The 112,416-nt window shown below is 39.1% G+C and overlaps 1 protein-coding gene and 1 pseudogene across 2 annotated transcripts; both read right to left on the bottom strand.

The window, feature by feature from the left end:
- Positions 1-25,866: 25,866 nt before the first annotated feature.
- On the bottom strand, positions 25,867-102,785 carry SGMS1 (sphingomyelin synthase 1). Of its 2 annotated transcripts, XM_034425949.3 has the most exons (7): positions 102,636-102,785; positions 76,663-76,718; positions 39,546-40,370; positions 35,775-35,892; positions 33,695-33,848; positions 29,386-29,552; positions 25,867-26,251 (listed from the first exon to the last, which is right to left on the bottom strand). In XM_034425949.3, the coding sequence occupies exons 3-7, from the start codon at positions 40,166-40,168 to the stop codon at positions 26,072-26,074; spliced, it is 1,242 nt and encodes a 413-aa protein (XP_034281840.1). In that variant the 5' UTR covers positions 40,169-40,370; positions 76,663-76,718; positions 102,636-102,785; the 3' UTR covers positions 25,867-26,071. The 2 variants fall into 2 exon arrangements, with proteins under 2 accessions (XP_034281840.1, XP_034281841.1); XM_034425950.3 differs by lacking the exon at positions 76,663-76,718 and having other exon boundaries at positions 102,636-102,743.
- LOC117670633 (large ribosomal subunit protein uL10m pseudogene) lies at positions 66,476-66,946 on the bottom strand (annotated as a pseudogene).
- Positions 102,786-112,416: the final 9,631 nt, after the last annotated feature.

Genomic DNA, 112,416 nt, shown 5'->3' with positions numbered 1-112,416 from the left:
AATTTTCAACAGGTCCATACTGCAAGATTTGGAAAGGATACAAACTATAGAATAAGAAGTTTTGATCTGCATATTCTATAATTATTGTGTTAGTTTATTTAAATCAAATCCTTCACCTCTCTAACCTCAACCGTATTTAATCTTTAGCATTAATCTTTAGCATTTGGCGTTATCTCTTTTACTTCCATGGAAACCATTTGTCCTAGTGTTCATCTGCATATAAACTAGGTTTTCTTTTATGACACTTGAAACCATGCCAGCCAACATTTCACAGAGGAAAACAGGAACTCTTATTTATTAATAATGTACTCATCTTAGATCAAAGATCTCAAACCAAGTGCCAAGCTTTGTCCTTTCTCCATTATTACATACTGCTAAAGAGATTCTGCGTACTTTATGCTGAATTCATTTATTTTACAGTCGTCTATTCCATTTTGGCTTTTAAAACACATATGCTAATAAACCGTCTTCTTTATAAACATAAAAAAGAGAAAGGAAGCACACTTTTTGGAAGGCTTAACACTGAATTTAATTTAGATCTCATTGTATTTGGTAGAGCAGGGCGGCTATTTTAAAATATTTGAATTTCCAATAGAATCTTAATACACAAACAAAGGGTGCCTGTATAGAAAATGTTTTATCTGTTACAGCCCTTCAAGTTGTTCTTGTTCATTTGATTGAGGCTAGAGTCGCGTCCCTTGACAAAAAAAATTGTCCAGATATAGCTACAATATTCTCAGTGGAAAACTGCATAGCACTTTCTGACGTAAGTTGGAAAGGAGAAGCTTTGGAGGCTGGGACTGTGATTCTTTCTGATCAGAGTGGGCAGCATTTCAATTTTGGCTGAATTCAATTTTGCATCCCTAGTTCATATGATAGGCGTGAGCTTAAATGGACTCCAGAGGATGGTAGAGGACAGGAAGGCCTGGAGGAATGTTGTCCATGGGGTCACGATGGGTCGGACACGACTTCGCAACTAACAACAAAAGTTCATATGAACTAGTCCTGGTCTCCTACCCTCAGTCCTACCAAGATACTAGATCTTTTTTATTTCATAGACTGATATACCTAAAATTGAACTACAAGCCAATCAAATCTCCCTATCTTGGAAACCTCATGGAAAAATACATATAATAGTAACATTTCAACCTTACAGTCCACAGGGATGAAAATATGGTTACCATATTAATATATAGTGCTTACTCAACTCCACGATCTGGTGCATAAAAATCCAGGAGATCTCTAGTCCAGTTAAGCTTTCAAGAGAAGAACTAGTTGCACAAAGGACTCCATACAGGGATAGCCTTCACATGAAACACCAGACCTACAGAAGTTCCACTTCACAAAATTATTTAACTCCAAAGGGTGTGGTATTGATACAACTTGGCTTCACTTGCTTGAACCAAGTATCAATACCCTTGTAGGAAGTTATCACCCACCCCTCTCCTAGGGAAATGAGATATTTGAGGAAATATTAAAAGGGCAGAATATATCCCCTAAAAGGGAGGCAGAAACTCATACACCCCCTCCTTTGTCAATGGGCCAGTAAAGCCTGGGCCAGTCTATTCTACATAACAAAGAACTACCTCCTTCAGGCAGAGCCATAGTAGGAAAGGGCCCAAAGCCCTTTCATTACATCATCACCCAGCCACTCAGCAAGAGTCAACCAAGCCTGGGACTCAAAAGACAACCTACAAAGTTACCCCTGCATGGCCCCATGGGAGTCTGATAACCAATCAGAATACAAGCTCAAATTCAAAGCCCAACAGAGGGTATAAATCTCTCTCTCTCTCTCTCACCCACGTGTCTTTTTGCCCAGGATCTCAAAACCATGTGGTCCTGTCCACCATTAAACCATCTTTTCAAGCAGTCTCCATGTTTCCAGTGTCTTTCTCCCCACTTGGAACTGAACCCAGATGGATTTCTTCCATCACCCTTTAGTAGTTTAAATGATCTCGTGAAGCAGGACTTTTGTAAGTCCGATGTTTCATGGGAAAGCTATGGAGTCCTTTGTGCAAATGGCTCTTCTCTTGTATGACCACATGAAACTGCTGGGTGACTAGTAGCAGTTGGGATCAGAAAGGGCTGTCTTGCCTCTTCAACCCCGGGTTAGCCTTGTCTGCTGTATTCTACTGTGATCTCACTAGAGAACTGAATATAGCAATCCTGTCCAGTGCTCTATCAAAACTGCACAATGGTATTAAACCACTCCTCTAGCAGCACTGTGTTTTATTTCAGTGCAAGGCTGGACTAGAGTAAGAGTAGATTGACTGGATCAATTCTTTCCCTGCTTCTTGAATAGCGCATGTAAAAATTTGGAAGTTGGCATTTGTTCTTTTGTTTATATAAAGCACCACACAGGTCAAACAAAAGAGTACAGTCACGATATGCTTTACTGCTCAACTGTTTAACTGTAACAGGAAACAGGAAATTCTACTCAGAACAAAAAAACATAGAGTATATACCATAGATCCAAACTTGTAAATACTGCCATTTTCTGGCTGAATAGTGCTGAAGTTGTTGCATAGAAATACTTTCCAACAATGAATTCCAATAGTTCTATAGGAAGGGAAGGGAAAGGAAGGGAAGGGAAGAGGAGACAAAATCCTAAATAAATGCTACTTCTGACTCACCTCTCCTCATGGCTCCACATTCTTTTATTTTTTTATCTTTGCTTATCTTGGATAATGAGAAAATGTATGGGAGGCATGTTAAAGAATCTAGAGTTGGCAGACTTCTGCATCCAAACCCACTTCATTCCTGTTGCAATGTTGTGGTTGGGGAGGGGGGGTTTCTCTCCAATTGATGACATGTTGAAGATGGAGTGTAGCAAATACAGAGGAACTGTCCAGTTAGCTTGCTGAATAGAGTACCTGCTCTATATGGGTATAATCTGGAAGCATCATTCATCTGTGAGGGGGACCAAAAGGACAGTAAGTATTGGCAATGAGGACAGCCTATTTTATTCTGGTATCATTGTTTTGCCAGTTCAAAAAGAAGGGATAACTGTTAATTCAGCAGTATGGAAAGGGCCTAAAATATAACTTTTAAGAAACAGAATGAGATAGTTAGGTAAGCAGCAGCCCATACCTCCTATATATGATATATTTCTGCCAAACAGACCTTTAAAAAGCCTAGTTTATCATGAAAGCAAATTGGATCAAATTTCATACAATCATGGGGCTGGAAGTGACCTCAGACGTCTTCTAATCTAGAGGTGTCAAACTCAAGGCCTAAGGGCTGGATCTGGCCCATGGGATGCTTAGATCTGGCCCGTGGACGCCCCCTCGAAACTGCGAAGGATTGGCCCACAGTGCCTCTGCCAGTGAAAACAGAGCTCGGGAGGGCCATGTGCAGCCCTTCTGAGCTCCATTTTCGCTGGCAGAGTTGCAGGAGGCCGTCGCAGCCTGAAATGGAGCTCGGGAGCCTGTTTTTGCTGACAGAGTGCTTGGGCCACCAACACAAGTGACGTCAAGCTGGCCATGCCCACTCCGGCCACACCCACCCTGCCCCCCCACCGGGGTCAAACACAACTCTGATGCAGCCCTCAATGAAATCGAGTTTGACGCCCCTGTTCTAGTCCAACCCCCTGTTCAGGGCAGGAGCCTTCTCCCATCCCAGTCAAATGGTTGTCCAGTGTATTTTTGAAAATGTCCAGTAATGGAGCACCCACAACCTCAGGAGGCAAGCAATTCCGTTGCTTAATTGCTCTCACTGTCAGTAAGGCGTCTCATCTTACTTTTAGGTTGGATCTCTGACAAATTTCCACCCATTACTTCTTGTCTTGCCATCTGGTACCCTGGAGAATAAGTCAATGCCCTCTTTAAAAGGCTACCATTTAGCTTGGTTTTGACCTGTACATTTCCTTCATGTTGTATTCAACTTTAAATGCTAAGGAACATGATTCACTCTAGACTTTGTAATATAATAACTATCTTACCAGCCTCTGCTTACAGTCAAGGCTTCTTCAAAGCATGAGAAAATTGTGTTAGAAATCTCTCCAGCCCTGACCTCTTATGAATGTGGAGTACAAGAAACCTCTCTTAATACACTATGTTGCTTTTCATGAACAACCAGATAATCTAACTGTGATGTTTCCTACGTTTTTTTTCACAAAACTCTTTCTAACTCAGCCATCCAACCTTCTTTGTCTAGCTCAAAAAATAAACTAACACTAAAATAAGATAACCTTTTTAAAATGTTTTTATTATACATATTCCTTTATAATACATCACATTTTCCATTTTACAATGACAGTCCATCTCTTCCAGTCTCTTTCCTTCTCCTTCCCTCCCTTCCCCCCTCCACTTCCCTCTCCTTCCCTCTCTCCTTCTCCTCTCCCCTCCCTATTTCCGTCTCCTCCCTTTTCCTCTCCTTCTAAGATAAGATAACCTTTAGTGTCACATTTTCTGTGAACATACTGGCACAGATTAAAAAATGAAATTCTGATGCTCGCTCTCAAAAGAAAACACACACACACACACACACACACACAATTAATCACAGTTCATTTTGAATATATAGCAGACAAAAGAGCCTTGAAAGTTAACAAGGTTGATACTACGTGGTATAAAGCTATTACAGAATTTAGTGGTTCTGCTTCAGCGGTGGGTTGCTCCTGGTTCACACCGGTTCTATAGAACCGGTATTAAAACCGGCGGGAGGCTCCGTCCACCAACCCCGTCATCAAATGCTTCTGCGCATGTGTGCGCGCAGCCCCGTTGCGAACCGGTAGTAAAGGTAAGTAGAACCCACCCCTGTTCTGCTTCAGATATTGCAGAGCTTCCTCCCAGAAAGCAACACAGAAAACTGGTCCATCGAGAGGATGTGTAGCATCCCTGACAATACTGTGGACCCTGGTCAAGCATCGCTTATATGCCATGTCCTGGATAGAAAGAAATGAATTTCCAGTAATATTTTCTGCCATCCTCACCACTCTCTGCAAAGCTTTCCTGTCTGAAACCACACACAGTAATACAATACAACAGAATGATTTCAATTAGCCCTCTATAGAAAGTGGTAAGGACAGCAGAAGGAAGATGTGCTCTTCTCATATGACGCAGAAAATGCAGGTTCATTTTGAAGTTTAAACATTTTAATAATTTAAAAATTACCGGTAGCTACAACTACATATTCATCATCATCATCATCATCATCATCATCATCATCATCATCATCATTTTAGCCATTGTCTGTCCACTGCAGGATGAAGACCACTTCCCGCATGTATCCAATCAATACAGTCCTGAGGTTTCTTTTGCCAATTGGGCCCAAAAGTTTTGTATTAAGATAGTTTAAATAAGTAAACACAAATGTATTAGGGTAGTACTGTCCAGGTTTGTTAGTCTATAAGTAGTTGTACAAAAAAGACTGGATAAAGAGCCTTGGTAGTACAGTGGTCTAAGGCACCCTGTTATTAAGCTGGTTATTAAGACCAGCTGCCTGCAATTACTGCAGATTCGAATCTTGCCAAGGCTCAAGGTTGACTCAGCCTTCCATCCTTTCTAAGGTAGGTAAATTGAGGACCCAGTTGTGGGGCCAATAAGCTGACTTTGTATAAATATACAAAAGGATGAAGGCTATTGCTGAGCATATTGAAAGCCGCCCTGAGTCTCCGGAAAAGGGCGGCATATAAATCAAATTTAAAAAAAAAATAGGAAGGGATCTGAAGACCACCAGAGTAAGGAAACTGTACAGATACGTACAAAAAGGAATATCAAAACACACAATCTCACCACTCAAATCCTAAATGTTTTATTTTAAACTCAAACTGATATGCGGCTTGTACAGGCTTATATTTTTCATTAAAAAGGATCCCAGAAAAGCTTGCCACTAATCAATAAGAAAACAGTCCTTCCCCACGGTCCTTAAATTGACATGATACAAAAAGGGGGGGGGAAGTATGCCAGGAAAGAAGGAAAAACCAAATCAGGCACCAGTTCAATTCTTAGAAAGTTCAGCTACAAATAATTCAGAAAGGAGCCTTCAAACTGAACTTTACAGCAGTTTTTTTTAAAATACATCTAACTCAGCTTTATCCTATGAAAGCAGCTGCACATTATCCTGAATATTGGTGAAGTTTATGAACAGCTATGTAATAATCCTAACATTAATTTAGTCTGAAAAATAGAACAACTGGAAGACAGATCAAAAACCAAAGAAATAATTAGGGACCAGCTAAAACTGGCCAATAAGGGAAGGATAAAAAAAATAAATTCATCCACCAGCTATTGCTGATGGATGAGAAGCATAAATATTTGGCTAGAGAACATATGGGAACAAAGTGGAAATAAGCAAATCCCTCAGGATGAAATACCTAAGACAAAGGCCACTTATCTCTCAGGGCTACTGCATACTGATTTCTTCATTTGAGGTCCAACGTGGGACTGTGCAGAAAACCTCTGTAGAAGTTTCTGTAGTCTGGCTGTAAGAGCCAAAAAATGATAGTTTTAAGGCTGCAATATATCACTCCAGAACACTTAAGATCACAGTCCCAGATTTATCACTCTGTAGACCAGGTGTGTAAAACTCAAGGCCTGTGGGCCGGATCCAGCCCACAGGGTACTTAGATCTGGCCCATGGGGCCGCCCTTGAAATAGCAAAGGACTGACCCGTGGGGCCTCTGCCAGCGAAAACGGAGCTCAGGAAGGCCGTGCACGGCCCTCCTGAGCTCTGTTTTCGCTGGCAGAGGGTTGCAGGAGGCTGTCACAGCTGACCTGTTTTTGCTGGCAGAGTACTTGAGCCACCACAGGTGCCCCTGACATGAGTGACGTCAAGCCGGCCATACCCACCCACCCCGCTACACCCCCCCCCGCACCACCCCCATCACAACCCTGATGTGGCCCTCAATGAAATCGAGTTTGACACCCCTGCTGTAGACAGATTTCTTTAATACCTGATACACATGAATCCCAGTTAAAATTTTCTCTGCCTGTGGCCCCTCCTTGTGGAAAAGTTCATTGACTCTTATTGCAACATGCTTTAAAAATATCCTCATTTAGAGACCATCTGAAAGGCACAGACAAGAAATAAAAGAGGACAAGGATGGTCATAAACAATAGAGAGGCGGCAGACAAAAGCTTGCACCACCAGTTTTGTGATTATATTTCTACTCTTAATAGGATAAATAGCTTTTTTATGTTTATTTTTTTTTAAAAAAAAATCAATCAGCCCATTGATTTATCATTTCCGTTACTGGCTATGCTAACTGGCAGCAGCTCTTTAAAAGAAGAGTTCTTTGCTAGCATGCTACTCAAGATACATTAATTGGAAAAGTTCCATATTGATTCTGGTCCTTCCTTGGCTCTAAAGAATGAATAACAAGTTATGGTACCCAAGAAGGTGCAAGTGTGACCTGCAACCAAATATCACAAATTTATCCTCATCATCTAACTGTAATCTTCCATTCCAGGTTCCAGACAGTCTAGAATGTTAATTTATTTTTTTTATAGTAATATGTTTTCTTTCTGGGAAATAAATTAAAACAAACTTGAGTACAAGAATTTGAGTAATAATAAAAGTAACAATGGAGCCTTTAAAAGTCTCCTTTCAGCTGAGCTCAACTCCTAGGGATTGTAAGGATTTGTTTATGCAGTCAAACGGTGGTGGTTTGGCATTCCCTGGGATTTCCTGGTGGTCTCTATCCAAGTACTAACCAAGCCTGCTCTTGCTGAGCATCTCAAGAACAGCAGATGGCATAACATATTCCAAAAAGTAAAAAAATCTTCTAAAAGGCTGACCTAAATATTTTTTTCCCAAAAGTGGAATGCATTTTTAGTATCTCCAAGCTATTTTCAGGTGCAGCCGGTTTGCACAGATCTTAGCAGATTTTTCAACCTTGAGTATTCTTCGGTGAAGGCAAGCTCTCTCACGGGTCAGGATGTTTTGGAGCCAAAACGTTTACTAAATGTTTAGAAAGATAGCGGCAGTCATTTGTATATGCAGAAGCAACAAAGGTGACAGATTTAAAAGTTTGTTTTGCCGGTAGTTCCACGGGGTGAACTGTAAATGAAGTCCTGAGAACCTGCCTCACCCTAATGGGATTGGCCCACCCCACTCTAGGAGACTCTAGAAGGAGTGCAGAGAAGAGCAACAAAGATGATTAGGGGACTGGAGGCTAAACATACGAAGAACGGTTGCAGGAACTGGGTATGTCTAGTTTAATGAAAAGAAGGACTAGGGGAGACATGATAGCAGTGTTCCACTATCTCAGGGGCTGCCACAAAGAAGAGGGAATCAAGCTATTCTCCAAAGCACCTGAGGTCAGGACAAGAAGCAATGGGTGGAAACTAATCAAGGAGAGAAGCAACCTAGAACTAAGGAGAAATTTCCTGACAGAACAATTAATCAGTGGAACAACTTGCCTCCAGAAGTTGTGAATGCTCCAACACTGGAAGGTTTTAAGAAGATGTTGGATAACCATTTGTCTAAAGTGGTGTAGGGTTTCCTGCCTAAGCAGGGGGTTGGACTAGAAGACCTCCAAGGTTCCTTCCAACTCTGTTATTCTATTCTATTCTATTCTATTCTATTCTATTCTATTCTATTCTATTCTATTCTATTCTATTCTATTCTATTCTATTCATTCTATTCTCTCATTCCAGTGGATGAGGCTTGCTAAGGACTTAACTGTCAAGGAACTTCAGCTGGCAGGGTTGAGGAGAAGAGCCTTTTCCGCCATGGCCCCCACCCTTTGGAACATTCTGCCACCAGAGGTGAGATCTGCCCCCATCTTTTTTGGCTTGGCCTTCCAAAAGGGGCTTAAAAACCTGGTTTTGCTGGCCAGATTGGGGCTCCGATGGGGGTGCTCTTTGGTGGAGGAGGTTATCAGGGTGATAGAGAAGATCCCATCCCTGTGTCACTCATCTCTTTGGCTTTTAGTTTTTATAAGTCTTACTAATTTTAACTTTATATATTTATCTTTTTACTACTTTGTAAGACACCTAGAATCACTTTAGAGATGACATGGGTGGTATATAAATTTAATAAATAAAATTTTAGCATGTTATAAAGTTGGATTTCGCCTGCATTTTTAGTTATCCCAAGTAGAGGTAGCCATATGGTTCCTACCAATCAGGCAATCCAGTTCAAATCAAGCACCATTAATAAAGTTCTACAGTGCTAAGGTGTAATTTATTACAGGATTTCAGGTTTCATGCACGGTGGCCTGGCAGTTAAGAAGCTGGGCTTGTCAACCTGATGAGTTGGTAGTTCGAGACCCAAGTACCATATGACAGGGTGAGCTCCCATTCTTGCCCCAGCTCCTGCCAATCTCGCAGTTTGAAAATGTAAATGCAAATGTAAGTAGATAAAAGGTACCACTTTGGTATGAAGATAACTGCATTCCGTGTGCTTTGGCATACAGTCATGCCAGCCACATGACCACCGAAGCATTATTGGACAACACTGGGTCCCTCAACTAGGAAATGGAGATGAGCACCACCCCCCAGAGTCAGATGACACAACTGAACAGGAGAAACTTTTACTTTTTTAAAAAATGAATTTGTTTATTATAGCCCAGACCAGCAAATAAAAATGAATATTTGGGAATAGAATACATAATAAAGTCCCGCTCTTAATCTTAACATGAAATCAGTAAGAGATTTTACACTACAACTTGAGAAAGAGATGGTGTAACACTTTTGCTAACAGCCTCAAATTATAACTCTCTATGCCACACATTTCTTTTGAAAAAGTATCTCCATTCACAGAAGGAGGGAAGCTATGGGAAACAATTCAGAAAGGACCTCCCTAGTTTTACAGGGAGTAAAAGGAAAGATGGGGTAGAAATACTTTCAGTTTTGCAAGTATGTGTTAATATATCTTTACAATAAAGAGCTAGTAAGCCTGGTTGTGCATCTTCTCTGAACTACCTCTGTGACTTCCTTCCTTCTGCTCCCCAAGGTCATTCCCACTTACCAGGAAGCACACAAAAGCAAAATAACATTAAAATACCTACCAGCTATCTCCATGAAATCTGCACTGCAGTTTCTACATTTCAGACATGGAGTGCTGCTATCTCTAACTATTGGGTATCGCCCTGGATCTCCCAGTTATTTGGGACTTCAGGCAAAGGATTTTTGTCTTCTGATCATTAATCGGACAATTGTGATCACTGCACTAAAGAGCAAGGAGTCTTCACTGTTCTCCTGAGGCTAACAGCTCATCTACATTAGATACAATTAATGAACTATTTATTTGTTTGTTTATATATTTATTATTTATTTATTTTCTATGCTGCCCATCTCCCCTACAAGGTGACTCTGGGTGGCTTACAAATTATAGAGACAGGTGAAAAATAATTAAAAGATTAAAACTAACCAACATTAAGATATTATTAAAAGCTGTGCTAAAACCACACCTACAAGAGTTAAGAGACGGATTGGATGAGGATATCTTTTACCCTGTCAGCCATTTCCATCGGTGAGTTCCCCCCACCCCAGGGCCTCAGGCCAACCAGCAAAGCCAGGTTTTGAAGGCCAAAAGTGAGGAGGGCAATTCTCACCTCTGGTAGTAGAATGTTCCATAGAGATGGGACCGTGGCAGAAAAAGCTCTTCTCCTTGATCCCACCTGCTCCAACACCTTAGCTTTTTCCAGCTATTTGAGATCAGTGAAGTGGGATTCAAATAATTTAACAACCGGTTTGCCCAGGGTCAGGTTGGCTGTTGTGGGAGGTATGGCCCATTCCCATCCTCCAGCTCCGCCACACATGCGAGATGATCCTCCCGCCATGGTCAACCTGACCCTGGGTGAACCAATTGTTAAATTAAAACCCCACCCACGCACTATCCAAGTGGATCCTGGGCACTGCACTGCAATGGAGAAATGGGAAATGGAACAGCTAGCACGAGGAGAGGAGGAGGAGCTTTGAGAAGAAAGAAGAAAAAGAGGCCTTCTCCTTCCCAGTTGCTCCATTGCTTGTTTCTCCATGGCAGCTCAGCAGCACCCAGGATCCACTTTGATAGCGGGAGGGGGGGCGGATTTAACAACTGGTTTGCCTGAACCAGTGCGAAGAGCTGAATCCCACCACTGATTCAAACCATATATAATAAAAGTTGAAAAGTGAAAGACCTTATCAATAGCTCTGCCTAATTTCTTTCTGGGTTGGTACTATTTGTAAATTATTCTATTGGGTTGCATCTTACCTGGACAACATTTGCATATATCTTATACATATGGACAGGAGCAGGTGTATACCTATCTGAGGAACCCTAGAGCATTTCACACAAGATTTCTCTGGCGTTTTAATCAAAGCTATGTTTTAGATAAATTAGATAAGTGCTATCTATAGCACTCATTAGGGATTACTACAATTTTCAACCATATGTTATAAAGCTGGGCAGGCCAAGGTAGAACGTCCAACTCTGAAGACCTCTTGATTCTCAGCCAGAAAGCTCTTCTGTTCCAGCCCATCCCAAAGTTTCTAAAACAGATGCTAAACATCATTCACTTATTGTACTCAAGAGTTTTATGAGGCAATAATTAGTAGAATCCACCTTATTTGCCTTTGGAAAACAGAGATAACTGCTAATGAACACCATTTTACAGATGGAGGTGAAAAGCAAACCCAATTTTTGCCTTAATTAGTGTAGCTGAAATGTAAAAATAGGGTGTTTTGCCAGCTAATTTGTTTGGGTTTGAAGCTTGGCAAGTGAAACAACTTGGCATTCAAACAAATGACCCTTAAATACTTTTGTGGTCACCATGGACTCATTTAGGTAGCAGTTATTTATTTATGGACCAAAACCATCCTTAAAAAAGAAGAAGAAAAGAAATATGGCTAGCATAGTGAATAAAAAGGATAAAATTACATGAAAATCCTGAAACAACTCATAGTGAAGAGATACCCTGGCCGTTTCAAAAACCTCTTGTGATAGATAGGCACTGGGCAACCTTCTTAGAGGTTCTTCACAATGTTCACAACAAAGAAGAGCAGTAACCTCAGAATTGCAGGAGCAATTAAAAATACCGACAATTGGAACAATGAGCTTTGGATGCTATTGGGTATATAACAGGCATCTTAACAGCACTTATACTGCAGATTTAACTTCTGTATCTGAGCACAGAAAAGTGAGCTCTCATGCAGGTAGTTAAGAGTATCTGTTGGTTGTCTCCTAATGGGTAATGCCCCAATAAATGCCAAGGTAAACAGATGGACCAAGGAGGTTCCTCAAAGATTTGCCTCAGCTAGAATTAAAGTTAGAGGAATCTTAATTGACTCTGCTTAATTGCATCCTAACTCTTATCATATTGAACCAATAGACACTGAGTGAGGAATACATTTATTGTTTTTAGGATGTTTGATTGAATTGTTTCTAAGCTTGGGTTCTCCTCAGAGTTATAGGTAGTCTTCGACTTATGACCACAATTGAGCCTCCAATTTTTGTTGCTAGGTGAAACAGTTTTACCCCATTTTACGACCTTTATTGACACAGTTGTTAAGTGAATCACTGAGGCTAATCAAATTAGTAATATTGCTAGAATTGGGAATGTCTAGTTTAATGAAAAGAAGGACTAGGGTTGACATGATAGCAATGTTCCAATACTTCAGGGGTTGCCAAAAAGAAGAGGGCGTCAAGCTATTCTCCAAAGCACTTGAGGGTAGGATAAGAAGCAATGGGTGGAAACTAATCAAGGAGAGAAGCAACCTAGAACTAAGGAGAAATTTCCTGACAGTTAGAACAATTAGTCAGTGGAACAACTTGCCTCCAGAAGTTGCAAATGCTCCAACACTGGAAGTTTTTAAGAAGGGATTGGATAATTATTTGTCTGAAATGGCATAGGGTTTCCTGCCTGAGCAAGTGGTTGGACTAGAAGATCTCCAAGGTCCCTTCCAACGCTGTTATTCTGGCTTCCCCATTTACATTGCTTTTGAGGAGGTCAGAAAAGATAATCACATGACCCCAGGACATTGCAACCATCATAAATATGAATAAGTTGCCAAGTGTCTGAATTTAGATCACGTGGATGTTGCAATGGTTGTAAAGTGTGAAAAACAGTCATAAATCACTTTTTTCAGTGCCGTTATAACTTTGAACTAAATGAACTGTTGTAAGTGGAGGACTACCTGTACACACTTGAGCATCATATAAGCATTATATCTGAAACTTTGGTTTTACAACTTGGAAGCTATGAAATGATTAGAAAAGGGATTTTGTGTGACAGCAGGCAAACCTGCTACACAACAAGTCAACCCTGAGTGTGCAGAGATAATATAAGGGCTGAGACTTTGGTCTTAACTAAATTACTGTTAATGTGTTCATCTCTCTTTTCAAACTTTGGAAGACATATATGTTCATTTTTAGGAGTTCTTGGGGAATGACAACCACTGACTTTAAAAGCTTTGCTGGAGCTAATAATTTCCTTTGAAGCAATCACAGAGTTCTGAAGTAGGAGCTCTTTTATTTAAATCTATGCAGATGCAATTGTCTGGTGTTTTCATTTGTATTAATTAGGTACTCCTATAATCTCCAAATCATATTATTATAATGGTCTATAACTGAATTTCCTAGTACAGACCAAAATAATTAATTCCCAAACTGTCAGAAATTCAGACAAATGGAACAGATAATAACGTTTCTCGCTCACTCCATTTAACCCGCCCAACTCCAGCTGCCATCCCAATAACAAGCTGAAACAGATTTGACACAGATTTGTCTCTTGGGAGAGAGACTAAGAGATTGTTCCTGTCTTGACTTATACCCACTTCTAGTCAACTAGGTGAATTTCTGAACAGCAACATATCTGCAAATAATCAATGACTAACATTTATGAACCTGACTCACAAGTAAATTCCACAGAACGGTCATTTTGAGCTGCTCCAGTATAGAAGAATATACAGGTTAAAAGTTTTTGTCATTAGGAGATACAGAACAACTAGGAATTGTAGAAACACAATCTCATCCTTTGGCCTAGTTCACATGTTTTGCTGCTTAGCAGATGACTGGTTTATTAGCAGTGTGTTTTTTCCAGATCATGCCATGTTTGCTTAATGTGCAACCATACACACTGTGGAGGGGTGTGTGTGTCAGTGGTGGGTTTCTACCGGTTCAGCCCGGTTCGGGTGAGCCGGTAGCAATGATGGTGAGCTGAGAGCGAACCGGTTCTCTCTAACGGTTAGGTTGCCCTCCCACCTGCCCGTGCGTTATACATACCTTATGTTTGGTCGTTTTTCATCTAGCTGAAAGGCCCGGCAGAGTGGATTGCCACATTTCAGCTGTTCTGTAATACACTGCGCTTGCCCGGAGTGCATGCATGATGCGAACCGGTGGTAACACCGGTTGAAACCCACCACTGGTGTGTGTGTGTGGGTGTGTGATGTTTGGACTTAATTAGGCCCACCACAGCCCAGTGGGCATGTCAGGAATACATTAATAACTTCTACTTGGAAGCAAACACATCCAGTGCACCATTTATTCTGTTATATATCTTACTAAGCATAGTCCGGGCCGGATTTTCCTATAGGCTAACTAGGCTTCAGCCTAGGGCCTCAAGATCAAGAGCGGCCTACGTTCAAATTGTTAGCAAAATTAAAATTACACTTTCACTATAGGTGAAAGGGCCTCATAAGTGGAATAGCCTAGGGCCTCTTTTCATCTAAATCCGGCCCTGAACATAGTATTCAGTTTTGAACAGTATCCATCAAGATCTATCTTGCTGATTGTCCATGTTTCTGATGGGAAAGAAAACATTATGGTTGATTAAATAGTTAATAAAGGCAATCTCTAACTGATCTATCAATTTTTGTATAGCCAGTAACTTCCAACTCTAGAAAGAGCTTTTCAACTGCTCCCCTTAATGATACTCCATGAGCTGAAGGAGCAAATTAATTGGGACTCCAAACCTCACCCTAAATAATGTTGTTTGTTACAGAACTCGGCTGTGCACAGAATTTGCAAGAGAATGCACAGGAGAGCAAGGAAAGTTCTGTGGGAGACATTCAACATGATAAATTGCTAGCAAAGAGAGCCCATTTAGGGTACTTAGTCGATGGGACAATGTGTAGATAGGAGCTCTGCAGAAAAGAACAACTCTGGTGCATTTTGTTCCCAATGAGGACAAAAGGCCCAGGGAATAATTTTAGATGCACACTGGGAAATCAACAAAACAGCAAAACAACTCCCAGTTCTACTACTCTCTCTGTCCTTTAGAAAGTGCAGAGGCACCCACAGAGCACCTGAGGTATAATCAATACAATCCAATTTGTACCCTTTTTGAACATGCAGGTGTCCTAATGCAACAATTTTATTGATATTCCCTAATTGAAGAAAATAGGACAAAGACTAATCTAACCTACCTGAATATTTATAATTTCCCATCTTGCCTTAATTCCAAATTCTACAAAGACCCATGTTGTACTTTTATCTCTCCAGAGGAAGGAAAATATATCCTGAAAATGTAGGTTTTGGCTGCCTCTCTAATGAGGTATCTTTATTTATAGTAGATATGTTGTTCTCTGTCAAATAGGGAGACTCCAGTCACATTTACCGATTCTCTGATTGGGGGATTTTAAAAAGCAGAAAAATTTGGGAGGAAAACAAGCAAGGACCAACTGTTTCCAACGGGCAGAATGAAATGTGTCTGTTTATTTAAAATGTATGTATAGGCCAGGGGTCAGCAACCTGCGGCTCTGGAGCCACATGTGGCTCTTTCATCCTTCTGCTGTGGCTCCCTGTTGCTAGTCAGCTCCACAATTGATCGGGCTTTCGGTTAGGACAGGTAGAGGAAAAAGGATGCCGTGCTAGGAGAAGACCCTATGGTGGGGGAACCGGACTTCCGGTCAGCGAGGAAAGAGGACACCGCGCTAGGAGGAGACTATGATGGGGGGAACCAGACTTCCAGTCGGCTACAGAATTGAATGGGGGCTTCTGGTTAGGACCTTTGTGGCTCTTTGAGTGTTTAAGGTTGCCGACCCCTGGTATAGAAACATATCTTAAAGCCAAATTCTGGGTACATTCCAACCTAAATATTCCTGCCTCAGCAGCTAGAAACTAGGAAGTTATTATTTAATTTATTTTGACTGTATTTTGTCAGACGGAATTGGGTTCTTGGGGAATTTTCTGACTGAAATAACCTGATAACTGGTATAGAAACGTTAGATTTGTTTTATAATGTAGGTGATGTGTTTTGGACATTGTGATATGACCACGAAGAGCATTACTGCCCTTCTTGTGAGGTTAATTGCTGTTTTATTGATGAGTTTTGACATCTGTGCAGAGAGTTCTGTTTATCTTTAGGGTTTTGGGTAAAACAAGCAGAAGCTTTAAAAATAAATATCACATTGATGCTTCTGGGTTTCATTTTAAAGACAAATTACGTGCTGCCTAATACTAGGCACAAAAGTTACTTCAGGGATATATCTTGGGAATAAATAGCAGTGTGGCATCAACTGGAAGTATTTTTCTGAGGCAAGATCCAGGATACACACTTTAAAGAATTTGACTTCAATGTTATTTTTCCTAATCTTTGTTATGCCAGGTTGTAGATTTACTAATATAACACTAATTATTGGGCCTTGTGCATTTCACACATTTCACACACACACACACACACACAGAGCCTACCGAAAGCCAATAAGATATTTTAGCCTAATTTCCTGCTAATTTAGCAAAAAATGCTAATTTAGCATTTGTTGACAACTAGAGAGAAAAACAACAATCTCTACACCCATCAGACTCTGGATTTTTATAATATACCAGTGATTTTCAGGAATTTGCATGAATAAGACTCCTGGTCCTATTGCTTCCATGGACAAGATAGTTATATTTCTCTGAAATGAAATAAACAAAGAGTAAAAAACACAGTTTTCAACTTTAGTTAGCTAATGCTGGGAAATTTTGCCTCCCTTTGCTTCTCTTGGGCTTCTACACACATAAGAAAAGTGGCTAGGAGGGAAGGTGTGGGAGGGAAAGAACAGACCTACAAACAGTCATCATAACCTAAGTAAATGTGAATACATTTTAAAATGGGTTCAAAGGGTTTGGAGACTGAAAGGCTGATTATCTGGAATCTCGGTGGACTGTACTGCTGGCTGAGATTTGACATTCCATAGAAGATTAGTGACATCTGCTGGCCATTCAGGTTCAACATAGCATTGAATATTGAAATACCTCTCCTTTCCAAATCAGGGTGTTATTTGGAATGATTCTAGAATTTTTCCACGTTTTTTGAACTGCCGGCATCAGGAATTTTCTTCCTGGGGACCTGAAATTGTTGACTTTTAAAAAGAGAATAACAGAATAACAGAGTTGGAAGGAGTCTTGGAGGTCTTCTAGTTTAACTCCCTGCTCAAGACAGAGACCCTATACCATTTCAGACAAATAGCTGTCCAATCTCTTCTTTAAAAACTCCAGTGATGAACCACTCACAACATCTGAAGGCAAGTTGTCAGGAAATGTCTCCTTAGTTCTAGCTTGGATCCTCTTTAAAGACCTTCCGCCGGTTACTTTTTGTCCTGCCCTTAGGTGCTTTGGAGAATAGGTTCACCTCCTCTTCTCTGTGACAGTACTTTAAATCAGTGGTAAAATGTAAAATTTGTTACTACCAGTTCTGTGGGCGTTGTTTGGTGTGGGGGGGTTAATGTGACTGGATGGGCATGGCCAGCTTTTTTTTTTTCTTTTAAAACCATTTTTTCTACAACCTCTTTGGCCGAAGAGGTTGTTAAAAAATGCTTTTAAAAGCCTCTGACGATCAGGCAACTCAGCTGGGATCGTCAGAGCATTTTAAAAGCATTTATTCCTACAACCTTTTTGGCCGAAGAGGTTGTAGAAAAATGCTTTTAAAAGCCTCTGATGATCCCAGCTGAGCCGCACAATCATCAGAGGCACGTTTTTTTTACTTTTAGAAGCATTTTTTCAGCCAAAGAGGTTGTAGAAAAATTGCTTTTAAAAATAAAAAAACCCTCTGATGATTGTGCAGCTCAGCTGGGCATGGGGGGGGCAGGAATTTTTCCTACCGGTTCTTCGAACCACCCACCATCTCTACCGGATCAGGCAATCCAGTCCGAACCAGGAGCATTTCATCCCTGCTTTAAATATTGGAAATCTGCTATTAAGTCATCCAGAATCATTCCATTCAAAATCTCATTCTGGTGTGAATTTTTGCATTCCAGTTGAAATTTTCTTTCCTTTCCTATCGTCTGTGAGCTCCTATGGCAGGTATCAGGGATTTTCTTCCCAGGGACCTGAAATTGTTAATTTTTAAAAAGAACATGCAGGACCATTTCTAAGCCTAAAATTCTACCCCAAATCTCATTTTGGCATCCCGCTCAAAGAAAAAGTTATTAGTAGGATAGACTTTGCATAGGGTTGCTGATCTAGTCTCATTTCAGGCGTCATTATATATTTCTGGAAATGCATTTCCCAGCTATAATCGAAATATGACATGCCCATAAAGAGATTTGTTTAGGGAAGGATATAGCACTGTAATGACATAAAAAATACACATCTTCAGTTGAATATGCTTAATACAGAGGTGGGAAACTATGGCCCCTTTATGACTTGTGGATCAGAATAGCTGGCTCAGGAATTCTGAGAGCTGAAGTCTATAAGTCATAAAAGAGGCATAGTTCCCCATCCCTGGCTTAATAGCTCTCAAAGTCAGGAAATTATTCCTTCATTTGATTCTGAATCTGCCTCTTCAAAGCTTCTACCCATTGGAGCTACAAAGAATTAGTGCCGACCAACTTCCTTATGATAGTCGCTCAAGTATATGAAGACTGCTGTTATGTCCCTTGCTTTTCTGCATATCACTTGCAATAAGCACTTAGACTTATATACCACTTCATAATGCTTTACAACCTTCTCTAAGCAGTTTACAGAGTCAGCATATTTCTCCGAACAATTTGGGTCGTCATTTTATCAACCTCGGAAGGATGGAAGGCCAAGTCAACCTTGAGCCGTTCAGAATCTAACTTCTGGCAGTGAGTCAGCATGCAATACTACATTCTAACCACTGCGTGCCACCACGGCTCAAAAGGATATGGGCAACTAGCAATGAGAATGCTGTTATTATATTCTTTGGGTTTCCTCAGAGACTTTTATTATATAACCATTTTAACAAACTTAATTTATTTCCTAATTTCTACCTTAGCACTTAAGGAGCCAGCTTAGTATAGTTTTTAAGGCACCAAGCTAGAAACCAGAAAACCAAGTTGTGATTCCACCTTAATAACTATCTGGATAACCTTGGGACAGTTATTCTCTCCGGAAGAAGATGGACTTCTGATAAACACTTCTAAGAGCTGCAAATTCTCAGCTCCACCACACTATATGAATCTTCTTCCTGCACATCCACAATCTGGTGCTATCAATGTTTTCCCTGTTAATATTGCACAGTCAGGCTGTCTTTTTTTTTTTTTTTAATTTGATTTATATGCCACCCTTCTCCGAAGACTCAGGGCGGCTTACAATGTGCTCAGCAATAGCCTTCATCCTTTTGTATATTTTTATACAAAGTCAGCTTATTGCCCCCACAAACTGGGTCCTCATTTCACCTACCTTAGAAAGGATGGAAGGCTGAGTCAACCTTGAGCCTTGGAGAGATTCGAACCCTGCAGTAATTGCAGGCAGCTGGTCTTAATAACCAGCTTAATAGCAGGGTGCCTTAAACCCCTGTACTACCAAGGCTCTTACTATCCCAGGGGAGAAACCGAGAAGGAATTGTTTGCCCTGGGTACTTCAAGGCTTGGAATTCAAACACACACAACCAGACAGAACTTAAACAACAAAAGAGATCACTATTTTACTACAGCATTCAGAAAGCAGCAGATGAAATATGGTTCAGGATCATGTGATGGAAACAACAAATTTCTAGAAACAATCTCATTAGTTAATTCCCTGTTTGTGTATAAGTTGAATAGCAATGTCTCTCTGGTCTTGCATCTACATAGCTGCTAAATCCAGCAATCTGGCCAAAGTCTGAGAGCAGTTGGTAGATTTCCATCCAGCCTTCAGAAGTAAAGACTTCTGAACAAGAGACCTCTTTCAGTGGGTGACACCTTCAATAAAATGTCCTTTCCAGAAAGGCAAATTTGGAGCTTTCTTCCATGTTACTTTTTACTTTGCCACTGACAATTTATCATGTTTAAAACTACTTCTAAACTGTTGCGATGTAGTGTTGTATTTTTTGGTTTTTAAAATTAATTTACATTGACCACTGTGATGGGAAAGCTCGCTCCATAACACTAACAATGATGATTTATCAGTTCCAAAGCCAGAAAGTCACACTGAGTCCCTGGGTCTCTTGCACCTAGATGAACTAAGAGCAAAGGCAGGAAGTGATATCAAGTTTATGGAGCATGTTGAGATCAAACCACAATTCAAACATGGACACACATAGGGAGATGACCTCCAATGAAGGGGGAGAAATGCAATTATTAAAGAAATAAAATAGCTACAAAAAGAGACATGGATATTCTTAATCACTACAGACACATTCCTAGAAAAGAAATAGAGCAGCTTTGATACTCACCTGAGCCAAGAGGTAAGCAGGTGCCCTTGTACCTGCAGCTGAGTTAAGGAAGCATGGAAATGCATAGCTTTGAATCCTTTCTTAGTTTATATAATCCTCTATTTGTGTAAGGCTGTGTATCTATGATTATACAGTATAATTGATTCAACCTAAGTTCTTTTTCTAAACCTTTTACCTCAATGAAAGGATGGATGCATTGTTTTAGAAATGAACTGCCAGGTTTCAGAGAAGGCTCTCTTGAGCTGCTCAGAAAGCACAACCGAAGTGAGATATTGCAATAACATGCTGATCTTTTTTGCATTGTGCAGCTTTCCCTGAGCTTTAGACATTGGCTTTTAATTCTAGCATTTTTTTCCTTTCTTCACATCTTTATGTTTTTTAAATTATTATTTGGGTTTAGGGATGGAGGTTCTGAGGTGGGGGTCTGTCGCTCTGCTCTTGAACCCTTGCTTCTTTTTTTTCATACAAGTCTTGCTTGCAAATGATTTTTCGGTGATAAAATACAATCTTTAAAAAGCAGGTGTTCCATAACAAAATACTGAATACTGCATAGCAAACAATAAACAAGAACTGGGCAACGTAACATCCTCTAGATCAGTGGTTCTCCATCTCAGCAACTTTAGATGAGTGAACTCCAGCACCCAGAATTTATTTATTAAATTAAATTTATATGCCGCCCCTCTCCGGAGACTCAGGGCGAATTCCCCAGCTAGCATGTTGGCTAGGAAATTCTGGGAAGTTTATTTATTTATTTAGCATATGGCATCTACAGAAGTCATGCAATCACTGATATATCACCGTGTTTCCCCGAAAATAAGACCGTCTTATATTTTTTTGAACCCTGAAATAAGCCATGTGCTCAAAAACCCAATTGGGCTTATTATCAGGGGATGTCTTATTTTGGGGGAAACAGGGTATATATGATAACTTGTGGGAGTTGAAGTCAACTCATTTTAAAAATTGTTGAAATTGAGAAACACTGTTCTAAGATCTTTGGTTCTATTTCCCAGAATAGTAATAGTACTAAATAGCCAATAGCTCTGCTGAGTGCGGTTAATAGGAAGTGAAACCCAGAACAACTAGAGTACACCAGATTGCCTAGACTTACAATAAAACATTTAAGCACAAAAGTACACATACAAGAAACAATTTAAAGTCAATTTGAGATAACTTGTCCCTTTCAAGTATTCATTGCTCTGTCCTGGGCAACTCTGCAGCATCCAACAAGCAAAGTCAATGGGGAAGCTGGCAGGAAATCAAGAGTCATGGTCATATGAGGTTAATTAATTACAAAGTCCTGGCTTAACAATGGTAATCGGGCACTGCTGGAACTGCTATCAGGAATGATCGTGTGATGCCAAGCTTTCTGATCATTATCGCTTTAGCTACAGAAATTCTGATCCCAATTACCGTAGTTAACTGAGACTTACCTGGAATGAAAGTAGGTCATATTCCCAACTTTTTTCAGAGCCTGATGCTAGTTAGGGTTGAGAGGAAGTGCCTTGCACAAACTAACCCAGATGGCTTCTGCACTTAAGGGAGGATTAGAACTTGGTTCTCCATGCTCATGGTCAAGCACCTTCGCTACCCACCATACTGGCTCTCTTCAAGATTATCAACTTACTTAAGTTGCTTTCAAAACTCAAGCCACATTTAATGTTTGGTAGCTAGAGGGAACCAGTTACTTATATATTTGCCTGCATTTTAAAACCATTTCAATTACCTTTGGCTGAATTCTGATGAACATAGAGCTCTTCTTCACATCACTGAGATCAGACTCAAATTATCCTACTTCAGACACATTATGCAAAAGCCTAGCTCTCTAGAGATGACTTTAATGTTGGGAAAAGTGAAAACAAGAAGAGGAAGACGGGTAGCGTGATGAATGGATTCAGTTATAATGGTAATGAGTGCACTGTTGAGAGACTTGAAGAACCAGGGTTAGGAACAGATTGTCATGGATGAAATCTATTATATGTTCCCTAAGAGTCTATACCAACGTAAGAAATAATATGGTCTAATGTGTACATATGTGGGTGCCTGGGTGTGCAGATAGTGTGTGTATACACACAGAAAAGGAGAATTAGTGATGTAGTGATTTAAGTAGTGCTGTGCTGGAGACCCAGGTTCTAATTCTCCCTTAGGCATGGCTGCTGACTAGGCAACTTTGAATCAATCATTTCTCTACTCTAGACTGTGTTGGTGGAAGAAGTCACGACATAAGCCTAAGACTGAAAATCAGGTTTGTCAGATGTTACATCTTTTCTATCCTGCTCTACGGAGTAGAGAGTTCGTCTCTGACAGAAAACCACTTGAAGAAACTAGAAGCATTTGAAATGTGGATTTACAGACGAGTGTTACGTATAAACTGGGTTAACAAAATCACAATTGAGGAGGTGATAAGCCGCCTGGGAAAGCCAAGGGAAATAATCAAAGCCATTAAAAAGCGAAAGTTAGAATATTTTGGACATGTGATGCAACACGCAGAAAAATACAGCATCCGTCACTTAATCCTCCAGGAAAGATTGAAGGCAAACGAGGTCCAGGCAGAAGAAGAACATCATGGCTTCAAAATCTAAGGGACAAAACTCAGCAGCACTTTTTCACATGATTGTTGACAAAAATAGAATTGCCAACATGATCGCTAACATGCAATGATGGATATGGCACAAGAAGAAGAAATGAAAGAATCAAAAGAAGTAACCAGTAGGGTTTCTTTTTTAATGAGCTCAAATACAACATGATGCATTTTATTGGTAAGATTTGCCTGTGCATATTTATCTCTTCCATACATTTTTTACTTCCATAATTTTTTTCTCTTTCCCTTAGGTGTATTTTTAAGAGGTGCAAAATAAGTTTAGAGTTAAAATTGGGAAAGATCTCAGAATAACTTTTTTTTCTCCTTGAAGACATTTTGCTTCTCATCCAAGAAGCTTCTTCAGTTCAGTTCAGTTCAGTTCAGTTCAGTTCAGTTCAGTTCAGTACTAAATAAGCTTCTTGAATGAGAAGCGAAACTTCTTCAAGGAAAAACAAAGGAAGTACAGTTGCCTCTTGAAAAAGCACTTTTGGGACAACCATGACTTGGATGACCGAGAATCTCCATAGACACCTCAGAATAACTTAACTATATAATTAAAATCTCTTTTTTAACTTGACAATATGCAAAAGGTGGGCAGAGACATTGTATAATCGTTCTCGGTGGCATAATTATGAACTGAATAATTATAGCATTTTAAACTATAGGTATTTAAGCGAAATAATTGTCCCAAAATTCAGAGAAATCCTAACTCTAGCAAGCTGTAATGTCCTTCCAACATCCAGTTTTGCAAGGAAACTCTAGAGCATTCCATTTGAACAAAGACTTTGTCCCTGTGGTAAAGAAACCCCTGTAACATTAATTCACATTTTTCCCTTATAAAAATGCCTGGTTATAGCTAATAACTCATTTAGCCAGAATTCCAATCTACCCAGATCCATGTTATTTACAGTTGCTCTTGTCTGGTGGTGATTTTGTTTTTCAGAATGTGACTGGATTTTCTTTTTTAAGCTATTTATAAAATACTATTATTTTGTCCTAGGGAACATGCTGGGTTTTACAGATTGTAAAAAAGATAGATATTAAAATCTATCCCATTCTCCATCATTTTTAGCATGATTTGAAGAGTTCTCTATAGTTTGACAAGCTTTTTATCGTTTAAAATATTGTCACCAAAATTTGACAATTTGTAGCAGCATCTGGGAGAGCCACTTTGGTGTAATAGTTAAGGCAAGAGGTGAAAAACTGGGAGACTGGGAGTTCTAATTTCATCTTGGACATAACACCAGCTGGGTGACCATCACTCTCGCTCTCAGCCACAGGAAGGAGGAGGCAAGGACAAATCACTTCCATAATCTTGCCAAGAAAACTCCAGGGTCTTGTCCATACAGTTGCCAGAGTTAACAGTGCCTTGGAGGCACAGGTGTGTCCACATACAGATACGTACCTTCTATGGTTCCTTCTCCATTTTTTCCAATGTTAAGTAGACAATAATAATATATAATATATAGAGCTCCTTTTAATATAGATCAGATGTGTGCTTTTCTGAGCTTTGCTTTGGTTTTTTTGCTTGTTGCATTTAACAAACTAAGGACACTGCTTCTTTAAAAGCCTTTTATTTTCCTTCACCGTTATTGTTTTACAATACAAATTTCACCTTTTTGAACACACAAAAACCCTACAGAAGATAATTCTGCTTCACGTAAAATACAGAATGAATATATATATATATTTATATAGATATAGATATATATATGCTTCTTCATTCTTAAAAAACTATTTTTCTTCTGCACATTGGCAAGTATAGGATAGAATACTTCCCTCAAACAAAGTATGTATGGCAGGATTTAAAATTTTAGAGTTACATGCAGTTTCTGCACATACCTGTTTTTAAATAAATCAATTGTTTTTCAACAATATTTTCATTTAGGGATCAGACATTGTTTATAATTTGAATTTATTTTTATTTGTTTATACTTTTTATTTGTTTATACTTTGAAAAATAAACTCATAATAAGGAAGTCATGGCTGTTTTCTTGCTATAGTTAAAAATCCATGTATGGAGTAGACAATAAAATAATTTAAATAGTATATTTCATTCTAACCTGCTCACAAAGTGTGAAGACATGATTATCATATTAGATTTCTCCCCCTCCACCCACCCGCCCAATTCAGTCATCTGAATATTGCAAACAGATTTCCAGTTTAATTTAGATATAAAATTTGATAATGTGTACAATACGTATAATCTTGGTTTTGTGGAATACTTTATTTTAAACAAAAGTTTGTAAAGACTGCCTACTGACCATACTATCAAGACAAGAAAGGCACTAAGAACAGACAAATCTTTCTCCCAAGAAGCATTTTTTTTTAAGTTTAACTCTTTTCTCTATCATGTAAAAACCTTTTTAGAATTCATTTGAATGCATTATCTTTTGAAAAATAAAGTTAGGAAATACTTAGAAAATCACTTTACAACAGAATAATTTTTTTTTGCACCGTTTGACACCGTCACTGCAGATTTACAAAATCAATGATTACCAAACCTTTCTGTGTCTATCATTTGTAGCTTCAGTGAAACAGATAGAAAGATTTCTGTATATTTATCCCAGTCAGGTATTTAGAAACCTTCATATAGACATTTGCTAGAAAATGGCTTACAGCCCAATCTTTGGGGCAAGAGATATGAAAATTATGTTTTCCCAAGAAAATAATATGCTTCATTCCCAGATTTGACTGGAAAGACCAGAACTTATGATATAAAAGCATTTTTTTTGTTATGTTGCTGCATCATATACAAAGAAATATGGTGATGAGCAATGCAAATCCACAATCTATTAACAAGAAATGTATACAGTGCATGATAAGTTACCGTAACTTTATTGTTGTCCATCGCAGATCCTTTGGAGAAAAAAAAGTTATCACAGTGCTTACCAGGTAAGAGATTAAAGTCAAGGTAAGGGTTAAAAGGTAGAATTAAGGGACCAGTTCAATTGCTATGGCGTCACATCAAGGGGAGTTCCGAGCACTTTTGGACAGTTCTCTCGCCATCTCCTTATTGTTATTTGTTATGTATCATTCACCAGTTTGCTGTATTTTGCTGACCGGCCCAGATGCAAAGCCTGCCAGGAAAAAGGCCAATGATAGGAACGTGGTACAATGCCTTGGACATTCTTTTCAAAGTACTGGAAGGGTCTGTACCACCACACCCGTGCAAGAAGATTAGTCTGAGAAGCTTCTTTTAGCACCTGAAATAAAAAATTATAAATAAGCTATTTAGTTAACAGCACTCAGAATAATGAATTTGTTCTTCAGGAAACCCATGAACCTTTCTAGTGAAATTCATACTGTTGTTAGGTAAAGATCTTCTCATCTGGCCCTTCCAATACAGAACTACTGTTGTCCTTTTTTAAAAAATGGGATTATTAGAGGAGGTGAAGAGAGATTGTGGCTGGGAGCTCCCTCCATAAACAGTGGTGTTTCTTACTTTTATTCATTACTTCTAAACACCTCCCTCCCACAAAAAAAACACCCCACAATTTATACAAGGCACAAGAGGAAGCAGGTTACAGAAAGTGGTAAGTGCTAGTGATTCTAACAACTCTTATTGTAAAAACAGAATGGGATGGAATACAGTAAAACTAATGAAGGAAAGAAGGAAAGGTTGTACGAGTTTGGTAGTCTTATAAATTTTGTTAATAAATACAAAAATGTACAGGCATCTAAACATCGACATCTGAATATACATAATGCCTGTGTGTATGTCTATCTTTGTATGTCTGGAATTTCAGGGGCCTTAACCAACATAAGAGAGCCAGTGATTAAAGGCACCAGGCTAGAAACCATAAGAGACTATGAATTCTAATCTTGCCTTAGACATTAAATCAACAAAGTACCCTTAAACCAGTTACTTTCTTTCAATAGCAAATGCAATTAAGCAAAATCCTGAAGTTTTCAATAGAAGTGAATAGATAGATACCGCTTTATTCCGTTCTGGTGGTGGCTTGTTTCCAGTACAGTTGGGTGGACTAGCCAAGAGATAGAAAGCAAGTAACTTTGATTTCAGACTAGCCTGAAAAATGAGCAAGAAGTAGGGCTGAACTCTGCATGCTAAATGCAGCAGAGATGAATAAACTGTGACCTATTGATTCGATTTCAGAGTCAGAAGAGATGACAAAACATCTCTGCAAGGAGATTTTTTTAAAAAACATTCTATTAATTGTGGTTCAGACTGATTTGGAGTAGGCCATGTGATCAGATACTGTAAGAGTTACTTAAGACATGAGTAACTGCAGACCTTAAGAGCCGTGGTGGTTAGAATGCAGTACTGCAGGCTAACTCTACCAATTGGCAGCAGTTCAATCCTGACCGGCTCAAGGTTGACTCAGCCGCGTTCGGAAGAATGGCAACGTGGCAATCCGAAAATCTCGCTGCGTGGGGCTGCCTGACAGCTGGCCCACGCCTCGGGCCCTGGTGCCGTTGCCAGCTAAGCTGGACTAGCCAGCACGGACTTAGCTGGTCTCGTGGGGCTGCTCCGTAAAGAATAAGAAATTAGGCTGAAAAATCAAGAAACTGAAAGAAAAAACCTGAATGCTGTAATAGTACAGAAATGGATTGCGATCAGATGATCTGCAAGGAAATGTCTCTCTTAGGCCGACTGAGTTGAAACTGGGCCTGAGGGAGGAAGACAGGAGGTATGGCTGAAAAAATATGACTCAGTCTCCAGGCAGATCCGACTGTAGCAACCCATTTTTGGACTATTCCACAGCTCCACGGGAGAAGCACGGTGAAGTGTATCTAAGTCTAAGTGCTATTGCTATTAAGCAACTGTCACTGCACTTTTACATGCTGCCAAAAACATATGGCTCAGCCTAACACTCAATAGAGGACTATTCTGCAAATTGGGAAACCTTGGGCTCCTATATTATCTCTACCAAACACATTTACTTTCCAAACAGAGGTCCTAGTTCGTTTTGCAGATAATACATCAGAAGCCCTGAAGGATGATCTTCAACTGTCTTGTTTACCCTTGCCTCCTAGTTTTTCTGTTACATAGAAAGAGGCTCTAAATAAGCTTGAGGAAGTTCAATTACCTTTAAAGTTACACTGAAGTACATAACTTCATAAGTAACAGGAAGCAGATCAATATTCATTCAGTAAGCACAGTTTTCAGAACATATTTTATCACTTGCATCATGTTATTATGAGATTTAGTCTTATGACTAAATTCAAGATGATGATAGTGGCATCAAAAGCTAACTTGACAAATTATCTGTTATTTCAAACAGAGACCATTATCAAGGAAACAATAATGGACTTAGTCTTATGACACATATAACACTTACTTAAGATTTCTTTTTCCTATGAACAAAAATGAGTCTAATTATAAAACTCAAAGTTATAAAATAGACAAGTTCACTGTGCGTGTTGTTTATTTAACAGCATAGCACTTTTCTACTTTAGGAACAATCTTTCCCCTTTCTTCCACAATTCTTACAGAAATGTTATTTGTGGGTGACTCATGTGAGGCCTTCAGTCACCAGCTGTGTGATGGGTTAAAACTCGTGGCTTCCCAACTTGCTGAAATGGGTCTTTCAGCCTATTCTTCCTCCCAGCTACCTTAGAATGACTGAGGTATGAGAAAACATTGACTTGTTACCCAATATCCAGCAGATCAATCCCCCAAATAATTTGGGAAGAGGGAATGGCCACAAGGGCTCCAGTTTCTGCAAAAAAATGTTTATGCACAGTCCAATATCATGGCCTTATCTACTGCCCCAATTCTTGTCCAGTCCTTTACACATAGTCCTTGAGTTAGGACCATGACTGAGACCAAACTTTCTGTTGCTAAGCGAGACAGTTGTTCAGTGAATTTTGTCCCATTCTACGACCTTTCTTGCCACAGCTGTTAAGTGAATCACCGCAATTGTTAATTTAGTAACATGGTTGTTAAGTGAATCTGGCTTCATTGACTTTGGTGGTCAGAAAATTGCAAAAGGGGATCACAGGACGGCCGGACACTGCAACCATCCCAAATATGAGTTAATTGCCAAGCATCTGAATTTTGAGCACATGACTATGAGGATGCTGCAATGGTCATAAGTGTGAAAAATGGTCATAAATCACTCTTTTCATGCCGTTGTAATTTTGAACTGTCAATAAATACAGTGTTGTAAGTCAAGGACTACCTGCATTTTAATCTTAACCTAAAAAAAACCCTAATCCTTCAAGGAAGAGATTAAACTATACACGTGGTACTGTAGGAAGGAGGGATGCAGCCAGAAAATAAGCTTGTGCTGAAATGATCATTATATTGGACTGGGCTTGAGCAAGCTAGACCCAGATAATAATTCATTTTTACAGGGGAAAGAAAGAAACTCACTTGTTGATTGGCCATGGTATGATACCACCAGAAAAGTCTTGTAGTAATGTAGTAAGCCACCACCACATCCACAGTGTAGTGATCATGAGCTAAAAGAATACAGAACATCCCGACTATGCTGAGAGCCCAGCAAATCCAATGATACCACCAGAATCGCCGAGGTGAATCTGAAAATAAGGAAAAACATAGGGGCCTTAATTCATGAATTCTTTAAACACAAAATATCTTCATGCACAGAAATTAAAATGTTTGCTATTCTGAAAACAAGATCATTCCCAAGTAGAACGGGGTGAGCCATGGTGGCGCAGTGGTTAAAATGTAGTATTGCAGGCTAACACTGCATTCCACTGCCAGGAGTTCAATCCTGACCAGCTCAAGGTTGACTCAGCCTTCCATCCTTCCGAGGTCAGTAAAATGAGGACCCAGATTGTTGGGGGCAATATACTGACTCTGTAAACCGCTTAGAAAGGGCTGTAAAGCACTATGAAGTGGTACATACGTATAAGTGCTTCTTGCAAGTGATATGCAGAAAAGAAAGGCACATAACAGCAGTCTTCATATACTTGAGGGGCTATCATAAGGAAGATGATCTGGACTAATTCTTTGTAGCTCCGATGGGTAAGTGTTTTGTAGAGGAAGATTCAAAATCAAATGAAGGAAGAATTTGCTGACTCTGAGAGTTATTAAGCAAGGAGTGGGGAATTCACTCTGGCTCAGGAATTCTGGGAGTTGAAGTCCACAAGTCATAAAGGGGCCATAGTTCCCCACCTCTGTATTAAGCAGAAATATTTGCCATCTGGAACCATAAGTGCTCCATTGTGGGAGGTGTTTTAAGCAAAAATTGGAGAACCATTAATTCGAGCAAGTATGAGATTCCTGCCATATGCATAGGATTGGACTAAAAGGCCCAGTCCAAGACATCTTCCAATCCTATGATTCTATGATTTCCACAACCTGAAATGATCCTAAATCCACTTTGATAAACATGGAGTGTTTTGGAGAAAACTGTCACCATTCAAATGAGATCTCAACTGAAAATATGTATTGTTAATGCCATTACAGTGTTATTTTGCTGTTTCATAATCCAAGTATTGGATTACAAATTCTCTATTTCCAAACCCACATATTTCCCCAACCAAGTTGAGAGGTTTGGAGAGAAAAGAATAACTAAGGTATTTGTGCTTCCTTTTATTCGCTGGCAATTTATGCTCTCGTATCAAGGACTATAGCTTCTAAGGCCCTGTCATGCTGTATTACTGACAAAGGTAAAAAAGAATGAGATATAACTTTTGTCTAAAAAACTTTTCCAAGAGTTGAATCTCCACAGCATTTCAATTTGAAGTTTGAAAAGTTTGGAACAGGATCAGGATCAAAGCAAGTGGATGAAATGGACTTTCTAAGGGTAAAAGAAAAGATTAATCTCTCATTCCTATTACCCCTTGAGAAATATTAAAATCCCCTCTTATTGGAATGCGATTACCAATTGATGTAATTTTTGATATAAAAAACCCCATAAGGATGAACTGAATGTTTTCAGTATTAATGGTTCATTTATTACGAATATTTTATTACACCTAGTAATAGATATTTAATTTATAAGCATTCCATTTTAAATGCAAGCATGGCCCACCCTGTAGAATACTATCGTGACTGACATTTTAACAAGTCAGCTAGATACAGCAATAATTGGATTGCTAATTTATGAAGTTTAAATATAAATGTTCAATCTATAGCACAGCTTGATTTTTGGTTAAAAAATCGTGGTTAAATTAATCTCATTTCTGCACGTTCTGCCCCTGAATTAATTTCTCTGTGCATATTCTAAAAATGACTGGATGGAATCAACAGAAAGCTTCGATCAGCAAAACAGGAATGGTAATTTTATTGTTTTATTTATTCCTCTTGATCTTCAAATTCTTCAGAATGTACTCCACAGAGGCCTTTCCAACCTTGTGGAGATTTGGAGGGAGCATACAAGAAATAAATTTTCGTCTCCACATTCTGCTGATGGGAGGTTTTTATCAGTGAAGGAAGACCAGTGGATTCCACTCAGTGTCTTATGAGAGGATAACAAGTTTATAAGTGCCACTTCTTGATTAAGTAGAACAGAAAACATTATAGGTTGTCCTCAGTTAACAGTGATAATTGAAACCAGCAATTACATCGCTAAGCAATGCAGTAGTAAAGCATGATTTTATGTGACTATGCCAACTTACAAAGCAGTTCTGGCAGTCCCAGTTGCTGTCATTAGGCAAATAGGCCGTGACCGGGAGGATTTTTTATCAGGTTCGCCTGATTCGCCAATTGCGTCCCTTTCTGGATCGGGACTCCTTACGCACTGTCACTCATGCCCTCGTCACCTCCTGCCTGGACTATTGTAACGCTCTCTACATGGGGCTCCCCTTGAGGAGCACCCGGAGGCTCCAACTGGCGCAGAGTGCGGCCGCGCGGGTGGTAATGGGAGCGACATGGCGCTCCCATGTAACACCCCTCCTGCGCGAGCTGCACTGGCTCCCGGTGGTCTTCCGGGTGTGCTTCAAGGTTTTGGTTACCACCTTTAAAGCACTCCATGGCTCAGGACCTGAGTACTTGCGGGACTGCCTACTACACCAATAGCCTCCCACCGGCCGGTACGCTCTCATAGAGAGGGGCTCCTCCGGGTGCCGTCGGCCAAACAATGTCGACTGGCGGCCCCCAGGGGGAGAGCCTTCTCTGTGGGGCACCTACTATCTGGAATGAGCTCCCTCCGGAGATACGGAGGATCCCGGATCTGCGCACCTTCCGCTGCACTCTAAAGACCTTTTTATTTCACCAGGCGGGCCTGGCCTAAATTTCTCCCTCTTTTTAAACAATTTTTAAACAATTTTAATATTTTCAATATCTTTTAATTTTCAAAGTTTAAATCTGTTTTAAATTGATTGGGGTTTTAATCTGTCTAGGCCAAATTATTTAATTTGATTTTAGTTCTGTTTTTTAAATTTTGTATGTATGTATTTTATTGTTGGCTGTTCACCGCCCTGAGTCCTTCGGGAGAAGGGCAGTATACAAATTAAATAAAAGTAAAGTAAAAGTAAAAATACCATGTAGTCAAAAGTGTCTCACGATCACATGATCACCATTTGCAACTTCCCACAGGCTTCTGCATTGACATTGCTTGTCAGAAGCCAATTGGGAAGGTCGTAAATGGAAATCACATTGCAATAGCACTTAGACTTACACACCGCTTCATAGTGCTTTAAAGCCCTCTCTAAGTGGTTTACAGAGTCAGCATATTGCCCCCAACAATCTCGGTCCTCATTTTACCGACCTCGGAAGAATGGAAGGCTGAGTCATCCTTGAGCCGGTCAGGATTGAACTGCTGGCAATCGGCAGAATTATCCTGCAATACTGCACTCTAACCACTGCACCACCAGCAAACGGTGGGATGCGGTGATGTCATAACTGTGAACTAGTTGACAAGCACCGGGATCATGATCGTGTGAACTTGGGAACCATTATGATGGCTGCCACTACAAGGAACAGTTCTTAAGTCCCCCTTGTTCAGCACCATAACTTTGAATGGTTGCTGAACAAGTGGTTATTCAACAAGGATATTACTCGCATAACAGTAAGAACTAAAAAGTTGTTGTGTTACTCCAGTTGCTTCAACAGTATTCTAATTTTCATTTGCTTCAGTTATAAGATGGCTAACTTGGTATGAAGCTTTGAAAAAATCTTATTCGGGACTGTTTGCAATTACTGAAAATTAAGAAGTCCTGTAGGTCACTCCTACGAAACAAGTTCTGTATGATTAAAATTTTTGTCCAATTCATGCAACTGTTACTAGCTGTCATAAAGTTTAGTAAATACTGATAGAATATCCCAAAGGTGCTTTTTCAGGAGGCAACTGGACTTTGTTTTTTCCTTTTGAAGATGTTTCACTTCTCATCCAAGCAGTTTCTTCAGCTCTGACAGGATAGCGATGAATGGACGGATGTAGCACCTTTAGGACAATCATGACCTGGATGACTCAAAATCTCTACAGTCTTTTACTGATAGAATAGGTGCAATGTAGCAAATATAATATAAAGCAATTACAAAACATTGTTGCATCAATCTATACTGTATATTTTTAGACCATTGAAAAATCAATATCCTTAACAAATCTTCTCTGAGTTGCTTTATTTTGGGGAGAGTTATATCCTAAAAGATACTTCTTTTAAAAATATATAATAAGGTATAAAACTTTGTGAATGGCAGCACCTTGGCAGGGTGATCTCAATTAATCAAATAACATATATTGTTCTATAATAATAATGGAGGTACTTACACTCTTTGATAAATAGGTATGTCAGAGTTAACATCACCGTATGGCCGCTGTATAGATAGTCACCACACATGTCATGTGCTCCTGTGATTGACAGACCACCCCCAGCAAGCAGCTTCATGATCCTTCTCATATGTGACTCCCAGTCGCCAAAAAGCTTCAGAAAGGAGGAAGGGATAAATCAACATGTTAGGTTCAAATGCGTCTAACTGTAAAACACTGCACTGCAAGTAATTAAATTTCCAGGCCACTGAATGAATCAAAGCAGCAGTGGGAATAAATAGCAATAAAGAATTTTGTCCCAACACAAAGGCTCATGGATTATAACATAAGCTTGAGGGAGGTACGTTCACTATACAAAAGCTTTTACAAGAACGTGTTTGCTAATCTTTTCCAGAACCGCAAATTACTTCACAGGTTTCAAAATTATAACACAGATACCCCTTATGAAAATTGCACAGGGAACTTTTCGTTGCATAACCACAGACTTTCCACTTTTTTTTTCTAGTCGTGATGGTTTCATCCAAACAGAAAGTAGGAACCTAAAATCACTTTCATTGTTCAATATAAATAGGTTAAAATATCAGAGAAGCACAATCATTTTCTTTCTTTCTCTACTATAATCAGTCAAATAACAACAAGAAGTCTGAATCATTGTTTAGGTGGGGAGAACTGACACATCTTTTTTGCAGAAGGATGTTGATTAACAAGAAATGATTGAAATGAATATTACTCTTTTTGGATAGAAATAAACAGATCCTCCAAGTATGGCAAATCCAATCTCACAAAGTTAGGGGCCAAGTTTAATAGATTCACTCCTCATTGGTATGTGTACTTTTTCTATATATTGGCATTGTATGATATCAATAAAAATAGAAACTACAATGATCCAGAAAGAAAATACTGGTTTAAACCCAAAGATGTCCTATACAGGTATCTAAAGTTTCAAGGTTAAAATGTCACTAACTCACTTATCATGTTTCTTTGAAAATTCTAAACAACAATGCCATTTAGCTGACATCTCAAAGAAAAATGTGGATGAAGTTGCTCACATACGCTTACAACCCGAGAGTCTCCAGTCACTATGGCAGCCATTGCACAGCTTTGGATTGTCACCAATTGTGCCCCTTCCTGGACTGGGAGGCCTTGCTCATCATTGCTCAAACCTTAGTAATCTTAGTTACTGTAATGTACTTTGCATGGAGCTGCTGTTGAAGACCACTCAGAAGTTGCACCTGACCCAGCATGCAGTGGCACTTGGCAGTTCTCAAGGCTTCATCATTGGCTCATGTGATGCTACTGGTATGCCAACTACACTATCAGATTAGATAGGATGGGCACAATCCAGGCCTCTTCCCTTAAATGTTGTTAAATAGTACAGAATGTCTAAGAAGCATCTTTTCCATGGTTGCTAGATTCTTTGGAACAATTTATCCTGGGAGATTCAGAGGGCCGCATCCAATTAACCTTCTGGAGGGCTGTGAAAACCTCTTCCACCTTGTCTATTTAAAATTTTTGCCTAGACAGAAAACTCTGTCTAGCTCTACATCTATGTATCCAAAGGAGGTATCCACCTGTCTTGTGCTTCTCCTAACCATCAAGCAATTTTTCTGGATGATAAATTGTGGAATGATATTAAGGATGTTACCCTAAATCGATTGCAGTTATTTCTATCACACTACATTCAAATATGGTAACTGGGAGTTTATAAATTCCTTCGAAATTCACATGCCGTATCGCTCTGGCCTGCCTAAGGAATGAGATCAATTCTTGACAGTCTTTTTTGCCTTTTAAGCTGGGTATTTCATGGGTGTATTTCAATGTGATAACCAAATGATTGCTTTTGAACGAAAAGCCATGACAGGATAACAGAAATATATAACTGAATCCTGACAGTACCTGTTCATCTGGTTGATCAACACAACATTAAGCAATAAGCAATACTGACTATCTTTGAAAAAAATTCAGCCAATTTCCCCTTGTAAGAAATTCATTAGTCACTCTGAGCCAGCTCTTCCAGAATGTCTAAGGAAATGGGGGAAAATGTTGTTAGATGAGGATAGCAAAACCAAAAAGAAGTTACCTTTGGCGAACAGTTGAAATGCATGCCAGGTACTGGAAGTGTCGTTACATACATTGTAATACACCGGTATAAGTACAATGTGCCAACTATACAAAGAAATCTTCTGCCAATAATAGACCTGAAGGGGGAAAGAAAAGATAGAGAGAATTGTAATATATCATTTGAAGTGCTTCAGAATACTGTAAAAAAAGTGCTCTCCACAAGGCACTATTCCATTTAGGCCGAAAACTACTAAAAACAAAATCAAATGAAATATTCCAACTTCACAGAACCAGGATAGTTGCAAGAAGACTGTAGTGTAAGCAAAAGCATAAGAAAATTCTGCAAACTGTTTCTACGTTAAATCTGGTTCTTAGGTTTCTTTTCTACACGACCAAAAAACAAAACAAAAACAGAACTATTGGAAGTTTTCCCAAAGAGCTGCAAAAAATTACTGAATGCAGCATGGGGTGTAATCTGGAATAAAATGGTGTAGAGCACGGGTGTCAATCTTGTGTCATCATGGCGGTGTCACGTGACATATTGTGACTTTTTTTCCCCTTTTGCTAAACTGGGCGTGGCCAACGTGTGACGCATCTGGCCCTTGGGCCGCAACTTTGACACCCCTGGAGTAGAAGGGCTGTATGCATATTCACTGTCTTCTCTAATCAAATAAATGTATTTATCTCCCATTCATGGGTTTTTAAGTTTTTATGGGCTTGTAAGTTCACTGTGCATTTTTTCAATGCAAGTTAATGGTGGTGCATTTATTTTTAGGATAACAAGAAGCTGAAAAAAACAGTTGAAAAAAACAAATTACACTAAGAAAAAAAAAGAGATTTTTCTTCCTAACTGTTATTCTGCCTTTAGTCCCCGTTTAGAGACCTTTTGCCATTTTTTTAAATTGACATCAAAATGATTTTCTTAAAACTAAATATGTTTATTTCGTTTTAAATAAACTCTCTATTGCTTTTATAAATATGTAATACTTAGTTGTAAGGCCTCTTTCTAGTTCCTCTGGACTACTTAAAACTTCAGACATTCTTAACTATTACAAGACATAGAAGACATTTCCTCAGATTCTTCTTTAATCTCAGTAACTACTTCGTGTAAAGTTATTCTGAATTTTGTTAACAGTTTTAGAAGACAACGTTCCAGTCTAAGAGTGAAGTATGGGTAACAAGTCCAACTAGTAGCAGTACCTAACTGATCTTAGATGTTCTGAAGCAGCCCAATTAGGCTTAAAATGTGGCTAGAACTTGGATGATGACCATCGAAAAATACCAGGGCAGAAAGTTAAACTGGAAAGTTTTTTTAAAATCTAAGAAGGAAACAACTAGAAGCCACTTTCATATTGTTATCAAAAAATAAAATTGGGAGAGTTGATAGTAAAATGTTTTCAATCAGATATAGTTTCCAGATTTAGCATACTTGTATAGCACAATCATTGAAATCAACGGGGTTTTAGTTAATATCTATGTAGTATGACAACATACAAAAACAGCCAATTGAATGTCATTATATATATTTATATTCATATAAATATATATAACTATATATATATAACTATATAAAATAAATATCAAGTATAAATATCAAGCTGAACAGATTGTGAAGATTTATTTTGGGAAAGCTTTTTAGATGCTTTCTACTGAAAAGGCAATGTACAATTCACCACTAATGTTATTTTACAAACTTTTTGTGCAAGACTCTAAAATGCTTGGCTCTAATATGTAGGGAAGCTGTTATCCAATCCTCCATTTAGTGTACAAAACTAATAATACAGTTTTCTTGGATCCAGACCACTATATGAAATATTAATGGATGCTCTCCCTCAAAACATTGCCATATTTCAAAAGCAAGCACTCCAAAATGTTTTTCGAGTTGGAGATTGCATAACAAATATTTGGCTTTTTCACAAATCACATAATGCAACTTTTATTATACAACATTATGTCAGAGTGAAGGCAGTAATCCAATGTTGTTCTCAATCATTTTGTCAAAATTTCTCTTTTAGAACCAGGAAAAATATTTTTCAGCATAAGACGAACTGAAGGAAATTGAAATTAATGGTATTAACAACTTTATGTTGCTTTCAATCTTTCTTCCATATATGTTTGCCGGCTTAATTTTGGGTCTTTGAAATCTTCATTTTGGGTCTTTGAAATCATGAACTCCACTGATTTCTATTTACGAGTGAAAATCCAAATTTCAACATAAATACAAGAAGATTGTGAAAGTCTTCGTCTGGATATAAACCAGTTTTGAAAACTATTTTACTCAACTTTATAGGCTTTTAACTAGTGTAAAATCACCTGCCCTGTCCCATTCAGGGCACATTTATCACTTATATGAAACTGCCAAATATCTCATATTTTATCACAACTGTCCCGAGAAAGCTTTCAACAAGGAAAAAATCCCGATGTAACATTATAGAGGCTGGACAGTCTGTATGTATTTTGCTTCTTTTAAACCCAAGTCCTAATCTTATGATGAGGTCAAGAAATATTCTTGAATAACGATAATCTTCCCCCTCCTCTACTTTATATATCCTATCCTCACCCCACATCTCAGAAATGCCACACTATAAAAGTTTCCCCAAAACTCGTGAATTGCAGGGAGTATACAAAAGAGTCATAATGCTTCTCTGAACAACACATTTCTCCATGATGCAGGAGAATCTAATTGGATCTCCATTTTATTTTCTTCTTCACACACTTGAAGGCATCACTGATGCCATTCCTCTCTCATCTTAGAGCAGGGGTGTCAAACTCACATCGTCACGTCGTCATGTGACGTATCAGGACTTTTCCCCCCTTCACTAAATGGGGGTGGGCGTGGCCAGCACATGACGCATTCAGCCCGTGGACTGTGAGTTTAATACCCATGTCTTAGGGAATCCAGATTTGCAGAAGTTACTTGCTAAATCTAACCCTCCCTAAACTGAGAATTGCATCCTTTAAAGCTAGATTCAATATTCTTCAATCTGCACTTCTTCAAAGCATGTATAATAAAATGGTAAAAGTAAATAGTAAACTTTACTATTTTAGTAGTAATAATAAAGTCCCTGTAACTGAGCATATCAGCCTATGTGATGACAAGGAAGTTGAAACGATCTCACAAGTAATTATGCTGTCAATTTTACAGAGATATTAGGCAAATCTATATTTTGCCCCTAACAGATAAATTTCCAGGAAATCCAAATGGATTTTATATGAACCTTCTCCTTTAGGATCTGAAACCATTCATTACATGTGCTATAGCTAAATTTTGGGTTGCCACAATAAAAATAAGACAAAACTGATTAAAAACATACTCACCTTGGTTTTAAAACATTACTTTCCATTTGATACATCTTAATTTAATAAACTGTTAGGGGATATATAGTTTTTATTTTACACCTATTAATGTTTTCTATTCATATTATCTGGATAACAAATATATCAACATAGTAGTAGAGGAGTGAATGTTATAATAAGTGATATATTTTGCTAGTTGCTAGTGTGGCATTGAATGTATTTCCTTCACTCCATTTTTGTTCTTCTAAATTTTGCTTATTTATTGATCAAATAAATATTATTGCATTGTTCACATTGTATTGTGTAAATAATTATTCTGCAGCATATTTTATTCAGTTGTTGCTCTAATTTTCACTCACAAGTTTCCTTCATGTATACTTTAATATTTTTTTGACCCAGATTTACCATTAAGTAGAGTCCCCAACACAGAAAAATCACAATTTAAAGCAGGCGTCTATAAAAATAAAATCAGGAGCAACCATCACTCACTTACTTGTATTTTAAAAGCAGCCACTGAACTAACCAAAGTCCTACAAGGATCAAACCATTAATTTCACAGATAGAAAAGGCCCATTGAACCCGGTTAAAGTAATCAAAGAAAGCATCTGGAAGTGGGGGCTCCTCCTCTTTGGGAGGCACTCGTTCGTGGACAACTGAGATTGTCACCGTGGTCAGGAAGAAACAGCAGAGTGCATAAAGGAAAGCCAGAAACGTCTTCTCCCACTCCACAGGATACTGAGAACGTTCCAGATCCGGCATGGAGATTTTTATCATTTCTTTCCTGTAGCCATTCGGCACCCCATTTGGTTTGGGGGCTTTGCTGAAGCCATTTTCACTGGTTGGGGCTTCTGTGCTGATGCTGAGGTGGCCGTTGGCGTGCCCATTTTTGTGTGCCTCGATGTGGTGTTCTATTTTCAAAGTCTCTATCATGTCTAAAAGCTGCTGCCCGCTGTCAGAAGTTACTCGCGACAAAGGGGGTTTCTCAAAATCGGCCTTGGTTAGGTTGATCAAATCACGCCCAGATAAATGCTTCAGCGGTTCACAGTATTCGGGCACTGCATTCTCCAACAACCAATCTGCCACTTCCTTGCGTGACCAGAGCTCGACTTCTTTCATTTCTTCAGAATGTTTGCATGTAGTCTTCTCAATTACTTTAAGGAGGACAACTGTCACTATTTTTGCAGAAGAGAAAATCCCTCTTTGGTTTGTTCATCCTGCTTAAGCCACAGCAGAAACCAGTTCTGCAGGCTGATGCAAAGCAGCCTCAAATTGCTTGAAAATGGGGTATCTTCCTTCTGCATCTGCAGTTGCCGTTTTCCTGGTAATTTAGAGAATGAAGAAAAAGATTAGAAGAGCAATTACGTTGTACTCAAACATCCTCTGTTTAGGCAATTTGTACTGGAATGTAACCAACTGCATTTTGATTTTTTCTCTCTTTTTTTTATGCACAGCCCATTTATCGATCAGTTCTAATCAATAGCTTGATTCCATGCCATCTGAATCAGGGCTAATCCATGTATTTTACTACCTGATCTTATGGACAAGATAATACCCTCATTGTAATCTTATGTGATAAAGCAATCAGATTTTATTTTTATCCTGACGATCTTTCGTTGCACTTAAATTAGTGGATGAGATAGGACAGGGCAAGCAAAACCTCACCATTACTCATACCTTGATCTGCTTAAGTCTATCTCTGATAGAGTATGCTGTCTGGAATAGCTACCATATTTTTCGGACTATGCACTGGTATATAAGACGCACCAAGATTTCGAAGAGGTAAGTACAAAAAAAAAAGGTTTTTGCCCTCCTCTCTGCATGCCCCGTTTTTCGCAAAAACAGGCCTATTTTTTGCCCATTTTTGCGAAAAATGGGGCGCACAGAGGGTTTAGGAGGACTGCAGAATGCTCCTGGGGTCTGGGGGAGGGCAAAAATGCCCCTTTTTGCAAAATTTTGCAAAAAATGATTTTGAGTACAAAAATTTGTTTGGATTTCCAACCAATTGAAGGATTTTTCTTCTCTTCTCCTCTTTTCTCCTCTTCCTCCTCTGAACCATAAACAACACAGAGAAGTGTGTGATATTTCTGAATGCTATAAAGCTGGGGGGGGTGTCAAACTTGTGGTCCATGGGCCAGATGCATTACGCGCTACCCATGCCCTTGCCCGGTTTAGCGAAGGGGGGAAAGTCGCAATACATCATGTGATGATGCTATGATTACACGAGTTTGACACCCCTGCTATAAAGTGTATTAACTTAAAGGCGAGTTCCACTAAGACACATTTCAAGCTAAACATATTATGTATTTATTCTTTCAATAGCTAATTTAAAAATGATTAAAAGTCCTTCATGATTGGAAGGACAATTGTTGAGAAAATGAAGTTAATGCATGATCTTTAGTCAGGTTATTATTTGAAGAAATAACCAAAAATCAGATTTCTTGAGTATGATTAAATTCATGTGTTTACCATTCCTGTTAAAGTGATATGACACAATGAAAACAGAAACATTAATTTTCTTCCTAAAGCATTACGTTGCCAACATATTGTAACGAAAAGTTGACATCCCTGGAAAAGTGAGGACAGATAAGGAAAGAATATGAAAGTAATATAAGCTGGAAGAGAATATATTTTTCAAAATATATTAAGAATATATTTTTTAAGTTAGCAAAAAATTCCCTACCCCCAAACAAAAGAGAAAGAATTCTTTACATATTCAGTTATAATTCAATGCTCTTCATGTTTCATAGAATCATTGATGATGTGTTCATGTTGGAAATTGTGGTTGCAGATAACCTCTGTGCTTGCACCGGGAAATTAAGCTTAGTTACACAGAACAGCACCTCAGTGCAGTGGTTGGAAAACAACTGAACTATGCAGCTGCCATGTTCGCATTTTACAAGTTGGTCTCTCATGTCGCCAAAAATCACAATTCTGAAGATAACAGATCATGTACTGATATGGATGATGAGAATTTTAAGCTCTGGAGGACACAGGGCTATGTATTTCTGGTATTCAAGCTCAATCAGTTTCTTCGGTAGCCCAAACAGGGACAACAGTTGGTGAACTCTGGTATGTCACACAAAATATCATGGCATGTCACCTTTCACATGTACATCATGTACGTCATCAGTGCACTGTAGCCTGAGGTAAATTCTGTGAGATGAACTTTTGCTCTAATGTGCCTGAAACAGGAGAACAATAATGCATAGAGTTGTCTCTCTCGCTATGCAAATTTCTACAATACAAAAACCGCTGTTTTCTTTCTTCCTGGCATAGGTTAATTCCTGAGAGCAATTTCTTAAAAAGGAGGAGAAGAGGAACCCTGAAATTAAACGAAGCTTTAAAAGTTAATATTTACTCCATGTATATCTTTCAGTGTTGCAAGTATGAAGACTTATATTGTCCCCAATGAGCTATCCCTGGTCTTGTTCTAAGAAGAGAAAATCACTGATCCACAGTGGTGATCAAGAAATACAGTCCATAGGGGAGCAAATGTATTTCTATTTTATGTTTATAACTCTGTTCCTGACTCTAGGGAGCGGTGCTCAACTCCGTTTCTAAGCCGAAGAGCCAACACTGTCCAAAGACGTCTCTGTGGTCATGTGGCCAGCATGACTAAACACCAAAGGCACACAGTGCTCCCTATTTTTCTACTTGCATTTTTTACGTGCTTTCAAATTGCTAGGTTGGCAGAAGCTGGGACAAGTAACAGGAGCTCACTCCGTTATGCAGCACTAGGGATTCGAACCGCTGAACTGCCGATCTTTCAATCGACAAGCTCAGGGTCTTAGCCACTGAGCCACTGCATCCCTTTTAGAAGGATAAGACAGCCTTAAATCTATCTTTTCAGATATGCTAAAGCAGCCTACGTACAACCTTGGGGAAAAGAGCTAGTAGTGATTACACTTGTAAAAAAGACAATTAAATTCTTTATATAGCAATTACTCCTGGGACACAGATGGGGTTTGCTTGGTTTATCACATGGCCTTTAGTTTAAGTGACTATGCAGCTAATTTCTGAGTAAACAAAACTCATTTCGAAGGTCTGGATGCTGAGGAAGATTAGCTCATGCTGATATTCTTCACCCAGAAAGAACAGATAAAGGAAACAAATAGCCCTTTAAAGGAAAGAATAGTCTTTTTGTGACTGCTTTTTCAAAAGTTTCCTAAACAAAGGAAAATTAGAATGTCCAATGAAGAAATGAAGAAATGTAGCATCGCCATGGAAAAAATGATTATTTCCAGTTTTGCCACAAATCAAATAGATTTAGAGATCCGGACTTAATTTAGTGAGTTACCTCTGTCACTATGTATTCTACCCAGTCTGCTAACTACGGATTTTAAATACTGTAATTTCCCTTGTTACTAGGCTATTATTCTCTTTTTTCCCCCATCAGCTAATGACCGTAAGTGTTTAAACTGAAACTAGGTGTATAAACATAAGAGGATTAATAATAATAAAAATAATAGTAATATGGACATGGAATATTGCAAGTACACCAGACAGTTGAAGAAAAAAGGACTGAATTGCCTGAATAACAATGAAAAAGTTGCACTGAAGATAGTATATCATGTGTGCTTACTGAGTTGTAGAGAGATCAAACTGGCTTACAAGACCAAATGAAGAATAGGAAAGAGACATGGCAAGGCAAAGTATTGCCTGGTCAATACAGTGGTGAAATTCAAAAATTTTCCCTACCAGTTCTGTGGGTGTGGCTTTGTGGGCGTGGCTTGTGGTCATGTGACTGGGTGGGTGTGGCTTGGTGGTCATGTGATCAGGAAAACCAACTATCACACTTTACAGAAAAATAACACAAAAGCTACACAACTGACTCACACACAATGCAAAAGCAGCTGGATATCACACAAAATGGCCCCTGCAACAAGGAGGAATCTCACAGAGTTACAGAGAGCTCAAAAACAAACTATCACACTTTACACAAAAATACTGGTTCGGGCAATAGGTACTAAAAAAAATGCTTTTTAAAAAAAACTTTTTTAAAGCATTTTTTACTACCTATTTGCCCGAACCAGTAGTAAAAAAATACTGGTGATGGTAAAAAAATATGTGCGATGGTCAGAACTTTTTTTTTTTTTTTACTTTTTAAAGCATTTTTTTACTATCAATTCTGACGAACCAGTAGCATTTTCACTACTGGGTCAATACCAAAAAAAGTAGCAGATGAAGTAGATAACAACAGGACTTGGCAATGGGAAAACTGAAGGAAGAAACAGAGGGGCTAATTCTGACTGCACAAGACCAAGTCTTAAGAACAAATCCATATAAAGCCAAAACTGAGAAGACAACAACAGATAGCAAATACCACCTTTGCAAAGAAGCTGAAGAAACAGTGGATATTATACTAGTCTATATTATACTAGTCTATAGTATGAAGGGATAAATTCCAGAAATTATGACCTAAGCGTAGCTCATAAAATTATCTGTTACAATGTTGTACCTGTCAATGACTACTTCAGCTTCAACCACAACAATACACGAGCACACAATAGATACAAACTTAAAGTGAATGGCTCCAAACTCGATTGCAGAAAATATGACTTCAGCAACAGAGTGGTCAATGCCTGGAATGCACTACCTGACTCTGTGGTTTCATCCCAAAATCCCCAAAATTTTAACCTTAGACCACCTGGTATGTGCTGCAAGATCACACAGACTAACTATAAGCAATGGCATGGCAAAGTAGCAACAATGGTGTATTGGAAGATCTGTAAGAAATACCGCCTGCCTGCAGAGTGGGACAGGTGGGACCATAAAATAGACAAAGTAATGGAAAACGAAGAAGCTAAACTGCTCTGGGGCTTTAGAATTTAAACTCTCAAACACCTGCCACGTAACACCCTGGATGAAGCTATCTATCTGGACCCGTGCCAGTCGGGCTTCAGGCAGGGGTACAGCATAGAAACGACATTGGTCGCGTTGGTGGATGATCTCTGGAGGGCTCGGGACAGGAGTTGCTCCTCTGTCCTAGTCCTATTAGATCTCTCAGCGGCTTTTGATACCATCGACCATAGTATCATGCTGCAGCGGTTGAGGGGGTTAGGAATAGGGGGCACCGTTCTGCGGTGGTTCTCCTCCTTCCTCTCCGACCGCTCGCAGTTTGTGTTGGCAGGGGGGCAGAGGTCGACCTTGAGGCACCTCGCATGGGGAGTGCCGCAAGGGTCGGTCCTCTCGCCCCTTCTGTTCAACATTTATGTGAAGCCACTGGGTGAGATCATCCGTGGTTTTGGGGTGAAGTGTCATCTGTACACTGATGATACTCAGCTGTACATCTCCACCCCAGACCACCCCAACGATGCCCTTGATGTGATGTCTCGCTGCCTGGAGGCCGTGCGGGTCTGGATGGGGAGGAACAGGCTCAGACTCAACCCGTCCATGACCAAGTGGCTGCGGCTACCGGCGTCCCGATATAGACAGCAGGTGCCATCGCTGACTATTGGGGGTGAATCTTCGTCCCCCAAAGAGAGGGCTCACAATCTGGGTGTCCTCCTGGATGCACGGCTGTCTTTAGAAGAGCATATGACGGCCATGGCCAGGGGGGCCTTTTATCAGGTCCGCCTGATTCGCCAGTTGCAGCCCTTTCTGGACCGGGACACCTTGCGCACGGTCACTCACGCCCTTGTCAACTCCCGGCTGGACTATTGTAATGCTCTCTACATGGGGCTCCCCTTGAAGAGCACTCAGAGGCTCCAACTGGTCCAGAATGCGGCCGCACGGGTGGTTATGGGCGCAACTCGTTGTGCCCGCGTGACACCCCTCCTGCGCAAGCTGCACTGCCTCCCAGTGGTCTTCCGGGTGCGATTCAAGGTGTTGGTCACCACCTTTAAAGCACTCCATGGCACAGGACCAGGGTACCTTCGAGACCGACTTTTGCCACCAATAGCCTCCCACCGGCCAGTTCGCTCCCACAGAGAGGGTCTCCTCAGAGTACCATCAGACAAGTTATGTCGGCTGGCGACACCCAGGGGGAGCCCCAGCCCTGTGGAATGAACTGCCCCCGGAAATATGTAAGATCTCTGACCTCTGGGTGTTTCGCTGCGCACTGAAGACCCTGTTGTTCCGCCAGGCTGGGCTATCAACATAATAATTTTAAATTGGTGTATTTTAAATTTGTGGGGTTTTAAATTGAGCCAGATTTATTTAATTATTTTAAATTTTAAATCGATGTTTTGTCTTGTGTTTTTAAATAGGCTGTACACCGCCCTGAGTCCTTCAGGAGAACGGCGGTATAGAAATAAAATTATTATTATTATTATTATTATTATTATTATTATTATTATTATTATTATTATTATTATTGTTATTGTTATTGTTATTGTTGTTGTTGTTATTGTTGTTATTGTTGTTATTGTTGTTATTGTTGTTATTGTTGTTATTGTTGTTATTGTTGTTATTGTTGTTATTGTTATTATTGTTATTGTTGTTATTGTTATTATTGTTATTATTATTATTATTATTAAACAATTGTCAGTAAGGCAAAAAGAAGTCTGGGTACTGGATGTAGCAGCACTTGGGAGACAGCAGAGTAGAAGAGAAAAAGCTGAAGACAATAAGTACTAAGTACTAAGATCTGCAAACAGGAATAGAATGATTCGAGGCAAAAGCAAGCAAAGATGATATCAATAGTAATAAGCACCTGGGGTGTGATCCCAAAACAACTGGATCACCACTTGAATACCCTCAGCACTGACAAAAATCACTATTACTCACTTGCAAGAAACTGCTTTACTCGGAACAATTTATATCCTGCTTATATCTTTTTAACACCTTTAACAGCTTATATCTTTTTAACACCATCAAACAGAAGTGACTCTGGGCAGTATACAACAATCAAATGAAATAATAGAAAAACAACACAAAAATATGACAATCATTATTAAAATTAAAGTAGTATTAAAAAGTAAAGTATACAAACTACAAATGGAGAGAGTAACTATATTAGTCATAAAAAGGGGAGCACGTTAAAATGTCACTGGTCCCCTGGGACCCCCAAGCCTGCTGGCATAACCAGAGGGATCTTCCTAAATATCAACAGGGAAGTAAGCTAACCTCACTTGGGGGAAGGGGGTAATGTTCCATAAGGCACCAAAAACACACAAGTTAATTGCTTAATCAAAAGATTACAAGCAGAATTTGTTTGCACGTTCTGGTGGAGGAAATTGCACAAATATGGGAAGCCACCAAAAAGAACAAATATTTCGTGCTTCCCTTTATAACTGCTGTATTTGCAATCTACAATTTGCTAACTGTACACCTAACGGCCCTGAGTGTGTGGAAAGTTTCCCATATAAAGTTAAAAGAGGTTTTCTTTTAAAATAAAAAAAACCCACTAAGCAGCCACACCCAACATATTTGAGATGACTGCTTTTATTTTATCACCAGAGCTACTCCCAGAGGTTGTATTTCTCTTGTTGCTTCCTGTGATACTTTATTTATGTTGGATGAGTCATTCATTATTGGAAGCAGTGAGGAATGATTATCGTCAACATTGACAACATGGATGCTTTGATAATTGAAACCATCACTCCCAGCTAGTTTTAGACTATCTCTCTAGGTAGGTAGGTAGGTAGGTAGGTAGGTAGGTAGGTAGGTAGGTAGGGTAGGGTAGGGTAGGGTAGGGTAGGGTAGGGTAGGGTAGGGTAGGGTAGGGTAGGCAGGCAGGCAGGCAGGCAGACAGATCTACCCTGTTTTCCCAAAATAAGACATCCCCTGATAATTTATTTATTGGTTCGATTTATATGCTGCCCTTTTCGAGACTCAGGGCGGCTTACAGTGCGTTAAGCAATAGCCTTCATACTTTTGTATATACCTGCTTAGTAGGGCTTTCAGGGGCCCCCCAAGCGGTGTTCTTTTTTATACAAAGTCATCTTATTGCCCCCACAAACCCTGGTCCTCATTTTACCTTCCTCAAAAGGATGGAAGGCTGAGTCAACCTTGAGCCTGGTGAGATTTGAACTTGCAGTAATTGCAGGCAGCTGGTGTTACTTAACAGTGCTTTAGTCTGCTGCGCCACCAAGGCTCTTTTTAATAAGCCCAATCAGGCTTTTGAGCACATGGCAATAAAGCCAAGCGCTTATTTCAGGGATCAAAAAAAATATAAGACAGAGTCTTATTTTGGGGGAAACATGGTAGATAGATGATAGATAGATAGATAGATAGATAGATAGATAGATAGATAGATAGATAGATAGATAGATAGATAGATAGATCCCTATGAGAAGGGAAGTTAAGTAGTGGCTGGTCACTTCTAAACTCACCCAACCATGGGATTCAGAGGCGAGCATATAAAATCCTTCCTGTGTTTATCACATTCACACAAACAGGAAGAGATAACAGAAAATAAGAAAGCACAGCGGAAGCACCCACCCCAAAAAGAGGTAATGTATTTTGCACTCACTCTGATTAGACCTTCACAGACATAAGTAAGCAACAGATCTGCACCCATTCTGATTAGCCCCTGAGAGGGAAGTACACAGACACATGCACATCAAACATACCTCCTCTGCAAATATATTACTTCATTCCATCAAAGATGCCACCCCTAGCAACTGCCAGGAAAACGGTTGGAAGGAATTTCAGAAGACAAACTCTCCCTGCTTCCCTATCTTGTTTTATATAGAGCATATCCTACATTCCCACAATCACAGCAAGCTACATACCACAAGAAAACGATGAAAAAAATGTGAGCAGGAAACCATGTTTAAAATATGGAAATACCCGTTGAAAGGTTATTTGTATACTGAGCTGCAAGTGGAAACACACCGCCCAAAGAGGTGGAAAATGAGGGAAACATTAGTTTGAGAAACTACGTGTCCTTTCAAATATATAACAGATAGAGTAAAATAGTCAGGAAACACACACACACATACACATTTTCATGTATCTCCAAAGGAAGAGAGATATAATTACATATATTTGAAATTGGTTTCACAAATTGAATACATGTCATTTCATGACAGTTTGTTGAAGTAGGCCAGGTCAGGAAATAAGACTCTACAAGGACTATTGAAACTCTATTGTTGCAAGGTGTAATAACAGACTCTTGAAAGTTTACTGGAGATTTTCTCTGCTGAGAATTAAGGCGGGGCAATCTTCAGTTTCTATCTCACTCCCTCCTTTCATTCAGAGCTAAATTGATGTTTATGCACTTGTCCTTGCATTCCTTTTTTCTGGTTATCGCTACCCTACCCTACATTTCTTTTCTTTTTTTTCAATCCCCAACAAAAAGGTATTTCTTCAAAAAAAAAAAAAAAAAAGGATGTGTTAGCATTTTTGGCATGATAAAAATACATTTCTAATTTGATATAATAAAGAATACATTTCTCACAACAATGCTCTCCTTTATTTTTCACTTCTTTCAATACTGAGCCATCGTACTGGGAAGGAGGTGTGGTGAGCAGGAAGATACTTAAAAATACTCCTCTCTCCACTACCGTTTCCTGATATCACCATTCCTCATTTAGAAAGCACCCACATTAAAATGTGAATTGAAAGGACCAAAAGAGTACAAAAATCACCAGAATTCCAGCAAGTAACCCCTGGACAGTGATAAAATCCTACCAGTTCACACCGGTTCGGGCAAACTGATAGTGAGAAAAGCTAAAAAAAAAAAAGTGATAAAAAAAAAAAAGCTACTGGTTGGTCCAAACCGGTATTTCCGACGATCAGCTGTGCCGCGTGATTTAAAATCGAGGAAATCGAGGAAATTTAAAAGAAAGGAAATCCTGCTTTCTAGTGAATCTAAATTGCGCGGCACAACTGTTCCCCCCCTCGCTGTTCTACTTACCTTCCCAAGCCTCTGCAGCGTGTATCTGGTGCATACTGTGCATGTGTGCGCAGCATGCGTTTGGCACGCACTGTGCATTCACGGGCAGTGAACCGGTGACAAACTGGGGAGGATTTCACCACTGCCCCTGGATTTTTCAAAACATGATGTTCAGTTCAAAAAGGAGAAATTGAAGAGGAAGAACCAAGTGTAAGTTCAACCAAGTGAAAGGGTGGCCCAATTGCTAATTCTAACCATTGTTTTGGCCAAATCTGTTTTTTTTTTCCCATTCCTCTACTTTCTACATTAGATCATCACCATACTGCTCTCCAAAATCTAGACACAACACTGAATTAGTAACAAACCATTTTATGAGCATTTGAAATTAAGATTTTAGCATTATTCATTCTTACAGAACTGCTTATAACTACCAGCAGAAAAGCAATGTAAACATGAGAGCTAATTGTGTGGTAGACGCTTCCTTAGCAACAATCTACTTATCAGAACTAGTAAACAAAACTTAAAGGATATAAGGACACATAAACACTCACGCACAAAGCTCTGTAATTATTAATATCGCCTAGCACAAAACGTGCCGTTGAAACATATCCAATATAATGCAGACTTGACTTAGAAACAAATATATAACTTTGTGGGTCTGTTGCAACAAAGCCATCACAAATCATGTGCTACTTCAAAGACTAAGGGTTTTAATGAGAAACTTCATCTAATGCAGCTTTGGGGTATTTAAATATGACTTTTTTATCTCCATGTTTATATCACATTAAGGTTATTCTCTTCTCAGGTTTGTTAGAGAAAATTTATTTCTCTATAGCTGTGCCTATTAATGGCTTTTGGAATGGACAGATACATAAGCCAATCAAAGGGCAGCTAATATGTTTGAATCTCCAGGGTCCTACTCTAACTGTCATAGTTAGCAGTATAAAAGGAGATTCTTGTCAGAAACTCTTGGCTCTTCGATCTTCACTCGTCTTAGCTATTTGGTCTTAGGTCTTAACTCTTCTAGGATCTTCCGTTAAACAACTGTGAGCAGTTTGGAAGTCTGTTAGAAGAGCAGTTCTGGTGGTTTATAATAATATTTCTTCTGAGGAAGAATAATCATAGATAACATAGCTTAGAGAGAAAAAATAAAGATAGATATAGATATAGATATAGATATAGATATAGATATAGATATAGATATATAGATATATAGCTGACAGGATAATTAATTATAGTAACTAAGTGCTGTTTATTAATTGTATAGATATTGTTATGTTTTTATTATGTAAATAAAAAATTTACTGTTAAATGATTTAAAGGCTCATTTGTTAAAGTAGAAATTCATAGAGACAAAGGTTCATGGTTCATTGATTTTATTAACCTCCACAACAAGGTTCCTATCACAGAGAAGAATGTGGGGCTTCCTTGTGCCATAAACATATATGTCCAGTGGTAAAATCCTACCACTTTGCACCGGTTCAGGCAAACCGGTAGTGATAAAAGCTACCGGTTCGGCGAACCGGTATTTAAAAAAAAAAAAAAGCTACTGGTTGGTCCGAACCGGTATTTCCGACAATCAGCTGTGACGCGTGATTTAAAATTTGAAATCTTGCTTTCTAGTTAATCTAAATCACGCGGCACAGCTGTTCCCCCCCTCGCTGCTCTACTTACCTTCCCAAGTCTCCTTTTTCCATGTGCAGTGCGCATTTGACGCATACTGTGCAAGCACAATGTACATTTGGCACGCACCACGCATGCATGGGCAGCAAACCAGTGGCAAACTGGGGAGGATTTCACCACTGTATACATCTCTCGTTCATGTTTCCAGAAACATTTGAGTATAAAAAGAAACACAACACAAAACAACACTCTATATAAATTTCAACATCTGATAAGTATTATGTTAAATCGATGCTTTTCAAACCTGGGTAAATTACCCCAAATTAAATTACCCCAAATTGGATAAGAGTGGTTTTTCTTTGGGTAATGTGAACTCATTATCCAAACGCAAAAGGGACCTTTAAATAAGGTAGGTGGTTAAAAAAACTTTCTGATAAACAGTTTGGGGTACTGAAGGAAACTGGTTGTGAACTATTGAATTAAATGCTTCAAATCATGCACAAATTTCAAAAAAATTATGTTACAAATCACCCATCAATTACATATATTGACAAATAGCTTGACTGAGTAACAAATCACTCACTGGACATGCCCAATAACTCAATGCCATTCAGACTGCTATAGCTAGCCATGACCATAATCTGGTCAGTGAGAATGAAAAGACATCACCCCAAAACCCAAACAGAGAGAGAAATCACAGTGCAGGCAGAGAGACCAAACACAGACAAAAGAAATAAAATTGTGTGGAGGAACAACCTGTCCCAAAATGTTTTTTTAAAAAAATTGTTATGTGCTACTCTCAAGTTTCTTTCCTCCTCTGTGGGGATCGTCCAGGTGTAGGCAGTTTCAGAGAAAAGTGAGGGAAAAATTTAAACTCATTAGAATCACTTGAAGGCTGGCAGTAGGTTTTCAAAGAAAGAAGTAAAAAAAAGAAAGCCGGAATAGGTGGGTGGGAAAGGATGGGAGAGGTTTCTAGGTTTGGCAGGAGATGCTGTTGGAATAAAAAGTAATCCCACAGGATGTGGAACAGAAGAGACAACAACTGGATGAGTTAGGAAACAGACCATTCACAGCCAAGAAATAACCAGGAAGGTACTGGAGGCAGCTGAAGTCAGAGGAGGAATTTGTAAAGATGTGGTAGCCAGTAAAACAGAGCTCTTGGCACTGTGGTGGCAGAACAAATGCTCAGTGATTCAGGTGATGGAGAACTAGGCAAGAGTGAGTTCAGAAGGAATAAGAATAGTAAATTTTGCTAAACAGGTAGTCCTCAACCTACGACCAAAACTTGTGCTGCTAAGTGAAAAATTTGTTAAGTGAGTTTTGCCCCATTTTACGGTTTTTTCTTGTCACATTTGTTAAGTGAATTGCTGCAGTTGCTAAATTAGTAACATGGTTGTTAAGTGAATCTGGTTTCCCCCTTGACTTTGCTTATCAGAAGGTTGCAAAAGCGATCATATGTCCCCACGTGACCATGGAGATGCTGCAATGGTCATAAGTGTGAAAAATGGTCGTAAGTCACTTTTTTCAGTGCCATTGTAACTTTGAATGGTCACTAAGTGAACTGTCGTATGTTGAGGACTACCTGTAGTAGGTAGGCAGACAGGTAGGCAAAATTGTTAGTTTTCCTAAAGATAAGTTATGTGTAGGAACAGGGAAGAAACTAATAGTTGAATGTTTCAGCTTATAAAGTAAAAGAATAGAGATTGGAGTTGTTTAAAATTCTGCTAGCGTAACTTGCAAGTTAGATGTTGCTAGTTTACATACTTACACTTACATCTGATTACTAAACATTCATACATACCTGAATCCTTATTATTAGAATCATTGTAAATATATTTTGCATTAAATTGAATTGAAATAAAGTTTCATATTCCCCTGGTTAGTTGCGTATGTCTGGTTTTGTTCCTATCTGTAGAAAAGCCCTTGAGAATTAATTGACTCTAGCCCAAGCCTGCTTTCCATAATGAACGCCCAACTTAAAAGTTATGATGTTGCAAAAATACACTGGGGAAGATTAAAACCGAACCTGCATGGAAAGAATTAGCCTGCCACAGACCTTTTTCACAGATCTATTTAAAGCATCAACCAAATGTGAAAATTGAAGCTATGCAAAGATCACCCCCTTTTTATTCTCAGTGGATGGGCAGTAATCATTTCATTAACAAACCCATCAGAGGGAACAAAGGAAGAGAGCAAAGAAAACTGTATTTTGATTGCTTAGAACTGCCTCCATCTGGACAGCCTGAGATTTTAGCCTTCCATAAGGAGGTAAAGAACTGGTTGTTTATCTAAGCCAGGGCTGTCAAACTCCCACCCAGTCCGGATGCGTCACATGCTAGCCACGCCCAGTTTAGCGAAGGTAGGGAATCCCGATACGTCGGGTGATGTCACTGCGATGACGTGAGTTTGATACTCCTGCTCTAAGCACTGGGCTAGGATGGGGATGACATGTGAAGTATGGATTGTTTTGGGGTGTGGTAGAAAAGTTATGAAGTTTTGCTTGGTTTGTTTTAGTGATTTTGTAAGTGAACCATTTAGGATTACTATATAACATTGGCAGCTGAATGGATTTTATAAGTACATAAACCCAACCTATTGGAGGAACAGGACTTCTAAAAAATCAAATTACTATTTAAAAGAAAATGAGATTAAAAACAACCCTTCCAATACAGTAGACACTCTATACTAGGGGTGTCAAACTTGTGTTGTGATGTGACATATCACGACTTTTTCCCCCTTCGCTAAACTGGGCATGCACGTGGCAGGGTGTGACGCATCCGGCCCACAGGCCGTAAGTTTGACAGCCCTGCTCTATACCATTTCTCACCTTAGAACTAAGGAGCATTTAGATTCCCCAAATCTACATTTAAAGAAACAAGGTTGCAATTATTCCCAGCTTGCACATGATAAATAGGATATTTAATCACTGGATATATAAAATATATAAACTGCCAAGAATCCATCCAATCAGATGTATTCCTGGCAATTTAGGTATATCCTTAAAACCATAAAAAGCATAAAATAGTATATAAAAGTTGTAGTTAGGAAGACCCAAGAATACCGTATTTTTCGGAGTATAAGACGCACCTTAGTTTTTGGGGAGGAAAATAAGAAAAAAGCTGATTGGTGGGTGGATGGCCTCCCTGAATACCCCCAATCAGCTGTTCCCAGGGGTGAATTTTAGCAACAGGTTCGTTGGTTGTGAGCTCTGTGCCTTGCTTTTTTTTCTGCCTCTGAAAGCCTCCGAAATAGCTTTTTTTCTGAAGCTCTGCTTGGAGGCTTTTTTTCTGAAGTTTCTTTCAGAGGCTTTTATTCTGAAGGACTATCTGTACTCTGTTCAATCTCCTTTCTTTGGTATTGGTATGTAGATTAACCTCTTTGGATCTGTTGGTTATTGTGTCATTCTCCAGGTTTATTAGCATAGTTTGGTTAGAACCTTTACTGATTCTTCTTTTGTTGCCTGCCATATTATTTTAGATAAAAGCCTTTCTGAGGCTTTTTTTCTGAAGCTTCTTTCTGAGGCTTCTTTTAGCCTCTGAAATCTCTGTTTGGGAGGCTAAGTGGGGCTACATTTGAAGTATAAGACGCACCCAGATTTTCACCCTCTTTTTTGGGGAGAAAAGGTGTGTCTTATACTCTGAAAAATACAGTATGTAACTTCTCCAAGTGCACAAGTACTGAAGAGGTCTGTTATAACATTTTTCTTTTCATTCTTATACAGTTGACTCAACTTTAGGATTGGTTTTATTTTTTACCCTTTCACTGTTTCATTCAGTTGTTGAAAGTGAAGCAAATACCCAATATAGAAGAGATTCTGTGATATGTTACAATACGTAATATCTTGAATTGTTCATATTGTAGTGAATTCTTTGCTAAACCAGTGACTATTGCTAAATATAAAATGTAAGATAATTTCCCCTTTTGTTCTTCCTGGTTTGTATTCTTCATTTGCAATTTTATTTACTTTTTAAATATCTTTTCTTTAAGATTAAAGATGGTTTCATTAAAAAAAGGCTTTGATAATCAAAACATGATAGATGTCAAAACAGCTGTGATATTCCCAATCCAAGTACTAATTATGCCTGACCCTGCTTATTTTCCAAGTTCAAGCCAAGAAATAACAATTTACAAAACTCCAGAGCAACAAAGTATTCAGAAGTGATCAGTCTAAAGTAATTTGATGTGGGAAAAAAAATCTAACATGCCTAAATGATGCTGCTATCCACTAATTAGCTCAAATGAAATTCAAATTAATTATCCCCAAGTTATTTAAACATTCGAACTACCCTAAATTTAGCTAACAAAAAGCTGGTATCATATTAATTCTGAGATTACAGAGCATTAAATTGGGAGAAATGTAGACTAAAAACTTGATTTATTAAAAACTTTTATTTTCTTGTAAATTGTTGAACGATGTGCTCTAGTTTTAGCAAAGAAGTATATGATTATTCTGTTTTTCCAGACTAGAGGTCCTCAGTGCATGAAGTTTGATGTTTAAAGAGATCTAGACAAAGCTGTCAGAAAATATATTCTACCAAAAAGTCCTTTTAGCTGTTATATAAATCAGATAACAAAGTGTGTTGACTATTATATGTCACCCTGTTTAAGATAATGACAATGAAGTGAATAGCAGAATAAAGATGTCATGATGAACAATACATTACCTTAAATTGCTAACAATAGTGTCTATTTCCTATTCAGTTTGCACAAAACCATTTTGCAAAAAATGGCCTTGGAAAAAAAGGCAGCTAGCCAAATTGAAGGAAAGACATCTCATTATCCAGAATTAGGCTCACCTAACTCAAATCACAATGAGATTGTGAAGAAAAATTTAAACAAATTAAAATGTCAACATCAAAGAAACACGCATGTATCACTGAGAAAATTACAAAATACTCCCATTTAATGAGAATAATAGAAATTGTAGTTCAATATACCTAAGAAACTCCATTTTATTTCCAAACTATGGAAATACATGGAAAAAGGTAGAATAACCATAAATCATATGAAATTTCACCCAAATACAGAAGTGAAACTTTCATTGGGAAACATAGTAATGATTCATTATTATGGAATACAGTTCACAAAATAATAAAGCTCTGTTGGGGTTCTACTATTATATTGAACAGCTTTTATTATTTACTCAGAATCCAGTGTTTTATATTTTTGTTTCACTTTCTTCTCTATTTTCTCTTTTAAGGCTTTCTAGTAAACTCAGTAGGAAATTTAAATTAATCTATAGGAATTAGGATACCCTATTTTAGTGTGTGTGTGTGTGTGTGTGTGTGTGTGTGTGTGTGTGTGTGTTTGGACATAATACCAATAAAATCTTTGTTTCTATTAAATTGAAGTAATGAAGAAATAAACTTTATCTCTATAAACTTTAGAGAGATTTGGATTGCAGGGCTGCTGATTGGCCTTAAAATCTACTATAACAAATAAGGTTTTGCAATTCTGGCTAATTTCTAAGGAGGTTACAATACACTCCTCAACTACGAATTCCAAAGTAAAAAGATAATTCTGAAAAATATGACAAGTCAAAGTAACTTTTTCTCTTTTTTTTATCATTCATCACATTTTCTACCTTTTGCAACTGAGTCAATGCAATTACATTGAAATCATATAAACATTCATGATAAATACCTACTGTAAATGGAATTTTCATTTGAAACATTTTTTTATATGTCTAAGAAAATTATCTTAGAAGAATCAGGTGGAACATTACTGAACAAGTATGATTAATTGCTTAATGGATTAATAAAGTACTTGCTTGTGATTGAAGCAAACTCAAGGCTGGAGTAGATTTCTGCACTGCATTGCATGGAACGTATGTGGCCATTGTTCAGGGATGGTTGCAAAGGCTTTTTTTTAAATGTTTCCCACTTGAATGTGCCTTCCCTTCCCTTCCCCTACCTCCCAGCAGGAAGCCGGAACCAATCAGCATGCAGGGCGCACACCTCCACACAATGCACAGTTGGGATTTAGGAGGCACTTACTGCATCAGCCTTCTGCAACCTCCAATCGCCCGTCAAACCCTTGACATGGTAAATGTGCTGCAATGGCTATGGGCAATTGTAGACAACTGTAAATCAGCCTTAAGATATTCTATATTGAACTAATCAAAGAGAGAAGCATCCTGGAATTAAGGAGAAACTTCCTAACAGTGAGAACAATTAACCAGTGGAACAGCTTGCCTTCAGAAATCATGGGTGCTCCATCACTGGAGGTTTTTAAGAAGAGACTAGACAGTAGTCTCTTCTACTGTCTGAAATGATATAGGTTCTCCTGCTTGAGCAGGGGGCTGGATTAGAAAATCTCCAAGGTCCCTTCCAGCTCTATTCTCTAAAGAACCTATTTTCTGACATTTCAACACGCTGTTATCCATATAATATCTGGAATCATGTTGAATGGTCAAAACACAAAATCATAAACTCAGCAAAGAATCTATCTATCTATCCATCCATCCATCCTTCCTTCCTTCCTTCCTTCCTTCCTTCCTTCCTTCCTTCCTTCCTTCCTTCCTTCCTTCCATCCATCCATCCTTCCCTTCCCTTCCCTTCCCTTCCCTTCCATCCATCCATCCATCCATCTCCCGCCTTTATTATTTTACAAATAACTCAAGACAACAAACATATTCAATACACCTTCTTTCTCCTAGTTTCCCCACAAGAACAATCCTATGAGGTAAATTGGGCTGAGAGCGCATGACTGGCCCAAGGTCACCCAAATGGCTTTCATGGCTAAGACAGGACTTGAATTTACAGTCTCCTGTTTTCTAGCCTGATGTGTTAATTATTAAACCAACATAATTCATGTTCATGCCAAAGTAAGGTACACATCATAATGTACACATATTGTGCACATGATATGACAAACGATAAAATGTACTGTATCCCTCTATCGTTATGCTAATGATTTATGATTTCATTACAAAAAAATAGAACTAGGAGAAAAAACTTTCTGTAGTTCTTTAGTCATATTTAGTATTTTTTTCTTAACTGCTTGCAAGCTAGTGGGAGAAATTATACATAGGTCTCATATGTTTCTTATAAATTTCACAATCAAGATTTTTGCTATACTAATCTTTATAGCAGATTACTAATTTATAGAGCAGATACCCACCCTTGTGGACTGTACTATGAAGATCATACAGGCAGACCAGAAGTGAGCAAATGTTTATTCCTTTTGACACAAAATATATAGTACAACACTGCTGCAGTACAGCTGAATAAATACAAGATACGAGTAGGAGAGCTACAATGAACACATAAGTATTCAGTATCTCGAAGCTGGATACCTTTGGACTCTCTAAAATTGATTGCTATGAACCATTGAGACAAGGAAAACTGGTCTCTAGAAAGCATTGTACTGGCTAGGAAATCAGGGGTAGGCTTAAACTAAGTAGAGTAGAACCTCTGGTCACAACCATAATTCGTTCCATAACTTTGGTTGCAATCCAATTTGATCATGACCCGAATCTAATTTTGGAAATTTGGCACTTTCAAAAAAAATGGCGCGGAAGGGGAAATCGGCCATGGCCATGTGAATTTTTTGGTCAGAACCTGATTTGGTCGTGGTCAGAAGTGTTCGTGACCAGAGGTTCTACTGTAGTGTAATTCACAGATAATTGTGTAATTTTTTTTAACTCGTAGCCAAAATCTGAATTATATCTAGATGTAAAATCAGGATTTGAAACATTATCATACCAGTTATGGATTTATATAGAATTAACAATGGGAAGCGGTGGCTCAGTGGCTAAGATGCTGAGCTTGTCAATCGAAAGATCGGCAGTTCAGCGGTTTGAATCCCTAGTGCCGCGTAACAGGGTGAGCTCCCATTACTTGTCCCAGCTTCTGCCAACCTAGTAGTTCGAAAGCACATAAAAACTGCAAGTAGAAAAATAGGGACCACCTTTGGTGGGAAGGTAACAGTGTTCCGTGCACCTCTGACGTTTAGTCATGCTGGCCACATGACCACGGAGACGTCATTGGACAGTGCTGGCTCTTTGGGTTTGAAACGGAGATGAGCACCGCCCCCTAGAGTCGGGAATGACTAGCACATATGTGCGAGGGGAACCTTTACCTTTACCTTTAACAATGGGAAGATACACAAACAATCATGTTGACAGAAATCTAACTGAAAGCAGAAAAAGAAGCAATGGATGGATGGAAACTAATCAAGGAGAGAACCAACCTAGAAATAAGGAGAAATTTCCTAACAGTGAGAACAATTAATCAGTAGAATGGCTTTCAGAAGTTGTGGGTGCTTGATTACTAGTGGTTTTTAAGAAGAAATTGGACAACCCTTTGTCTGAAATGGTTTCAGGGATTCCTGCCTGAGAGGGTTGGAATAGAAGACTTCCAAGGTCCCTTCCAATGTCTCTTTGTTATTCTGTTAAATACATAGGAATAGCTTTAAAGGGCAAAGTTACAGAGGTTTCACTGGAAACAATTACATCATCATAAAAAAATCCTCTGTAGGTATATGTCATCTAAATTGCTACTGAAGCCAGAACACAATGTAATTTATTCTCCCTGATCTGTACAGTCCAGAACAGCCAGAACCATCGCCCAAATAGTAGCACAGGCTGGTTGTAACTAATTCAATCTGGTAATTTCCTAGACTTTCATAACTGTGTTTGTTTACTAAGGCGTAAGCCTTCTAAGATTTATTGCTAGATAAACATGGAAAAACCACACCTTCAAAATCCAATCTTAAATATATTTAATCAGCCTTCCAAGTTCCCTGGGCTTGATTCCAAATCAAAGTGCATAAGTGAGGTCTCCTTTGTGTTACATGGGAAACAAATGTAATTCTTCTTACTGGAATACTGGAGAGACACTAGACATGTTATTAAAATGCACCATAAAATATATACACGGAATATAAAACAGTAATTATTCATTGTCCTTGAATATTGTTATTGACACCATAAAGTAGGGGTGCCAAACTCAAGGCCTGAGGGGGGACCGATCTGGTCCATGGTGTGCTTATATCTGGCCCACGGGGCCACTCTGGAAACAGTGAAGGACCAGCCCGCAGTGCCTCTGCCAGTGAAAATGGAGCTCAGAAGTGCCCCATGCAGCCCTCCCGAGCTCCGTTTTCACTGGCAGAGAGTTGCAGGAGGCCATCGCAGCCAAAAACAGAGCTCGGGAGCCCGTATTTGCTGGCAGAGTGCTCGGGCCACTTCAGGGACCCCCACATGAGTGACATCGAGCTGGCCACACCCACCCTGGCCACGCCCACCTCTGCCCCCAAGGTCAAACACAACCCTGGCCCTCAATGAAATCGTATTTGACACCCCATAAAGCATTAACTGAGAGCCAGTGTGGTGCAGTGGTTAAGGCACAACTGGGAGACTGACCGTCCTAGTCATGCCTTAGGCATGAAGCTAGCTAAGTAAGTTTGGGCCAGTCACTCTCACTCACTCTTCACCTTGGAAGGTGGCAATGGCAATCATGCCTGCCAAAACCATGCCAAGAAAACTACGGGGACTAGTTCAGGCAGATTTCTTAAGAGTCAAAAACTGACTTGAAGGCACTAATAATAAAGTATTAACTACCATTGCAGAACTGAATACAAAGAAATGGTAATTTTTACATTTTGATTGATATGATTTTTTTCCCCTTGGAGAAAACTTCAGTCAGATAACTTATCTATATGCTGATTAGTGGATTGCGTGGAAATGACGTGTGGCAAAACAAAGTTTATATATGAGCAAGTATGTATCCAGTATCGATCTTAGTCATAGGATCAGAACATAGGTGAGCAAATTTATTTCACCCTCTTATTAACTCTTTGTAACTAGTTTTTATGTATTTAAACCCTCCATTAGCAGGTAACTAATTATATCATTATTATTTAACAACTGCCTTTTATTGCCTCACCTATATAATAAAGCAGTGGTTTTGCATATTCTAGATGTCAACAAACACCTTTCAGTTAAAGGATAAATAGCGCTGAGAAGTAAAAAGTATATACACATACAAAATGTTTTACAATGAAATGTCACTGATTAGGCAATAGACCAGAGGTCTTTAAACTTGGCAGCTTGAAGACTTGTGGACTATGCTGGCTGGAGAATTCTGGGAGTTGACGTCCACAAGTCTTCAAGCTGCCAAGTTTGAAGACCTCTGCAATAGACCATGGGTGTCACCAATCTATGTCCTTCTAAAAATGCTAACTTTCAACAATGCTGATTTTTATCTTTTCAATAGTGAAAGTGTAAGTTAAAAAATTGATGAAATGAAATGAAATCCTGTTTATCTGATCAATGACCAGCAAAATGGGGAAAAATATAGATCAAAGTAAAATCAAATAAATGAGAAAATACTAGAGTAACGTAGATAAAAACAAAAATAAAATAAAATAAAAAATAAAACATACATAGCCATATAATGGTGTGTTAATTTATATTTGTGCAAGTATAAATCTATGAATATACACACACATGTATGTGTACACACACATACAAATATACAAGAAAGCTAGCATGTACTAATGATGAATAAAGTGGTTATTTCTGTGACTACTTCTTGACCAGTTAAACCTTATTTCCACTGTAGCAACCCAGAATTTGGCTATTATACAAGTGATAATAAAAAGAGCTTTAAATCTTCTAGAACAGAGGTGTCAAATTCGCATCATCACGCCATCATCACATGATGTATCGCGACTTTTTTCCCCTTGGCTAAACTGGGCGTGGGCGTAGCCAGTGCATAATACATCCGGCCCGCTGGGAGTTTGACAGCCCTGTTCTAGAAGATGGTTCACATAAATGTCTGCCTTTTTGGAAATTTATGTATTAGAGATCGAATATAAGCAGCCCTATCCCTGTAGAGTTTACAAAGTAATAATACATGCAAATTAGTTTCAATCTCATCATCACCACATGCAGGGGTTCCCAACCCTCAGGCCGCCGCCCACCTCCAAGCCTTGAGCCATATGGAACTGGGCCACAGAAGTGGCGGGTGAGTAAGTATATGCCCACGCATTCGCGCTTGCACAAACAGCAGATGAACGCATGCATGTGCGCTTACCTGCTGCTCACACAGAACCATCCCCTTCCTCCCACCACTCCATTCCATTCCCCACTATCCTGTCAGAGCTGAAGAAGCTTCTTGGATGAGAAGTAAAACATCTTCAAAAGAAAAAACAAAAAAGTCCAGTTGCCTCCTGAAAAAGCACCTTTAGGGCTTCCCCACTGCCAGTCCGCAAAACTGAAAAGATTGGGGAACTCTGCTCTATGGCCTGTTTCCAGAGAGAAGTAAAATTGTCTATTAAAACCAGAGGGATCACACCAACTGGGAAGAACTGAACTTTCAGCCAGTAAGGCCCTTACCTGGATTGTGAGCATTCCTGTCTCACACTCACCTTATGTGGGTGTTTGCAGTTCAGTGTACCAGGTACAGTGAAGACTGATCTCAAAAATGTCGTTTACAATGTTTGCGGTACTTCTTCGCATAAATTCCTACTTGTGCACCATAAAAGATTTGGGCCAGTGATTTGGCCTCAAAAAGTTATAATGCTGCGGGGATTAATTGGCCTCTGCTTGTATAAAAGAAGCACTTGATAGCACTTGTGGACCTAAGAGCTAGCTGCATTGTGTGATTCTGGTGAGCGCTCCAGCTGCCTTTAGAGTGGAAAACCGTCCCAAAATATTTAAATGCAGTAAATTGCTGTAAATTGTATACTTCTACTCTCAAGCATTGTTGGCTGGCTCTCTTAGCCGAATCTAGAATGTTAGATTTTTCAAAATTAAGAATCGCATGATTTTGTCTGCAGGACTTATAATATTGTTATTGCCTTTTTTTTTTAACCCAACAAGGTTTGTGAAATGATGATGGTACCATCATCGTACAGGAATATAGGGATTTTGTGCCCTGGTAGTTTAGGTATATGGAAATCCAAATTATGTAGAAGATCCACCACTGAATTGATGGTACAAATTTAAAAAAGAGAGAAGGAAAAATACATCCTTGTTGAATTGCTTTCACAACATTTATTATGGAAGAGAGAGACCTTTTGGAGATTATACTCACTCTTAAGGTGGTATTGGAAAGGAGGCATCCATCAATAGTTGTGGGTTTTTTCCCCAAAAAGGGCATTTCTGGAAATCAAGTCAAGGGTATGTTTAAAAACTAGAAAGGCCTCAAAGAGGGAGGATTTCTTTCATGAGTGTATTTTATGCACAATGGTGGGGCACCAAATGTGCTCTACTTATGACCTCTGGTCTTTGAATCCAGCCTAGCCATCCCAAATTATGCTCTCTTGTCTCTATCGAAGTTCAGGGCTTGTAATTTAAATATTTAGTGCATAATTTGTATAATAGTGTATAATTTGTTAACGACACTGAAAAGGCTGATAGGTCTATAATTGCATGGATCGTTCCTACTGCCCTTTTTATAAAATGGGACTACTATGGTCTCCCCCCCCCCAAAATCTTTTGAAATATACAAGCAGTTTTAACTATGAATGTAAACAAGAATGATAACAGAAGCGCCTACAGCTAGGAGTCTTTGGAATTATTTCACAATAATTCACAATCAACATCTAGAGCCTAGTTCACCTTACGAAATAAGTGGACAGAGCCAGGGGGACTATTTTGAACTTTGTTCATGTTGTTTTGACTCTCGGTTTATATTAATAGCAAGGTCCATGTAAAACTCTCTCAAACACTCTTCCCAAACCTGAAATGGTAATTTGTGGGGGAGAGAGGGTAGCAGCTTCCCTAATCTTTGGGTGATTTGCAAGCAGAGGGACGAATCCCTCTTCCTGATGGATTGGATTAATTTCAACCAGGTCTCCTTCATTGCCAGTCTTTTCTTTTTAAGAGGGCTTTGTTTTGAGCCTTTAAATTCCATATGGAAAGTAATTGGTTCTCAGAAGGAAAATATTTACTTCCTATGGAAATTTCAAATCATCCAGGTCAAGATTGTCCCAAAGGTGCTTTCCCAAGGTTTTTCTTGGGTTTTTTCATTGAAAACATTTCACTTTTCAACCAAGACGTTTCTTCCATTCTGAACTGGAGAAGTTTCTGGAATGAAAAGTAAAATGTTTTCAAAGAAAAAAAAATCAAGGAAGTCCAGTTGCCTTTTAGAAAAGCACCTTTGGGACGAGAATGTTTATTCTTGTTATACACTGTTTGAAATGACCTTTTCCGCAGTGCACAATCCTGATCAAACCATTTTTATGCTTTTTATACCCCAGTTACTGGAGTGTTGCTTTCTTTCAAACAGATTAAAACATTTCAAACTTCAGATTAAAAATTAACAGATCATAAAGGTCTAAAGTATTGTTTTGGGGACGATTTTATTCATCTAGCAGGTGTACACACTGTTCTAAATTTTCTGGAACTGCCAGCCATTTAATAACTGCTTTCGCACAATTATCATTTCATCTAGTTTGTACTTCTGTATTGTTATTTTCCAACATTAGGGCATGAATTGTTTCTGCTATTTATGCTATCAATCTGCTAAACAAATAATTCCCTCAATATTGTCAAACTAGTTACTTAGTCTGCATTACTATTAATCTTCTCATCGTTTCTATCACCCATCTCCTCCCACTTATGACTGTATGAATGTAACCTTGTTGCTGCTATCCTTAAGATTTATATTGACTGTTTCCCAATATGATTTGATTGCTTATTTGTTCCCTATGTCTATCATTAAGTGTTGCACCTTATTATTCTTGACGAATGTATCTTTTCTTTTATGTACACCGATAGCGTATGCACCAAGACAAATTCCTTGTGTGTCCAAATACACTTGGCCAATAAAGAATTCTATTCTGTTCTATTCATACCAAAAAGATTGCCTCACCCAGCATTATCATTTCAACCATTTTTTTTTCCTAACTCTATTTTCTAATTCTAATTGCACTGTACAGTTTCATTGATCTTGATAATTGGAATCCCCATCCAGATAACTAAACTCGGACAGTATTTTTTTCTCCATGTAGTTTAATTGATATCCAGAACTTTTATCCATCACACTAACTAACCCCTCCCATCAACCAAAGGCCATGCAGCGAAGTAAATATGGTGATTTTACATAGAAGAATTAAAACTGTTTCCAGTTTAGCTGATGTTCCCATCTGCTTTTTCTGCCGCATAGCTCCCAGCGACTGGTAAGATCCCACAGAGTTGGTCTCCTCTGGGTCCCGTCAGCTAAACAATGCTGGCTGGCGGGCCCGTGGGGGAGGGCCTTCTCTGTGGCTGCCCCAGCTCTCTGGAACCAGTTACCTCCTGAAATCTGGACCATCCCCACCCTATTGCCCTTCCGAAAAGCGATGAAGACCTGGCTTTTCCAGCAGGCCCGGGGCTGTTGATCTCACTCTTGTGATCTGGCAAGATCCAGCCATGAATGGGGTGAATGTGTTTTTAATGTTTTTAATTTTAAAATGTTTTTTTATAATGATTTTTTAAAATGTATTGTGAGGCGCCCTGAGTCTTCGGAGAGGGGCGGCATATAAATTGAATTAATTAAATTAAATTAAATTAATTCAACCTTTTCATGCTCCTGTTGAACATATTGGTCAAGCAAAGAACAGAGGTGAACAGAGCCACTCTGCAGAAACCTGAGCAGTTATTATGCATGGCACCTTAGCAAAATTTACAAAGCCTGGTTGGCTTAGTATCACATTGTTGATGCAAGCTCCTAGCACAGGGGTGTCAAACTGGATTTCTTCGAGAGCCAGATCAGTATTGTAGTTCTCCTCTCTGGACTGGCTGGGGTGGGGGGGGGGGAGACAGGCTGAATGCCTCCTGAAGTATCCTGCCGGCCCAAATGGGGCATGTTTTGGCTGGCAGAGTGCTGCAGGAGGCCGTCCAGGCTGAAAATGGGGTGCAGGGAGGCGTACACAGACCCCCTGTGCCTCCGTTTTGGCTGCCAAAGGCACCACAGGCCGGTCCTTTGCCATTTCCAGGCCAACCTCGCGGGCCAGATTTAAGCATCCCACAGGCCAAATTCAGCCCGCGGGCCTTGAGTTTGACACCCCTGTCCTAGCATGTTAATCTAGGCCCTTGTTTCCATACTGACAAGTAGAAGGTTGTGTTTCACAAAGAGAGGGAGGAGATTCTGCGATTCCAAAAGAAAGGGAATCATTATCTTATTGGGGAAAAATCTGACATGGATATTATACTTCCGCAGTCAATGCCACAATATTACCATATCATTTCCAGGAATATAATTTCATTGGCACACAATAATCATTTTATTCTCAAGAAATATTTGTTTCCCTTGGTGCCACAAAAGTCTTTCATAGCCAGTCTGTTCCTTAGGAAGAATGACAGGGGACTTCATACAGGTCTCTGAAGTCAGAGGTTTTGGTGGGATATATTCAGTCACTGCCATGAGCTTTTCCTTCATAATGTGCATTGGTTTCCAGTGACGTGTGACAGATTTGGAGCTATGGAGGATGAGCTGCAGGCCGGGCAGCCAGCCTGTTTCACAGACCCTTTTACCCCAATTGCTAACAGTAGCCATTTGTTACTTAAATAAAACTGGTATCAATTTCACTTTCTAGGTGCCAGAGAAGTCTGTTTTCAGCTGGAAGAATAAATTAAATGCAACACAACGATGTTATCTGAGCTGTTATATAACATTAACGTATACTTCTTGAGAGCTTTTCCTATCTGCTATTTTAAATAAACATTAGATAAAAGTTTATTGTAGTAGGCACACGACATTAGATATCTACCCAGGGTTACAACGCTTACGTGACTAGAAATTAGGGGAGGCTAATTCTAAAATTATAATTGGCCAAAAGTCAAAAAGGTCTGCTAAGTGTCTATTTCCTCCAAATGTCAATAGACAATGAAATAGAAATGTCCACTTGATATCTAATGTAATGGAACGATTCAGTCAGCAAAACACTTTGAAACATTCAGCCTGAGAGCCTGTTAAATGGGACTTGTGTTTTATTCCTAATCACAGCATAAATGGAGCATGACAGAGAGAATGTTAAATGTTCTCCTCTATTTCTGACACAGTGGCAGTGATAGTGGCTGTACTTTGGACAGTATCTGGAATCTGCCTTCAAAGTTCAAGCAAGGGCACTGTTTGGACATGTAAGTTTATTGGAGACTAGAATGCAAATATTTGTTTTCCAGCTGATTTCTTTCCTAGGGAAGTTTATACCAAAATTAAATTATGGGAAGCTAGCAATTGCCTTAAAATATGTTGGAACTGTTAGATCAGTGTTCCCCAACTTTTCCGGTTTGAGCATGGGGAGGACAGGAAAGAGGGGATGGTTTTGTGGGAGGGGCAGTCACATGCGCATGCATTCACCTGTTGCTTGGCGAATGGGGCCAAGAGCGCCTGAGATGCTCATGCGAGTGAGACCAGGATCGCCCGTGACACTTGCATGAGTGGGACTGTGCGCGCATGTGCACCAGCCAGCCATTCACGTGGCCCGGTTGCGAATAGGCCATGGACTGGTAATGAACCATGGTCTACAGGCTGGGGACCACTGTGTTAGGTGGCTCTGGCAGAGATTGTGTGCCTGGATGAACTATGGAAGACGGAGATTTTTCTTTTTAAAAAATATTATTTATGGTATATGTCTATGTGGGTAAACAGTATTGTCAATCAATGCCTCATATAAAAGCTGTGACACTTTGCCATGGAATACTCTGAATACAGAAAGAGCTAACTGAATCTCTCTCTGAGGTAAATCTTTAGCATTAATGTCCATTTAGTGCTTGACAGTTATTGAAGTTGTATTAAGATGTACTATCCAGGACAACAAGCTCTGGAAATGTATACACAAGTGTTTAAAGAGATGGCATTTCTCTGCTGGCCATGGATTAATTAAGTATGTTATGTTGCATACTTGCCATTGTTAAGATAGGTATGCAAAGGCCATACTTTTGGTTTTATTGCAGTCAGAATGTACGATATGTAAAAACTAACCACTGTATAAGTAATAATAAAAGAATTGTTCCTTTAAGCAAGAGATAAGCAAGGAACTTTGAATTCCTGATTTAATAAAGCTAAGAGGCTGTAAGATTCCAGGAAGCTTGATTATTCAAGTATGACGAATAACAATCTAACTAATAAGTTGTCAAGTCTCCAAGACTTTGTTTTCCCAATATTTTTTTTCTAAATAGCAGTTTCAAGTATGTTAATACAGGTAATCCTCAATTTATGACCAGAATTAAGCCCAAAATTTCCAATAATCAACTGTTAAGTGAGTTTTGCCCCATTTCACGCCCTTTCTAGCCATAGCTGTTTTCAATCATCGCTGCTGTTAAGTTACAAGTGTAATTGAGCCTAGAATTATGGTTTTAAATTGCTTTTATGACCTTTTTTGAGGGTTTTGTTAAGCATATGCTGCGGTCATTAAGCAAATCAATGGGTATTGTTTGCTAGAAAGTGGAAGTAAATGTTGGTTTCCACCAAAAAAGTTATAAATACAGAATCACATATTTCGTGCAAAGTGCTGTAAATGTTGCCCAATTGCCAAACACCCAAAATGAGATCATGGGATTGGGGAGGGGCAGCCATTGGAATTTCTATTCTAGGTTATAAATCGCCCTGGGAAGGTCCACTGTAGCTTTGACGGTTTGCTAAAAAAAACTGGTCGTAAGTCAAGGACTTCCTGTATGAACTTTTTAAATACCCAATGCTATTCTTTCTTATCTAGATAGAAGCTATGTAAAAAATATATATATATGAGATATGACATATATAAACAGATAACAGTTATATACTTTTATGGTCTAGCAAAGAATAGCAAAGACATAAAAAGGGAGATATAGTGAACAGACACGCAGAAAATTTAACCCAGAAACTCGAAGTTTTTTTTTTAAAAAAAAAAAGGAAGATTCAATACACTGCAAACCAAAAGAACCAGGGGTGAAATGCTCCCGGTTCAGACCCGATCACCCAATCCAGTAGCGATGGAGGCGGGTGGTTCGGAGAATCGGTAGCAAAAATCCCTGCCCCCCCCCAATGCCCTGCTGAGCCGCGTGATCATCAGAGGCTTTTTTTTTTAAAGCATTTTTTCTACAACCTCTCCTTTTTCGTCTGCGACAGCTTCCTGCAAGCCTCTGCCAACAAAAATGGAGCTCACCCTCCCGAGCTCTGCTTTCACTGGCAGAGGCACTGCGGGCCGGTCCTTCGCTGTTTCCAGGGCGGCCCTGTGGGCCAGATCTAAGCACCCTGCAGGCCAGATCCAGCCCCCGGGCCTTGAGTCTAAATAATTTGATGATGGAGGCAAACAATCTAAATCTAAAAATTACACTTACATGAAATATCAATTATTGTAATCATACTGACGCCCCTATCAATAATCAGATATAGATCAAGCTTCATTACACTGTCTTAAAATACCCTAAGAACAAATTGTCACAACACATTTGCATAATTGTAATTACAATAAAGAGGAAAAAATCAGGATATAAAATGCTGTATTGATACACCCTGCTTTAAGCAAAAACCCCACAATGAATAAACCATGGAGAAAAAACAAATCTGCTTATTGAGGTTAATTTTTTCTTGATTACAATGTCGTTGTTTATAAGCCAAACAAATACGTTCTTTGATCCATTGAGATACAAGGCCCCAGGATGTAACAAGACCAACCTTACACAGCTATGCTAAAAGAATTTGACAAGCTTCCAAGCAGAGAAACAGATGGCTGTTTCAAAGAAAAAGCAGAGGCACAGGCTGCTATGTATTGCATAGTGGACCAAATGTTATATAGTGTATATACAAAATCTGAAGTCTTACGCATTACATATGCAATAGCACTTAGACCTATATACTGCTTTACAGCCCTCTCTAAGCGGTTTACAGAGTCAGCATATTGCCCCCAACAATCTGGGTCATCATTTTCCCCACCTCGGAAGGACGGAAAGCTGAGTCAACTTCCAGTAGTGTTCAGTTCATTGCAAAAATTATGCAACTTCCTTTCTGATAACAGTGCAACAAGTCAGCTTTTCCTTTGACGTTTTAGTCCCTTCCTTTCAACTGCTGAAATTATTAAATCATTTAGTTCAAGGCTAAAACGCCATCATGCTAAGTCTTGACATCAAATGTGATAAATTGGCCACAGGCTAAACATGCATTTACAACACTGCCTTCCTATTTTATTTCTCTGTGCAACTATTTTGCTATGTAGTATAAAACAAACATCCTTCAAATACCTTATGCGTGCATGCAAACTTATACATACACATGTGCATCTTCTCTGCTACCACCATCAACATCATTATTATGGAACATAAGATTTAAAAAAAATATGTTATTCCTGAACCAAAGAACAAGACCTGATGTAATATACTAATACTTAGATCCACCTATCTATAAGGGGGGCCTTCGCACAGGTTCGCCTGGTGCGCCAGTTACGCCCTTTCCTGGACCGAGATGACCTTCGCACAGTCACTCATGCCCTGGTTACTTCCCGCTTGGATTACTGCAATTCCCTCTACATGGGCCTGCCCCTGAGATGCACCCGGAGACTCCAGCTGATCCAGAATGCAGCTGCACGGGTTGTTATGGGAGCCCCTCGTTACTCCCATATAACACCCCTCCTGCATGAGCTGCACTGGTTACCAGTGGTTCTCCGGGTCCGCTTCAAGGTGCTAGTCCTCACCTATAAGGCCCTTCATGACTTAGGTCCAGGATATTTACATGACCTTCTCCTGCCTGCCTGTCACCATCCTGTTCGCTCACATAGGGCCGCTCTCCTCAGGGTTCCGACGGCAAGCCAATGTCACCTTGCTGTGCCCAGGGGTAGGGCATTCTCTGTGGGTGCTCCCACCCTCTGGAATGAATTACCTACTGAGCTCCGGATGGCTCCTGATCTCCGCTCCTTCCGTCGGGACTTGAAGACTTGGCTTTTCAAACAAATAGGCTGAGACTGATTCCGGGCTTTATTATTTACTACTAATTAATTATTTGGATTAAATTATGATTTTATTGTACTTGTTTCTTAACTTGTGTTCGCCACCCTGAGTCCTTCGGGAGAATGGCTGCATATAAATACATGTAATAAATAAATAAATAATAATAATATAATAACAGATAATAATATTCTAAGTATTAATACTTGTTATTATATCTAATTAAATTCTTTAAACCAGTGTAGGGATGATGATGGAGGAGGAGGAGGAGGAGGAGGAGGAGGAGGAGGAGGAGGAGGAGGAGGAGAAGGAGGGGGAGGAGGAGGAGAAGGAGAAGGAGAACACCTTACAAAAATCTAGGCTGTTGAGAATGAAAGCCCAGTTTCTGCATTAAAAGCACGGCAAGAAAAAAAACCTGAACTCTGAAAAGTATTGTGCAACTTCAAGCCTTGTAGTCAACGGAAAATTAACAGTTTTTTCTCTAAGTGAGATTGGGAAGTGAGATGGTTTCTGCTGGCTAAAAGCAGGACTCACCCATCATTATGTGGTAGTATGTCCAATTTAGTATGTAAAAATTAAAGTACCAACATTCAACAAATTCAAATATTTTAGGAAACTACTCCGAAATAACTTCACATTTATGTTCTCCAACTTAATTCAATCTGCCAATAAAGAATTGCCTTTTAAACGTATATACCATATAATACAAAATACAGTATTTTAGTTTCTTATACCAAATTAGCATATTCCCTTCTCACTCCAAAAATATTCATTTACATTAGTGTTAATATTTTTCTTATCCCAAGACTATTTTCCAGATAAGTGGCAGAACCTAATTTGCTTGATTTCAAAAATGTAAGCAAGGCTGGCCCTTGGTAGTACCTTCATGCAGGTTACATTGGAACTACATCTGTAGTTGGTTAGTTGGTTGGTTGTGTGTGTGTGTATGTGTGTGTGTGTGTGTGTGTGTGTGTGTGTGTGTGTGTGTGTCCTTCATGCTGAAAGATTATAGTGATAAAGAAGTTCCATGATATTGCAAAGAAAACAAATGTATGAGTTAAGTCATTCAAAGTAAGATTCAGTTCTAAGACAACTCTCAAGAAATATTATAATAGAATGCACAAGGCTTATTTTTAAAGAACATAATTTTTTCCTTTTTATCAATATCTGGTGTATATAAGTGTGATTTTAGAGTTTAAAATGCATGTTTTCTTATGTCATTGAGGCAATTTTGAATTAAGATCTGACAGCATGGGACACTGGAAACTGGATATTTGCTTTTGCTTAAACTCCAAAGAATATCTTCACTCAAAATAGGAGAAAAAGAAAAAGAAAGACTGTCTTCTTTCTATAATCTATCCTGTTTAATCATCAAAACCATAAATCATAAGTTCATTTTTTTTTCTATTTTGCACAAAAGCCCATAAGGGGTTTCTAGTCAACAATAAACGTAGATACTGTATTATCTTTTTTCTGATCAAAGGGTGCAATTTAGCCATCTCAATAAATACCATCATCTTAAATCTTTCAAAGGAGCCTGTAGTACAGTGGACTAAAGCACTGTTATTAACATCTGCTGCTTGCAATTACTGTAACTTCAAATCTCACCAGGCTCAAGGTTGATTCAGCCTTCCATCCTTTCAAAGGTAGGTAAAATGAGGACCCAGATTGTAGGGGCAATAAGCTGACTTTGTATAAATATACAAAAGTATGAAGGCTATTGCTTAACGCATTGTAAGCCGCCCTGAGTCTCCGGAGAAGGGCGGCATATAAATTAAAGCAAATAATAATAATAATAATTGTAGATAAAAAAAACCACTGTCAACTATATACCTCTGCCACCAGTTCTCTTGATTATATTTTATGTTCCTGTTGACAAAATTCTAAATCACCCAACTTTTAAATTCCTTGATACATATGTTTAACACAAGGGAGGCCAGTAAACTTTATAGGATTGAAATTAGAGGATTAAAGCAAGAATTTTCAATAGAAGAGAATTCTAAAATCTTGTGATACTGTTAAGCTACTAAAATAATAAACCTACATTCCAATAAAAGCTAGTTAATAAAAGATTTATTAAAACTGTTGTGATTGTAAGAGGGTTTAGACAGAATTATGTCACCTTCTCATAAAACGTGTTCCAGGTTTTACTGCTTGGTTTGTACAAAAAAAGCATACAAAGTAAAGTGTGCTTTGTTGGCCAGAGCACCAAAAAACACAACTGAGTTTTGATAACACTCCTACTTTTGATTATGCAAGTCTGAACAAGTTTTTTTTAAAAAATGTGTGCTTGTAATTAGTAAGAGCGAACATACAATTGATAAATTGAGAATTTGTGGATTAGCACTTGATTATTGCTTAAACTCCTGTTTTTGCTAAATATATCTAGAAGAGGAAGGATTGGTCATATATTCCATCCTGGTTTTTAGTAAGAAAAGATTAATAAATTCTTACGTTCCAATCCAGAATATTTAACAATGTTGAACAGTTTTTCATGTCTACAGTAAATTATTTAAAATAAAAAAAAATTTCCTGAAATAGTATATAGAACTTTTAAATTAAATACAATAGATACTTTTCAAAGTTTTAAAAAATTCACATAAGAAGGGATCTTGAATCTGAATTCTATGAGTCACTTGCAAACCCTTTATAATATTTATTTATTTATTTATTATTCGAATTTCTATACCGCCCTTCTCCTTTCGGGCTCAGGGCGGTGAACAGCCAAAATAAAAACATTTATATATATTATTTATATAATATGTAGTCTAATATCTTGGTGAATCATCAAGAACAAACTATAAAATAATTCATTCCTTTAAAATTACGTTACATTAATCACAACCCTTGTATTGGAAAAGTTTTAATAAAATTATTACACTTTAGCATAACTGGTGACAATACTCAGTCATTTTTATGGCAAGTATTTGATGAAGTGGAAAAAATTACTTAGTCTTGGGCAAATATTTCATATTATTAAATTATTAATTCTTAGAGAAGGGGCACTTGGTAGCTAGATTTTATACTGAAAAATTATAAAATTTTACTGGGAATCCTGGGAATTCTTTGGGATTAATGGTTTTTAAAACTGTGGGAATAACTTGACTAAAAAATTAGCACAACAGCAAAATCCTCACAAATTCTTCCACTAAGGGTTGTTTTATTCAGTTTAGATGTCAGGGTTCCCCCAACAGAATTAAAACTCCGAGGCAAGTATCTTCCTCAAAGTATAAATTTATTAGAGATGTCATACTGGCACATCAACAAAGTAGTTGTTCTCAATAACTTAATTTCTCTTCAGGCAAACATACTGAAATTAAATATTTACAACTTTAAAGCTGTTTCAGATTCTAGATAGATTTATATATGCTTCCAAATTGTGGCCCTATTTGGTTCTTTTTTGTCCCCTTTTACGCAACTTTTTTTCTGGGGTCAGGTTGATGAAAGGTTAAATCATTAATGAAGTTTTTTTAAAAAAAACAAGAAACAAAAGTTAATATATTTGTCCAGAGACTCCTTTTTGATAAATAGGCTTTTTACTCTGTTGCAGTTGGGCTATCTGTCCATCCAGTCACAAACAATTTAGGTTTAATTAAGTAAAATCATATCATTTCTTCTTTAAATATAGTTCTCGCTTAAAGACTGCCATGCTTAGCAAAGAGTCAAAGATACAACAGGGCTGAAAAAGTAACTTTATGGCCAGCCCTTGTACTTATGACTGTCACAGCATCCCCACAGTCATGTGATCAAGATTCAGGCACTTAAACAATCAGCAGACATTTACCAGTCCTCACTTATGAAAGTTGAAGCGTCCTGTCATGGGATCACCATTTGAGACTTTCTCTGCCAGCTTCCCACAAGCAAAGTCAATGGAGAAACTGGTAGGGAAGGTCACAAGTCACTGCAATAAATCATTTGCATTCTCTCCTCCCACCCCCACAGCAACCGTGTTGGTCACACGTACCCTGGCAGCAACCACTTCGGCCCTGCCACACCCATACGTCTCATCAGTTATTCTCATGCCCTCCCTCACCCAGTAGCAGTTAACCTAGCCCTGCTACGCTCATCCTCGCCACCCAAACATCCTCCCAGGGGCAGCCACGTGTTTCAGTGCTTGTGAGCCGACCAGGACTTTTGACTTCCAGCTGGTTTCACCACTGACTTTCTTTGTTGGAACCCAGCAGCAAGTTGCAAGGAGATCCTTGCTGAATGACCTGCAATTCTCACTTAATGACAGCAAGAGAGAGTGTCAGGATTGCTGCCACTAAGCTGTCATATGACCTCATACTTAACAACTGAATTGTTTAATAATGGAAATTTCAGTTCCAAGTGACATAGTTAAGTGAAGACTACCTATTCACTGATTCGGCCCCTTTATCTTCTTAGCTTCTATGTTAACCACTTTCAAGCTAGTGTCCTCCTGGCTAGACCAAATAGGAAGTTCTCTATCCTATCATCTATTGTGCTATATCATAGTTATCTAAGGGAGATCAGAGAGAGAACATTTGCATATAATTGTCTTACAGGACAGGAATTCATATCTTAGTTTATTTTTAGAAATACTGAATTTTTCATACCATTCATGCTGATTCATCGCCACTTCTCCGTTATAGTTTAAAACATGTTACTTCAGGATCATACATCATTGTTTGTAACACACACACGCACGAAAATATTTTGCCAGATTAAGGGTTGCCCCAATTAATCTGGCAACACATTTTAAAACTTTAAATAATATTTGAATACAGATGCATATACACTAACTTATGTCTTTTCTTTTAAGGCAATGCTATTTCCTTTGTTCCCTCACATATGAAACAAATATTCTTTTAAGATAACTGTATCTAGAAGAAACATATATCCCCTCTCAGCAGTTTGCTCCTCCTAACTTCCAAATTATACTATACTGAGGGAGACAAATTTAATTGAATCGCTCTCTATCGGAAGAAAGTTTTATAGTGTACTTTTCTTTCTCTATCCTTAAAAACATCAGTGGGAGTCCAGTACTTGGATAAATAAATGGATGGATAGTATCCCAACAGCCACACCTGAAAAATCTAACCTTAGCTGAAAGTTAATCTAGTTTATATAACTGTGCAACTAAGTACATAGTAAATATAAAAGTGAAAAGCAAAGTTTAGAGAGGACATGTGACACAAATAGCTGATTAATTAGAATGCTTTTAAAATATGATCCCTTTTTCTGTAATGCACTGCTCTTAAAATCCTCTGGCTCAACAGATTTTCTTCCATCCTATATTAACCCAGATGCATAAGAAGATTATTCCGATAATAAGTTAAGAAGATAAAACATTTTTCTAAATGGAAAAATTACATAAAATAGAATATTTACCATTATAATTCTGTTCCCAGATTAATCATCTTTGCTTCGTGTGTTTTTTTTCTTGTCTACAAAACAAGTAAGAAAGGAAAAAAGGTATTTCATTTCTCTTTTTCAATCATTCAATTAAATGAAAACTTAAATCATTCAAAGTATAACCTCTTCACAATATTCTTGGACCACAACTAAAATGGAAATTCGCAATGCTACACTTGGTAACACTTAAATGCTGGTTTGCTCATACAAAGCCACAAGATTGATTACTTTTTGAATTCAAAAACTAAGAATGGTTAGAAATAGGATGCTATTTAAATATTCCCCAAGTATTATTTCTCTCATGGCCTTTGCATAGCGACTATCTGAATTAAGTTCCTAGGAGACTAAAATAGATTTTTTCTTTGTGACAACAATCTTGTTTGCTTTCAGTTTATTCTGAAACTGAACTCTCAGAGTTATTCTTTAACTAACAAAAATAGAAGTTTAATCTATATGACATGATTTACAAAGCCTGGGTCCAGGGTACTGTTTTATCCTTAAGAAAGTACCACTATTTTACTTTATGATTTTCACTGTTATTCTCACTGTGGATTAAATATTCTAGAGATTTTATTGACTGTCTTGTAACAAATCAGTTCTCCATTCTTTAAAGCATGCTGAAAAATGGAAGTGAATACTGATAATATCATTAGGGTATTTTTGGTTTCAGAATAAATATAGTTGTTCTGTTAGGACAGATGCTACATACATGCAACGTTTACAGGAGCATTTCACATATTTGCGATTCAGTTTCTGACAATATGGTGAATACTGAGAGAGCCCATTATTTCAGCAGTTTTTGTGATATGATGATGGAGATAATGATGGAGGAGGAGGAGGAGGAGGAGGAGGAGGAGGAGGAGGAGGAGGTGGTGGTGGTGGTGGTGGTGGTTTTTGTTTTTTTGCCCTGCCTTTCATTTCCTAAATGAAGAATATATGTATGTTTTTAATTCATCGTTTTTACTCAGGCTAACTTGTTTTAAATGCATTCATGTGAAGAAATCATTAGTTCACCAACCGCAATAATATTAAGGACTTTATCCAATATGATATGAAGCAACAGAGTTGTTGCTCTTCACACATATTCTATGTATTCCCAATTTGTTTCAGATCAGAGGAGAGATTTGGGAGGCTTCAGACTGAAAAAAGGCAGTCCATTCAATCAGCAACTTTTGTTCCACTGGCAGAAAAATAGAATGAGAGCCATGGTTTCCATGATTTTGGCAGACATCTTTGCTGCCAAATTCTGTTTCATCTCAAAATGTTGCGAATTAAATTCTCTTCATGAATGCGTATATATTCATTCATATTCACACTGCCATACAAAAAAATTTGACTCTGAATTTTAGTAGAGATTTCACAAAGACTTTGAAAATATTTTCCTATAAATTTTAAAGTTTGCACAAAGTGGTAAGAGGAAGCAAAGAAGAAAACATTTGACAGATACTTTGAACTGAAGAGCCTGAGGAACAGAACTTTGATAAACTTTCAATGTCAACATTAGTAAGCTATCTTGATTTCTTTCCTAGAACTGTTTCAAATAGTACACTGCTTATTTATACACTACACTACTTATACAGTACAACAGGGGTGTCAAACTCAAGGCCCGGGGGCCGAATCTGCCCCCGTGAGTGCTTAGATCTGGCCCACGGGACTGCCCTGGAAACAGCAAAGGACCGGTGCCTCTGCCAATGAAAAACGGAGCTCGGGAGCCTGTTTCGCTGGCAGAGCGCTCAGGTCACCACAGACGCCGACACGAGTGACACTGAGCTGGCCATGCCCACCCAACGCCTGCCCCCCCCCAGGTCAAACACAACCTTGATGCGGCCTTCAATGAAATCGAGTTTGACACCCCTACACTACAAGGAAAGGCACACTTTCCATCTACTGCATAAAGGGCAATTATTTTGCTATAATACTGTGGTTTTAAGACATCTTGCTCTCTAATCAACGATGTTGCTTTAGTTATATACTCATATCAATTAAATATTGGTAGTTTCTTGATTTCTACATCAAAATCTGTATTACACATCAGTGACCCAGATTAAATAAGATTTACTAAAACCTACAAAAGTAAAATAAGGTATACAAGATTTAAAAATACACAAATGCTTGCACACTGTTTTGCTATCAATAGTGTGCAAGCTTTTTTAAAATTATGTTCAGACATGTTTGTTCCTCAGAGACTGCCATTACAAGTCCCTCCAGTTTTCTTGGCAAGGTTTTTCAGAAATGGTTTGCCACTGCCTTCTTCCTAGAAGTGAGAAAGTGATTTATCTAAAGACACCCAGCTGGCTTTGTGCTTTAGGCAGGACTAGAAACTCAAGTGTCCCAATTTTGTCTTAACCACTACACCACACTTGAGTCTTCTGTAAGTTTTACAAGTTGCAAAAACAAATTTTGCATAGGTAAGAATCACTTGCCAGTAAAAATGGACCATAAAATTCCCCCGTCCATCTCGAAATGAGATTAGAAGGGGATGAGTAACTCTTTACATATACATACATTACATACTTTACATACAAGTAACTCTTGACAGAAGTTGCAATGAAATAGAATATGAGTTCGCAATTTAACGCTACCAATGTTTCCATAGCTAGATGGGCTGAGCCTTGCCATGTAAGGAATTGTAGTACATTTTACATCCAGTTCTGTTGGTGTATTGTAATAATATACTGTTATTTTTTGCAGTTAAGACACGCTTTTTCTCTCATAAAAAAGGCTGAAAATTTGGGTGTGTCTTATATTCCGAATGTAGCCCCGCTCACTCACCGTCCCTCACCCTTCAGCCTCCACGTGTCCTCTTTCTGGCTGCAGAGATTGTGTTCTTCGGCTCCATGCATCACGTTTTTAGCCTCCAAACACTCCGTTTGAGAGCCCTTCAAGGGTGCGGGGATAGCCAAAGCACATTGCTGCTGATCGCTATCCAAAAATGTAATGCATTTGGAGACTGAAAATACGACGCGACGTACCCAAAATGGCTACTCGGAACAGCTGCTGCCTTCTCTTACCCCTTCCCCACTTCGCCTGCTTTAGTCACTGGAGCTCCCTCCGACGAACAGCTGTGTTTTTGAAGCTGTTTTTCAGCCCCAATGCGAGTGAAGCGATCTTCCACGCTTTGCCTGCTTTTCTAATTGCTGCTCCCTCCGACAATCAGCTGTGCTTTAGAAGCTGTTTTTTAGCCCCAACCTCAAAACCAGCGAGCAAACTAATGTGCTAAAGCTAACCAGGCTAAGGACACTAGCCAGATGAATATCTGGTAGGCAGATTTTCCCCCCCCAATTTCCTCCCCAAAAACTAAGGTGCATCTTATACTCCGGTGTATCTTATACTTTGAAAAATATGGGTAAGTACTCACCAACATTTATTGCTTATAAGCTGATCTAATACAATGCTATTTTGAAGTGTGCATTGCTATGAACCAAATGAGTGAGAAGAATTTATTATATTCTGATTGCATTCAAATTCTATATCAAAGATATTTTTCTTATGCTTGATCTTGACACAAGGGCATCCCTCAAAAAACATAGTCATATTATTTTTCTCGATTTGGAGATTCCAGGAGGAATCCTAGTTATTAATATTAACTATGTCAAACCTTGAGGATGAAAATGAAACATTAGTCAGCATTTGAACACACAGAGCCTTGCCCTTGTTGTGACTTTTGTAAGCTTCTACCTGCAGGCAACACTGAACATTAATTTCACTTCTTGAAATAGCTTTCCTAGGAATTTTGACTGCGTCTGTTCCAATATTTGATGATTAATACTTTGGTTTAATTATGCTCTCTGTAAGAGTTAGGATAATATCTCAGCTTCAAAAAGCTTGAGGGTAATTTTTAAATTAAACTTCCTCAAAACAGTCAAATACAGGTAGTCCTCGATTTACAACAGTTCATTTAGTGACCATTCAAAATTACAACGGTAAGGCACCTTGATTCTTCGGAGAAAGGCAGCATACAATTTGAATGAATGAATGAATGAATGAATGAATGAATGAATGATAAAATAATAAAATAAAATAAAATAATAAAATAAACAAAACAAAACAAAATTAAATTAAATTTAAAAAAAAGTGACTCATGACCATTCTTCACACATGACCATTACAGCATCTTCATGGTCACATGATCAAAATTCAGATTCTTGGCAACTGCCTCATATTTATGATGGCTGCAATGTTCTGGGGTCATGTAATCAGCTTTTGCGACCTTCTGACAAGTCAGTGGGGAAGCCAGATTCACTTAACAACTGTGTTACTAATGTAACTACTGCAGTGATTCACTTAACAATTTTGGCAACAAAGGTCGTAAAAACGGGGCAAAACTCACTTAACAAATGTTTCCCTGAGCAACATAAATTTTGGGCTCGATTCTGGTTGTAACTCAAGGACTACTGTGCCAAGTTTAAAAGGCCATTAAAAACAAAATATAGCTAGGTATTTTTTCATATGCTATTCTGCCCAAATTCAAAGGAAATTAGAGTGATGTTCTCACAAAATTAATACAGTCCACTATGAGTCACAAGATTTGTCTACCACAGGGGTGTCAAACTCAAGGCACGAAGGGGTGCTTAGATCTGGCCTGCTATGAAAACAGCAAAGGACTGACCCACTGTGGCTCTGCCAGCTGGGTGACTTCGGGTTGTCATTCACTCTCACCCCAACTCACCTCGCAGAGTTATTGTTGTGGGGAATAATACGGGAAAAATAGGAGGAGGAAGTAGTGTTGAGCATGTTCACTGCTTTGAGTTATTTATAAAAATAGTAAAAGCAGGATTAAAAAAAAAATCTCAAAAAATATATGTACAGATACAATGTTGTCACAGGGAAATCCATCAAGTTCAAATAAAGCCAACTTTACATCTCTTGCTGATATGCAGCACTCTATAAAAAGATGAAAGTGTGATTATACTTGAAAGAATCCTCCACAGAAGGTATCTGAACGTGCTTATGACAGCAAGCCTACTGAACAAGATCTAGATCCGTAATGGCGAACCTATGGCATGCATGCCCAAAGCGGCATGTGAAGCCATGTCGCCCGGCATGCACGGCCTTGCCTGCTTGTCTTTCAGGTTTGTGGCACACATGCGTGTGCGTTGATCAGCTAATCTTCGCACACGCGGCAGTGCCAAAAACCAGCCTGTGCATGCGCGCCGGCCAGCTGATTGTCAGGCATGCATGTGCGCTAGAACCCGATAGTTCGGCTTTTCTGGAGCGTGATCCCTTCACGTGTGCAGCAGTGCTGAAAACCAGCCTGCACATGTGCGCCGGCCAGCTGACTGTTGGCCACACAGTACATTAGAACCCGGAAGTTCAGCTTTTCTGGAGCCCAGCCTCAATGAGCACATGCATGCGCAACATTTCCGCGTGACCTTTTTGGCACTCAGCGCGGAAAAGGTTCACCATCACTGATCTAGATCAATAAAATTAAAAAAGTTGAGAAGGAGTTCAGTAAAATACAAATCATTATCTCAATAATGATTACTTTGAGAAAATTTCATGTGCCAATTTCCATTGGGACAGACTGTGATTTATGCTAAGCCCCTCAATAGATTTACTTTGAGTAAGTATAATTCTACAGGCAAATATGAGGGGAAAAAATTAGTCATTATATGTTAGCATAACAATGCAGGCAATTGCTTTATTCCCTTTAGGGGGCTTTTACGGTTTGGTGTGTACTACTTTATTAGTTTTGGGAATTTTCAAACATAGAGCACTTACTATGAAATCCGAGCCTCTCCCCAGTCTAATTCCCTACAATGCTAATAAAATTTTGCATCACAGACCAGGGAAAAAAACACTATCAAATGAGCCTATAATGAATAAGCATAATTAAGGAAGCCAATGGCATTTTATGATGGGAAGAATTCCACGTTTGGCTCTGCGGACTGAAGATAGAAAGGCTGACTTTTGCAAATTTGAAGATGCTATCTGCAAAGACTCAGAAGCTACACATACAGCTCCACGCTGAACACAAAGAAATTTTTATCCCTTATACATCATTTAATTAAATAAAGACAAACGATGTAAAATTACTGTATGTACTTTAGAAGCAGGAAGAGGAATAAATGATCAGATTGACTTTTGAGTTCCACAGAATTCCTTCCAAACTGAATAGGCAACACAAGCAAGTATATACTTATTTGCGCAAAATATTCTAATTTCACACAGACGCCAATGTTCTAATTTCACACAGATGGCCAATGGCTGAACAGGATTAAGCAGGAGAGAGATTTTGCATGCTAGAAAAAAGCTCAATGAAGAATTTGGCAACTATGAAAATAGCAAATTCCAGCCATATGGTTTTTGGAAGTAGACCAAAAATAATACTTTTTGTATTGTACCTTTTAATAAGTCTATGATACAATTAAACACTGAATTAAATCAGTGGTAGGGTTCAAAAATGTTTACTACCGGTTCTGTGGGCGTGGCTTGGTGGGAGTGGTATGGCGTGGCTTGATAGGCGTGGCAGGGGAAGGAAACTGCAAAATCCCCATTTCTTCCTGATCAGGGACCAGGAGGCAGAGAATAGATGGGGGCGGGGCCAGTCAGAGGTGGTATTTACCAGTTCTCCGAATTACTTAAAATGTCCGCTACCGGTTCTCCAGAACTAGTCAGAACCTGCTGAATACCACCTCTGAATACCTGCTAAATACCACCTCCATAATAAGGAAGCTTTTGGCTGTACATTGCAATAAGCACATTTCCTCTTCCCAAATTTAAATGGCAAAGGAATCCCAACCTCCAGTACAAATTTTAGAGGGTCATAACTCTCTTCTCTCCCTGGTCTGTGTCTGTTCCACTTTATACTTCGGGATTTTACCCTTGAAACCATGCAACACAATCATACTATGCTTCAGTACTACTGAATGCATTTAACCAACTAAATATAGGTAGTTCTTGACTTACAACAGCTTGTTCAGTGACGATTCAAAGTTACAATGGCACTGAAAAAAGTGATTTATAACTGTTTTTCACACAACTATAGCGAGGAGTAATTGTATCATCAGTAGGCATTATTATTGCCACTGACTAACATGATATTGTACTCAGGGGTGGGCTTCAAAAATTTTAGCAAGGGGTTCTCTGCCTGGTTGCTGTGTGGGCATGACCTGGATGGGCGTGGCCTAGTCAGCCTCCTGCACCACGGCAGGGGGTGCGTTTTTGCCCTCCCTGGGCTCTGGAGGCTTTCCTCGAACCTCAGGGAGGGTGAAAACAGCCTCCCCAGACTCCGGAGGGCCTCTGGAGGCCAGAAATGGCTTGTTTCCAGCCTTCCCGAACTTCCAGTAGGCCCATTTTTCACACTCCCCGAGCCACCGCAAACGCCTTGTACTTACCTGCATCCAAAGTGGGCTGCGTGGGGACTCCTGGGAGGGGAGGGGCGGGCGGGGCCAGCCAGGGGTGGAATTTGGGGGTTCTCCGAACTGCACAGAATCTTAGCTTAGCTTAGCAGCCCACCCGATTGTACTTTCTTAATAAATTAACTCATGTACTTCCCCCAATTAACTCGTTACTATTAAATTTAATTGCTTTATTGTTCCCATGACTACATCTCAAAAGGTACATTACACGGATGGCAAACATAAGCAATTGGGTGACTAAAGATCCCATCAGTTAGAGCACTTATTTGTACAAGGAAAGGTTAAAAGCTTTGGATTTAGGAAGATGGATGAAGGTATGATTGAAGCTGGGTTTACTTAGTTATTTAGCACATGGAAACAGAAGCTGATTACATTGGTTGATACGAAGAATAATTCTCAACCCAGATAAAATACAGGTAGTCCTCCACTTACGACCCCAGTTGACCCCAAAATTTCATTGCTAAGTGCGAAATTTGTTAAGTGAGTTTTGCCCCATTTTACAACTTTTCTTGCCACATTCGTTAAGTGAATCACTGCAGTTGCTAAATTAGTAACACGGTTGTAAAATGAATTTTGACCGCATGTCCACGGGGATGCTGGAACGGTGGTATGAAAAACTGGTCATAATTCCCTTTTTTCAGTGTTGTTGTAACTTTGAACAGTCACTAAGAGAACTGTTGTAAGTAGAGGACTACCTTATAAAAAAACCTGAATCTTCCCACCAAAGGTGAATGTCCAACAACTTGAGTTAAATGAGAAAGAATACCATATTTTTCGGACTATAAGACACACCGATGTATAAGATGCTCTAAGATTTCGAAGAGGTAAGCAAGAAAAAAAAAGTTTTTGCCCTCCCCGGCATCCAGGAGCACTCTGCAAGCCTCCCAAACCCTCTGCGCACCCTGTTTTTGGCCAGTTTTTTGAAAACTCCCCAGCCCACAGGAGCATTCTGCAGGCCTGCCAAAACCTTTGTGCGCCCCATTTTTGCGAAAACAGGGCATGCAAGGCAGGACTTTGGGAGGCCAAAAATGGCTGTATTTGGTGCGTAAGACGCACCAACATTTCCACCCTCTTTTTTTGGGGGGGGTGCGTCTTATACTCCGAAAATTATGGTACTTATTCACACACTATTAGTATAGAATACTAATAGTATATTAGTATACTATTAGTATCCAGTATTAAAACTACTGGAACAGTTTCTGAAAAATGAGATGACAATCACAGCAATTCACACTTTAAAACAGAATTAGATACATTTCAAGGAAGAAAGCACCATTGGCAACTAATCGTAATGGCTACCTAGGACTTCCAGGAAGAAAAACAGCATAGTTCCAAAACCAGATAATTACAAGCAATAGCAAGTCATTGTTATTGACCTGCAGTAAATTCTTTATTTTCCAGGAGTGTTTAATCATCTTATTGGGAAACAGGATGGTGTCCTCTATTGGGCTGGATTTAATCCAGGAGGATGTTATTTATGTCTCCGTAATAGTTATTATCTGTTGCTGTAACTAATGAACGGCTATATTATTAAAAAGTCTTCTATTTCAACATATGTCCAACATTTAGCCTAATTTTTCGTTCTGCACCCAATAAGTTTTATTTTCATTCAGTTGATACCATGATCTTAAGATTTCACTTCCACACCTGTTTTTCCAACTGAATATTTGCAGAATAGTTAAATAAAAGTAGCCAACACCTAATACTGAATATTAACTGAATATTTTTTGCCATGTTCCCAGACATTTTGAAGCAATTAATTAAAATGAATTCATATGTCCAATGCATACAAAAAAAACCCCTAAATTCCTTTCCTATTTTATAAAGGGGGGGGAGGGAAGAGAGGAGAATCTTGAGCGTTGCCAACTCTACCAATTCGGTACATAACTATTTCATGGAAAGAACTATTTTTTATAGTCTGATGTGTGAATGAGACAAATAATTCACAGCTGCCACAAGAACTGAGGCTTGTTTAAAACTTAATTCTTGTCCCTAAGACTCTTAGATAAATTCCAGATCTGCATTCAATCTTTGGGCTGAGAATAATAGGTTCCATGGGCTATCAATACTATTTTTAGTCAGTGTTACCTCTTTCCATTTGTCTGGTATATGGCTTCCTTCTTGAGCAGGGGGCTGGACCATAACAGGTGTCCCCAATCCCCGAGCCACAACCTTTTGGAAATGGGCTGTGGTAGTGGTGGGCGTGCGGGCGTGCAAATCTGTATTTGTGAAAGCAGAGCATATGCACAAAACCATCCCCTCTCCCCTCCCATCGCCTCTGCCCATCCACTGAGCTGGAAAGGTTGGAGACCACTGGACTAGAAGATCTTCAAAAACCTTTCCAACTCTGTAATTCTGTTTCCTGTGAAGTCATTCACTTATTGCCATTTGGCACAAGGGAAAAATGGATGGATCTGCCCTGCCATAAAGTAAAGGTTCCCCTCGCACATATGTCATTCCCTACGCTAGGGGGCGGTGCTCATCTCCGTTTCAAAGCCGAAGAGCCAGTGCTGTCCGAAGACGTCTCCGTGGTCATGTGGCTGGCATGACTAAACGCCAAAGGCGCACAGAACGCTGTTACCTTCCCACCAAAGATGGTCCCTATTTTTCTACTTGCATTTTTTACATGCTTTCGAACTGCTAGGTTGACAGAAGCTGGGATAAGTAACGGGAGCTCATCCCATTACGCGGCACTAGGGATTCAAACCGCTGAACTGCCGACCTTTCGATCGAAAAGCTCAGCGTCTTAGTCACTGAGCCACCGCGTCCCTCTATATATTTTGGGATTAGCCAAGGTCATAACCAGAATTCCAACCAAAAAACCAAAAAAACCAATTCAGTCTAATTTTTCAGTGTGTTCAGTGATATCAGAAAGCAGACAGCTAATAACACCATGTTTCTATCAGCCAATTCTAGTGACTAAGTGACGGCTTGTTTTCAATATACTTCAGAAATTACACGGGGAATCCCAAAGCTGATCAGAAATGTTTCTATGGGGAATTGACTCAAGAGAAGAAAATTTGGCATATTATGTGGCAATTGTATGTACTTACTAACTACACCATCATTATTCATTTCTTCATTTTTAAAGTTTTACTTAACAAACTCAAAAATATATTAACATTTAACACAGCAGCAGTTATATTATACGATGCCCTTTATAAATTTTATTTACTCTTTGAGTCTTAAGGTTAAAAAAAAATCAGTAAACCTTAACACCTTTTCCCTAAAGGTAGATTGTTATGTTGGTAATACTGTGCTTTATTCTTTATTTTTCGTTATATACTCAACACTATATAATTGTTCAAATCAATTTTCCCCATCACCCTTCTGGTGGTTTAACTTCCCTTATAATACTTTATTTCACACTGGAGAGTAGAATATTACAATCCATCACACCTTTTCAAGCTTGGTATTTCTTTCGTGAGAAAACCAGCATATAAGCCAATAATATGAGAAGTTTTTTTCATAACAATGCTTTTTAAAAATCCAATAGGGGAAGTATAGACCAATTAGTACAGTGGTGGGTTTCAAATTTTTTTACTACCAGTTCTCTGGGTGTGGCTTGGTGGGCGTGGCATGGTGGGCATGGCAGGAGAAGGATACTGTAAAATCTCCATTCCCACCCCACTCCATGGGAAGGATACTGTAAAATCTCCATTCCCTCCCCAATCCAGGGGAAGGTTACTGCAAAATCCCCATTTCCTTCTGATCAGCTGAGACATGGGAGGCAGAGAATAGATGGCGGCAAAGCCAGTCAGAATTTTTACTACCGGTTTTCCGAACTACTCAAAATTTCTGCTACCAGTTCTCCAGAACTGGTCAGAACCTACTGAAATCCACCTCTAAATTAGTAGCTAATTATTATGGCAATAATTTTTTTATTATATAGAGAATAAGATGAAATATAATGTTCTTCAGATGTTGCTAAAATTAACTCCCTAAAAGGCTCACCCACCATGTCCAATACTGTAGTATATTATAATTCAGCAAAATCTGGAAGGCTATTAGTTCAGGACATGCAGATTGACACATTAAAAATAGTTCAAATAGAATTTAATCTTATTTTATATATCTGTGGTGACTATTCAGCATCTCTAGGAATATAATCCTTCTAGCACACTAGGAAATTTAGTTTATTAATATGAATTATAGTTTGTAATATATTTTCCCTAGCATATAATTCTATTAAAGAGGGTCCAATAATTATTAGTTTTTATTATTCAGCTTCATTTCAAAGCCAAATATTTCATTCTTACGATCCTGTATCTTCTTTTATTATAAATTCTTGGAATTATTTTACTTCTTTTATGGTTTGGCAGTATTTCAAATTTATTTTACTGCTTGATTTTGGATTACCTGGTTTATGTGCTAAAATATATTTTATTAATTTATCCAGATGATTTAATTATTTTAGTTTTGAACTAGGCTTTCCTAATAAATAAGTCATTCATTTGATTTGTTCTTGAACTTCAATATTTGGATTTAAGGAAGGTGCAGGATCATCATTTTCTTATGCTATTTTTCTCATTTTTGGAAAATTAATGTTAGAAATGGGCTTCATTTCTTTCATAATTATTTCTTTTTTCTACGATTGGAGTTACAACTTTCAGAGGCTAGTGGTCATTATCTCAAAATGACAATAGACAGATAATGTAACTCCTGTGGCAGGTACTCAAGAGTCATATATCCAAACAGGGAAGTTCTGCCTTGCCATCCCTTTAAATACTATTATCCCATGGTCTTTACTATTCCAGGTATTATAGTTCAACACAGATTAACTTCTTTAACTGTTAAGTTAGGAGCTTGGTTATTTTTAAGCAAGCTAAAAAACAGATTGTACCCAAGGAGAAGTGATACAGAAAAATGTAACATGCTTCCTTAAATTTGAGTTGTGTCATTTTAATTTAGATTTTGTTTAGTTTTTTTTAAAATACTTTATTATTTGTATAACTAACTCAAGGGAGCAAATATATTAAATACTACTTTCTCCTCCTTTTTTCACCATTACAGTGGAAAAATGGAAAAATTGCAGACTACAGGAACCAGGTGACCCTGAAGGCACAGATAAATCTCCAAGTGCTTCAACAACTCTCTAAAAGGATGCATATTACCAGCTGTCTGCAAGGAATATAAATCCTTCCATTCCATTCTTCCATTCCTTCCATTCCCCACTTCCTGTCAGAGCTAAAGAAGCTTCTTGGATAAGAAGCGAAACGTCTTCAAAAGAAAAAACAACAAAGTCCAGTTGCCTCCTGAAAAAGCACCTGTGTTCCTAATAGTTGATATGGAATGAAAAACAGTTGCTGTGGAAGAACTCAACAAAATGAACAAAATGAACTGAGGAATTCCAGGCTTTAGATGGAAGACCATCTAAACATCCTCCATAGTAGCCTTTATCAGCTGGTCTAAGACTTTCCTATTTAGAAAGACATTTTTTCCACATGCACATTTTTCCTGAATACAGGGAGTCCTTGACCTACAACAGAGGAAGAAACTTGGGCAGGACCTGCCCTAATGAACCAGACGATTAAAAGTGATGGCAGGAAGTTTGTACCTTCAGACATGCAAGATTCTGTTTATCCTTTCTGATAAAGTAGAATTAGCTCATCTAGTCATGTTTCCTGTCCAATTTACCCAGAAGGCCTGACATTATAATTACAATCCATCGTCAAAAGATCTTTCTGTGTAGCAGTGCAATACCTACGTTAACATGACTATATGTTGCCATTAAAAGCGAGGAAAATTTTATTTATAGGCTACGATACCCCCAAAGTTCAAATGTATAGCATCTATGTAATTTGCAACCATCTAACCCAACTTTTCTACTGCAGCAAGATATTTCTTTGTAAGAATGTGTAAGAGCACTCAAGACCAGGAATAGCTGCCAACACTTTTCATTTCCTAGAACAGAAATGTGTCACTCAGACTCAGTTGCATGTTCAGCACACTGAAAACACATTAATTAACTGATAAAAAAATATTCCTAGTATAAAACAGTAGAAAAAATAAAGAAGAACAAAAATTTTAATTCACAGGGTTCTGGTCTCTTGGTTACCAAGAGAAGAGAATGCATTCTATTGTTAGTATTTTACATAAGTGGAGAACTTGGCAAGATTTTTAAGTCTTGGAAGAAAAGCAGATCAAGGTTTTTATTAAGCTTTTTGCAGATATGCTAAGCTAAAATTCTTCTAAAAGTATTTTATTTTTATTTTATGTTATGATTCAGAAAGATGCCTTTTTACCTTATTAGTCAATGTCAGTAATAGGAATATTGACTGGAATAATTAAATTAAAAATCAAGAACATAATAAACAGCTAAGAGGCTGCTGAGAAGGATGAAAATAACTTGCACATTTCTTTGAATTCACAAACTCTTAGCCAGAACAGTATAAATATTACTAAAAGAATTCAATAACTAAATACCAAAATAATGTATTTTTAATTTAATTTAATCAGGAAAAAACAATAAGCAAGTGTCATATCAGACTTTGAAAATAATGCTGAAGATAAAAATTCTTAGTTTTCAAATATAAAGCAAAAACTTCTTTCCCAACTAATTTTACTGAGATACAAACATAAAACTATTAGATTTTTTTCTTTCCATTTCCCCATTTATGAATTACTACAAGACTCCCAGATTTTACACTGCCACTGGTAAAAGAACTCATTGGTTCTCATATTAGCACTTATGCATAATACTTGAAGTAATAGCAATATTCCAAAATAGCAACTTAATCATTTTGTGCAAGATCATTTTATAAATATTTATTTGTATCCGCCTTTATTACTTTTGCAAATAATTCAAGGCGGCGAACATATCCAACACAACTTTCTATACTTATTTTCTCCACAATAATTACCCTGTGAGGTGAGTTGGGCTGAAAAAGAGTGACTGGCCTAAGGTCATTCAGCTGGTTTTCATGGCTAAGGCAGGACTAGAATTCTCCAGATTTCTAGCCTGGTGCCTTATCCACTAGAGTCCAAACTGGCTCTCAAATATGTACCAGTTGCACCGAAGTTCAGACACTAAACAGTCAAGAAGCCAGCAAACATTCCTGTGCATGACTTGAATTGTGAAGGCCTGGAATTTACACACACACACACACGAACGCAATCACAGAGAGTGAATGAGAGCAAAATAATTAATTCTTTTTTTTTTTTTACAATGAAAACATTGGAAAAGTTGGAAAAAACCCTATGAAATATATTCGGGGGGGGGGACCCTGTATGCACTGTATAATTATTACATTTGTCAAACTTAACAGTCCACGAATAAAAAGTTACTTGTGGTCCTGTGCTTCAGGTTGATTTGAACTTTTTTTACCATCAAGTCAGTATCAACTTTTAATGACTATGCAAGTACACCTTCTCAAGAAGGATCTGTCCTTTATGCAGAAACTGGAGACATTTTGCAAATGCCTGTAGATTTTCTATCAAAAATCAGTCCACGTGTCCATCAGACTTTCCCAAACCCTTGCCCAGCTTGAACTATATCTTAGTTCTAACAACAAACTGCCACGATAAATGTATGTCTTCCCGATGTAGCTACAGACTTTGCAAGCTTCTCCAGCAGTTCATAAACTCAATTTTAGTCTTCTACTTGCTAGGAAAGATGTTTGCAACACACAATCAAAAGTGATGCATTGCTCTCTCCTTCCTGTGCCTTACCATCTGGAAAAGATAGATGAATGTCCTCTAGTGACACTCTGGTTCTTGGAGGCTGCAGTCTCTATGGCTGCCAGACACAGAACACTGCAGCTGAAAAAAACAGAGCTGTAACTGTCAGGCAGACACAAAGAGAGCTTTTTCTAAGGCATCACTGAATTAACTTTGTAGAAAATAATGATAACGATGATTATATTAATGAACAACAGGGACAGTGAAACAGGCCTAATGTTGATGAACCGTTATGAAGCAAATGTATATTTGGACTAAGCAATTTACAGATCTTGGCAGAACTGATTGGGTCTCCATAGCTTTTTATTGTTTAATAAGATTATATTATTTTTATTATTTAAGAGCCATGGTGGTGCAGTGGTTAGAGTACGGTACTGCAGGCTACTTCTGCTGACTGCCAGCTGACTGCAATTTGGCAATTCAAATCTCACCAAGCTCAAGGTTGACTCAACCTTCCATCCTTCCGAGGTGGGTAAAATGAGGACCCAGATTGTTGGGGGCAATATGCTGACTCTGTAAACTGCTTAGAGAGGGCTGTAAAGCACTGTGAAGAGATATATAAGTCTGATTGCTTTTGCTAAGTGCTATTAAGCCACAGTCACTTCTGAGCAGGCTGACCTATGCCTTGACTCAGAAAGCTGAAAGTGCCACTGATAACGAAAGAAACTGCTCACATCAAAAGCGTAACCTTTGCACTTCTGTCCAAAGTGATCAATCTTAATTATTATCTATGTGCACTATTCCTTTTTCATTGCTATTCCTCTGAGTGAGGGGGTCCTGCCGGCCGCTTTGAAAGAAGCGGTGGTGAGGCCCCTCTTCAAGAAGCCCTCTCTGGATCCGGCTGTTTTGGCTAACTATCGTCCAGTCTCCAACCTTCGCTTCGTTGCGAAGGTTGTTGAGAGTGTGGTGGCGCAGCAGCTTCCCCGGTACCTGGGGTACCGGGGCCGGGATATTTACGAGACTGCCTTCTGCCACCAATAGCCTCCCACCGGCCAGTACGCTCGCACAGAGTGGGCCTCCTCAGGGTGCCGTCCACCAGACAGTGTCGGCTGGCGACCCCCAAGGGGAGAGCCTTCTCTGTGGCGGCGCCCGCCCTCTGGAACAACCTCCCCCCAGAGATACGTACAATATCAGACCTCCAGACTTTTCATTGGGCCCTGAAAACTTATTTATTTCAACTAGCCGGGCTGGCTTGATCCCACAGTTTTGGGTTAAATTTAATTGATTTTAATTGGGTTTGTTTTAAATTGCGGCCAAAAATATTTAATTATTTTAAACTGTTTTTAAATTTTGTATGTTCTGTTTTTATTCTGGCTGTTCACCGCCCTGAGTCCTGTTGGAGAAGGACGGTATACAAATTGAAACAAATAAATAAATAAATAAATTTAATATTATGATAACGGCCTTTCTATCCAACCTGAACTGAGCACTGCTTACTTCTGATAGGCCTAAGACTCTTTTATAGGTAGTCCTTGACTTACAACCACAACTGAGCCCAAAATGTCTGTTGCTTGGCAAGACAGTTGTAAAGTGAATTTTGCCTCATTTTACAACCTTCCTTGCCACAGAAATGCATCATTGCAGTTCTTAAGTTAGTAACACAGTGGTTAGTGAATCTGACTTCCCCATTGACTTTGCTTGGCCATGTGATCATATGAACCCAGGGTTCATCATAAATATGGATTCTGTAAGCATCCAAATTTTGATCATGGGGATGCTGCAATGGCCATTAAGTGTGAAAAATAATTGTAAGTCATTTTTTTTCATCTGTTTGCAACTTCAAACAGTGACTAAATGAATGGTTGTAAGTCACAGGCTACCTGTATATGTTGCCTTGAAAGGCTTTTATCCTTTACAATCCAGCTTAAAAAAAATAGAATGTTCATAAATAAATTTCAAGAATCTATCAAATAGTGCAATATTACATACTAAGTTACAAGTTATGGGAATCTCAGATCTGCAGGCCAAACGTGGGCTGTTATTCAATCTGTTGAACCTTAAGCAAAATCCTCTACCTCTTTATGAAGAAGCAAGTGCTTCCCTCCATCCCAAAGGGCCCAGTACCTCAAAATGCTTCTGTCTGGGAGCTGAGTTAGAAATTATTAAATTAACATTATTGAGGCAATAAATTTAGAATTAAAAAAGAACTGTAGGCATTTAACTTATTATTAATTACTGTGATTGGTTTATTTTATTTCTAATTCAACTTTTTTAAAGCTTTGTTGTTTTTTCTTGAGAAAAAAGTATGACAAATAGAATATTTTTGGGGAGGAGTTATTCTGAACCAAATTTAGTAGCAGGGACTTGTACTATAGTTAGAAATCCCTTTTATATTTTGATGTTAAGTTCTCTTGTAAGAGTAGACAGAATAATGTTGATAAGAAGGTAGCTGGCGTATATTTGTGTTGTATTTCAACTCATTTTTCAACATTTGGTCTAGCTTTCCCAAATACTTGAAATTACTTCTTCTTTGCCACTAATAGTGTTAGGACTGGCAGAAGAAATTAGTTACATTACACCGTGTGGCAAAATTAACAGTCACACAACCAACAGAGATAAAACCTGTGATCTCTGTAGACACACTCCACACACACACACACACGTGTGGTTTTATCTCTGTTGGTTGTGTGACTGTTAATTTTGTCACACTGTGTAATGTAACTGTAAAGTTTTGTCAACAAGTTGGGTTGACAAAATTATTATTATTATTATTATTATTATTATTATTATTATTATTAGTCATATTTCTATGCCGCCAACTCTCCGAGGACTCTGGGCGGCTTACACCAAAGACAGTATACTAAATAGCATTGCCCCCAACAATCTGGGTCCTCATTTTACCCACCTCGGAAGGATGGAAGGCTGAGTCAACCTTGAGCCGGTGAGATTTGATCCGCTGATCTGCTGAATTAGCAGTCAGTTGAAGTAGCTGCAGTACTGCACCCTAACCACTGCGCCACCTCAGATCAGAAATGAGGGTGTGATAAGCCTGGGAAAGCCAAGAGAAATCATCAAAACCATAAAAAAGCAAAAGTTAGAATATTTTGGACATGTGATGTGACACCCAGAAAAATACGGCATACTTCACTTAATCCTCCAAGGAAAAATTGAAGGCAAATGAGGTCCAGGTAGAAGAAGAACATCATGGCTTCAAAATCTAAGGGACTGGTTAGGACAAAACTCAACAGCACTTTTTTGTGCAGCTGTTGATAAAAATAGGATCGCCAACATCCGATGACGGCTACGGCACAAGAAGAAGAAGGCAACTGATATTTTCCTCCTTAACTCACATCACTTCAACCTGCTAAACAACACATTAAAAGATTTAATACTAAAATAGCTTTGGGGAACAGAGCTCTCATTCCACATACTAATTTTTCTATTAATGTTGCCAGGATTTCTTCAATGAGCTCAAACTGAACGCATATATTATAAGTGCAATTATTCCACTTTGCTTTTAATATCTTGGAGGTAGCAGAGAAATAGTAAGCTATTAACATCTTGCAGAACAAGTTCTACGTGCCAACCAATCATGCAGAACCCGCTTGTCACAACATTTATGCAAAAATGTTGAGCAGAGAACAGGATCTACTTTATGACCCCCACTTAGGGCGGATAACGTAAGTGGATGGGAATCACAATGTCCCTCATGCCAGTGATAAATCATATATTTGCTTCAGATTCGTTGTTTCAAATACACCAAGATATAATTACTGGATATTCAGCTTTGTCTTTAGGTAAAGACAAGAGAAGCCAACATTACTTCAAATCCTCCAAGGGCTTTAAAATACAGCTCCTCAGAGTTCTGACTATTTTTTGGAGAGAGGCGCCCATTAGAGAAAGGTTATTGTCTAACTTTAGAACCTGCTGGCTAGGTTTAACTCTTGGGCCACATTTCTGTTTTACACAATATTATCAAAAATATCACAAAACATATGCAAAGTAACACTTGATGCAAAGAACCACCCCAATTTCAACACTTGATGCAAAGAAGAACCCCCGATTTGTAGTATATTTTTTATATGTTCTATTATATGAGTAGGTCTTTCCCCCCCAATTTGGCAGAACAAAAGAAACTTCTTTAGTATGATGAGTTTTTGTTTGAAAGCAAAGGAAAGACAGTGCCAGGAGCCTGCTGAGTGTGCCAAGTCAATAGTAGAAGGTCAACGTGAATTACAGAAGCATTTTGTGGATATCATAATACACAATTTTCAATCTGGAATGATACATGATAGATGCTGTCTTCCAGAGGCCAGAACTGTAAACACGGAAGCCTTCGTAGCGTTCATGTTATAAACTCTGAATGAAATCTTTGAACAAAATTCAGGACAATGCTTATACCCAGCATCGGTAAAAATCTCTCTAATGGGCCTATTCATACTATAATTTTAAAGCTAGTTTATAGGTAGATTTGCTAATACTGGCAGCAGTGTCACAATATGAATAGGCCAGGGGTCACTAACCTGCGGCTCTGAAACCACAGGTGGCTCTTTCACCCCTCTGCTGCGGCTCCCTGTCACTCAAAATATGCGTCACAACTGCCAATGTGCGACACCCACCAGCACACAATTTATTGAGCTTTTCAACCCCCGGTAGGCCAACCATGGATAAATCCAAGAAAAGAAAAGTTCCAAAAGAAAACAGACCATTTAATGCAACTACATATGCTAGTTTTGGGGCCACTCAAGAAACAGTCGGGCACAGGGAAGGGTTTTGTGGCTCCCGGTGTTTTCTTTTCTGTGTCCAAATGGCTCTTTGAGTGTTTAAGGTTGCAGACCCCTGGAATAGGCCATTACATCCATGCTACTTACTGAAAATTAAGGTAGAAATGAGTGACCATACACAATAAGCCATAAGCAATTTAGTGCAAAGCTATTTCATGTAGAACCAAAAATCAATGTATTTACAAAACTCGATTTCTACGAAGACTGTCCTATATCAACTGTTAATTATCTTATATTGCTGACTTAGAATTTCCACTATCACTTTCTTTTTGACCAGACTGTATGGGCTGATGTAAGTAATATTCAGCAACAGTCTCCCTTCCTAAGAGAAAAGAAGCCAGAAATTGTATCTTTTCTTTCAGAAAAGACTTAATGCCAGCACTGATGGGAAACCATATGGATAAGTATTCACAAAATGGGGATACATGACAAACTCTGCGGGAGGGCACCATGATGTAAGAAATAGAGACCTACTGCTCAGCCAGAAATTACATCTGTGATCAAATTATAACTGTATTATTTAAACTTTTGTGAAGGATACAATAAGCCAGATGCAATGGACCTAATTTTTTTCAGCATATGGTTTACTGCAGAGGTCTTCAAACTTGGCAGCTTTAAGACTTGTGTACTTCAGCTCCCAGAATTCTCCAGCCAGCTATGCTGGAAGCTGAAATCCACAATTCTGGGAGTTGAAGTCCACAAGTCTTAAAGCTGCCAAGTTTGAAGACCTCTGGTTTACTGTATTGTGTAAATCCAGCTGCTATGATTTACTCAATGAACAAAACATATGTGAATCAATTTAGTTAGATGGAGCTTGAGTACATTGGAAAAGAAGAAGCAATAGAGTTACAGGAAAAAAGAGAGGAATTAACAAAGCTAAAGAGACCAGTACTAATCTTGAAAGAAATATTCAAAAATGCAGAGCCTAACAGGAAATGAGTGGAAGACAGAAGAACAATTTAACATTTAATTTCACCATATATTAACTAGCAATTTCCAGATTAATCCCATATATAAATAATTCAGTACTATAACAGGATCTTCATTCATGCTTAAATTTGACCAATCTTATATCTAAACTACACCGCAAACCAACAATATGAAATTAAGAGTGTGTCCATTTTATTTAAATGCTAAAAGCAGGATCAAAAAAGTAATATACTCCATGGAAATTTCATGAACATAAACTGTCAATTTCCTGGAGGAAGGCACGCTGCAGTGAAATAGCAGGTGGCCAAAACGCACTTCATATAACAGATAATATACAGAATAAGAGAAATAGGATTTCAGACATTTCGTAATGCTACATGGAAAGTTGAAGACATAACATTTGAATGAAACTGAGGATGCTTCAACCACATGGAATGTGCTTTGCAAAACTGGCGCTCAGAGGAGTCTGATGACATCATTTGGTTTGGCAATACTGTCTAGAATGGGGGTTCAGCCTGGGAGAGCATGCCATTTTGAGGAATCCAGTGCCCTGTTACCCCCTGAACTTTGATTCCATACCAAATCCCAGATCATCCATGGATAGTGTTGAACTTTAATCACATTTCCTGTTATGCTAGCCCTTTCTTTGTTTTTCCAAGATTCGTATGCAGAAATTTTGGCTCAGTTCACCATGACATCTGAATCATCAACCCCAAAGGTAATATTGTAATAACTACTGATTGCTTGTGGGGTAATGTAGATGAATCAGAGAACAGGCTACAATCCTTTATATACAGTACCTGGAAATTACAAGGAGTTGCCTTTTAAGAAATATAAAGTACCCTATTTTTCGGACTATAAGACACACCGGTGTATAAGACACACCAAGATTTCGAAGAGGTGTGCAAGAAAAAAAGTTTTTGCCCTCCCCGGCCCCCAGGAGCACTCTGCAGGCCTCCCAAAGCCCCCGTGTGCCCTGTTTTTGTGAAAAATGGCTCTGTTTTTCGCAAAAATGGGACATGCAGGGCAAAGCCAAAAATGGCTGTATTTAGTGTATAAGACGCACCAACATTTCCACCCTCTTTTAGGGGGATGGAGAAAGTGCATCTTGTACTCCGAAAAGTACAGTATTCTGATGAAGTTCTCTGCTTGGACAAAATTATATGTATTTTGATCACTACTTCCAATTATCATCTGCAACTAAATACCACAATCTTTAACTGATTTGCTTTTATAAAGCCACAGCTGGACAAGAGAAAGATCACAAGAAGACATTTTGAGCACACAAAACTTAGTGTTCTTTGAGTGTTTAAGAACTTATTAAAATAAATATTATGCTCCTTCCAAATATTGTTTTAAGACAGTATTTATTGTGGTTTTCAAGCAAATGGCAACAACCTTGGAGCAAAGTTTTGGTCAACTTGCAGAAACAACAACAGAAGACTTTTAAGTGACTCATACATCTCATTTGCAAATTGCCCATGCACTATATTATGTACCAACCAATCTTCAGTTATGTAGTTATTTATTTTGCACCTTTATTATTTTTTATAAGTAACTCAAGGCAGTGAACATCGTTCTATTTTCCCCACCACAACAACTCTGTGAGGTAGGTGAGAGAAAGAGAGAGAGAAACTATCCAAAGTCACCAAGCCAGCTTTCATTCAACCCTAAAACTCAGCCTCCTGGTTTCTAGTCCAATACCTTAACCACTACACCAAGCTAGCTCTAATTTTTTAATTTATTAAATTAACTCATTAATTTCTTCTGCAAGCAGTCACTCATAGTTGTTCATAAATCGTAATAAAGATGTACTGGCTGGTTTTATAAATAGGAAAAGGAACATCCATTTCAATCTGAAACTGAATAATAAGGCCAGGTACAGCAGAAAAGATAGATAATATTTGCAAAAAGTTCAAGGTTTAGAAACATATGTCAAATTTTCAACATACTGTAATCATTCTAGTTGTTACCAAAGAGATTTAATTTTCAACATAACTGGCAAAGAAAAAATTGTATACATCTTTATAGTTTAGCTAAGAAAGCAAGCTAATTTCTACTGCTTACATTTTTGCATGATTCTATCAGCATTTTTCCGTATTCTACAAGGTTGTTTTATATAAAAACAAAAATTTAGACGTCTATGCTTTAGGTAGCCATAAGTCAACTTCAACTTTGGTAGGCATGCCCATTTTTAAATATCTGTTTGTCACAAATACATCTTTATTTTTCATTATATGCATGTACCTAAAAATACAATGATTAAGGAAGTCTTAAATGACTATGACAGCAATTCTAATGATACACTGTGAACAGGATACAAACTTACCAGCATATGAGAATATCTTGCATTAAACAGACATGTAATTTGAGGAGCCAATTTAGCGTAAATCCTTGCTTGTCCTTATTGCCTATTATTATCTAATAGTCAGTTAAACTAGTCTTTGAACTGGGCCTTTGTTCAACTAGCTGCCAGCTCAACAGGTGCTACCAGATAAGGGGCCAACTCTGTTCTCATGGTCAGAGAAAGCCATCAGCCAGTCTGTGATGCTTAGAAACGAATCTATCTTACTCTACCTAGATTCAAACATCACAATTTGGCATGCTTGATTTGGCTTAGCCAAACCCAGCCACCGTTCCTAATTTATCACCTAATGGCTACAGCATAGCACACAATTCAACAACCAAATCAGATAAATAATCCATCTATTTCAGCACCAGTGACTATTAGCAGCTCTCTAGACAACATTAATCCCAGCCCTATCTTTAAAAGCAACCTCAGTTTTACTAGCTTGAATGACTTCAGTCACACACGATGCACTGAAGGGATTTTATTATCAACAGTTATTTACTAGTGTCAGGATAAGGAACTTGTCCTTCAGATGTTATACTGTATAAATATATAATATTTAACATTTGTTGGCAACAGGAAAAGATGCCAATAAATATTAAACCAGGATTTTTCTGTAAGGAAGTTATTCAGCTTCTAACTAGGTTTGTATCATCCAGTGATGTACTTTAATACTAGGTGCAAATTCCAATATATGCATAACGTAATGCCACTAATATTAATTTAAGACTATATTGCTAATTGCGTAAGTCTCAGCTAACAGCCAAACAGGAAAACTGACAGTGGAAATGCTACATCAGAGATCACAGCAAAGAGTTCCTGTCCTGCCCTGAAATAAACATTTCTTTAATATTACTTGGTAACTTTGTTGCTTCAAACTGGTTGCATCTCACCTCCTACTTGACAACAAAGCTAAAGGTAGTATCTTTCACTGCACGAAGACAAGCAAATGGTTTACATGGTTATTCCATGTAAGGAATAAGACGAAAAAAACCTGTTCTTCATTGGCCTGCACATTTATTGTGTCAATTTTTGAAAAAATATTGAAGTTTGTGCATCTATTTGAAATGCATCTTCAAACAAACTAGAATGTAAACTATTCCTTACATGGAATAACCATGTAAACCATTTGCTTGTCTTCGTGCAGTGAAAGATACTACCTTTAGCTTTGTTGTCAAGTAGGAGGTGAGATGCAACCAGTTTGAAGCAACAAAGTTACCAAGTAATATTAAAGAAATGTTTATTTCAGGGCAGGACAGGAACTCTTTGCTGTGATCTCTGATGTAGCATTTCCACTGTCAGTTTTCCTGTTTGGCTGTTAGCTGAGACTTACGCAATTAGCAATATAGTCTTAGGATTTCATTTGATGAAAAATTGGTGATCAAAGCAGAACAGCTGTTAATATTGGGCAGAGAAAAATATCTGGCAATCCTCAAACAAGATGGCATAAGAACCAGGGCCCTAAATATTCTTCTAGTCTTTTTGCCAACCGTACAACGTTCTTTGTAATTTTCTTGGTATTTCAATTAGTTCAAATCCGGCTCCACTGATGATGCAAAAGAGAGCCATAAGCACATTACTGTCTCGGGCAAAAGCTGCTTGCCTACAATTTGGCCTACCATAATCTCCTCCAGTACAAGGCAGATGGCTGAATTAATATTGTGTTTCATCAGAAGCCCTATGACTGAGTAACACTGCATATGAAGTTTCGCTATTAATAGGCTCTCAATGCACATATTATGCAGCGTACATATAACTGCAGCCATACAGTTAAACCGCTGGCTGAAACACTTTCCACCGCTCTAATGTAAGTACGATGACAGTACATTATCTTCCCATCATACTTCTGTGGTTTTTCTTTGGGTGGAAATCTTACCACGTGACATAAACACACTTAAAAACCAAAGGAGACTTTCCTCCGTGCAAATCTGAACAGCCCTACAGCAGAACTCCCATCGCTGGCATCCTACCATTTTAACCTGCCTCTTTCTTGGCCGTACCTACCCTAGACGTCTACACGTCGCAATTTCACACACGACCTCCTCCACCTGGCCTCACCATCTCACACACACACACAGCTTTCTATCAACAGCAAGCCGTGGGACCAAGCGCAATTCTGCCCAAAGGAAAGCCCCCCCCCCTTCCGCGCCATCCACCCGCGGCTCCCTTAATCCTCAGGGGAGGATTGCATCTTGCAAAAGCCCAGCCAGCCAAAGTCCCCAACCCTCTTTTCAAAGGTCTCCATTCCGGGGCAGGCGACCCCCCTTAACCCAACCTTTTCCCGCGACCGCCCGGCTTGCTCTTCTCCCGTCTTCCCCGCCCTGATCGCCAGCTCTCTCGCTCAAGCTTCTCCAGCCGTTCCCGCTCCCTTCCTCCGACACTTCGCCAGGATCACCTGCTTTTCCAACCTTACGACCGACGATCGCGGCGGCGCCACGGACGGACGGACGGACGGCGGTGGCTGGCTTGAAGTTTCTTCCCAGCACTGTTCTTCCCGCCTCGGGGCAATTTTATCTCTCCCCCCCCCCCGCCGCCGCCGCCGCGTTCCCAGGGAGAGAAAGAGGCCTTCGGGGCTGCCTCTTTCCCCAGCAACTCCCGGCAAGCTCGCCCCAATACCCGCCACTTGCGGGGGTTTGTGGTTTGTTTCCTCCGCTCCCCTCTCCCTTCCCACCCTTTCCAAGCTGGCCCTTCGCCCGCGCGCTGCTTCTCCCCGACCGCCCGACCCAGCTACCGTCGGGAAGGCGAGGGCGAGAAGCGAAAGGGGGCCGCTTATTACTCGCTCGGCGGCTGCAAAAAAAAAAAAAAGGACGGGACTCCCCGGGCTGGCAAGACGGGAACCCACGTCAGGCTCTTCTGAGCGGCCTCGGGGAGCTGCTTTATTTATTATTACTATTATTATTTTACCTGCACCGGGAGAAGCGCGCGCTGAGAACGCAGCAGCAGCAGCAGCGGCGGAGGCAGCGGCAGCCGTGGAGTCCCGGACGTAGCAGGGAGGGTCTGTTGAGCAAGCAGCAGGAGAACGACGACTCCGCCACGTGATGGGCCCTGTCCGCTTGCGCAGCCGTCTTACGTCTCGGTGGCTCCGCCTGGCGAAGGAAGGGAGGGAGGGAGGCAGCGGCGGCGGCGGCGGCGCGAAAGGCGAGGTGGCCGGCGAGCCTCTTCGGGTGTGGGGAGCGCGCCGGGTCTGAGGCGACGAGTTGCAACGTTTCCCCGGGTTGAATTGAACTCCCCTGAAGGGGACACACAACACAACACAACACAACACACACACTGACAGTGAAAACAATCAGCCATTGGAACGGCTTGCCTTTCAGAAGTCGTGACTTGGCTTCATGACTGGGAGTTTTCAAGAAGAGACTGGACTGCCATCTGTCAAAAATGGCAGCATACGGTCTCCTGCTTGAGGGGGGAGGAGAGGTTTAACAGATTAACTGGGGGGGGGGAGGTTGCGAGACGGTATTCCAGGGGGTGTGAAAATTTGGGTTGAGAAGTTTGTAAATTTATAGTTTATATGCATAATTGTTGTTGTTAGTTGTTAAATTGTGTCCGACCCATCGTCCTCCAGGTCTTCCTGTTCTCTTACCATCCTCTGGAGTCCATTTAAGCTCACGCCCAGTGGTGGGATTCAGCCACTTCGCACCACTTCGGGAGAACCGGTTGTTAACTTTCTGAACAGTTTAGCAAACTGGTTGTTGAAAGAAATCATTAGGGCAGAGAACTGGTTGTTAAATTACTTGAATCCCACCACTGCTCAAGCCTACTGCTTCAGTGACTCCATCCAGCCACCTCGTTCTCTGTCATCCCCTTCTTTTTTTGCCCTCCATCTTTCCCAGCATTAGTCTCTTCTCCAGGGAGTCCTTCCTTCTCATTAGGCGGCCAAAGTATTTGAGTTTCATCTTCAGGATCTGGCCTTCTAAAGAGCAGTCAGGGTTGATCTCCTCTAGGACTGACCGGTTTAATCGCCTTGCAGTCCAAGGAGTCTTCTCCAGCACCATAGGTTCAAAGGCCTCAATTTTTGGGCGCTCAGCCTTTCTTATGGTCCAACTTTCACAGCCATACATTGCAACTGGGAAAACCATAGCCCTGACTGCATGCTGCTCTCAAAAAGTGTACATGCATATAATTGTTTACTTTTGTAAGGGGTGCGAGAATATATCAGAAGCGTTCTAGGGGTGCAGAGTATAGAAAAAGGTTGAGAACCCCTGGATTAACAGATGAGTTGGAAGGGACTTTATAGGTCATCTAGTCCAACCCTCCAGGGGACTCTACACCATTGGTTGGACTAGATGAGATACAAGGTCTCTTCCAACTCTACTATTCTGTTCTATTTTGGTCTCAGGGGTGTGGCTGCTCAGGCTGGCACTGACTCGAGAGGGCAATGAATCACTCCCTGAAAGTAAAATGATCCTCGGATCAAGGTCCACTCCTAGATTGCATAGAGCAGGTCCTAGGGTTTTGCAATTCCTCTCCCCTCTAGCTAAAAGCTTTGGCTTTTCTTATCCATCTACAGGTAGTCCTCAACTTTAAAACAGTTCATTTGGTTACAACGGCTCTTGAAAAAAGTGACTTGTTTTCATGCTTGCAAACTTTGCAGCATCTCCACGATCATGTGATCAAAATTCAGACACTCGGCAACTGGCTCCTACTTATGACTGTGTCACCTTTTGCAACCTTTTGACAAGCAAATTCAATGGGGAATTCAGATTCACTTATAATAACCAAATTACTAACTTAACAACTGCAGTGATTCATTTAACAACTGTGGCAAGAAAAGGTTGAAAAATGTCTCATTTAACAACATAAATGTTGGGCTCAATTGTGGCCATAAGTTGAGGACTACCTGTATCTAAATATGTACCAGGCATGATCCTCATTAGCCTCTGGATGCTGAACAAGTTTGTCAACTTGTGGCCCCCCCATGGCCAGGGGGGCTTTCTATCAGATTCGCCTGATTCGCCAGTTGCAGCCCTTTCTGGATCGCGACGCCTTGCGCACTTGTCATCTCCCGACTGGACTACTGTAATGTTCTCTACATGGGGCTCCCCTTGAAAAGCACCCGGAGGTTCCAACTGGTCCAGAATGCAGCCGCGCAGGTGGTTAATGGGCGCAACTCGTTGTGCCCACGTGACACCCCTCCTGCGTGAGCTGCACTGGCTCCCAGTGGTCTTCCGGGTGCAATTTGAGGTGTTGGTTATCACCTTTAAAGCGCTCCATGGCATTGGACCTGGGTACCTTCAAGACCATCTTCTGCTACCAGTAGCCTCCCACCGGCTAGTCCGCTCCCACAGAGAGGGTCTCCTCAGGGTGCCATCGGCCAAATTATGTCGGCTGGCGACACCCAGGGGGAGGGCCTTCTCTGTGGGAGCTCCTGCCCTTTGGAATGAACTGCCCCCAGAAATGCGTAAGATCTCCGACCTCCGTATATTTCGCTGTGCCCTCAAAACCTTGTTCCGCCAGGCCGGGCTATCAATGTAAAGATTTTAATTGGTTTTAAATGTGGGATTTTAAATTAATTATTTTTAAATTTTGTCTGTCTTTGTGTTTTTAATCAGGCTGTACACCGCCCTGAGTCCTTCGGGAGAAGGGCGGTATAGAAATAAAATTATTATTATTATTATTATTATTAGTAGTAGTAGTAGTAGTAGTAGTAGTAGTAGTAGTAGTAGTATTATCTGACGGGATTTGCTGGTACCCAAATATCTTGTACCCGCCCCTCCCCGCTAGTGTGTTTGTAGGATCCTGGGTTTGTAAAATGCACAATATTAGGCATAGGTAAGTTTATGATCTGGTGTGTCCTGTGAGTAAAGCTGAAACAAGTGATGACTACCACAATTGAGCCCAAAATTTCTGTTGCTAAGTGAAATATTTGTTAAGTGAGATTTTGCCCCATTTTACGATCATTCTTGCCATAGCTGTTAAAAGCCTCTGATGATCGTGCGGCTCAGCTGGGATCATCAGAGGCTTTTAAAAGAAAAAGAAGCCTCTGATGATCGTGCGGCTCAGCTGGGATCATCAGAGGCTTTTAAAAATATTTTCTTACATTAAAACTTACAATGGTTTTAAAAGTAAAAAAAAAAGTTAGCCACGCCCACCCAGTCACATTACCCCACCACCAAGCCATGCCCACAGAACCATTAGTAACAAATTTTACATTTCACCACTGCCTTGGACCCCCTCTCCTGATTTGCCTAACAAGTTTATTGTGAATGTACAGAGTGACAAGAAATTTCTGCAAAAAAAAAAGTGAAAAGAATAGTAAGGCCCGAGAGAAAACATGATATATGAGTCACGTCCAGTTGTTCTTAAAATGGGTGGGTATATAAATGCCTTCATTAAAACAAAATAAAGTACAGTACAGTATAACCTGTCCTTATGCTTAGATGGTATCTCAGCTGCTTTATCTTATTCCAGAGTTATTGTACCATCAGGTCCTAGAAGCCAGTAAAAGGACTGGCCAATTCATGAATCAGCACATTTATATTTAATGTGGTGTAACTTTAATGATGATATGTTTGTTCCCAGAAGTGAAGTTTATTACCTCAAGTTTATTATTACTTGAAATTAAGAGTTGGGTGTGTAAAATAAAGATTGTGGCAAATATATTGTCATGCTTGCACAGAAATAATCCCATTGAGTTCAAGCATGGATAAATTACATATACATTCAGTGGATACTGAAAAGATTTCTTCAAGTGTGAAAAAAGCAACCGTGATAGGAAAAAGAGCTAACTAAATATATTTCAGCGTGATAAATTGCTGCTAAAATAATGAAACTAATAACAAACTAAATCTGTTTTTCATTGCTTACTACCCGATAACCTGGCGTTGCCCGGGTATTTATAGACGTCGAAGCGTTTGTCTGACAGGGGCCTTTCTTCCCCCTACTCCCATGCCCATCATCCCTGCCCTCTCCCTTCCCCCTCCCATGTGCTCCTCTTTCCCACCTGTCTACAATCCTGGCACTTTGCCCCAAATCCATCAGGCACTTCCCCATTGGAAGGCAAACGTCATGGCTGGTTTTCCAGAGGAAGGTGCGAAGGAACTGACATCACAAACAATTGCCGCTCTAGGATACCTCACTCTCCGCCCAGGGGTTCCACAGTTATGCTGGAACATACACACAGGCACACACACACACACACCAGGGGTGTTTCTCCCCCCCCCGCCCCCCCAGTATTTGTTTTCAGAGGATAAGTCATCTGTGTGCCAAGCCATCCACACAGTTCTTGAATGACTGGCATCTATATAACCCCAAAGCATAACACAATCACTCCAGTGTGTATTAACTGACAGGCTATTTTTTTCTCCAAACATGATTGGGGCTCAACAGTTTAATTTTTGTTTCACCAGTCCAAGGTATCTTCTTGCAAAATGGTTCAAGTTTTATCAACATTTCCTTTTGATATTTTAGAAAGTGACTCTTGTGGTGAAGTACAGATGTGCTTTTGACAATTCTTCCCTGCTTGTATAAAGCAGTCCTATTATAGATCTCCAATATCGGATAAACTTTTCATTGATTTGGGGGTTCTGTTTGGAAGACTGTTTGACCAGTTTCTGGGAAGCTCATGCAGAAAGGTCGGTAGTTCAGCGGTTCGAATCTCTAGTACAGGTCTCCTGCATGAGCAGGGGGTTGGACTAGATGACCTCCAAAGTCCCTTCCAACTCTGTTACTGTTACTGAATTAACTGTCAGTGAATTAATTGAAACTGAAAAGAATGTAGGTGTTTCAGCAAGACAGTGAAATATACCTTTGAGATCAACCGTGAAATAGTTACAGTAAAGAAAAATAAAAGTTCCCAGTCCCCAGATAAGTATATCACTGCAAATATTCAGGGAGATCTGAAGCATGCAGGGACCAGTTGGTCTAGTGGTTAAAGTACCTGGAGACTGTGAGTGCCAATCCTGCCTTAGGCATGAAAGCCAATTGGATAACCAGCCACTCACTCTTAGCCCAACTAAACCTCATAGAGTTGTGGGGAAAATGGTAGAAGGAAGGAGTATGTAGATATGTTCGCCACTTTGAGTTATTTATAAAAATAACAAAGCCAGGATAAAAGAAAAAATCTAATGCAGGATAAATTTGAACGGACATGAAAGACTTATTTTGGAAATGAGTGAAAAGAGTTAAGTTTAAGCAGGATTTAGCAATGAAAATAATAAAATCAATTGGGATGAAATGAGATGTTTAGAAAGAATAATTAAGAGATTTGAATGGGAATAATAGCAGCGTGCCAAACATTGGAACAGACATAAACATTGCAATTCTGTCTTTTAAAAAAACAATGTAAATATTTTGCTGCATATAAAGGTTTAGGTACTGCTGGTCAAATTGTATGTTTCAATGAATCCAAAACAGAAGTCTGTAAATTAACTATGGTAGATATAAAACTTTGGACATTCTTTCAGTTAGCACTTTGCAGTAACTCCTTTGGCAGAAATAACTGTTTCCAAGTGCTTCATGTAGCAATTAATGTCCTTCTGTACTTGCTTTTATCATTTTTTCCCATTCTTGCAGAATTCTTCCATCTCCCTAACATTCTTAGGTATACTTGGTTGTGAGTGTGTGTTATTTGTGCACACATGCATCTTCATCGCTTTTGACTCCTGGTGACTCTCTGAACAATTCACTGCATTTTTCTCGGTAAGATTTTTCAGAAGTGGTTTGCCATTGCCTCTTTCCTAAGGCTGAGAAAGTGACTGGCTTCATGCCTAAAGTGATATTAGAGGTTCTCTTTCATTAATTCTGGGTCAATCAACATTTATAGCTTTTTATACAAAACACATCCTCTTTTTTGCAGCTATTCCACTTTCACTTCAGTTTCGTTCTCTTCTTTTCTTCCTTATCCATTTCTCCCAACTTTTACTCTTGACACTACCAAAAAAATGGCTTGTTGTATACTATCAACCTCTCTCAGTCCTGTAAAATTTGCTGCATATCTCAACAAACCATCCAAACAATTATTATTTAGGATTCACTTATCTACTGCTTGTATACATGAATAAATTTAAGATCAGACCAGATATTTGAAACATCCCTATTTTCTGTGGATACAAAGCTCCATGAAAGGAAACATTTTTATTTGAACTCTGTTAGTGGTAGAAAAGATGTACAAACCTTGGATTGATTGATTGGTTGATTGATTGATTGATTGATTGATTGCATGGTATTTATATGGTTGCCCAATTGAAACAAAGTAATTCTGAGTGGTGTAGAGAAAATCAACAGCAAATACAAATCCCAAGAAAACCACACAATGAACGAAAAATCAATTAACAAAATGGCGACCAAATTAAAATGCACAGCAACTCAACCAAAAGACCTAGGAAAGAGTCAGATCTTGATTACCTTTCTAAATACCTGCAAAGTGAAGGCCAGCCATATGTTGAGGGCTGATTGTTCCAAAAGTTAGGGGCTGTCCCTGGGAAGTCCTATAAGATAGTCCTCAACTTACGACCACAATTGAGCTCAAAATTTCTGTTGCTAAGGGAAACATTTGTTAAGTGAACTTTGCCTCATTTCACAACCTCTCTTGCCACAGTTGTTAAGTGAATTGCTGTGAATTGTTAAGTTAGTATCATGGTTGTTAAATTAATCTGGCTTCCACCATTGGTTTTGTTGTCAGAAGGTCGCAAAAGGTGACCGCATGACCCCAGCACTCTGTGACTGTCATAAATATGAGTAAGTTGCCAAATGACTCATATCAGTTGATCATGTAACTGTGGGGATGCTGCAACAATCATAAGTGTGAAAAACGGTCAAAAGTCACTTTTTTCAATGCTGTTGTAACTTTGAATGGTCACTAAATGAACTTTTAAATCGAGTATTACCTGTATTTATTTATTGCTTTAAATGAAATAATGGAGAAACATGATTAAAGAAATGGATACAATGATTCATACCGATGATGCATTATTTTAAGCATGATTGTCTACTCAGGGCTCAAAGTTTACATTTTCTTCATAATTCGTATTTTTTAAAGGCATGCCTCATTTAGAGTTTGTTCAAATCCTTTTGTCTAATTTAACCGGAAGACTTTTTTTTCTTCTCGTAAGGCTAGAGTCTGAATTATGTGAAAGGTGAAAAGGTAACAGAGATTTCTTCTTCAAACACGCCAAGAGATGGGCAAACCGGTGCCTAGCAGCTGCTTTGAATTTAAGGTGACCTTCATCCTAATCAGCATGGCCAATGGCAGGAATGCAGAAGTTCCTGGTTAGCACCAGATTGCATATCTCTGCATTAGAAAATTCATTAACCTGTAAATATGTTACCAAACTGGTTCTAAAAGATTGTCTACTCCTGTAATGAGTCATGTTCAGCATCTATATACAAATGCATGTTTCTGAACCACTTTGCTTTGATTATGTTAGTAATCCCCTCAATTATGTTGGCTGGAATTGTTTTTGACACACTAAAATTTGAACAGGAGATTCGTGGGTTCAGAAACACTTAAGTGTGTAAAATAAACAAAAGCTGAAAGGAATTGCCTATGAAGTGGATGATGGGTTTCCATAATATATGATTGTATCCTGTACATTCCTTTCTTGAAAGATATTGATAAGACTGTTGAAAGCCAGAGGACAAATAGAAGAAAATAACAAAGCTGGGAGAAGAAGGATCTGTTTAAGAAAAGAAAAGAAATTGTGGAAATATCCCAAACATTTAATGATGGCATGGTTAATTAACTTTTTAAACTTTAGGTGAAGGTAAAGGTTCCCCTCACACATATGTGCTAGTCATTCCCGACTCTAGGGGGCGGTGCTCATCTCCATTTCAAACCCAAAGTGCCAGCGTTGTCCGAAGACGTCTCCGTGGTCATGTGGCCAGCATGACTAAAACCAAAGGCACACAGAACGCTGTTACCTTCCCACCAAAGGTGGTCCCTATTTTTCTACTTGCATTTTTTACGTGCTTTCAAACTGCTAGTTTGGCAGAAGCTGGGACAAGTAACAGGAGCTCACCCCGTTATGCGGCACTAGGAATTCGAACTGCTGAACTGCCGATCTTTCGATCGACAAGCTCAGCGTCTTAGCCACTGTGCCACTGCATCTTTACATGTGCTTTAAAACAAGTGTTCCCCAACCTTTCTAGTTTTGCAGACTGGTGGGGGAGAGGGAATGGTTCGGTGCAAGTGATGGGCAAGCGTGCACATGCAGCTTCATTTGCACAAGCAGCAGGCAGCCACACACACGCTTGTGAAAATGGAGCACCTGCGTTTTCTTGCTACTCGCACAAGTAGAAATGTGCATGCACGCTCGGGGTAGGAAAATCATACAGTTTTAAAGAAGATCAACGTGGAAAATTAGGACAGCCCCGCTGCCAACAAATATGGGGGAAAGCAGCATGGTTCAAAGTTTAGAAAACATATACAGATAGTCCTCGGCTTTAAAACCACAATTGAGCCCAAAGTTTCTGTTGCTAAGCGAGACAGTTTTTAGCCCCATTTTGCAATCTTTCTTGCCGCAGTTGCTAAGTAAATCGTTGCTGTTCAGTTAGTAGCATGGTTGTTAAGTGAATCTGGCTTCCCTCTTGACTTTGCTAGGTCTCAAAAGGTGATCACGTGTCCCTAGGATACTGCAACCATCATAAATAGGAACCAGCACTTCACCTCCCCAATGACCCTCACCTAATGCAATCTCCCCATCACAAGACCCATCACATTCCCATTGATGACTCCCACCTGACTCATCACAAGATCCTCACTTGACCCACCCACACCTGACCCATCAAAAGACATATTGACCACCGGAAGCTCTTACAAACAGAGGAACACTGACATCCCCTAAACTCTGCTGAAGATGATACCTAGCCTGGTAATGAAATATTCGGAAACCAACCCACAAACAGAGAACAAACCTTCACCTTCAGCCTACACCAGAGCTACAGATATTTGTCACTATTGCAAATATGAACCAGTTCAGAGGTGGGTTTCAGCAAGTTCTGACCAATTCTGGAGAACCGGTAGCAGAAATTTTGAATAGTTCGGAGAAGCGGCAAATACCACCTCTGGCTGGCCCCACCCCCATCTATTCTCTGCCTCCCGAGTCCCAGCTGATCGGGAGGGAATGTGAATTTTGCAGTAACCTTCCCCTGGAGTGGGGAGGGAATGGAGATTTTACAGTATCCTTCCCCTGGAGTGTGGTGGGAATGGAGATTTTACAGTATCCTTTCCCTGCCACGCCCACCAAGCCACGCCCACAGAACTGGTAATAAAAAAAATTTGAACCCTACCACTGATTTAATTCAGTGTTTAACTGTTTTGTAGACTTATTAAAAGGTACAATACAAAAGGTATTATTTTTGGTCTACTTTCAAAAACCACATGGCTGGAATTTGCTATTTTCATAGTTGCCAAATTCTTCATTGAGCTTTTTGCTAGCATGAAAAATCTCTCTCCTGCTTAATCCCATTTGGCCATTGGCCGTCTGTGTGAAATTAGAACATTGGCGTCTGTGTGAAATTAGAATATTTTGCGCAAATAAGTATATTTTTGCTTGTGTTTGCCTGTAATTGCCTATTCAGTTTGGAAGGAATTCTGTGGAACTCAAAAGTCAATCTGATCATTTATTCCTCTTCCTGCTTCTAAAGTACATACAGTAATTTTACATTGTTTGTCTTTATTTAATTAAATGATGTATAAGGGATAAAAATTTCTTTGTGTTCAGCGTGGAGCTGTATGTAGCTTCTG

The sequence above is a fragment of the Pantherophis guttatus genome, chromosome 6, assembly GCF_059756535.1.
Source record: "Pantherophis guttatus breed Tessera chromosome 6, ASM5975653v1, whole genome shotgun sequence".
NCBI classification, from domain to species: domain Eukaryota; kingdom Metazoa; phylum Chordata; class Lepidosauria; order Squamata; family Colubridae; genus Pantherophis; species Pantherophis guttatus.
This window is presented reverse-complemented; position numbering and strand designations above follow the sequence as displayed.

What these genes read in the sequence shown, in the direction of transcription:
- SGMS1 (XM_034425949.3), bottom strand. Translation starts at nt 40,168, where the DNA reads ATGAAAGAAGTCGAGCTCTGGTCACGCAAGGAAGTGGCAGATTGGTTG. An exon ending in TGGCTGCTTTTAAAATACAA is followed by an intron (nt 35,893 to 39,545) that starts GTAAGTGAGTGA and finishes TTCCCCCTTCAG; the next exon opens with GTCTATTATTGGCAGAAGAT. An exon ending in ATTTCAACTGTTCGCCAAAG is followed by an intron (nt 33,849 to 35,774) that starts GTAACTTCTTTT and finishes TCCTTTCTGAAG; the next exon opens with CTTTTTGGCGACTGGGAGTC.